The sequence below is a fragment of the Oncorhynchus gorbuscha genome, linkage group LG09 (assembly GCF_021184085.1).
Source record: "Oncorhynchus gorbuscha isolate QuinsamMale2020 ecotype Even-year linkage group LG09, OgorEven_v1.0, whole genome shotgun sequence".
In the NCBI taxonomy this organism is placed as follows: Eukaryota; Metazoa; Chordata; class Actinopteri; order Salmoniformes; family Salmonidae; genus Oncorhynchus; species Oncorhynchus gorbuscha.
The window spans coordinates 71,992,786-72,117,423 of NC_060181.1; the positions used below are offsets into that span (position 1 = coordinate 71,992,786).

Consider the following 124,638-nt stretch of genomic DNA (forward strand, 5'->3'; position numbering starts at 1 on the left):
ACACGACGAGTTGAGTTTTTACCAAAAAGTTCTGTTTTGGTTTCATCTGACATTCTCCCAATCTTCTTCTGGATCATCCAAATGCTCTCTAGCAAACTTCAGACAGGCCTGGACATGTACTGGCTTAAGCAGGGGGACACATCTGACACTGCAGGATTTGAGTCCCTGGCGGTGTAGTGTGTTACTCATGGTAGGCTTTGTTACTTTGGTCCCAGCTCTCTGCAGGTCATTCACTAGGTCCCCCCATGTGGTTCTGTGATTTTTGCTCACCGTTCTTGTGATCATTTTGACCCCACGGGGTGAGATCTTGCGTGGAGCCCCAGATCGAGGGAGATTATCAGTGGTCTTGTATGTCTTCCATTTCCTAATAATTGCTCCCACAGTTGATTTCTTCAAACCAAGCTGCTTACCTATTGCAGATTCAGTCTTCCCAGCCTGGTGCAGGTCTACAATTTTGTTTCTGGTGTCCTTTGACAGCTCTTTGGTCTTGGCCATAGTGGAGTTTGGAGTGTGACTGTTTGAGGTTGTGGACAGGTGTCTTTTATACTGATAACAAGTTCAAACAGGTGCCATTAATACAGGTAATGAGTGGAGGACAGAGGAGCCTCTTAAAGAAGAAGTTACAGGTCTGTGAGAGCCAGAAATCTTGCTTGTTTGTAGGTGACCAAATACTTATTTTCCACCATAATTTGCAAATAAATTCATTAAAAATCCTACAATGTGATTTTCTGTATTTTTTTTCTCATTTTGTCTGTCATAGTTGAAGTGTACCTATGATGAAAATTACAGGCCTCTCTCATCTTTTTAAGTGGGAGAACATGGACAATTGGTGGCTGACTAAATACATTTTTGCCCCACTGTATCTCTCTGGCATATTACATAATTTATGCAGCAGCATACAAGACATTTTTGGACTCACCTTGTTGTCCTCACTTGAACCAGAAGGTGACGAGGGGGCAAATTTTGCCATCAAACTTTGTCATCAAAGTCTGGCATTCTCTGGGTTGATGGTGCTTTCATGACAACTGGGATCTCGGAAGAAAACATGGTCGAATCATGACGACAGTGATCTTCAGGTTGGAGCTCTAGAAAAATGCTCAAGTACCTGACTTGGAATTCCGAGTTGAATGACCGTTCAAAATGTATTTTCCCAGTCGGAGCTAGTTCCCAGTTGAACTCACTGAAGTCTGAGATTTCCCAGTTCCAGGTTTCCAGTTGTTTTGAATGCAGCAGAAGTCATGCTGGATTGAGAGCATGGCCAATGTATTCAACCTTTTAGGTGAATTATATCCTAAAAAAAACATTATAGCTCCATTATTGTCTTTACATGCCTGTACCAACATTAGCTTAGCCTATATTGTTGAGCAATTGACACTAAGAAAACTCTCGACAATGCAAAACACAAACTCACCTCTTTTACCAACCTAATTTGATCCAAATCAACCCGTGCCACAGTTCTGACCTCCTCTGTCCTGCGCCCAGTGTTGAAAGAGCCAGCTGTCTTATTCCCTTTCCTCGAGCTGACGTAATAACTGTCAAAAGAGTTTCCCTTTTCAAACAGCGAGCCCGTCCACAATGAATCAAAACATTTTGACGGTAAATTAACAAAGATGTAAACAACTCCATCATTTGTGCTGTATTCAACCTTTTCTGGCCGATGGTGTCACGTCTGCTCCCGCTCCTCCCTTCCCCTGGCGCTTGAGGGTGCCAGATTACCCTTCATCATACGCTCCTGCCAACATCACTCACACCTGTCCGCCCACCTCACTCGCTTCAGCGTTATTGGACTCACCTGAACTCACTTATCACCTGTCATTTCCTCCCCTTGTCACGCCTTGGTCATTGTATTTTGTGTTTTTGTTATATGTTTGGGTAGGCCAGGGTGTGACATGGGTTTATATGTTGTGATTCGTATTGGGGTTTGTATTATTTGGGATCGCGGCTGATTAGGGGTGTTGTTAGGCTTGGCTGCCTGAGGAGATTCTCAATTAGAGTCAGGTGCTTGTCGTTGTGTCTGATTGGGAACCGTATTTAGGTAGCCTGAGTTCGCTTTGTATTTTGTGGGTGTTTGTTCCTGTCTCTGTGTTATAGTCACCAGATAGGCTGTAATTAGTTTCACGTTCCGTTCTGTTGTTTTTGTATTTAGTTTCAGTTATTTTCATGTACCGCGTTTTTCATTTATTAAAGGCATGAGTAACCAACACGCTGCATTTCGGTCCGACTCTCTTCATTCAACAGACGAACGCAGTTACAGAAACACCCACCTCTCACGGACCGAGCAGCGTGTGAACTGGCAGGAGCTAAAGGAGGACGTTATGGACGGTAGAGGCATGGAGTATACGACGTGGGAAGAAATCAACAGGTGGGCGGCCGACCCAGAGCGAGTGCAGGAGCCTGCCTGGGATTCCCTGCAGCAGTGCGAAGAGGGCTATAGATGAATGGAGTCAAAAAGGAAAACACAGCGACGCAGAGCGAAAACCGAAAGTAACCCCCAAATATTTATTGGGGGAGAGCGCAGAGAGAGAGTGGCTGAGTCAGGAGTCAGACCTGAGCCTACTCTCCCTGTTAATTGTGAGGAGCAGCAATATAAGGACTTCTGGTCTTGGGAGATGATATTAGACGGAAAAGGACCCTGGGCACAGCCGGGAGAATATCGCCGTCCCAAGGAAGAAATAGATGCGGATAAACCGGAGAGGCACTGGTATGAGGAGGCAGCACGGCGACGAGGTTGGAAGCCGGAAAAGCAGCCCAAAAAAATTATTGGGGGGGCTAGAAGGGAGAATAGTTATGCCAGGTAGGAGACCTGCGCAAACTCCCTGTGCTCACTGTTGGGCTAGAGAGACCGGGCAGGCACCGTGTTATGCTATGGAGCGCACGGTGTTTCCAGTGCGGGTGCAGAGCCAGGTGCGGCACATACCAGCCCTTCCTATTGGCCGGGCTAGAGTGGGCATCGAGCCAGGTAAGCTTGGGCAGGCTCAGTGCTCAAGAACTCCAGTGCGCCTGCACGGTCCGGTATATCCAGAGCCACCTCTACACACCAGTCCTCCGGTAGCAGCTCCCCGCACCAGGCATCCTGTGCGTGTCCTCAATCCAGTACCACCAGTTCCAGCACCACGCACCAGGCCTCCAGTGCGCCTCGCCTGTTCAGCGCAGCTAGTGCTTTTCTCCTCTCCTGCGCTGTCGGAGTCTCCCGCCTGTTTAGCACAGCCAGAGCCTTTCTCCTCTCCTGCGCTGCCGGAGTCTCCAGTCTGCCCAGCGCCGCCAGTGCTCCCAGTCTGCCCAGCGCCGCCAGTGCTCCCAGTCTGCCCAGCGCGGCCAGTGCTCCCAGTCTGCCCAGCGCAGCCAGCGCTTTTCTCCTCTCCTGCGCTGTCGGAGTCTCCCGCCTGTTTAGCATAGCCAGAGCCTTTCTCCTCTCCTGCACTGCCAGCGCCGCCAGTCTACCCAGCGCCGCCAGACAACCAGTCTCTTCCAGATCTGCCAGACAACCTGACTCTTCCAGTTCCGCCAGCCAGCCAGGATTTACCGGAGCCTACTACCTGCCTGAGCTTCCTCTCAGTACTGGGCTTCCTCTCAGTACTGGGCTTCCTCTCAGTACTGGGCTTCCCCTCAGTACCGGGCTTCCCCTCAGTCCCAGGCTGCTTCGGTCCCGAGCTGCCCCTCTGTCCCGAGCTGCCCCTCTGTCCCGGGCTGCCCCTCTGTCCTGAGATGCCCCTCTGTCCTGAGATGCCCCTCTGTCCTGAGATGCCCCTCTGTCCTGAGCTGCCCTCTGTCCCGAGCTGAGCTGCCCCTCTGTCCCGAGCTGCCCCTCTGTCACGAGCTGCTCCTCAGTTATGTGGGGATCTGGGTGAGGACTATTAGGCCATGGTCAGCGGAGAAGGTGGATTATCCCAGGACGCGAAGGGGAGGAAATAGGACATTTATGGAGTGGGGTCCACGTCCCGAGCCAGAACCGCCACCATGGACAGACGCCCACCCGGAACCTCCCTATGCTCTTGAGGTGCGTCCGGGAGTCCGCACCTTAGGGGGGGTGTTCTGTCATGCCTTGGTCATTGTATTTTGTGTTTTTGTTATATGTTTGGGTAGGCCAGGGTGTGACATGGGTTTATATGTTGTGATTCGTATTGGGGTTTGTATTATTTGGGATCGCGGCTGATTAGGGGTGTTGTTAGGCTTGGCTGCCTGAGGAGATTCTCAATTAGAGTCAGGTGCTTGTCGTTGTGTCTGATTGGGAACCGTATTTAGGTAGCCTGAGTTCGCTTTGTATTTTGTGGGTGTTTGTTCCTGTCTCTGTGTTATAGTCACCAGATAGGCTGTAATTAGTTTCACGTTCCATTCTGTTGTTTTTGTATTTAGTTTAATTTATTATTAAAGGCATGAGTAACCAACACGCTGCATTTCGGTCCGACTCTCTTCATTCAACAGACGAACGCCGTTACACCCCTATATTTGTCAGATCCCTGCTCTGATCCCCGCTGCTGCATTGTGTTGTTTATGTCTTTTGAATTTGTTTCTGACGCTGTTCCTGTCTAGTCTCTGTCCGTTATAATTAAATGTTTTACTCCCCATACCTGCTTCGTCTCGCCAGCATCATTCCGCGTGACACATGGTATTGCATGTGAATGTTTATCCTTTTAACCTAGGAAAAGAGACCCTTAAACCCAGACTTGGACCACATACCCACTTCACCGAAAATTGGACTAGTGATTGCTTTTCAACGCTTGCAGTTAGCCACTGATTCCTTGTTGAATTTGCGATTTCCAACTTGTTGTGTAATGTTTATGTCCAATGGCCGATGAGCACCGATACGTTTTATCTATAATTTCTCTTCATATGACAAGGATTGAAAAGGATTTGCCAGTAGATTGTCGACTTGATTCATGATGATGACTGCTTGTTGATATGATCAGTCCAATCAAAGCTACGATAGATATAATGTGATTTGACGTAATTTTATCTGTGGCCAATGACTGAGCATCCTTGGATAGACACTTCTAATGTAACTTTATGGCAGCTCCCAAGGGGCTTGAGTTTTTGAGCTCTTCCCGTAGATTTTTCGGTGACAATAAACTGAGCAAATCACAGCAGCAACTAGAGAACCAACCCCTACACTGTATTGTCTGCTGGCAGCCCCACCAGCACAGAAAGCACCGAGCCAGGCTCGGGCTCTGCCCCACCTGCCCTGAATGACGAGTTGCCGCTGCAGCCCGTGATAAACCTATAGCGGCCTACTATATTGAGTACCCTAACCTGTAGGCTAATCGTATGTTACAGTGGCCAAGTGAAAGTAAATAATAAGCCTATCCAACGGCTGTGGGAGGAATGAACAATGAAACAGGGGTTTTACGCAAACGTGTCTATGGGAGAAGTGGCAACTCAAGGACCATTTCTGCAAATCAGCTAACCGGAGGCACTGTTTGAATATATTCATAGCAGTGGAAGCTGGTGACTTGAATAATTGAGGAGGATGGAAGACCCACGGTATAGGCACGGAATGCACATAGACGACAAAGTGTGTTTCAAAAATTGGCAAAGCTAATTATTTTAACCTAAAGCATTTAATAAAGACATTTATAGTACTGTACAATATTATGGGGAACGGGAATGAGAGGGCTACTTACACAGTGTTGGAAAGGGATCACGGCAGTGATTGAATGAGGGTATGAGTTGAGGTGTTCAGAGGCTTGACCAGTGCAGGACAGGAATTGACTGAGAAGACAAAAAACAATAACACAATACTACACAGTTAGACAAAAGAGCAAATAATGGGTTTTTATTTTTATCTGTTATTTTCCCAGGTAAGTTGACTGAGAACACATTCTCATTTAAAGCAAAACCCTGAGGAATAGTTACAGGGTGAATGAGCCAATTGTTAACTGGGGATTATTATGTTACCGTGATGGTTTGAAGGTCAGATTGGGAATTAAGCCAGGACATTGGGGTTAACTGCCCTACTCTTACAATAAGCACCATGGGATCTTTAATGACCTCAGGGAGTCAAGACACCCATTTAACATCCCCCCACACAGGGCATTGTCTCCAATCACCACCCTGGGGGGTTTTTTAGACTAGAGGAAAGAGTGCCTCCTACTGGCCCTCCAACACCACTTCCAGCAGTATCTGGCCTCCCATCCAGGGAGTGGCCAGGACCAACCCTGCTTAGCTTCAGAAGTAAGCCAGCAGTGAAATGCAGGGTGGTATGCTGCTGGCAATGAAATTAGCTAGTCCAAGCAAGGAGTAAAATCATTGATGTGTAATAATGTGATTGTGTATGTGATTGACTCTACGTACAGTAATGAGAGAACATTGATAGGGGTTCTCACAGTGCTTGGAGAGGAAACATTCAATGTGCCAGTGGATTAGTGGGCACATGAGATGAAGCTTCAGTTCATGTCAGGAGTAATTAATCAGGGAACAGGGAACTTAGCTGTAGATACAAATGGCAGATACATTCCATTCCAGCTGCGCCATCGTAGGTTTGACAAAGAGTGACTTTATGAAGTTACACTCAGACACCTCAAAATTAATAAAGTAAAACACAGACTACGCATCTCGCCCACTTGAAACATCAAAGTAGCCCAATAAACGTTCCTGAGTAAAGCCCTGATCATCCACATACCTGACGATAACTGGCAACTGCAAGCAGACTGGTGTCACAATAGGTCCCAGAGCGGTGGGGCAATTTTTACCCCCTGGCGCCTGGAATTTTTCCTCATATGTTAACCTAACTAGGAAAACTCTGGACCCTATAAGGTATGATCGTAATTAATCAGTTGTAAAACTGTTTTTATATGGGATATGATTGGACCAGTTTTTCCTAATCAAATCACATGGTTTATAAAACTCCTGAGAAAAACCTTGTCAAACTGCAGCTACCTTATATTTGTTCATATAAATTATATTTAGACTAGATTAGCAGGGGGATTTCCTCTACCCAGACACATAGACAACAACTGATAGACAATATAACTCACAGGGCTGAGCTTGCTTTATGCATGTTTGCATCATGCAGGCTTATGCAACTGTAGTGCTTACAAAACATTTACTCACATCAGTCATCACTATTATGTTGATTCATTCATTCCAGTTAATCATTATGGATTAAAAACATATAGGCAGCCTAGCCAGCCCAATTTTGAATATAAACTCAATTTGATTACATTTTCTCCTGACACTCAAATGAACTATAAATACATAACGTTACCAATTGGTTTACCCTGACCAGATGGACAGGGCGCATAGGCTGTAAGCAGCTGCTTTCTTAATAGCCTACAGACTGAAAAATAGCCTCGTTTCTATCCCATACAGCATGTCAGATGTTAATGTTTAGGTGCTGCAACATTTACATCATGAGTTTTTGCTTTTGTCTGTCCGGAGTGATTATGTGTTATCATCTTGCTAAATAAATACCTGAAGAAAGTGGAAAGTCTACTTGAGCGCACAAGACAAAATGTGCTGCGTCAATCTCTCTTCAATCTAACTTTACATGGATAATGCGAAGCTACCATATCATTAAGAATTGTTTTCGATTGTCATCCCAGAAAAGACAGTAGAAAGTTCTGTATGTTCAGCAAGTAAAGCATCGTGATGTGCAATTACCTCTGCAAGCTCCTTGTAGTTTCACTTGTTGGTGGAACTTTCCATCTCATCGTGTCCTCTAAAAGCAAATTATTGCATACCCAAAAATGCAGTGGTGTTGATAAACAGCTTGATAACATCCCTGTTTCTTCTTACTTTCTCATTGAGTTGGGCAGTTTGAATACATACCCAGAAGCTTGAATTTGATGTGGGCATTTATATGTTCCCTGCTTTTGCTGAACGATCGATGTTGAACAATCGATGTTCTTCAGGTCACTGTACCCACTTTTCGACCAAGGCTTTCCAAAAAGCAGGCAAGGCCAGCAATACAGGCGGCTTGATGAAAGGCTCCCTGTTAACCAGCTATACTTTTGATACCAGTTGGTATTGAACACCCTCACCTTTTCATCCTTCTTCATGAAACTGATCTCAGGCAGAGGTCGACCCTCGCTTTTAATTTGCACCTATTCCGTGTACCACAGAGAATGAAAGGGGTTCTTCAACAAAAAGTCCACAACATTTTCGGCAGCGTTGGCCATTCTGTCGGAGAAATCTTCAGACTCACTCTGGTGGCTAGCTAGTGTCATGACGTGGCCCTTTCTGGGTATAGATCGTGGCTTCCCTCTCTCTCTCTCTCTCTCTCTCTCTCTCTCTCTCTCTCTCTCTCTCTCTCTCTCTCTCTTTCCTACACCCAGGTTCTGTTATCTCAGGTCGTAAATTCCTGGCGGAGACTCTCTCCCCCTGGCCATGCAGAAAGAGAAACACAGAGAGAACAAAATATTTCACATGGCGAACTCCTAAATCCCCAAAATGGGAATGTGAAACAAATGTCCATTTGTGAGAAGGTGAGAATTGTCCGTGGACACTTAAGGGGTGGGTATGTGTTTCATTTGGTGACATCAGAGAGGACAGGAAACACACATAACTATATCTCTGAATGTGTACAATTCTCAATTATGAGGTTTGCATCTAAATCTTGTATAAATCAAACGAGTAAAGACGAAACTATTTGTGAAATGATGTAATCCCTTTAAAGTTTAACTTCTTATGGGCAGGTGGGACAGTAGCTTCCCACCTGGCCAACATCTGGTGAAATTGCAGAGCGCGAAATTCAAAAATACCCAATTCAAATATTTTACATTCTTGAAAATATGTGTTATACATCAAAATAAAGCTTAACTTCTTGTTAATCTAGCCGCTGTGTCAGATTTCAAAAAGGCTTTACGGCGAACGCAAACCATGCGATTATCTGAGGACAGCGCCCCACCTACAAACACATGAAAATCATATTTCAACCAGGCAGGTGTGCCACAAAAGTTAGAAATAGCAATATAATTAATGCCTTACCTTTGAATATCTTCTTCTGTTGGCATTCCAAAATGTCCCTGAAACATCACAAATGGTTATTTTGTTCGATAATGTCCTTCTTGATGTCCCAATAATGTCAATTTATTTGGCACGTTTGATTGAGAAATACACCGGTTTCAACTCGCCCAACATGCCTAGAAAGTATCTAATAAATGACCTGTAAACTTGGTCCAAACATTTCAAAAAATGTTCCTAATCCAAACTCAGGTACCCTAAAACGTAAATAATCGATCAAATTTAAGACGGAATAAACTGTTTCTAACAACGGATAAAAACAACGTGAAGCGCGCTCCAGTTCTTTCACACCAAAACAGTAGAGTCCATTTCTCAAAAGAAAAACATCAAAAAATGTCTAAAGACTGTTGACATCTAGTGGAAGTCATAGGAACTGCAATCAGGTTCATAATAATAAGGGTATCACATAGAAAACTATTGGAAAATCCCATGACCTCTATTTTTTTCCCCTGGATGGTTTGCCAGGGGTTTCGCCTGCTATATCAATTATGTTATACACACATACATTATTGTAACATTTTTAGAAACTTTAGAATGTTTTCTATCCAAATCTAACAATTATATGCATATCCTAGCTTCTGGGCCTGAGTAACAGGCAATTTACTTTGGGCACACTTTTCATCCGGAGGTGAAAATACTGCCCCCTTCCCAAGAGAGGTTAACTAAGTCATTGGCCCGCCCCCGTGAGTACAGACATGATCTGGCTTCATGAAACCGAGCTTTTCTAATGTTACGAATAAAAAACCCTCCTGAGGAAATCCTCTTCAGACCACATGTACCTCGGTGGACACTGAGGTTGCAATGGTTTTTGAATTCCTAACCATACCACGTGGAGAATTGGCTACAAGGTGGGAAATGGTTCAACTCTGAGTCAATCAATCCCAACAGAATAAAAGCAAATCCTAGATACTAATTACTAATCTGCAGCTACTAGAAATGATGTAAACCTGGGATTGCAAATACCGACAACTACCGAAAAATCTATTCCATGAGAACATTTTTGAATGGTACTCTGAAGTATCCATTCTAACCAGAAAAGACTGTTCTTCAGGGAAGCAGAGAGAGAGAGAGAGACGCTGATGAACTGACTCTCTGCAGATGGACCGGATTCCAACGGAAACCATGACGACACACTGGGCGTAAATATATATTGATTGAAATGATTCCTGAATGAGTGAGCGTTCATGTGCAAAGGATTAGCATTTCAGTTAATATAATTAGCAACTGTGTAGTGATTCCTTTAGTCATATCGGCTTAGCCCACTAGGGAACCTCCCCTATCATTTCCTTGTAACCATATCTACTGTTTGTTTTTTCAGTTATTACTTAGTGATTATTTAGTTAGTTTGTAAATAAATGATTAAGCCAATTGGTGTATGGATGATTCATAGTAAAGGCTGGGTTTGTGCAGATAACCAACAGTTGACGACATTTGGAATGAGACTAACGTGAGGTAAAGAATAATTCATTAATTAGAAGACTAATTGATCAGATATTAGAATATCTGAAGAGTTATATTAGGAAAATTATAACTGAAGATTTTCCTTGGTTCCCCTACTACCTAGTTAATCACATTTACTTGATTAGTTTAATCACGTAATAATAATTACAGAGAATTGATTCGATAAAATAACTGTCTTCACTTTTAATGATTGCAAAGACATGGCACTAGCTACTGAAGTTGGTTAGGCAAATTTAAATAAATTGCACTAACTAGACAAAAAAATACTGTTCTAAAACCAAGAAAACAATGTACAATATACTGTACCTCCTCCATCTCCTGTAATTAGAAATAAATAATTTGAATTGAATAATATCCGCAAAAATTCTAGACTCACTCTTAATCTCTATCAGACAATGTCACCAAGCTTTTCAACACACTGAACCCCCATAATGCTCTTTGGCACAATCCCAATACAACACACCAGGTTAATTATATGATCCTAATTCTATGATTGGATGGACAACATGTCAGTTTATACTGCAAAAGTTTTCATTGGTTGGAGGACGTCCTCCGGACATAGTCATAATTACCATGTATGTCTATGGAAGGAGGTGAGGCCTACGAGCCTCTTAGGTTGTGTATTGAAGTCAATGTAGCCAGAGGAGGACGGAAGCTAGCTGTCTTCCGGCTACACCATGATGCTAGCCCAGACAGTGCTGTTGAAGTTACTGTAGACCTTCATTGCAAAACAGTGTATTTTTAACAATTATTTGTTGACATATGAATATATTTAGCATATCTAAAAGGATAACTTATTGAATGTTTCACACTGTACATTTTTATGAAATATCACTGAGGATGGTCTCCCCCTTCCTCCTCTGAGGAGCCTCCACTGCCGTATTCTATTTAATGCCATCCTATTCAACTATTGCTGTATATATACTATTATATCCTAAGTATTCTACAGATATACTAAAAGCTCTATCCACATCCACATACTGTCCATAATGTCTATAATGTCTATACATCAAATCACATATAAATATTTATACTCTGATATATTTATATTCCAACATTGCTCATCCTAATATGTATATATTTCTTAATTGCAATCTTTCACTTTTAAATCTGTGTGTATTGTTGTGAATTGTTAGATATTACTGCACTGCTGTGGAGCTAGGAACACAGGCATTTCGCTACACCTGCAATAACATTTCAGAAATATGTGTTTGCGACCAATAAAATGTGATTTTATTTGATACATTCTATCAATTTATGACATTATTATGTTGAGCAAGGCCTTATTTAGTCGACTAGTGCAACATATTATGAATACATGGTAGATGCAGGAGTGACAGGAGCCCATTAGCTAATGTTACAGTATACCGAAACTTTAGTACTTTTTTGATTATATACATTTGGTTACTTTCGGTACTTCTGTCAAATTTGTTTTCCGTCATACTGATTGAGAAGATTGAGTCTATCTAGTAATTGGTCTGAATCTTTTCAACAGGGCAATAGTAAGCTAGCCAGGCTATTTGCACGTGCAGCTGACACACCCACTTTTGAGAGCAAGGGAGAGAAGAGAGGAAACGCTGACAGCATGGCTTCTTGTAACATACACATCTTACCTCCACACCTACATCTTGTTGACAAATCTGGTTCCAAGAGCAAACTACGTGAATACTTTGCTTACAGAAAAGAGGATGAGGGCCAGCCCACTGAAACAACTAAGCAAAAGGTGTTACAAAGCCAAGCAGGTCACCTGTGAAACAAGTCAGTATTCAACATATTTGATGACATGGAAACCGGCCACTAGGGGCAACAGTGAGCGCTGTTACCGGTTTTGCTAGGGCATTGTGGACGGGGACAGTGGATGGGTGTACAGTTGAAGTCAGAAGTTTACATACACCAGGTTGGAGTCATTAAAACTCATTTTTAAACCACTCCACAAATGTCTTGTTACAGATAGGGGGCAGTATTTTCACTTTGGATGAATTGCGTGCCCATAGTGAACTGCATCAAAATCTGTCCTAAATTGCTAATATATGCATATTATAAGTACTATTGGATAGAAAACACTCTGAAGTTTCTAAAACCGTTGAATTATGTCTGTGAGTATAACAGAACTCACAGGGCAGGCAATCTTCCAAACAAGTTTTGAAATCCTGAAAGTTGGGGCAACTTTGACGTCATAGCCCCCTCCCTTCCCAACAAGTTATGGATCTGGAAACACTTCTTCCACTAGATGTCCTCATTCAGTAGAAAGTGTAATGGAGCATTTGCTGTGAACTTTGACCTAATGGGAGGGAAAATAGTCGGTGTCGCAAGAGAATGCCATTTTGTTGTGGCGCATTTCTCTTTGAGTGCTACGGCTGTTCCAATCAGCCCCAGATGAAAACGAATGATCTGGTTGGAATGTTATTGGATATATATGATTATAACATCCTGAAGATTGATTCTGCACTTAGTTTGACCAGTTTCTTCGACCTGTAATCTGTCTTTTGGAAGTTTTCATGCAAAGTTATCCTGGACCAGAAGTCATTTTTTGGGCATGTGAGCTGAAAGTGATAGCAAATGCTGCTACTTGGACACTAAAATTGAACATTATGAAACAAAACGATTTATTGTTGAACTAGGACTCCTTGCACTACATTCTGATGAAAGATCATCAAAGGTAAGGGAATATTTATGTTGTAATTTTGTATTTCTGTTGACTCCAACATGGCGGAGAAATATTGTTACGTCTGAGCGCCGTCTCAGATTATTGCAATGTTAGGCTTTTTCCATAACGTTAAAAAAAATGTGACACAGCGGTTGCATTAAGAACCCGTGTATCTTTTTAATTATATGTAGAACATGTATCTTTAGTCAAAATTTATGATGAGTATGTCTGTTATCTGGCGTAGCTTTCTATAATTCCTCCAGATATTTTGGAGGATTTTCTGAACATGGCGTCAATGTAAACCGAGATTTATGGCTGTCATCTGATGAAGATTTTCAAGAGGTTAGTGATTGATTTTTTTGTTTAATCCTGCTTTTTTGATTTTATCTTTTGCTGGAAAAAATGGCTACGTTTTTTCTTTGGTTTGGTGGTAGTCTAACATAAATATATGTTGTGTTTTCGCCGTAAAACATGTAAAAAAATCTGACATGCTGGGTAGATGAACAAGGTGTTTATCTTTCATTTGAGGAATTGGACTTGTTAATGTGTGGAGGTTAAATATTTCTAAAGAATATTTTTGCATTCCCTGTGCCACCTTTTCAGCTGAACGGGGGGGTGGAACCAATCGCCTCAACAGGTTTTAACAAACTATAGTTTTGGCAAGTCGGTTAGGACATCTACTTTGTGGATGACACAAGTCATTTTTCCAACAATTGTTTCCAGACAGATTATTTCACTTATAATTCACTGTATCACAATTCCAGTGGGTCAGAAGTTTACATACACTAAGTTGACTGTCCCTTTAAACAGCTTGGAAAATTCCAGAAAATTATGTCATGGCTTTAGAAGCTTCTGTTAGGCTAATTGACATAATTTGAGTCAATTGGAGGTGTACCTGTGGATGTATTTCAAGGCCTACCTTCAAACTCAGTGCCTATTTGTTTGACATCATGGGAAAATCAAAAGAAATCAGCCAAGACCTCAGAAAATAAATTGTAGACAAGTCTGGTTCATCCTTGGGAGCAATTTTCAAACGCCTGAAGGTACCACGTTCATCTGTACAAACAATAGTACGCAAGTATAAACACCATGAGACCATGCAGCCGCCATACCACTCACAAAGGAGACGCATTCTGTCTCCTAGAGATGAACATACTTTGGTGCGAGAACTGCAAATCAATCCCAGAACAACAGCAAAGGACCTTGTGACCTTGTATCTATATCCACAGTAAAACGAGTCCTATATCGACATAACCTGAAAGGCCGCTCAGCAAGGAAGAAGCCACTGCTCCAAAACCGCCATGAAAAAGCCAGACTACGATTTGCAACTGTACATGGGGACAAAACGTACTTTTTGGAGAAATGTCTTCTGGTATGATGAAACAAAAATAGATCTGTTTGGTCATAATGACCATCATTATGTTTGGAGGAAAAACGGGAACGCTTGCAAGCTGAAGAACACCATCCCAACCGTGAAGCACGGGGGTGGCAGCATCATGTTGTGGGAGTGCTTTGCTGCAGGAAGGACTGGTGCACTTTCATGAGGAAGGATAATTTTGTGGATATATTGAAGCAACATCTCGAGACATCAGTCAGGAAGTTAAAGCTTGGTCGCAAATGGGTCTTCCAAATGGACAATGACCCCAAGTATACTTCCAAAGTTGTGGCAAAATGGCTTAAGGACAACAAAGTTAAGGTATTGGAGTGGCCATCACAAAGCCCTGACCTCAATCCTATAGAAAATGTGTGGGCAGAACTGAAAAAGTGTGTGTGAGCATGGAGGCTTGCTAACCTGACTCAGTTACACCAGCTCTGTCAGGAGGAATGGGCCAAAAATCACCCAACTTATTGTGGGAAGATTGTGGAAGGGTACCTGAAACGTTTGACACAAGTTAAACAATTTAAAAGAAATGCTATCAAATACTAATTGAGTGTATGTACACTTCTGACCCACTGGGAATGTGATGAAAGAAATAAAAGCTGATATAAATAATTCTCTCTACTATTATTCTGATATTTCACATTCTTAAAATAAAGTGGTGATCCTAACTATCCTAAGACAGCTCATTTTCACTAGGATTAAATGTCAGGAATTGTAAAAAACAACTGAATTTAAATGTATTTGTTCAAAGGTGTATGTAAACTTCCGCCTTCAACTGTAAGCATCTGCCTCTGGTTCCAAAGGTTGCATGTTTTAGAGAATTTGTTTTGAAGGTGCACTATGCAGAAATCGCTCCGCCATTTCCTGTTTGCAAAAAAATTGAAAAGTTTGCATTATTTCAGTTTGTGACAAAACAAGCAGTTATAGTGTAGAGAATCATTGTCCCATCTAATCATCTGTGAAATATATTTTCCATAACCAAAAATATTGTAAAGAAAAAACTAAAATTAAGAAAAGGAAAGGAAAGATAGAAATAGCTCAAATGGAACAGATCTACCGCGTCTTGAACTTGCTTTCAATTAAGAGATCTATAACTCTTAAATGCATGTGAATTCGGTCGGGTTGCCGAAAAGTTACATAATGCCTCTTTAATCCAATTCCAAACCTTAACCCTTACCTTAGCCATTCACAGTTAACTTTTTATGGCTGCAGGGGCAGTATTGAGTAGCTTGGGATGAAAGGTGCCCATATTAAACAGTCTGCTCCTCAGTCATAGTTGCTAATATTTGCATATTATTATTAGTATTGGATAGAAAACACTCTGAAGTTTCTAAAACTGTTTGAATGATGTCTGTGAGTGTAACAGAACTCATATTGGCAGGCAAAATCCTGAGTTGAAATCAAAACAGGAAGTCAGAAATCTGAGCTTGTGTGTATTCACCAGTGTCCCAAATGAAGTCCCCTTGAGATATGAATGAAGTTGCACTGCCTAGGGGTTCCATTAGATGTCAACCATCAATATAAATTATAATGAGCCTTCTATGTTGTTGTGGGAGTGAATGAGAGCAGAATATATCAGATGTCCATCAAGCAGCTATTTTGTGATTGCGCTTTTTCCTCATGATATTCACTTGCGTTCCATTACTCACGTAGACAAAAAGGAATACTCTTGTTGGAACTTTATTGAAGCTATATGTTAAAAACATCCTAATAATTGATTCTGTACTTAGTTTGAAATGTTTCTTTGACCGGTAATATCACTTTTTGAAGTTTTTATCCGATATAACGCTGAACAGAATTAGCATTTGGATATGTATTCCAAACGCGCTAACAAAATAAGGCATTTGGACATAAATAACAGACATTTTCGAACAAAACAAAAATGTATTGTGGACCTGAGATTCCTGGAGTGCTCTCTGATGTAGATCATCAAAGGTAAGGGAATATTTATCATGTAATTTCTTGTTTATGTTGACGCCATCTTTGCGGCTGTGGTGTTTTTACTTTTGAACGCCGTCTCAGATTATTGCATGCATTTCTTTTTCCGTAAAGTTTTTTACAAATCTGACACCGCGGTTGTATTAAGGAGAGGTATATCTATAATTTCATGTGTATAACTTGTATTATAATATTAAGTTATGATGAGCATTTCTGTTAAATGATGTGGCTATGCAAAATCACTTGATGTTTTTGGAACTAGTGAATCTAACACGCCAATGTAAACTCAGATTTTTTTATATAAATATGAACTTTATCAAACAAAACATGCATGTATTGTCTAACATGAAGTCCTATGAGTGTCATCTGGTGAAGATAATTCAAGGTTAGTGATTCATTTTATCTTTATTTCTGTTTTTTGTGAATGCTATATTTTGCTGGAAAATGGCTGTGCTTATTGTGGTTTGATGGAGACCTAGCATAATCGTTTGTTGTGCTTTCGCTGAAAATCTGACACTGGTGGGATTAACAACAAGATTACCTTTAAAATTATATAAACAAATTATATAAAACACATGTATGTTTTAGGAATTGTAATTATGATATTTCTGTGGTTTGAATTTGGGGCCCTCTATTTTCACTGGTAGTCGTCATATCGATCCCGGTATCGGGATTGCAGCCATAACAGGTTTAATGCCTAAACTTAACCTTATACACTTTGAGATTTGATGTTTGGAACAACTTGTAAATGTTATGTTTGAGAAACATCAAAGAACGTCTAATTCCGACGTGAGTCTGAGAAGTTTTAGACAAATCAGGGCAGTGGAAAGGAGGATGTGTTACAAAACTACATAAAAACCATTTTACACAAGACATTTGCATTGTAACGTTATTCTACTAGCAATTCAATTCAAATGATTTTTGAATGACAGTGACATGAACAGATATTCAGCATGACATTCATTTGAGCATTATAATATGAGTACAAACCACAAGTAATGTGAAATGCATTCATAACTTAGCTATGACAGCAATATATTTAGACTACTTCCCAATTGTCTGGGCTTGCTAGCAGTAGCCACTAGTCAGCCAGCAGCCCTGGGCGGAGCATTGCACCCTGGGAGTTGAAATACACTCTGGGAATCGTAGTATGCTGTGTAAAATCCATTGTATTTCTATAGTGTATAGACTATTGCAATACAGAAGCTTCAAAAATTACCTTTGGAACTAAACTTATTTAGCTGTAATGAATAATTCATCATAGGTCTAAGGAATGTCATTTGAGCCAATATAATGTCCATGGAGATTCATCCTGATATGTATCAAATTACATTTTGTATGCTCTTGGTCTCAGATATTTTTTTATTTAACCAGGTAGGCTAGTTGAGAACAGGTTCTCATTTGCAACTGCGACCTGGCCATGGTTTGGCATAAGGAAAATGTAAGATATTCTTCTGTTATTAAATGTTGTGATTAATTTTTTACAGAAATTGAATAAAGAATAGAAGATCAAAAAGAAAGGAGGACCAAGGCACTCTTCATATAATGAATTAAAATGCCTTTATTTGTATGGCATGTTCAATGGAAACAAGGTTTTAAAACTCTAAAGTGTTCTGGCTGCATGGCCTTCGTCAGGGAGAACAAAGAAATTATCATGCGTCCTCTTTTGAACAGATTTTTCCAATCAGCCCTGATTTTTTTTATATTTAAAAAAAATGTAACCTTTATTTAACTACGCAGGTCAGTTAAGAACAAATTTGTATTTACAATGACGGGCTACACCGGCCAAACCCGAACGACGCTGGGCCAATTGCGCACCGCCTATGGGACTCCCAATCATGGCCAGTTGTGATACAGCCTGGATTTGAACCAGGGTGTCTTTAGTGACGCCTCGAGCACTGAGATGCAGTGCCTTAGACCGCTGTGCCACTCGAAGAGGGAGTGGTTAAATAATTCATTGGACAACAAATAGTAAGAAATACTATACACATTAAAAAGTTAAATACTGTCGATATGTTATAAACAAAATCAGGTCAAAGCTAGAAGCATCAGAACGCCTAGAAAGGTAGTTCTAACCTTAAATATGCTGGGCAAAGTGCAAAGAATAGGACAGTCATCTATTCCATAGTCCACGAGAACACAGCATACATGGACAACAACAGTCTAAACATTGATGAGGGCTATAGAGCAAAATGTCCACTGTCGACCATGCTGGTCATTTATGAACATTTGAACATCTTGGCCATGTTCTGTTATAATCTCCACCCGGCACAGCCAGAAGAGGACTGGCCACCCCACATAGCCTGGTTCCTCTCTAGGTTTCTTCCTAGGTTTTGGCCTTTCTAGGGAGTTTTTCCTAGCCACCGTGCTTCTACACCTGCATTGCTTGCTGTTTGGGGTTTTAGGCTGGGTTTCTGTACAGCACTTTGAGATATCAGCTGATGTACGAAGGGCTATATAAATAAATTTGATTTGATTTGCTATCTGGGGGTGTGCCTCGAACTCCAGGGGACCCCAAGACCTTGTGTGGCCACCCCGCACTGCGGGGGTGTATGGTACGCCAGTTATCATAACACTGGCTAAGACAAAATAATATCACAAACATTCAACTAATAAAGAAAATGTGTTAAATGTTTGTGTGATATGTCCTGGCCAGTGATATGACATACGAGATTAAAGGGAATTTTTCATGTTAATTGAAGAAATAAATACCGGTTCAGGTGCCTTTTGGATTAGATCTACTGTATAGGTCTCCACGTCCCTAAGATCAATTGGTTGTCTGAAGCCAACAATGAAAATACAGGCAACAACCTACACTGTTCTATATTGTTTATTTATTGAGCACACAAAAGAAAGTCAAAGTCACACTTTTTTACAAATGAACCAAAAGCTATCACGTTTCAGGTATGACCCAAATGCAGACAGTGTCGAAGAAACAAAAGTTTATTTCTAATACAGGGCAGGCAAATGACAGGTCAAAGGCAGGCAGGGGTCAGTAATCGAGAGAAAAAGCAGAATGGTCCAGAATGGCAGGCAGTCTCAGGGTCAGGGCTCAATAATCCAGTGAGGTGGGGCAAGGTATAGAACGGCAGGCAGGGTCAGGGCAGGCAGAAGGATCAAAACCGGGAAGGACAAGGAAATAAAGGGCTGTGTGACAGTGGTTTAACTCTGGACACATGAAAGGTGGGATGTATACGGAGGGTACCGGGCAACAGAAGACAAACAGCAAAGGGGCTAATGAATTTGGAGATGGGGAAAAGGGCCAATTAAGCGGGGGGCAAGTTTGCAGGATTCCACCCGGAGGGGCAGATCCCGAATGGACAGCCATACCTTCTGCCCGAGGCGGTTCTGGAGAGGAGCCGGGGTCGGGTGACAATCCGCTGGCTCCAGGTGGAGGGGTTGGCAGAGACCAGGCAGCGCAGAGTAGTCTTTATGTCCTGCTTGGCTCGCTCCGACTAGCTGTTGGACTGGGGGTGGAAACCGGAGGACAGGCTGGTCAACGACCCAATGAGGGTGCAGAACGCCTTCCAGAACTAGAATTGAGGACCCTGGTCAGAGACCCTGTCTAATGGTAGTCCATGGATCTGGAAGACGTGGTGCACCATGAGCTGGGCCGTCTCTTTACCAGTGGGGAGAGGAATGAAGTGGGTGGCTTTGGAAAACCGATCCACCATGGTCAGGATGGCGGTGTTGCCATCAGACAGGGGAAGACCAATGACAAAGTCCAGGGAGATGTGAGACCAGGGACAGTGATGGACAGGCAGAGGTTGGAGGAGACCAGCCAGAGCTTGCCAAGGAGTCTTGTTCTGTGCACAGACTGCGCAAGCGGCGACGAATATGGAGACGTCAGAACTATGGTAGGCCACCAAAAGCGTTGTTACACAAAGCCATGGTCCGACGGAAGCCCGAGTGGCAGGCAAGCCTGTAGGAGTGAACCCACTCCAGGACCGAGGAGCGGACCGCGTCAGGAACGAGCAGCTGGTTATCCCAGGGTTTGGCTGGGTACTCTCTGCCTTACGAACCTACTTCCCTATTCCCCAGCTGAGTGCTGTCACCAGGCACGAGGTGGGTAGGATGGTCTCAGGTTCCGGGGAAGTAGCTGTGGGGTTATAGCGGCGTGACAACGCATCCGGCTTGACATTCTTGGATCCCGGATGGTATGAGAGGGAGAAGTTGAACCAGGCAAGCTAGGGCCCACCTAGCTTGCCTGGAATTGAGGCACTTAGCAGTGTGGAGATATTCCAGGTTCTTGTGGTCGGTCCACACAATGAACGGATGGTCCACCACCTCCAGCCAGTGCCTATTCTCCTCCAACACTATCTTCACTGCGAAAAGCTCACGATTCCCTACATCGTAGTTCCTCTCCGTGGTGTTGAGGCAGTGGGAGAAGAAGGCGCATGGATGTAACTTGAGGTCCAAGGCAGACCAGTGGGACAGGACAGCCCCCACTCTGACATCCGAAGCATCGGCTTCCACCACGAACTGGTGGGACGGGTCAGGATTAACCATGATGGGAGCTGTGGTCAAGCGGTGTTTGAGATCCCGGAACGCCCGGTCACCAGCTCGGGACCACATGAACGGAACCTTGGGAACAATGATTGCAGACAGGTGGGAAGCCAGGGTGCTGTAGCTCCGGATAAAGCAGCAGTAAAAGTTGACAAATCCCAGGAAACGTTGCAGCTGTACTCTGGACGTAGAACATGTTCAATTTGTTACAAATGAACCAAAAGCACTAAAAGTCACATTTCATGCAAGATTTAATAAACTAGTTCAAATTAATGATGTTTTCAATACCTCTTTTGCATTCAACGGCAGCTCAAACATTGAACATGTCAGAATTAACTTTATAGCCATTGAATTATAATGTAAATTATAGGAAAATAATGCAGGTTCTAGAATTCCCTTCTAGCCAATCAGAATCAAGTGTTCAACAATGCCATGGTATAAATGGTACTGAGTGTACAAAGTATTAAGAACACCTGCTCTTTCCATGACATAGACTGACCAGGTGAATCTTGTTAAATTGTTAAATCCACTTCAATCAGTGTAGATGAAGGAGAGGAGACAGGTTAACTTCTTCGGGCTAGGGGGCAGTATTCGGAAGTTTGGATGAATGAGGTGCCCAAAGTAAACTGCCTGTTACTCAGGGCCAGAAGCTAGGATATGCATATAATAGTATGGTAGTATTGGATAGAAAACACTCTCAAGTTTCCAAAACTGTTAAAACTTTCCACCTTCTCCACTTTGCATCTCTGATATAGATGGAAATCACAATGTAGAAACATGGACCAAAAATAAACAAATAAATAAAAATGTACAATAATATATAGATATTGTGGCAGACCAGAGGGTTGAGTCAAAACGTTTACACATGGACAGAGTAGGATTAGCTCAGTTTCAAAGGTGTTTATTAAAATAATAGTTCAAAAGAAAATAATAGGTCTCCCCCATGAGACCTTCTCCAGGATACCGTCTTCTGGGCTCCGGGTCTTGCTGTAACCTGCGGGGACCAAAAACTGAACTCACTCCTGTTACCTCTGCAACCGTCCCCAACTATACGGGAGTCCTTTCTTCCCCCACTCTCTCCCCTGTGTGCTGCCCTTCTGGCAGCTTTATGGGACTTGTACAGCTGGTGAGCAATCAACCCTTGATTACTCACAAACTCCCAATCAGCCCCAATTAGTCCTGGCTGGAGAGCCCTTCGAGACCTGGCACGTCCAGCAGATGAAGCCATCGCCTTGTGACGTATACTCCGTCTGTCACCAGGCCTCGACGAGTCTCCCCCTGGTGGGGCTGACGAGTCTCGTACCTGCTGTACTCCACAATATATAAATAGATAAATCTATTAATAGAAAAACATTTGAAGAGAAAGGGTAATTATCATGTTAAAGCCTACTCAATGGACCAGTTTCACAGACCCAGATTAAATGGGCGATTCCATGTTTTTGCTATCTCAGATTGTTCTGACAATTCTCACATAGAAACGTCAGGAAGGATGTTTGATATGCTTTTTACATTTGTATCAGAATATATTTTTGTGAAAATCATGATGAAAGTTTCCATTTTAGGCCTTTTTTAGACCTATATATTCCTCTTGTAAAACGCTATGATCCGTGAACTGCACATGATACAGACAATGTATTGGTGTCATTATACTCTTTATAGTGTGCTCTAAAATAGGGAGTATGTCTAGATTATGAAATAAAAAAATCACATACATTTATTCAACATCAAATATATGAATATCTCAAAAGTACTTTTTGATTTAACTTATTTTTCGACGATATTGTTTGGAACGATTTACCCATGTCAAATTTCCAGAGTGGATACTCTGCTAGGTTTGTCTATATGAGCCATTTTATATGTAGAAATGTACATTATATGTTTTTAACCAATCACATTTAACAAAGAGGGATTACACCTTTTATTGGGGCCTGATGGACTACAACAACAATTCTGAAGGGATCTTGTCCAACTCACAGATTTACAGTTTTCTGAGGTATATCTATTAGGGAGGCACGGTATATCGTCCTTCATATCGTTATCAGGCGATAATGGCTAGAAAAACATCATATCAATATTGAATCACCTGGAATGAGTTAACCATCTTTAATAATCTTTATCTGCAAAACTGACAGATTTTGATGACGGACAAACACAAATGAAGTACAGTGTAGCACATGCCTGGGATATGGAAAACACCTTAAATGTACCATAACCTGGTTTGCATCTAGGATACAGATGGAAAACACAGGGCCAAGTCAACAAGTTAAAAAAAAGGAAAAATAATTAAATGAACACAGTATACTACTCTTTTGTAAAAACAGAAAACAGATCATCACATTATAGCTACATTATGGAACAGTTTCACAGACCCAGATTAAATAATGGGAACTAATTATCCCTTTAATGTTAATCTCTCGTGGACAGATTTACAAATTGAGTAGCTAACGCCATTTTAGTTCTGGGTTGAGCACATGTTCTAACTAGACTAGAGAAGTCTCCACTCCTCTGACCTGATACTCCCAGACAGTTTTGGGGCAAGTCTGCAGCCAAATATCCCCTTCCCTTTCGAAATATGAAAGATTTGAGCCCCTGCAAATTGGTGATTTGAGATTACAGGACCACAGTGACTTTTTGATTTAGCTTCTTTTTCGACAATATTGTTCGGGAGGATTTACCCATGTCAAATTTCCAGAGTGGATGCTCTGCTAGGTTTGTCTATATGAGCCATTTTATATGTAGAAATGTACATGATATGTTTTTAACCAATCACTTTGAACAAATCTCAAGCAGAGGGAGTTCCTTTTGAATACATTGTTCCATTCACTGTGTTGGTGGTGCTAATAAACTTTATCATAAATGTAAAAGTAGTAGAGAATCTACTTTGTAAATGTGATGTACTTGTAGAGTATATTATCTTAAACTGAACAAAATAAATAAATGAATATGAACATTTTTATTTCAGAATCTAGACATACTCCATGTTTTAAAGCACACCATAAGGAATATATTATTGACTCCAAGATGGTGTCTGTGTTATGTATGTTTAAGAAATGATAGGGTTTTACAGGGGGCATGTATAGGTCTAAAAAGGGCATAAAAAATGCCACTTTCATCGTGATTGTAAACATGATGGTTTGTGACATAATTGTATATTAAACATCCTTCTATGTGAGAATTAGCAGAACAATCTGATACCAAAATTATTTTGGGGCCTTCCTGGCATTGAATTCCAGAAATCCAGGTGCAGGTACTCTGGTTATAAACCAAGAACTAAATATTTAATTTCATGGACATGCAAAATCCTACATTTGACCTTTAACCATATTCAAGGAATTATTGAGGCAATGTCTATGAAGTCAAGGTGTCATTAAGATATTCAATAAATCCATTTTAGTCCTGGGGTAGATAGACTTCATCTGTGTCCATGAAGCTGGCCCTTCATCTTCCTTTTTAACGAAACACAACATAACATGACATCTAAATCTAACAATGCATATGGGTCAATGTTTTACAACTGTGATGGTTTCATCCTTCATCCACACAACTTCAAATACCTTCCAGCCTGCTGGGCTTTGAGACAAATAAGCTGTCCTCTGTCTGAAAACAGACTGACCTAAACCAGGTTTACCTATCTCTTTCATGATGAAGATTATTTTCACATAAAGACATGTTTCCTTTGTGTAATACAGTCCATTTGAAACAGAAGCAGTGTCATTCATTGAGGAGCGCTGCTATTTATTTTGCTGTTATTTCCAGAGACATTGATGAGAAACTCCTGAAATATTAACAGCAGCATCAAACAAAATCTCCCCCTTTAAATGAGGGAAAACTGTGGCTGCCTTCCAAGCCATGGAAACCTCCCCAGAGAGGAGAGACAGGTTAAAAAGGTCAGAGATAGGTTTGGCGATGATAGGGGCAGCAACCCGAAGGAAGAAAGGGTCTTAACTATCTGACCCAGATGTTTTTGGGGGTCAAGTTTAAGGAGCTCCTTTTGCACCTAGGACTCAGTGACTGCCTGCAGGGAGAAACTTTGTAGCAGGCAGGGGGAAAGAGGGAGAAGCATCGGTGCTGGTTGCATTAGAATGGGTGGGAGATGAGGACAGGCAAGGATGCATGTCTGAGTCAAATAGGAATCCTGACTTAATTAAAACCTCTTAGAGCTAAAACCCCCTACTTTTTTCAATTTACGCCTGAAGACATACCCAAATCTAACTGCCTGTAGCTCAGGCACAGAACCAAGGATATGCATATCATTGGTATCATTTGAAGAAAAACACTCTGAAGTTTGTAAATGTGAATTGAATGTAGAAGAATATAACACAATATATCTGGTTTAGATAATACATTTACATTTTATAATACAAATAGATTTTTATTGTTGTATCATCACCTTTAAAATGAACAAGACAAAACAAACATTCAGATAGGATGATGGGGACAATTTCAGTGAAAAACATAAGAGGGCAACAGTACTTGTGCAAAGTTTCAGAATGATAACTTCCAAAATGAGTGTGCTCCATGACATTTATCATGAAGTCACCCAGGTGTCCCACACAAGTTGCCCAAATGTACCCAAGTGGCCAAATTGGTGAAGTTATACATTTTGAATGGAATAACTATATACAAAATACCAAAATGGTATTCTAACACCCCCCCCCAAACGAAAATTGAGAAAAAACATGAAGAAAAAAAATACATTTACAAAATAACACTTTCAATATTTGGAAGACCCTCAGTCCTCTCTCTACACAATAGTGTTCTGCTGATGCCAGGTGCCATAGCAGTCTCTTTCTGCTGTAAAGCAGAGGGTCACCAAGCATGTGGTGCAGGTGATGGGGGACTTCATTTTGCAAAGAACACAGCGACGACTCCATGCTGTGCAATTTTGGCCCTGAGCCACATCCATGCCTGCAGAAATACATTTGGGCAGATGAACACCACTTATGGCAGGAGCTGGATGAACCAGCTTCAGTGGGGGATGGACACCTTGGCACTGGGGGCTCCCATTCAGAGTCAGTTTCACATATGAACCCTGTATCAACAGGTATAATAAACAGATATATATAGAGTACAGGGAACATAAGGTTGAATATATTATTATAGACATGCTAGATCTACTGTCTAATTTATATTATGACATTTCAGCTAGATCTACACTCTATTATATTATGACAGACCAGCTAGATCTACTGTCTTGATTATATTACAACAGACCAGCTGTATCTACTGTCTCCATTTCACTTTGGCCATTGTTCTGGGCCTGCCCTCCCATCAACAGCCTCAAATAGGCTATTTCATTTCACAAATAATATTTTATATTATTCATTTCAAACAACTGCATTAGCATGAGAAGAACTTACCAGTCCAAAACGATGTCCTCTCCGTTCAAATTTTTTTTTCCTCAATTTGGGAATCGCTAAATGAATCGTCCTTGATCAATTTCTTCTAAAATTGTGTGTACATCTGTATATCGAGACTTAGATTTAGCTTTCCCTGACTTAGTCGCCATACTGATTGATATATAAACAGTTGAATATGCGCTTTACCAAAACTATGCTGTGCACAACATTCGTGGCTCCTTCCGGTATGAACTCTCGTCAAGAGTTTACTACATGGGTTGGTCTTCCAACACATAAACATTACATATTGCCGTTTACCTCAGCTCATTGGCTATCTACCCAGCTAGATTTCAAGACGATCAGTGGTCATTGGGTTAAAATACAGTCAATCAACGAAACAGCGGGCATATCATTGGTGCACAATGATGTCATTACTTGTTGCCTTCAAATCGGTTTCTTTCAGTCAATACGTCCAGCGAAATGACCCATCAGGTTTGGTTGCATTACAAACAAGGGTCACCAAGCATGTGGTGCAGCTGCTGTTACAAACAAACCAGTTGATCGCAATGAAACCAAACATGACTGGAAAAGTCACATTTTGTGTGTGTATTTACCTCAAATGTGTCGTCGAAAATGGAATGAGACAGAATTCACAACACAAGCGGTTCACAAAATATTTCGTGTTAGGCTATAAAAATGGATTTTATCAAACAAAAGACCATTCATTGTGTAACAATGAGCATTGGGATTGCAAACAGAGGAAGATCGTCAAAGGTAAACAATTTATTTTATTGTAGTTCGTGATGTTGTTATGCCTGTTCTGGTTGAAATACTTGTTTTTTTTATTGGGGCTCCATCCTCAGATAATCGCATCGTATTCTTTCACAGTAAATCCTTTCTTAAATCTGACAACGCAGTTGGATTATCAAGATTCTAGGCTTTCGAAACTTGTGAGACACTTGTATTTTCATGAATGTTTAATATGACTATTTATGTAGCGATCACCGTATGTTGTCGAATTTCATCCCGCTACCGTGTTCGGTGTGCAGAGAGGTTAATGAAGTGGTGATTAAAGAGCTCAGCCATGTGCTTCTTGTCAGTAACAACCACATCATCAACATTAAGGGACATGGGCAGGTGTGAGGAGAAGGGATTATTTTCCAGGTCTTTAACCGCTTTCCAGAAATTCTTGGAGTTAGACCCATAGAGAGAGAACTGCTCCTTAGAGTAACTATCTTTGGCCTTCCGGATAGCCTGAGTGTACTTATTTCTCATTTGCCTGAACGAGAGCCAGTCAGCCTGAGTATGCGTATACCGAGCCTTTCGCCAAATGCAATTTTTGAGGTGGAGTAACTCTGCAAGATCAAGGTCGAACCAGGGGCTGAACCTGTTTTTAATTCTCATTTTCTTTATGGGGGTGTGTTTCAATACCACTGAAAATATCAAAAAAGGTCAAAGCATCTTTGACAGAAGGGATCAAGCTGATTCTATACCATTTTACAGAGGCCAGTTCATGAAGGAAAGCTTGCTCATTAAAGTTTTTTAGCACGTGTCTATGACAAATCAGGACAGGTAATTTCACTGAGCAGCCATCACAAACACATGCTGTAAAACAGTGATCACTAAGGTCATTACAGAAAACACCAGACTGATACCTATCAGGATTATTTATGAGGATAACGTTGAGGAGAGTAGCCTTTTCTGGAGTGTTTGGAGTCATACAGTGCCTTGCGAAAGTATTCGGCCCCCTTGAACTTTGCGACCTTTTGCCACATTTCAGGCTTCAAACATAAAGGTATAAAACTGTATTTTTTTGTGAAGAATCAACAACAAGTGGGACTCAATCGTGAAGTGGAACAACATTTATTGGATATTTCAAACTTTTTTAACAAATCGGCATGCAAAATTATTCAGCCCCCTTAAGTTAATACTTTGTAGTGCCACCTTTTGCTGCGATTGCAGCTGTAAGTCGCTTGGGGTATGTCTCTATCAGTTTTGCAGATCGAGAGACTGAAATTTTTTCCCATTCCTCCTTGCAAAACAACTCGAGCTCAGTGAGGTTGGATGGAGAGCATTTGTGAACAGCAGTTTTCAGTTCTTTCCACAGATTCTCGATTGGATTCAGGTCTGGACTTTGACTTGGCCATTCTAACACCTGGATATGTTTATTTTTGAACCATTCCATTGTAGATTTTGCTTTATGTTTTGGATCATTGCCTTGTTGGAAGACAAATCTCCGTCCCAGTCTCAGGTCTTTTGCAGACTCCATCAGGTTTTCTTCCAGAATGGTCCTGTATTTGGCTCCATCCATCTTCCCATCAATTTTAACCATCTTCCCTGTCCCTGCTGAAGCAGGCCCAAACCATGATGCTGCCACCACCATGTTTGACAGTGGGGATAGTGTGCTCAGGGTGATGAGATGTGCTGCTTTTACGCCACACAACATTTTACATTGTTGCCAAAATGTTCAATTTTTGTTTCATCTGACCAGAGCACCTTCTTCCACATGTTTGGTGTGTCTCCCAGGTGGCTTGTGGCAAACTTTAAACAACACTTTTTATGGATATCTTTAAGAAATGGCTTTCTTCTTGCCACTCTTCCATAAAGGCCAGATTTGTGCAATATACGACTGATTGTTGTCCTATGGACAGAGTCTCCCAACTCAGCTGTAGATCTCTGCAGTTCATCCAGAGTGATCATGGGCCTCTTGGCTGCATATCTGATCAGTCTTTTCCTTGTATGAGCTGAAAGTTTAGAGGGACGGCCAGGTCTTGGTAGATTTGTAGTGGTCTGATACTCCTTCCATTTCAATATTATCGCTTGCACAGTGCTCCTTGGGATGTTTAAAGCTTGGGAAATCTTTTTGTACCCAAATCCGGCTTTAAACTTATTCACAACAGTATCTCGGACCTGCCTGGTGTGTTCCTTGTTCTTCATGATGCTCTCTGCGCTTTTAACGGACCTCTGAGACTATCACAGTGCAGATGCATTTATACGGAGACTTGATTACACACAGGTGGATTGTATTTATCATCATTAGTCATTTAGGTCAACATTGGATCATTCAGAGATCCTCACTGAACTTCTAGAGAGAGTTTGCTGATGGACTGATGGACTATGATAGCACCCAGCAACAGTCAACAAAGAGCTATTTGAAAGTTGAATGCTTAAAACCAGCAAATTAAATTGTTTGGGCACAGAGTTGGTGGAGACAACCGAGCACTGAAGGTGATCCTTGGTAAAGATTGCCACTACCCCACCTTTGGAAGATCTGTCTTGCCAAAAAAGGTTATAACCAGAAAGTTTAACATCAGTATTCAAAACACTCTTCCTTAATTAACCATGTCTCAGTAATGACCAACACATCTGGATTAGAGCTGTGAACGAACCCACGCTTTCAATTGACCCATTATAGGTAATAAGCTTCTAGTGTTAACGTGCAGAAAACCCATATCAGGATAAAGGTAAGACCTAGATGCAGACGGTGTCGAAGTAACAATGTTTATTACAGCAACAGGGGCAAAGGTACAGGATGGCAGACAGGCTCAGGGTCAGGTCAGGCAGAGGTCTGTAATCCAGAGGTGGGGCAAAGGTACAGGATGGCAGACAGGCTCAGGGTCAGGTCAGGCAGAGGTCGGTAATCCAGAGGTGGGGCAAAGGTACAGAATGGCAGGTAGGGTCAGGGACAGGCAGAGTGGTCAGGCGGGCGGGCTCAGTGTCAGGACAGGCAAGGGTCAAAACCAGCAGAACGAGAAAAGAGAGGCTGGGAAAAAGCAGGAGCTGATATAGAAAACGCTTGTTGACTTGACAAACAAGATGAACTTGCAACAAAGAAACAGAGAACACCGATGTAAATACACAGGGGATAATGGGGAAGATGGGCGACACCTGGAGAGGGGTAGAGACAATCACAAAGACTGGAGGCAGATTGAAACAGATCAGGGTGTGACAACCCAAGTCAGAATTGGAGCTAGCAACAATAGATGGGCCAGGGTGTACATGCACATTTCCAGATATCATCAACAGTAGATGGGCCAGGGTGTACATGCACATTTCCAGATATCATCAACAGTAGATGGGCCAGGGTGTACATGCACATTTCCAGATATCATCAACAGTAATACAATCAAAGCACATCAGAGGACAGGGACAGCTCTGCAGTGCTGATTTATGACATCTGAATGTGCATTAGATGGCAAAACAATCATATTGTACAGCAATTTCATCAGGTAACATGAATACAAAGCCGGCGAGAGGTGGTTAGAATAGGATGGGAGGGGGAGACATGCCAGGGCAGACAGTGAACAGATCACCAGGTGGAATCCAAGCAGCAGAGCAGCAGGCAACAGGAGTCACACCCACTTGGGGGAAGCTTTTATTTCTAGAGGCAGATTTCTTGTAGAAAATGCAAGGGATGGTCTTTGAAAAGCAGTAGAGGGCTTCAAAGACTCCTGCAACTTGTTGAGCCCAAAGACCTTGACACCTCTCACTTCACACCTTAGTGCCCAATTGAAGTTGTATCTGGTCTGTCCTAGCATGCCTGGCAGCCTTAACTCAGCATTTAGTCCCAAAACAGTACAATATATTATTGTAATATGCTTTTTTTCCTTCTTCTTGGCTTTCAAAATAACATCAGACCAAACACTACTCACTCAGTTCCAGGTTGGATGGTGTCCTCAGGTCTCTGCTGTTTGTTTGCTAGAGCACCCTCCATATAGCTTGGAAAGGGAAATCCTTGATAGCAGTAATCCCTCCAGGTATCTTTTGCCAAAATTAGGTTGTATGTTTGGAGTTTTGATCTGGAGCAAAGACCATGCTGTTACTTAAAAAGTCATCCTAATCACATTAGCGCATGTTAGCTCACCCGTCCCGGTATCAGGGACACCGATCCTGTAGAGGTTAAACACAACCATTATGTTTCAAGTTCAAATTAGGATATAGGAAATTAGGATAAATTAGGAAATAAAATTCTTGCTAACTTCACCCATATTTGATTTTTGCAAAAAAAGTAGTGTGTAGTTCCAGTAGTTAACTACACCGCTACATGGCAAAATAAAGGTAATTCACTACAAAAACACTACCTTGATTTGAATTTACTACCACCAAGCTACTGCAAAATGTAGTTCAATTGCTAACATGTAGTTCACTATTCCCCAAAACTGCCAGGTAAACAGTTGTGCAGCAGACCAAGAATCGCAGGAGTATCTTTACAAGCTGTTTCAGTATCTCTGCCTCGCGGTGGACAGAACAGAAAAGACAAAAAGCAAAAAACAAGTTGGCCAATATGTTGAGAATGGCGAGAGGCCTGTTGACTATAGCAAAGGTCAAGACATCCATCTTGATACAGGTATGCTTAATTTCTGACGAGAGGAATATGTTGGCAGGGATATCTTCTCTCTCAGCTTCCAGGTGCTCAAATGCTCAACACCTCACCAGTGCCAGGGATTTCAGGGTGTCTCACTCAGGCAACAAAAGATCAACGTAAGTGTAGCATAACCTATTTACATCATAGATACAGAAATTAATGAGCTGTTACAAACTAGAAAAGAAACAATGTAAATGTAGAACATTACATGAGCTTCATAAGGCATTATTAAAATGATCTTACAGTGCCTTCAGAAAATAGTAGTACTTCTTGACTTATTCTACATTTTGTTCTCATAGCCTGAATTCAAAATGGATTAAATATATTTATTTTTCTACACACAATACCCCAAAATGACAAAGTTAAATTAAAACTGCCCACATTCCACGTCTTCTATGGTAAGCAACTCCAGTGTAGATTTGGCCTTGTGTTTTAGGTTATTGTCCTGCTAAAAGGTGAATCTATCTCCCAGTGTCTGGTGGAAAGTAGAATGAACCAGGGAATGAACCATGCTCCATGGCATTTCTTTTTCATCCTGAAAAACTCCCCAGTCCTTAACGATTACAAGCATACCCAAAGCAAGATGCTATCACCACTATGTTTGAAAATATATAGAGTGGTACTCAGTAATGTGTTGTATGGGATTTTATCCAAACATAACACTTCATTTCCCTATCTTACAGATAATTGTATAAGTGGGGTAGAGAGATGAGGTAGTGTCTCAAAAAACATGTTAAATACTATTATTGCACACAGAGTCCATGCAACTGATCATGTGACTTGTTAAAGACATTTGAGCAGTTTGCATAACAAAGGCGTTGAATACTTATTGACTCAAGACATTTCAGCTTTTTATTTGTAATTCAATCAAATGTATTTATTAAGTAATTTTTATATCAGCCGACGTCACAAAGTGTTATGCAGAAAGCCAGCCTAAAATCCCAAACAGTAAGCAATGCAGATGTAGAAGTAGAGAGTTAGAGGGAGCATACTTAAATTCACACAGAACATCGGATAAGACAGGAGAAATACTCCAGATACAACAGACTGATCCTAGACCCCCGGCACACAAACTATTGCAGCATAAATACTGGAGGCTGAGACTGGAGGGGTTGGGAGACACTGGGCCCCATCCGACGATACCTCCGGACAGGGCCAACCAGGCAGGATATAACCCCACCAACTTTGCCAAAGCACAGCCCCCACACAACTAGAGGGATATCTTCAAACCAACAACTTACGACCCTGAGACAATTCCAAGTATAGCCCACGGCAGAACCCCCAGGGGGGCGCCAACCCGGGACAGGAAGACCACGTTGGTGACTCAACCCACTCAGTGACGCACCCCTCCTAAGGATGGCATGGAGGAGCACCAGTAAGCCAGTGACTCAACCACAGTAATAGGGTTAGAAGCAGAGAATCCCAGTGGAGAGAGGGGAACCAGCTAGGCAGAGACAGCGAGTGCGGTTTCGTCGCTCCAGTGCCTTTCCGTTCACCTTTGTACCCCTGGGCCAGACTACACTCAAGCATAGGACCTACTGAAGAGATGAGTCTTCAATAAAGACTTTAAGGTGGAGACCGAGTCTGAGTCTCTCACATGGATAGGCAGGCCATTCCATAAAAAAATGGAGCTCTATAGCAGAAAGCCCTGAAACCTATCGTCTTTACTCCTGTGAGTACAGGGCTCCGTTCGCTTGGTTGGGAAGTCACGCTGTAGCGTGTGACAGTTCTGGAATTCCACCAGATTGTAACTAAGGGTGCTATTCTGCTGCATTGCAGAGTCCACTTGAATGCTTAGAGTACTGATGTTGGACACGTGAGTTTCGCACTTGGTCCTTTCGGTCTCAAACGTATCTGTCATGCTTTGCAGATTGAGGCCTTGAGTACGGAGCGAGAGATTCAGTGATGAGATTTCCATCTTCATCACCTGAGTTCTGTCATCTTTCATTTGGTCAGTGACTTCAATGAGTTCTGCTGACCTGTCATCCAACTTAGTCATTGGGTTCATTAACTGATCATCTTTGGTCTGCAGCAATTTGTAGTAGAACAGTGTTACTTTGAGTAACGTTCAACAAAACTGCATGTTATCAAGTTCTGCGCTCCTGTTTGTAGATAACTTTAAGTTAAGATAATTACTAGATAATTATTTTAGGCAGCAGAATGTTTCCCTTTTCTGCATTTGTCATCAGTATCCCGGTTCGCTCCACCTGTCCCTTTATATCTACCGTTACCTGCTCATGCTTCAGCTGTGTACTGGCGTATTGGACCAATGCCAATCTCGGATGGCAAGACATCAGGGCTAGACTGGAGAGAACTTTTACAAGGCCTGCGCCCGATTGATTTTGGAGAGCGTTGTTCGCAATTTCTGCTATTTTTCAGCTAATGGCATAATTAGGGTTGGTATCGCTGCTGTGGTCAGAGATCAATCCATTTATGGGTAGAGGTTCACTAATTAGCGGGCATACATAGGAACAGTTCTGCCCCTGAACAAGGGAGTTAACCCACTGTTCCTAGGTAATCATTGTAAATAAAAATGTGTTCTTAAAACTGACTTGCCTAGTTACATTTAGAAAATAAAACTCTGGCTAGTTAAATATGTAAAGTAGATAGCAGTGTCTTCCTATTAAACAATATTTTCTAATATTGAGAAAAATATATGCTGAGCACTTGTTGGCTGCTTTTCCTTTACTCTGCGGTCCAACTCAACCCGAACCATCTCAAATGGGTTGAGGTCAGGTGATTGTGGAGGTCAGGTCATCTGATGCAGCACTCCATCACTCTCCTTCTTGGTCAAATATCCCTTAAAGCCTGGAGGTGTGTTGAGTCGTTGTCCTGTTGAAAAACAAATGATAGTCCCACTAAGCGCAAACCAGATGGGATGGTGTTTTGCTTCAGAATTCTGTGGTAGCCATGCTGGTCACCAGCAAGCACCCCCACACAATCACACCTCCCCCTCCATGCTTCGTGGTGGGAACCACACATGCAGAGATCATTCATTCACCTACTCCGATATTCAAATCTTCACCTAGTCTCACAAATATATGGTGGATGGAACCAAAAATCTCAAATTTGGACTCAGACCAAAGGACAGATTTCCACTTGTCTAATGTCCATTGCTCATGTTTCTTGGCCCAAGCAAGCCTCTTCATATAATTGGTGTCCTTCAGTAGTTTCTTTGAAGCAATTCGACCATGGAGGCCTGATTTCACGCAGTCTCCTCTGAACAGTTGATGTTTAGATGTGTCTGTTACATGAACTCTGTGAATCATTTATTTGGGCTGCAATGTGAGGCTGGCAACTCTAATGAACTTATCCTCTGCAGCAGAGGTAACTCTGAGTCTTCCTTTCCTGTGGCGATCCTCATGAGAGCCAGTTTCATTGTTATCGAGCTTAGTTTTTGCGATTGCACTTTAAGAAACATTCAAAGTTGTTGAAATGTTCTGTATTGACTGACCTTCATGGTCTTAAAGTAATAATGGACTGTTGTTTCTCTTTGCTTGTTTGAGCTGTTCTTGCCATAATATGGACTTGGTCTTTTACCAAATAATGCTAGCTTTATATATCACAACAACTGATTGGCTCAAACGCAATAACAAATAAACTTCTAACAAGGCACACCTGTTCATTGAAATGCATTCTAAATGAAGATGGTTGATATGTTCAACACTTTTTTGGGTTTCTGCATGATTCCATTTATTTCATAAAAATAGACATTATCACATACATGTTTTGTAAGTCGTGGGTTATTAGCCATTGCGGTCTGGTGTGGGTGAACAAACAGCTGACCCCCGCGCCATTAAAATCTACAGATACAGTGCCTTGCAAAAGTATTCATCCCCCTTGGCATTTCTTATTTTGTTGCATTACAACCTGTAATTTAAGTTGATTTTTATTTGGATTTCATGTGATGGACATACACAAAATAGTCCATATGAAGAAGTGAAATGAAAACATCTTGTTTCAAAAGAAATAAACTGAAAAGTGATTCGTGCATATGTAGTCACCACCTTTGCTATGAAGCCCCTAAATAAGATTTGGTGCAACAAATTACCTTCAGAAGTCAGATAATTAGTTAAAGTCCACCTGTGTGGAATCTAAGTGTCACATGATATATATATGTTCTGAAAGGCACCAAGGTCTGCAACACCATTAAGCAAGGGAAACCAAGACCAAGGAGCTCTCCAAACAGGTCAGGAACAAAGTTGTGGAGAACCAAAGATCAGGATTGGGTTACAAAAAAATATCAGAAACTTTGAACATCCCACGGAGTACCATTAAATCCACTATTAAAAAAAATGGAAAGAATATGGCACCACAAACCTGCCAAGAGAGGGCCGCCCACCAAAACTCACGGACCAGGCAAGGAGGGGAGGCAAAGAGACCACAGATAACCCTGAAGGAGCTGAAAAGCTCCACAGCAGAGATGTGAATCTGTCCATAGGACCACTAAGCCGTACACCCCACAGAGCTGGGCATTACGGAAGAGTGGCCAGAAAAAAAGCCATTGCTTAAAGAAAAAAAACAAGCAGACACGTTTGGTGTTCACCAAAAGGCATGTGGTAGACTCCCCAAACATATGGAAGATGGTACTCTGGTTAGATGAGACTAAAATGCAGCTTTTTGGCCATCAAGGAAAATGTTATGTCTGGCGCAAACTCAACACCTCATCATCCAGAGAACACCATCCCCACAGTGAAGTATGGTGGTGGCAGCATCATGCTGTGGGGCTGTTTATCCATCGGCAGGGACTTGGAAACTGGCCATAATTGACGTAATTATGGATGGCACTAAATACAGGGAAATTCTTGAGGGATACCGGTTTCAGTCTTCAAGAGATTTGAGGCTGGGACGGAGGTTCACCGTCCAGCAGGACAATGACCCTAAGCATACTGTTATGAATCCCTTTTGGCCCGGCAGTCTAGGGGGGGATGGTAATGAGACCCGTAACATAACTCACACAAATTATAATAGTGACAAAGTAAGTGTGAACAAAATAACCAGGACAACTGAAATCTACCGTTAAACTCAAGGTTTATTGTAAAACACACGGTAATGGGGGGGGGGGGGGGAGCATGAAAAGGGGCTGAGCTGGACCAAAGGAAAGAAACAATAAGTATTCAAAAACACCCCTAGCTAGACTAGCCTACTTTATTAACAGCTAACTAACCAAAAATACAGTGGGTGGTCCGCCCAGTTCTAACTAGTGTATTTAACAAAGTCTACCTACGGGTAGTGTATGCCCATGGGCGACTTGTCTTGGTTTCCCCTTTTCCCACCAGCAAACAAGCAAACACCATAACAATACTCACAGGTGATGAAAGTGCTATGGAGGTGCTCAAACAAAAGAGAGGTCAAACCACAAAGAGAGTGAAACACAGACCTACAGACATGGCATTTACAGAGAAATTGAGCTCTAGAGCAAACAACTGACAGGGTTTTTAAACCAAGGGAAAGGAACTGTGATTGGGTAGGAAATAGGAGGAGGTGTGTCTTCTGATTGATGATTGGATTGGTGACCGATTGGGGAGTGATGATTTTCACCTGTGAGGGGAGAAGGAGAGAAAAGAACACAGGATACACACACAGGATACTGGTATCCGTAACACTCCCACCCTTAAAAGAGCAACCCTAGGGATTGAGACTACAGTATTTCAATGAATAACCCACAAGACCAACAACAAAGTCAACCTCACAAAAATAATTTTTACACACGAGACAAAGCATCTGCCAATACATTATCAGAACCCTTTTTGTGGCGGATCTCCAAATTATAATTTTGTACAATCAGCGGCCAACGCATAAGGCGCTGGTTCTGGTTGTACATCCGGTGGAGAACAACTAAGGGTTTATGGTCAGTATAAACAATCACTGGTAGGGCACTGGAACCAATATATACTTCAAAGTATTGCAGAGCCAACAACAAAGCAAGAGCTTCTTGTTCTATTGTTGCATAGTTTGACATTTTTTTAATTTACAGGAAAAATAACAAACAGGATGATCCACTCCACTCTTGTCCTGCTGCAGTAGAACAGCACCAGCACCTCTGGCACTAGCGTCTACCTCAAGCTTGAACGGTTGTTCAAAATCCGGAGCAGCATGTACAGGGGTACTACATAAGAGTGCTTTCGCAGATTCAAAAGCTCTCTTACAATCAGGGGACCACACAAATTATTTAGCAAATCGGTCAATGGAGCAACTACCGCAGATACATTTTTTACAGAAGCTACGGTAGTAGCCAACCATCCTAAAAAAATGGCGTAGCTCTCGACTGGTGGTAGGTGCAGGGAATGCAGTTATAGCCAAGACCTTGGCATCAACAGGGCGCACCTGTCCATGGCCAACCTCTTCACAGAGATAGGTAACAGTAGCCTTGCCAAACTCGCACTTTGCCAAGTTCAGGGTTAGAGAAGCAGCTGCCAACCGTTCACATACTACCCTTAGAGAGTCAACATGATCTGACCACTCAGACGAATAAATCACTAGGTCATCAAGGTATACACTACAATTAGGAACGCCAGCTAATACGGAGTTAACCAGTCGTTGGAAAGTGGCTGGTGCATTTCGCATCCCAAAAGCCATGACTGAGTACTGTAGGAAGTTGTCTGGGGTCTCAAAGGCAGAAATCTCAGAAGCACGTGAAGTTAACCTTTTAAGAGGTCAAACATAGTTACATACTTAGCAGCACCAATAGTGTCGAGACAGTCATCCAGTCTGGGTAACGGGAACGAATCTGGCATTGTGACAGAATTTACCTTTCGATAATCCGTACATAACCTGGACGTACCATCAGGTTTAGGAACCAGAATGCAAGGAGTACTCCAAGGGCTTGAACTTGGCGTAGCCAGGTCATTCTCCAACAAATATTTCACCTCATCCCTCATCATCTTGGAAGCATTCATACGATATGGGTGTTGCTTGATAGGTGTAGCATTTCCAACACGTTTGTGCGAGTAGGAACGTCATTAAAGAGACATGAAAAACTGTAGTAGCATCAATATCATTGCGTTAATTTAAGAAATACCTGTTTAGGTGCCTTTTGAACTAGACCTACTGTAAAGCGCTCCATGTCACTAAGATCTATTGGTTGTCTGAAGTCTCCATCAGCCAAAAAGGAAAACACAGGCAACATAACCTACTCTGTTCTATATTATTTATTTATAGAGCACACAAAGCAAAGTCACTAAGTCACACTGAACCAAAAACACAATTTCACACAATAAAAGTCGCACTGCATGCACGTTTTTTTAAACAAGTTCAAATTAATATATATATATATATATTTTAATCAAAAGCAGCTCAAACATAGAACATGTAAGAATTCACTCTATAGCCATTTATAGTGTACATTATAGGGAAATAATGCATGTTCTAGAATTCCCTTCTAGCCAATCAGAATCAAGTATTCAACAATGCCATGGTATAAATGGTACTGAGTGTACAAAGCATTAAGAACACCTGCTCTTTCCATGAAATTGACTGACCATAATCAAGGAATAATTTATTCAATAAATCCAATATAGTCCTGGGGTAGATGGACTTAATCTGTGTCCATGAAATTTGCCCTTAATCATCCTTTTTAACTAAACACAGCATGACATGTAAATCTAACAATGCATATGGGTCAATGTCATACAACCGTGATTGTTTCATCCTTCATCCACAAAACTTCAATGACCTTGCAGCCTGAAGGCTTTGAGACAAATATAAGATGCCCTCTGTCTGAAAACTGACTGACCAACACCCAGGTTTACAGTGGTGACAAAAATGCAGAGAGATGACTGTGTGGAAAATATTAAACTTATTGTCCAAGTCTCTACTAGGGGAAGGCTTCCAGGTGAAGACAGCAGCGAAGATCCACAGAGCAAAAAGGAAGTGATGGTTGCCCTCATCTGACTGTGTAGTCGAGGAGAGGAAAAGAGTCTGCAGCTCTCTTTCATGACGAAGGCCATTTTCACACATAGACTTGCCACATTTGTGTAATACAGTCTTTTTGAGCCAGAAGCAGTGTCATTTGTTAAGGTGTGCTGTAAGTGCTGTTATTTCCAGAGACATTGATGAGAAAAACTACTGAAATATTAACAGCAACAACAAACCAAATGAACGGGCTTACAATAAACAGGTTCCAGTAGATGATGATTTTGATGTTCCTGTTCACCCAGATGAAGAGCGCTCGCATGACTGGGACTATTGGGATTATAAGAAAAAAATCAGCTTCCAGGTGTTAAAATACTGAACACCCCACCAGAGCCAGGGATTTCAGGAATGTCTCTCAGGCAACAAGATAACTAAATAAATGTAGCATAACCTTTTTAAATCGTATATACAGAAATGACTGAGCTTTAACAATGTAAATGTAGAGTAAATGTAGAATATTACATAAGCTTTAAAACGCCCTTTTAAAATGAGGTTATATGCCATCATTGGTCTAAGTCCTCTTTGCAGTCACATCGCTATGTTTAGAAAGGAACCAAGATCTTTTTCCAACATTCACTCAGTGCACTCTGGGTTTTTACAAAGTGCAGGAGAAGCCATTCCATCAGGTGCTATCAGACAGCTAGATACCTACTTACATTTTGGAAGCTAAAAGATTACATTTAGTTGAAAGATAAAACAATTATTGTAATCAGAAGATACTATTAACATGTATATATGATTAATAACAAAATAAATAGCAGAATAATAACTGCAGATACAATAATGCTACTGCCCCTTTAAGAGCTCAAATATATTTTGTATGCTATGTTGTGATTCTCACCAAATATGTTGTCTTCTCACGCTATTCAAACCCCACTATCGAATAAACACTTTATGAAACTCTCTTAGCTTATAGATCACATATGGCAAACAAATAATCTGAACAAAAAATCCACACATATATTGGAATTTCTGTGGATCCTTAACAGTCGCATATCAATATCTAAAAACAGCATACGTTTGTTCCGCGAACCTGTACAACATCATCTCTCTTTTATGTCACCATTGTAAGGTTGTATGGCTGGGAAAACAGTGTTGTAGTAGTCTAGTGTGTGTTGCGGTAATGGGAATAATGACAAGCGCAGGGGGTGGCAGGTGGCCTAGTGGTTAGAATGTTGGGCCAGTAACTGAAAGGTTTGCTGGATCGAATTCCTGAGCTGACAAGTTAAAAATCTGTTGTTCTGAACAAGGCAGTTAACCCACTGTTTCCCGGTTGGCCATTGTAAATAAGAATTAGTTCTTAACTGACTTGACTAAAAGCCACTTGGGGAGCTTCTTCTTCTTTGTTTTTTAAATGGGGGTTGGCAATCATCGCCACCAATTGGACTGGAGTGTAAATCCATAACCATTTGTAAAACAAAGAAAAAAATGTTACACTTCTGACTTAACCTACACTCGTTAAAAACCCACTACCCCATTCCACTACTTTTACCCTGTCTGCTCCTACACCGTGCCAATGGCCTGGGAGGACAGGCCACCACCAAAAACACACTCTATAACTATTCTGAAGTCAAATCTCGTACACCCGAGTAAATCTCTGCAGCTGCCACCACAACATATATTTTCTGTGATTTATGTTCCATTTCTGTGGTAGTTTATTATCTTATAAGATTAATAGGATCCCCATTAGCCAACGCCAATGATGATTATGACCATTGCTATAAACCATTGCTATAAACTGTAAGGGGCCAACATTTATGAAGCATATATCCCTCATTGGCCTATCCCTCTATGCTGACACAGATCTACTACTTACACGGATCCTCTCAGAATCCCTCAACCTTGGCCCATCCTCCTCTAGTTTCTTCACTGACTCCTCATATGACACACTCTGCACTACTCTGACCATTCCCACCTCAACCTGCCTCTCCCGCACAGGGCCATTCCGATCCTAAGCAACATGGGGACTCTTACAATTGACAAACACAACTTTTCCCACCCAAACTACACATTCCTCTATCCCTGGGAAGCTTCATGTTCACATAAAAAGGGGACATTGCAGCCAAATGTCCCCTTCCTTTTAGAAGTTCGAAAGATGCGAGCGCCTGTGAAATCGTGATTTGTCCAAATGATCAGTGATTAAAAATCTGCGTAGCAGAACAAAGTTCCTTGTTAGTTGTTGCATGCCAGTCTATCGACAGATGCTACTACCATTTATATTACTTGTATATGTCCAAGAGAGATTACAGTACCACAGTGACAGTATCATCCACACAACTTCAATGACCTTGCAGCCTGTTGAGCTTTGAGCCAAATATCAGCTGCCCTCTGTCTGAAAACAGACTGACCGATACCAAGGTTAACAGTGGTGCCAAACATGTAGAGAGAGATGACAGTGTTGAAAAAAGTATAGTTGAAGACCATAGAGAAATTGATGCTGAAGAAAGAAATGAAGATCCACAGAGCACAGAGGAAGTAGAGAATTCCCTGCAGGATCCCAGTGACGGTGACCCTCATCTGACTGTGCAGGCGGGGAGAGGAGAAGGTGCTGCCGCTCTCTTTCATGCGCTTCATGTGTCTATGCAGATAACACACTGTGACCCCGCTCGACCCCACCATCACACACAGACAAAAAAACATGTAGATAACTTTGCAATAGAAACACACCAGGACAGTGTAAAACAGTCCATCTGTAGAGCCAGAAACAGTGTCGTTTGTTGATGGGTAAGTGATGTTATCGTTTCCCTCAACATCTTTGAGACTATAAATTAGTGATGTACTAACAGCCAAGTCAAACAGAAAGAAAATTCTGTCGACAAACAGGCCCCAGTAAATTATGATTTTGATGTTCCTCTTCACCCAGATGAAGAGAGCTCGCTGGGCTGGGACGATCTGGGTGTAGTAGAAGAAATTCAGCCAAACAGAGGTTGACATGCTGGTAAATGCAGTGAACAACACTAACATATCAACATACTGGATGTCTTCGCTGTAAGTGAGTAGCCACACGCATTCCACCGTGATAAGAGAGACCAGGAAAATTGTGGTGCAGCAAACCAAGAATCCCAGGAGTAACTTCACAGGCTGTTTGAGACCCTCTCTGCCTCGCGGTGGACAGAAAAGGCAAAAAACAAAAAACAAGTTGACTAATATGTTGGCCATAGCCAGAGGCCCGTTGACTATGATATAAGCCAATTCATCCATCACGATATAGGTAAACGACATTTCTGAAAATCCAGAGGTTTATTGTATGTTTACAGGGAGTTACTCTGGGTGCTCAAGTGATGGAAAAGAAACCCTGTCAATATCTGAGGGTCTGAGGTGTCTGAGGCAACATTGAAATCAAATTCAAATACAACCAATGCACATTGGAAATATGTAAATGATTGGTCAGCAACAGAAACCAAAAAGGAAGGAATATCTGCATGTAGCATTGCATAAGCTTCCTGTATGCTTAAAAACACACTACTTTCCATGTTTGTGTGGTATAGATGTGTCTTTATGATATAGAGCTGTGGGCAGGAATAATCTTGGTGTTGTATGAAGAAATCCTCCACATGGAAGATGAAAGTAGATCAAATGCTCAGTATGGGTGATTCCCAATATAATCTCCTTTCTCCTGGAGTGTGTACTCTTTCACCACTTCCCACACATCTAAAAGCATTGGATTGGTGGAGACACGGGCTATTGGGAGTTTCCACCCTATTTCTTATACCAGTCATTTCCTTTAAATTAGTGATTGGAAGTGAACAAGTGCACACTTTGGGAGGAAGTAGGGATCAGGACCCCCCCCCATGGCCATTTAATCATAAACTGTCTCAGAGAAGCACTGCTGATCTAGGATCAGGACTCCCCCCATGGCCATTTAATCAAACTGTCTCAGAGAAGCATTGCTGATCTAGGATCAGGACCCCCCCCCCCCCCCCCCCCCATGGCCATTTAATCATATTTGTTATAATCAAAAAGGCAGAACTGATCCTAGATCAGCACTCCTAATTTAATACACTTCAAGAATATAGGCCCTAAGTTTGAGTGTGATCATGCAAATACAATTTCCCAGAATGATCACTTTTAAAGAGTCAGACAGGCAGTTTTACAGAACTTTATCTTATTTATTATTAAATACATGTCTGACTAAAACGCCAGAGGTAAGAGATCATTCATATTGGAAGGAAGACAACAAATACATACAAGGAAACTCCATCTATTTGTAATTAAGCCTGCTGTTTTTAAAGTACATATTTATGCAAACAATCAACGAGATCTGAAACTTGGCATGGTGATTGATCTGAATTCATCCAAGATTCTCACACACTCTTATGGTCCAAACTTCAGATGTTACTCCTTATAGAATAGGGTGGGGTATGAGTCCCTCTTACAATGCAAGATGTTGAAAATGTCTTCATACATTTCTAACAGTTGAAATATTCAATAAATAACAACTGTTCTACTGTTTAGACCAACAGACTGCAGCAGACCTTGACCATCATTCAATCTGTCATATGAAACCACTTTGGTGCATCTATTCCTCATCTGACAAATACATAGCATTATTGACATACATGTTTTTCCATCTCATATGTAGTTAAATATCTTCACAATGTAACAATACTTCACACACACAAAACAAGTTCGGCAGCTTGTCTTTTCAACCTGTATTTTCAGTGAAATAAAATAATGTCAATCTACAATTCACAGCAGTTGGCAAATGGGTGTCTACGCGTGCACACACAAAAACACACTCACTTTGCAGAACAGACATTTTTCCACACATTATGAATTCATGCAAACTTTTATAATTGATGGATTATTGCTTGTGACATATAATCAAATCATATGATCAAATCATATGATCAAATCATATGATCAAATCGTATGATCCAAAATCAGTGTGAAGTGTTTTTGTTGCAGTCGATCTTCAGTAGCTGGGCGTCAGAAGTAGTCCCGGCGTCGTGAGTCATCGCTGATGAAGGAAGGGTTCCACTGAGCGGGGTAGATGCAGGAGTGACGGGAGCCCGGCAGGCCGGAGAACGGGTAGAGGCCATTATGCTCCAGGTCAGAGTTACGCAAAGCAGGCTGCAACACAGGAAAAATAGAAGAGGTGGTCAGTGTCAACAGCGGAGGAAGGAGATTGGGAGGTGTATGCTAATCCTAACCTGCTGCCGTGGAGCAAAATTAACAAACGTAGTGGCCCTTCTGTCTAATTGGTTTGTCTATTGTTTTCTGGAGAAATGCCATATGTTTGTCTTATTACAAACCACCTGGTTTGGGTCCTGGATGCTGATCAGACAATATACTATGGGTATGACGGAGTGCTTGGACAGAGCCCGTAACCATATTATATATTGGCCATATATCACAAACCCCCGAGGTGTATTATTGCTATTATAAACTGTTTACAAACATAATTTGAGCAGTAAAAATAAATGTTTTGTCATACATGGAGTGTAAAATGGAGTCTTTAAAAAAAGTCCACGGAGTATGCTCCATAACACTAACTGTACATAAACAAACAAACAAACAAACAAACATGGGTACGAGGACCCGACGCTCACCTAATACAACAAACACACTACACTGACAATAAAACAATCTCTGACAAAGACATGAGGGGAAACAGAGGGTTAAATACACAACAGGTAATGAATGGGATAGAAAACAGGTGTGTGGGAAGACAAGACAAAACCAATGGAAAATGAAAAAAAGGATCAATGATGGCTAGAAGACCGGTGACGTCGAACGCCGAGCACCGCCCGAACAGGGAGAGGCAACGACTTCGGCAGAAGTCGTGACAATACCACAGCTATAGTAGTAGTTTCTATGCGTACTGAGTAGCAGTTTCTATACGTACAGAGTAGCAGTTTCTATACCTACAGAGTAGCAGTTTCTATACGTACAGAGTAGCAGTTTCTATACCTACAGAGTAGCAGTTTCTATACGTACAGAGTAGCAGTTTCTATACCTACAGAGTAGCAGTTTCTATACCTACAGAGTAGCAGTTTCTATACCTACAGAGTAGCAGTTTCTATACCTACAGAGTAGCAGTTTCTATACATACAGAGTAGCAGTTTCTATACGTACAGAGTAGCAGTTTCTATACCTACAGAGTAGCAGTTTCTATACCTACAGAGTAGCAGTTTCTATACCTACAGAGTAGCAGTTTCTATACCTACAGAGTAGCAGTTTCTATACGTACAGAGTAGCAGTTTCTATACCTACAGAGTAGCAGTTTCTATACGTACAGAGTAGCAGTTTCTATACCTACAGAGTAGCAGTTTCTATACCTACAGAGTAGCAGTTTCTATACCTACAGAGTAGCAGTTTCTATACCTACAGAGTAGCAGTTTCTATACGTACAGAGTAGCAGTTTCTATACGTACAGAGTAGCAGTTTCTATACCTACAGAGTAGCAGTTTCTATACGTACAGAGTAGCAGTTTCTATACCTACAGAGTAGCAGTTTCTATACCTACAGAGTAGCAGTTTCTATACCTACAGAGTAGCAGTTTCTATACATACAGAGTAGCAGTTTCTATACGTACAGAGTAGCAGTTTCTATACGTACAGAGTAGCAGTTTCTATACGTACAGAGTAGCAGTTTCTATACCTACAGAGTAGCAGTTTCTATACATACAGAGTAGCAGTTTCTATACGTACAGAGTAGCAGTTTCTATACCTACAGAGTAGCAGTTTCTATACCTACAGAGTAGCAGTTTCTATAGAGTAGCCTATACCTACAGAGTAGCAGTTTCTATACGTACAGAGTAGCAGTTTCTATACCTACAGAGTAGCAGTTTCTATACCTACAGAGTAGCAGTTTCTATACCTACAGAGTAGCAGTTTCTATACGTACAGAGTAGCAGTTTCTATACGTACAGAGTAGCAGTTTCTATACGTACAGAGTAGCAGTTTCTATACGTACAGAGTAGCAGTTTCTATACCTACAGAGTAGCAGTTTCTATACCTACAGAGTAGCAGTTTCTATACATACAGAGTAGCAGTTTCTATACATACAGAGTAGCAGTTTCTATACGTACAGAGTAGCAGTTTCTATACCTACAGAGTAGCAGTTTCTATACCTACAGAGTAGCAGTTTCTATACGTACAGAGTAGCAGTTTCTATACGTACAGAGTAGCAGTTTCTATACCTACAGAGTAGCAGTTTCTATACCTACAGAGTAGCAGTTTCTATACGTACAGAGTAGCAGTTTCTATACGTACAGAGTAGCAGTTTCTATACGTACAGAGTAGCAGTTTCTATACGTACAGAGTAGCAGTTTCTATACGTACAGAGTAGCAGTTTCTATACGTACAGAGTAGCAGTTTCTATACGTACAGAGTAGCAGTTTCTATACCTACAGAGTAGCAGTTTCTATACCTACAGAGTAGCAGTTTCTATACCTACAGAGTAGCAGTTTCTATACGTACAGAGTAGCAGTTTCTATACGTACAGAGTAGCAGTTTCTATACGTACAGAGTAGCAGTTTCTATACATACAGAGTAGCAGTTTCTATACGTACAGAGTAGCAGTTTCTATACGTACAGAGTAGCAGTTTCTATACGTACAGAGTAGCAGTTTCTATACCTACAGAGTAGCAGTTTCTATACCTACAGAGTAGCAGTTTCTATACGTACAGAGTAGCAGTTTCTATACCTACAGAGTAGCAGTTTCTATACGTACAGAGTAGCAGTTTCTATACCTACAGAGTAGCAGTTTCTATACGTACAGAGTAGCAGTTTCTATACCTACAGAGTAGCAGTTTCTATACCTACAGAGTAGCAGTTTCTATACGTACAGAGTAGCAGTTTCTATACCTACAGAGTAGCAGTTTCTATACATACAGAGTAGCAGTTTCTATACGTACAGAGTAGCAGTTTCTATACCTACAGAGTAGCAGTTTCTATACGTACAGAGTAGCAGTTTCTATACCTACAGAGTAGCAGTTTCTATACGTACAGAGTAGCAGTTTCTATACCTACAGAGTAGCAGTTTCTATACGTACAGAGTAGCAGTTTCTATACCTACAGAGTAGCAGTTTCTATACGTACAGAGTAGCAGTTTCTATACCTACAGAGTAGCAGTTTCTATACCTACAGAGTAGCAGTTTCTATACCTACAGAGTAGCAGTTTCTATACCTACAGAGTAGCAGTTTCTATACCTACAGAGTAGCAGTTTCTATACATACAGAGTAGCAGTTTCTATACGTACAGAGTAGCAGTTTCTATACATACAGAGTAGCAGTTTCTATACCTACAGAGTAGCAGTTTCTATACCTACAGAGTAGCAGTTTCTATACATACAGAGTAGCAGTTTCTATACATACAGAGTAGTAGATGTCTGTCATCTGTAGCAGGTTCTTGGTGCTACCGTTCTGCTGCAACTCAATGCTTTCCCTCCTCCACTCCATAGAAACACGGTTCATCTTCGGGAACTCTGGGCACGGCGACATCTGAAAATCTCCGCTTTTGAAAATTATCTTATTGATGTCATTCTTGTCTTTCCTGTAAAGAGATAGACAGACAAATATTAGTTCAATGGCAGCACTTTGACTAAGTTTAGTAAAACATTTGAATGTTATTATTGCGTTATTACATCATTATTAACGTTGAAGTGATTTCCAAATTGTGTGGACAATAAAGTTTTTGATTTGAGATATTATTAGTTTTATAAATATAATACAACATGGACTGAGAATAAGGAATGAGGTTTTGTAATTCTATTATTGTGTTATTAGATGGTAATAACAACAGTACTAGTGTCATTGAGTCTTACTTGCACCAGGTGACAATGAGAGCGATGATGAGAATAAGGAGTAGACCACCCCCTGCTGGCGATACCACCACAGCTATCAGCTTGTAGACTAGTAGAAACGCAAAACATTATGAATAAACTGGAGGTCTGAGTGGTATACTACAAAGCAAGTTAGATCTACTCAGACGTTTTTACAGATAGCCAGCTTCACATTCCAGCTCAGGTTCCATCCATACTACGACGGTGGATATTGCTCGTCCGTCTGCCGCTAACTCTAGCAGGCTTGTAACTGCACGTGCATGTCCTACATTGCTAGTCGAACTCCAAACTCTTCATTGAGACAATGCTGGAACATCAATCCATGGGCGAGTCAGTGCCACATTTGAATTTGTGCCGAAATCAAAATGACAGAAAAGTGATTTTGCAAATTCAGCAGGTTATGGTGTGAAATAGGATTTTAAGTCTTTTTTTAAACTACTTATAGGTATCCCTGGCAATCTGACTTTTAAACTCACGGGAATGGCTGCCAGTCTTGACATGAATGGAAACTGTCATCTATGGATTATACAGTATATCACAAGAGTACACCCCTCACATTTTTTGTAAATATTTGAGTATATCTTTTCATGCGACAACACTTAAGAAATGACACTTTGCTACAATGTAAAGTAGTGAGTGTACAGCTTGTATAACAGTGTACATTTGCTGCCCCCTCAAAATAACTCAACACACAGCCATTAATGTCTAAATCGCTGGCAACAAAAGTGAGTACACCCCTAAGGGAAAATGTCTAAATTGGGCCCAAAGTGTCAATATTTTGTGTGGCCACCATCATTGTCCAGCACTGCCTTAACCCTCTTGGGCATGGAGTTCACCAGAGCTTCACAGGTTGCCACTGGAGTCCTCTTCCACTCCTCCATGACGACATCACGGAGCTGGTGGATGTTAGAGACCTTGCACTCCTCCACCTTCCGTTTGAGGATGCCCCACAGATGCTCAATAGGGTTTAGGTCTGGAGACATGCTTGGCCAGTCCATCACCTTTACCCTCAGCAGTGGTCGTCTTGGAGGTGTGTTTGGGGTCGTTATCATGTTGGAATACTGCCCTGCGGCCCAGTCTCCGAAGGGAGGGGATCATGCTCTGCTTCAGTATGTCACAGTACATTTTGGCATTCATGGTTCCCTCAAAAACTGTAGCTCCCCAGTGCCGGCAGCACTCATGCAGCCCCAGACCATGACACTCCCACCACCATGCTTGACTGTAGGCAAGACACACTTGTCTTTGTACTCCTCACCTGGTTGCCGCCACACACGCTTGACACCATCTGAACCAAATAAGTTTATCTTGGTCTCATCAAACCACAGGACATGGTTCCAGTAATCCATGTCCTTAGTCTGCTTGTCTTCAGCAAACTGTTTGCGGGCTTTCTTGTGCATCATCTTTAGAAGAGGCTTCCTTCTGGGACGACAGCCATGCAGACCATTTTGATGCAGTGTACGGCGTATGGTCTGAGCACTGACAGGTGCAGGTACCTCTGCAGCAGTGCTGGCAGCCCTCATACGTCTATTTCCCAAAGAAAACCTCTGGATATGATGCTGAGCACGTGCACTCAACTTCTTTGGTCGACCATGGTGAGGCCTGTTATGAGTGGAACCTGTCCTGTTAAACCGCTGTATGGTCTTGGCCACAGCGCTGCAGCTCAGTTTCAGGGTCTTGGCAATCTTCTTGTAGCCCAGGCCATCTTTATGTAGAGCAACAATTTGCTCTACAAACTTTTTTTCAGATCCTCAGAGAGTTCTTTGCCATGAGGTGCCACGTTGAACTTCCAGTGACCAGTCAGTATGAGGAAGTGTGAGAGCGATGACACTAAATTTAACACACCTGCTCCCCATTCACACCTGAGACCCTGTAACACTAACGAGTCACATGACACCAGGGAGGGAAAATGGATAATTGGGCCCAATTTGGACATTTTCACTTCGGGGTGTACTCACTTTTGTTGCCAGCAGTTTAGACATTAATGGCTGTGTGTTGAGTTATTTTGACGGGACAGCAAATTTACACTGTTATACAAGCTGCACACTCACTACTTTGTAGCAAAGTGTCCTTTCTTCAGTTTTGTCACATGAAAAGATATACTCAAATATTTACAAAAAATGTGAGGGGTGTACTCACTTTTGTGAAATACTGTATGTCTATGGTTGGTTGCGGCTGTCAGTTTACCTTTCGCAAATTTCAAAATACAATCATATGAAAAACAAAGACTAGAAAGAAAACACTGTCATTACTATTTTATTTAACTAAATGTGTAATGTGTGTAATGTATTTTCTACACCAAAAAATATAAATTTGATTAATAAAATAATCCGTCTTCTTCCTCAAATGCAAGGGATGATGGCACAATCTTTACGAGAGGGAGAGTATCTGATTTCATTGGTCCAAAACTCATGGCCCAGACACTTCAGGATAAATGGAGTTAGCTTGTCCCGGAGCAGGTTAGTTCTGAAGGATTCGATGGTATAAAAATACACCTGGCTAAAAGATGAGCCACTTTCATGATAACGGTAATCCTGAGATGAACTCACTAATTCGCAGTATAGGGCTCTGGTGCTTCATTGTGATTATGACTGCATAAAAAAGGTTTTGCCCGCGCTACAGATGGCTGTATCGGTCTACTTATACAGGGCTAGTAAAAGCCCAGTGCACTACTTTTGTGAAGAAAAACAAAAATAAAATTCTTAATAAAATATTTTTTTTAATTCAGATTTTTTAGGGGATGCTGCCGCACCCTAAGCACCCCTACCTCCCGTGACTATGGTTCATCTGACTTTGGGGAAGAAGATAAATCCTGAAGGATGCCTTAAATGATTATGTTGCCTTGATTCTTAATTATATCTTTTTCCTCACACTTTTTAAATTATGATTTTTGTTATTAAACTCTCCTACTTACAATTTCCACAGTTGAATCCTCCAAATCCAAATGTGCACCTGAAAGATATAAACAGCCAAATGAAAGACCAAAGCATGAATTAACAGAAAGGTCCATGGATTAGAGTTCTCATTACTTACCTGACACAGGTTCCATTGACCCGTTTCAGACCATCACCACATTCTGTAAGATAAGGAATGTTATTTTACAATTATTTCAAAACAAGAACATTTCAGTTATATAATGCATTTTCTTTTCAATATGATGCTGGCTACAATGAAATAAAAATAATGAAGTGAATTTGACAGAAGATTGACCCAGGGTCATATTCACTTGGCACCAAATGGAAAAAAAGACTGAAATGGGAGAGGCGGGGCTACTTGAACATGTCAATAGGAAACGCTATGTTGTGCTCTAACGTCTGTTCGCTCCATCCTTCCATGCCCCACCTATGCAGGACTGAGGCCCATCCTCTCCCTCCACCAGACCCCAGGTCCCACCTATGCAGGACTGAGACCTATCCTCTCCCTCCACCCTCTCCCAGACTTCACCTATGCAGGACTGAGGCCTATCTTCTATCCTCCTATCCTCTCCCTCCACCCTCTCCCAGACCCAGGCTTCACCTATGCAGGACTGAGGCCTATCTTCTATCCTCCTATCCTCTCCCTCCACCCTCTCCCAGACCCAGGCTTCACCTATGCAGGACTGATCCTCAGGATTGAGTTTGAAGTACCCTGGTTGACACTGGCAGTAGGCTGTCCCATTGGAGTCGGTACAAAAAGAATGCTCAGGGTGACACTGGATATTCTGGGCCAGACACAGACTCTCAACTAAGGGACAGAGAGAGGAGAGAGGTGTGGTAAGGATGGTTAAGGTATGATATTTAAAACATGCTAATGTCGTACATTGACTTCCATTGTTTTATGGTTAGGAAATGCCTAGGCTAGCAGATGGTGGCTGAAACTCAAAGCGTGGATTGCATTATGTCCTTGTCCCCACAGACTGCTTACAAGGTAACCAAACAAATAAGTCATTTTGAAATTAGGATGAACTATCCCTTTAAGACTGGGGTTACGGGGAAAGAGGGGAGGATGGGAGGGAGAGAGTGCTGTACCATGATAGGAAAGTTGGTGAGTGACCACCACTCGGCAGTGTCCAGCGGGGCTGTTACAGTTGTTCAGAGACATCTGTATGATGTGGTAGACCTCAGAACTGGTCACATCAGTAGAGATGGAGAACATGTTGACAGCAGAGATACGAACTCCGTCCTCCCCTCTGGAACACACACGTCACAGCAAACTTGATTTGAAGTCCATTTCAAATCCCAACACACGAAGGTCATGCTGAAAGCCTCAGAGTTTTTGTTCTATTGAACACTCCATTACAATAAAGGCATTTTAAATATATGGTCCTGATTGTTCTTTTTTTGGAAACTTTACATACAAAATACACAAGAACCAAGAGAGTATGGCTTGTTGTCATGCATTCAGAGTATGCATGACAAGGGGGAAGAAGAAACTCACTTTTTACTCAAAGAAGAGCGCCGGTAACCACGCAGAATTGATAGTGAGGCATTCAGCTGTAAAATAATTTTTTTTAACTATTATTAATAATCACCATATAATACATAAACTATACCTTCTTTGCATTCATAATACATCTATTATCATGTTTGAACAGGTTTGCTGCCTCACTACAACAGATCCACAATAGTATACTGTATGTCAGTGATAGTCATTTCTCTCTCCCCACTAGGGTTGCAAAACACCCGGTAATTTAGCAAATGTACAAAATTCTTGAAATATTCTAAAATGACTGGTTACATGGAATATTCAGGGTTATACACAGGGAATATTCAGGGTTATACACAGGGAATATTCAGGGTTATACACAGGGAATATTCAGGGTTATACACAGGGAATATTCAGGGTTATACACAGGGAATATTCAGGGTTATACACAGGGAGTATTCAGGGTTATACACAGGGAATATTCAGGGTTATACACAGGGAATATTCAGGGTTATACACAGGGAATATTCAGGGTTATACACAGGGAATATTCAGGGTTATACACAGGGAATATTCGGGGTTATACACAGGGAATATTCGGGGTTATACACAGGGAATATTCGGGGTTAATATTCGGGGTTATACACAGGGAATATTCGGGGTTATACACAGGGAATATTCGGGGTTATACACAGGGAATATTCGGGGTTATACACAGGGAATATTCGGGGTTATACACAGGGTATATTCGGGGTTATACACAGGGAATATTCGGGGTTATACACAGGGAATATTCGGGGTTATACACAGGGAATATTCGGGGTTATACACAGGGAATATTCGGGGTTATACACAGGGAATATTCGGGGTTATACACAGGGAATATTCGGGGTTATACACAGGGAATATTCGGGGTTATACACAGGGAATATTCGGGGTTATACACAGGGAATATTCAGGGTTATACACAGGGAATATTCAGGGTTATACACAGGGAATATTCAGGGTTATACACAGGGAATATTCCCTCCCTTTGCAACCCTAATCCCCACCATGTCCCTGTGCTCCTTACCAGCTGGTTGATCTCTCTCTGGATCTCATGCAGTGTGGCGCTCCTGGAGAGCAGGGGGACGTTGAAACTGAACGTGCCCAGGAAAGTTTTTGCTGTGGAGGAAAACAGACACTGTGGTTAACTAAGGTTCAAGACAGTCTGTAAAGTTTACAGTCAACCTTTTCATCTACTGAAATGTAGGCATCCTGCTTGATATTGAATAAATACCTCAAAAAGTTTACTAATCTCTTATCATAACATACACCATAATCTAATAACATAATCTATACCATTACCTAATAACATATACCATAACCTATACCATAATCTAATCACATACCATAACATAACCTATAACATAACATAAAATATACCATAACCCAATAACCTATACCATAACTTAATAACAAAACCTAAACCATAACCTAATAGCATAACCTATACCATAACTTAATAACATAACATACATCATAACCTAATAACTAAACATATAGCATAACCTATACCATAACCTAATAACCTATACCATAACCTAATAACCTATACCATAACTTAATAACAAAACCTAAACCATAACCTAATAGCATAACCTATACCATAACTTAATAACATAACATACATCATAACCTAATAACTAAACATATAGCATAACCTATACCATAACCTAATAACCTATACCATAACCTAATAACCTATACCATAACTTAATAACAAAACCTAAACCATAACCTAATAGCATAACCTATACCATAACTTAATAACATAACATACATCATAACCTAATAACTAAACATATAGCATAACCTATACCATAACCTAATAACCTATACCATAACCTAATAACCTATACCATAACCTAATAACCTATACCATAACCCAATATCCTATATCATAACCTAACAACCTATACCATAACCTAAACCATAAGCTAATAACATATACCACAACCTATACCATAACCTAATAACCTATACCATAACCCAATAACCTATACCACAACCTATACCATAACATAGTATCCTATACCATAACCCAATAACCTATACCACAACCTATACCATAACCTAATAACCTAACATACCATAACCTATACCATAACCTAATAATCTATACCATAACCTAATAACCTAACATACCATAACCTAATAACCTAACATACCATAACCTATACCATAACCTAATAATCTATACCATAACCTAATAACCTAACATACCATAACCTAATAACCTAACATACCATAACCTATACCATAACCTAATAATCTATACCATAACCTAATAATCTATACCATAACCTAATAACCTAACATACCATAACCTAATAACCTAACATACCATAACCTATACCATAACCTAATAATCTATACCATAACCTAATAACCTAACATACCATAACCTATACCATAACCTAATAATCTATACCATAACCCAATAACCTAACATACCATAACCTAATAACCTAACATACCATAACCTATACCATAACCTAATAATCTATACCATAACCTAATAACCTATACCATAACCTAATAACCTAACATACCATAACCTAATAACCTAACATACCATAACCTAATAACCTAACATACCATAACCTAACATACCATAACCTAATAACCTAACATACCATAACCTAATAACCTAACATACCATAACCTAATAACCTAACATACCATAACCTAATAACCTAACATACCATAACCTATACCATAACCTAATAACCTAACATACCATAACCTAATAACCTAACATACCATAACCTATACCATAACCTAATAACCTAAAATACCATAACCTATACCATAACCTAATAATCTATACCATAACCTAATAACCTAACATACCATAACCTAATAACCTAACATACCATAACCTAATAACCTAACATACCATAACCTATACCATAACCTAATAATCTATACCATAACCTAATAACCTAACATACCATAACCTAATAACCTAACATACCATAACCTAATAACCTAACATACCATAACCTATACCATAACCTAATAATCTATACCATAACCTAATAATCTATACCATAACCTAATAACCTAACATACCATAACCTAATAACCTAACATACCATAACCTAATAACCTAACATACCATAACCTATACCATAACCTAATAATCTATACCATAACCTAATAACCTAACATACCATAACCTAATAACCTAACATACCATAACCTAATAACCTAACATACCATAACCTAATAACCTAACATACCATAACCTATAACATAACCTTATAACCTAACATACCATAACCTAATAACCTAACATACCATAACCTATACCATAACCTAATAATCTATACCATAACCTAATAACATACCTTATACCATAACCTAATAACATAACCTAATCTAATAACATAATTTATACCATATCCTAATAACATAACCTATACCATAACCTAATAATCTAATCTAATAATCTATACCATAACCTATACTATACCATAACTTAATAACATAACCTACACCATAACATAACCTAATAACATATACCATCATCTAATAGCATAATCTAATAACATAACCTAATAGCATAACCTTTACCATATACCATAACCTAATAACAACCTAATAATCTATACCATAACCAAATAACATAACATATACCATAACCAAATAACCTATACCATAACCTAATAACATAACCCCAGTATCTCTACTTGCACATTCCTCTTCTGCAGATCTATCACTCTATCATTGTCATTATTTCGCCACTACGGCCTATTTATTGCCTTACCTCCCTTATCTTACCTCATTTGCACACACTGTATATAGACCCCCTCTATAAAGTGAGTGCAACCTAATAACATAACATATACCATAACCTAATCTATAAGGCCCTGAGTATTGTTTATACTTTCATTGTTATATGACATGAGACCTTGTAAATAGAGTACTGATATGTACAGTATGTTTAGCTATAAGATTTATAGTGCAACTGTCTTACTTTATTAGAACTCAAACTGGTCCTATATGTCTCAGTTGGTAGAGCATGGCGCCACCACCGGGGTTGTGGGTTGGATTCCCATTCATAAAATGTATGCAAACACGACTGTAAGTCACTTTGGATAAAAGCGTCTGCTAAATGGCATATATTATTATTATGTATTATTATACTGTATATTAAATAAGAACCTAAATATTGTATACATTTTTATTGTCATAGGAGACTTCGTAAACAAAGGCTGTACTGTTTATTTAGCCGTACCTCGCGTGCAGTCCCTTCCGTGCTCCATGTCCAGACCCAGGGGACACTCACAGCTGAAGGAACCCCTGGTATTAACACAAGTAGAGTCACTGGGACAGGGGCCCAAGGGGCCACTCTCACACTCATCCACATCTGAACCAACACAGCACAACAGAGACAAAGGACAGAGGAGAGAGGGCAGGTCAACACAATATACAGCTGACTATGCACTCACCCCGCTCCCCCCACAAAGACTATACCATTCAATACCATTAGCAATATATAGACTTCTCCAATAGCTCACATACTAACATACAGTATGGCTGGGAATTGTAGGTTGAGCTCACCCTCATTGCAGGTAGGTCCTGTCCATGATGACAGACAGTCACAGGTGAACCCAGTCACTCCATAGGGTAGACACTCACCTCCATTCAGACAGGGGCCGGGCTCACAGGCACTACCTAAAAAAAAGAACAGGATTCAGAATAACGTACTGTATCTCATAACAATGCAGTTCATAGTTTCTTACGATTTTCTTTATTGTTCCAAACAGTCATTAGGTTTTGGATCTTCCTTTCACTTTTCCAGCTCAATTCAAGGCAAATCTAACTTCAGAAGAATCAAAGCCTTGAAAGATATACTGTGTTGACAAACCTGGTGTCTGCGGTGTAGATCTGATGTCCATTGGAGCGGTGGTCACTTCTATCTCAGTGGTCCCCCTGTCAGTGTGTTTCCCTATTGTGTGTAGTTCCACTGTGTTTCTGGTGGGGACGCTGTAACTGTAGGAGGAGGCTGCAGTGGAGGTGATGCTGTGGGCCGTGGTGTCCCCCTGTGTGGCCGTGCTGGTCTCCAGGTGCAAGGTGGTGACGTCGGTGGAGCTCACCCCCGTTGAGGGCCCTTGCGTCTGAGTCTGAGTGGTGCCCGGGGGCTGGGGGGTGGAAGCAGAGCTCTGGAGACCCAAGGTAGTCTCTGTGGTAGTGGTGGTAAGGATGATGGTGGGCTGAGTCTGGGCCTCAATGGAAGTGGTGGTACTGGGCTGAACCATCCTCGTCGTAGTAAGAGGCGGTGTCGGTGTGGTGCTGGTTGCCATGGTAACAATGTAGGGCTCCTCCTCGGTGACCTGTGACTTTATTGTCATGGTAACAGGTGTGGTGGACACCAGGACCTCTGTGGCCACCGGCGTCCGCTGTATCTTGGGGATGAAGGGAGGCTGGGTGGCGAGGAACCGAGACAGGGAGTCATCCAGGGCAGTGGCACTATCTCGTAGTCTTGGGGGAGCAGTAGTAAGACCCAGGCCTAGGATAGTATTGTCCTCTGTGTGGAGCAAAGGGACCCCCTCTGTCTCACCCTGCTCCCCCCGGGTGCTAGGGGGACCTGTGGAGGACTTGGTGGAGGTCTCAGACCCAGTGACTAGGATGGAGGGAGAATCTCTATCTGTTTCTCCTCCCTGAGAGGTGTTGGGGTGGCTGGGGCCTTCTTCTGACGACAGCACAGGGGGCTGTGATGAAGCAGAGACCCCCTCTTCTGTCTGGGATGTCCTGCCTCTGGAGGGCTGACTAGAGTCTGTTGTGTCTGTGTCCCGTCTGCTGTGGTTATCAACAACTCTGAGCGCAGGGGTGGAGTTGGGGGTTCCCTCTGAAACCAGAGAGGTGAGGTCCTGCTGTTGGGTCACATTGAGAGGTCCAGTCAGTGGGTTGGTCCCTCTGGAGGCGAAACCACCAGACCACTCTGTTTAGAAAGAAATAGAAGAGGTAGAGGAGGAGATACATTTATTTGTTCATTTACTACATGAGAAATGGTAATTATACTTTTGCATATCCCATCCTCCCCAGTAGGCATATACATACAGTACATATATATGCACAGACATACATATACACAGCGGGACAGTTTGAGGGCTGTTTACCCTGTGAGGAGTCGGTGTGGTGGTAAGAGTCAGACCCAGATGTAGCATCATGCCCATGCTCAGGTCCTGTGAAGGGTATCCTGATGGTGACGGCCCCAGCCCCGGCTCCAGTGCGGCCAGTCGGGAGGTCCCAGGTGGAGGCCCGGGACTGGGAGGAGGAGTTGGAGTCCTCAGAGTACATGGAAGTGTTGTTGGATATCACAGACAGTAAAGTCCTCTCTCCCGAACGACTCACAGTGGAGGAGATGTAGGTGCTGTCAGTTTGGATGGGGATGGGGAGAGCCACGGTTCCTAGGTCTGTCAACTGGTCCTGTCTGAGAGTGGTTGTTGACTGCCCATGCCCGAGACCCACGGTGCCTCGGTTTGTCAACTGGTCCTCTCGGAGACCCGCGGTGCCTCGATTCGTCGACTGGTCCTCCCCGAGACCCGCGGTGCCTCGGTTCGCCGACTGGTCCTGCCTGAGACCCACGGTGACTCGGTTCGCCAACTGGTCCTGCCTGAGACCCACGGTGCCTCGTTTCGTCGACTGGTCCTGCCTGAGACTGCTGTCAGCATCAGGGCTGTCCTGAGGGAGTCTGGCTTGTGTCACAGACCTGAGGTCCACTCGAAGCCCAGGGTAGGTCTCTAGTAGGTGGTCTGGTGCTAGTCTGGTCTGGTCTTCCCAATGTGTGGTAGCCTCTGTGGACACTACAATGGTAGAGCTCATCTGCTCTTTCGACAAACTAAGGGTTCCTTCTGATGCCCCGCGGGTTGAGACCGTGGAGAGATGCGTGTTTTGTTCAGTGGCTGTGAATAATAAATACATACAATTAAGGATGATAGGTATGAGTTTTCTGTATAAAAGAAAAGCAGTGTGTTCCAAGGGCCAACATAATGAGTTGGGGAGAAAGCCAAAACCAAAATGTAAATGTCTGCAATGTGCACATCAGGCCACCAGAGTGGTCTTGTCCGAAAGGGAAGACGTTGCCAGGAGTTACTACCTGTGGATGTAATGATTTTAGGTGGAGAACAATTGGCAGCCTGGCCTGTCTACCCTGACAAAAGCCTGGGCCCTAAATATGGAGGTGCACTCAGGCCTTTGGGAACTTGCCATTTCCTTCCTAATCCTGATCTAGCAGAAGCCATAGATGTTAAAATACAGTCACATCGCAGATGTCGGTTGGGTTCATGTTGAGGCAGAGTTGGCTCTCTGGCTCATAGTTTGTATAAGCCTTATGAAAACAGTTCATATCTCATTAAAGTCCCATAAATGTGACATTTCATTGGTAAGTCCATTGCTGATTTTTTTTGTTGCCAATGATGTTTCTATTTGTAAAGATATGACTTGACCTCCTAATACTAAGATATGGCAGTTCTAGGCCTACACATGCAGACACTATATGTAAGCTATTTAATGGTTACAAAACAGACACCCCGGGTGAGGAGTGTTCCTGTCCATAACACCACTACTACTAGGGCCTACAAACTCCACCTAGGCCTAAAGCTTGGTTTATAGTTGGTCTGAGGCCTGAAATATCTTCCTATCTACTCTGCGGCAGCCTGTTGACAGCCTGCCTGTCAGTAGGGAAGGCTTGTGCCTGGCACTTCTGCACTGACTCAACACTGCTGCTGGAGGGCTTTGGAACAATAACCTACTGCCAGTGCCAAGAAAGAGCTGAGCGCTGCCTGTGCTGGATAACATCCTGAATGTAACACATAGCAATGACACACTCAGACAGTCAAACTATCAGACAGTCAGTACGCAGATAGAGGGAAGAAGAGTTCAGCAATGGTATAGTCAGTCCGCAGAGAGAGACCTAGGATGCATCCCAAATAGCACACTATTCCCTATATAGGGCACTACTTTTGACCGGAGCCGTATGGCAGGCACAATGAGTTAGCTTGTGTGTGTTTAGTTTTTTTCTTTCTAAACCAGCGCCATCATTTGTGTTGCTCCCAGTTCATGACGATGATGAAATGGGTTCTGTCCCAAATTACACCCTTGGCTGTTCCATAAAGGTCCAGACTCAGACCTTTTGGCAGAGACTGTAGCAAACTTATATAGTGGATGTGAAAGTTGCCCCAAAGCATGTTGGCTGGAGTACATCTGTAAATTAAATCACAACTTCCCTGAGATCTGAAGCCAACCTCCGCTGGATAAGACAGTTGGCTTTGAGTTGTGTAGTGTGTGTTGTTTTGCAGAAGATCGCTGGTTCGCGCCCTGCTCGGGGCATAACAGAAAGCACTCTGTTATGTTTATATACAGAGACAGACTATTCACCTTCTCAAGAAGCGGACCTCGACCCCTGTGCAGATTGAGGTCCAATTCCAGTAAAGGCTTGAGACAGCTGTTGCCACCAATCCGGTGTAGTGATTGAGAAGGGGAAACGGTGCTTGAACCAGAGCACGTGCAGTTCACAGCCAAGCACACTTCCTCCTGTGCTATAAAGGTTCAGACCTCTTGGTAGTGGCCGCAGTAACCTATGCATACAAGCAGGATATAATAGCTCTACTCTCTAATGAAGTCTGGGCAAATAATTACCGGAAAAAGTAAACACTTTCTCCACATCTACTCACTGACAATACCTCATAAGAATTTATGTAGGTAAACAACACTTCCAAAACTCTGGCTGAGTGCTGAAACAAGAGCCAACAAAGACATTAATTGGTTTGAAAGGTAAACCTTAGAAGTTGTTCAGTACAGGGTGTATATTTCTAATCTACTGTTAGGCTATTCGCTGCCAAGCACATTTTAGTATATTGTCTCAAATGATCACTATGATGAATTATACTGAACAAAAATATAAACACAACATGTAAAGTGTTGGCCCCATTATTGATGAGCTGAAATAAAAAATCCCAGAAATGTTCCATACCAACAAAAAGCTTATTTTTCTCAAATGTTGTGCATAAATTTGTTTACATCCCTGTTTGTTTGCATTTCTTCTTTGCCAAGATAATCCATCCACCTGACAGGTGTGGCATATAAAGAAGATGATTATGCTGTTTAATCATTACACAGGTGCACCTTGTGCGGGGGACAATAAAATGCCACGCTAAAACATCGTTTTATAGAATTTGGCAGTAAGTCCAACTGGCCTCACAACCGCAGACCACGTGTAACCAGCCCAGGACCATGTTCTGGGGTTTTCTACCTCAATGCTGTTATTTAATTTAGTCTAAATAGACCCCGGGATATTGATCAAGTAGCCTATAAACATGCAATAAATAGTCCGTTGTCGTTTACTTTTATATACAATGATTAAATCACGACTGAGATTTAAATAGTCTCTGACAACAACATAAAACACCCCGGCACTTAAAATATTGTCACCGCGGGCGATCCGTGCCAAATACAGGGATGGGACAGTGTAGAAATATTGACCTGTTTGCGAATCCCAAGGGATGCACCCTCTTCCATATGTCTGTAGGTGCCTATTTTACTACCCCTTACCTAATTTGTCTTCACTCAATGTCCGGGTCTCACTGTCATCAGAATGCCGGACTCGGTGGTATTGTTCTGTTCCAGTTGATGGCGATGATACCTCCCTAAAGTCTTTAGAAGTTCCCGAAGTAGTAAACAAGTATTTTGGTAAGGCAGTTATTTCTTCAGAGTTCGTAACGTTGGGAGAAAAGTATCCCCTCGTTACCAGTGTCCTATCCATATCGTTGCTGCTGGAGGTGTACGTCCACGCATTGATGGGCCTCAGAACGATCAAGAGGACCACAAGAAAAAGACGGGCTAGGACTACGTGACTCAAAGAACACGTTTCCATAATCAAAACGACACGAAATCGGAAGGCAGGAGTATATTCCAAATAAGAAGCGGCGAGTCGCCCACTGCCAACATTGGAAATTGTGTTTTTCAGTAATTTGTCATTTAAAAAAATCAATTCGGAGACCCGAAACACCTATTGAGCCAATGACGGGCAATAAATTCGATAACCATGAAGTGATGATGGAAAAATAAGCATGTTATCACATCCGAGGCGCCTAGCTCCTCCTACACAGATCAGCGATTGTAGTTTCCACCCAAATCCCAGTTGGCCGTCGGCGGACTAGCCTATTGTTACACTACTAGACTTCAGAATATCCCGAATCTCTGATTCTGTTACTTTATATTGATTTCTTCAATGTAAGATACAATAGTAAACTCGACATGCATGCCACAAGTGTGGAGTTGAGACCTCAAAGATGGAACGTTGACTTGATGTTACAAAATTGCAAATCAGCTGAAAATGTTGCACCACCCTCATCGACATACAAGCAGATGGAGCCAGACATTTTAATCAGAGGTCAAACATAGATTGGAAGAAAATAACATGTATTGTTTATATATTCAATGATAATGGACACAATAAATAGAGAAAAACCATTTGAGCACATCATTGAGAGGAATGCATTGCTAAAACATGTAATGCATTGCTACAGTCACAGAGAACTGTACAAATCCAGATGTCATAGAGTAGAACTACTGATTTCATCTTGACAGTTTATAATCGGTCTATAAATTATAGAATGAGACATTACTTCAGCCTGGTCCCAGATCATTTTGTGCTGTTTTGCTAACTCCTATGGTCATTGTAACAAGTTGGCAAGACAGCCCAAACAAATATTGGACCAGGCTACTATGGTCTGTGATGGGACCAGCCATCCAGAGTTGTGGTGATTAGTTAAGTTGTAGGTGCGCCATCCTGTCTGGTTCGATAAAGGAAGACTGGTGGTAGCGGTCCCGAGAGGCAAAGTCCAGGTTTTCCTCTGTCAGCTGCCTAGTTTCCATGCCGACTCCTGACAGAGAGGGTGTCACGATAATCTGGTCCCGAGGAAGCTCACCCCTGAAGGAAAGGACATTAGAATAGTTAGAATAGAATGTGCAGGCTCCATGGTCTGGGGGTCTAGGTACATGTATGCCTCCCCAGAGACCGGAGTTCAATCCCGGTCTCCTCTTAAATCAGTCTCATGAGTTCCTGAACATTTCCCGAACTTGTTTACCAAGACGATGATTTCACTGCTTCTGTCTACTATATTTAATGATTATACTGTATATAGCAATTAGCTACATATTTGGTCTTAAAGGTACTCATCGATATGACGTCGATACATAAAGTAAACAGCATAGTGGGTTAATTTTCAATACAACTAAGAGCGTTGAAGCGTGAGGCTCAAGTTGTTCGCCGTTTTGGTTCCGTACCTACCATGTTGTGAAAAGCGTGAGGAGAACTTGTGCACATGCTCAGACACTATTTTGTGACTGTGAGAGCCAAGTCCTGCATCTCGCTCACCTCAATACCTACGGTGCAGCTCTAGGCAACGTCCTTTCACTGTGTCTGCCTTTAAAGACATCGCTGAACATCAAACTAGAAAGCTAAATACATAACGAATGATGTTCATTTTATACAAGTTTATATGATGCTGTATACCTTCCTAGGTTGCTCAGGGTTGTCCTAATCCATCTGAAAAAGCTGAAACGAGATGCCACTCCTGTAAATACACACACACACACACACACACAAAAACATTGTAATAAATATGATACATCAATTACTAGCTGATATTATAAACCATCAATTACTAGCTGATATTCAAAAACAAAACATCTAAGTTCAATGTATTCAATAAGCTAAAGCTTGCCACTCCAGAATAAAAATATATTCCTCTGACATACAGTAGGAGATATTCGTGTGACCTGTAAAATATGAAAACCATTTAACTACGACATGTGTGGTGTGCATGTGTGATCTACGTTATGTCTCTGTCACATTCTTGAGGGGAGATTGTATATCACAGAGTTGCAGAATCCTCCAACTCGGGTATTCTAACTATCCCGCTGAACAGCTGTGTGGCTGAGAGACTGTAACCGAAGGCTTCAGCAGTGACTGGCACGTACTTTCTTGTATTAGAAATGCACAGAGATGTGTGAATGTGACAGTTGTTGACATGGATGGATAGTCACCGATTGGAAGTCCAGGGCTTGCTTTTCCAATGTAGAGGAAGAGGACCAAGGCGACTATTATATTGGCCAAGGCGTAGACCCACTGAATGACAAACATGATCAGGATGGAACATAATGCCTGCACAGGGGGAAAACGGAAGTAATCAAGAAGATACATTTAGCTACAATCAGGCAGAAATGTTTTACTGCATGTTTTACTGGCTTACTTACACCAATCAGTGCAATCCAGTGGTTGCAGAATTTGGCATAGAAGGAATCAGGCATCGGTTTGATTTCTGATCCCTGGTAGTCTGGTTTACAGTCAGAACCTGCCATCATATGTACAGAAATGAATGAAGTATAAACAACATGCATTATAACAGAAAGGTAGACACAATCCAGACATTCAATAACCTATTTCACTATTACATCACAATGTAAACAGTGTACTGCATGAAGGGGTAAATGGTTGCAAATTAGGTGGAGAATGTCGTAAATTGCCGACACACACACTCCTGCATGCCCACACACAGGGAGTGATGAAGTTGACTGAATAAGAGCTGTGCACCATGTGCCCAATGGTGCCACTAACAAATGTCAACAGTGAACAAAAATTCTAAGTCAAAGTATTCCTCACCAGTGTTTTCTCTCTGTGACCCTGGAGGGTCAAGCTCTATGGGGTTACAAACGGGAAGAAGGGTCTTGTCCTGTATCACTTCCTCCGGGTCTGGGCTGGGCTCTCCAGGTCTTTCCTGGGGGAAGATACACTCTCCTAGACCTGGGGGAGCCGGATCAACCCCTCCATCTCCCTCACTAGGGAAGGCATTGCTGTTAAGGTCTAGCCCAAAGCTGTCCATCAGAGTCTTCTTGGCAGGGGCTTTCACCCTCCTGATCCTGCCTCTCAGGCCTGGCATGGAGACCTCTGTGGCCTTGTCCTTTTCTGGCTCCTCCTGTTCACCACCATTGGGCAGGGGAAAGATCTGGTCCATATCCCTAGTAAACTCTAACAGAGTCCCCTTCCCTGGGCTCGCAACATCCCCCTCTGTACCATAACCCTGGTGGGTTGTGGGGGAAAAAGTATTGTTTTGTGATGTATTGTATTGACCTGAATATTCGTTTTTTTGTTTTTGCCTTTTCTTGCATCAATTTTGATTGACACTTGATTGACACTTGATTTACCCTTTTACCCTTGATTGAACTTAAACGACTGAACTCAACATTTAACAGAATTTAGAAATATGTATTGACTTATGAAAAAAAACCTGGTGGGTGGTGGTCATGAGGGGCTTGGATGTATGGTTTGTGAAGGATGAGGCTCCAGTCCCAGGCCTCTTGGCAGGACCAACCCTCTTCTCTCTGGGCTGGAGGTTATAGGTCATCGCAACGCTGAAGTAAGAGTAGTCAAAGTCAGCTTTGATTCAAGATACTAGAGTCTGGTTCCAGCACACATGCATTGCCCAATGCACACACACACACACCTGAAGTAGGAGTAGTCAATGAAGCTGTAGGTGAGCATGAAGTTGATGGTGACGATGGGGGCTAGGATGTTGACCTGTCCGATGAAGATGAAAGCCATGGTCAGCAGGCTAGTCAAGACTATGGCCGCCACCGGAGTCTTATTAGGACCTTTCTGTTGAAGACAGACAGAGAGGACAAGGAAAGAGATAGAGGGGGAGATAGAGGAAGATATGCTATGGTCTGTTGAGAAGCTCTAATTTCAATTAAAAGAGCCAAACCGGTTGTTTAAAAAAGTTGCTGTGGTCTCAGACTCAGCCTGCTCTGACTAGAACTACAACCATGCTGCCTGAACCACCACTGGTTCTCCCTCTCTCCCTCTCCCCTCCCTCCCTCCCTCTCTCCCTCCCTCCCTCTCTCCCTCCCTCCCTCCCTCCCAGTGTTCCAGGCCAATCTGGGACAGCCCCGTCCGTCTCCCTTCCTGGGTTTGTTCTGAGGCTTTGATTCAGGGCAAGATGTCTAGGGCCTGGCTCCAGTGGACACGAACACACACAGCACAGGCCAGGCAGTACTGAGGGGCGTGGGGGCCGAGGAAAGGAAGGGGGATTAGTGTTCTGTGTTTCATAAGCCACGACCAACTGTTAGGCTACACTCAGGCAGCATCTCAAATGACACCCTATTCTCTATATAGTGCACTACTTTTAACCAGAACCTAAAGGGCTCTGGTCAAAAGTAGTGAACTATACAGGAAATGTGGTGACATTTGGGATGCTCAATCTGTTCTCTTTCTCTCTGTGAGGTTAGTTTACTCAATTGACCACTCTAAAATCAGGCCCTTTTCTCAGTTTCCCATGGAACCCACCCATTGTACCGGTATCACCCCCCCCCCACCCACTGGAGACTATATTGTGTTTGATGTTTCTGATTTAGCCAAGGGAGAAACATGTCAGTTCAAGTTATGTGACAAACTGTTTATAGCAGCACAATGTGTTTTTTGGCTTAGGTTAGTCCTGTGGCACTGTTCACCTGAGAAATATTATCAGGATCTGTACAGTCAACAGTCTAAGAGTAGGAGTGATGATCTAGGATCAAGTCCACCCAATCTATGTCACCTTATTAATTGTGATCAAAAATACAAGATCAGCACTCCTACTCTGAGATGCTTAATACATAGAGCCCCTGATCCATTTCTCTTCATTTTAGATTCATGGATCATCCATCCATCCATCCTGCCAGGCAAACCCACCCCTTGTGCTAGGAAGGCGAGGGCTGGGATGACCCTCTCCTGGGCGATGACCTGGAGGATCCTGGGTGCCCCGTACAGACCGCCCATGCAGGAGGCCAGCGAGGAGATGTAGAGGCCCAGGAGAAACAAGAAACCCACCAAGGAGACCTGGGAAGTTGGAACAAAACAAAAAGAGGAAGAAAAGAGGCCCCATGATGACTACACCCAGCTAACTTCTCAACTTAGCCCTTGTGAAAAGAGGCCCCATGATGACTACACCCAGCTAACTTCTCAACTTAGCCCTTATGAAAAGAGGCCCCATGATGTCTACACCCAGCTAACTTCTCAACTTAGCCCTTATGAAAAGAGGCCCCATGATGACTACACCCAGCTAACTTCTCAACTTAGCCCTTATGAAAAGAGGCCCCATGATGACTACACCCAGCTAACTTCTCAACTTAGCCCTTATGAAAATAGGTTAGAAGCAGGGAAAAAACGAGGACATAATGTAGGCATTTTTGCAATTAGAACAATTTCCTATACACATTTGGTAGCACTTTACTAGTTAAAAGATGGCGCCAACAGATATGGCAGTTCTTCTTCGAGCTCCTAAGCAACTTCGTACAAGCATTTTGCTACAACATCTGCTAAATATGTATGTGACCAATACAATTTGATTTACCTGCAGGCTTTAAATAAAGTGTTACCATGAGTAAACAGTTTTTTAAATCACAAATAAATCTGTTTGCAAAGAACTTGGTGTACAAAACGTGTGTGCTGTATATTTTTTGCTGAGCTCCATAGTATTTCTGCTGTACCATATGCTGTAGATAACGTGTACACATATGCAACAGTTAGCCCATTCCTCTCAATCCCCCCTAGACCACCACCCACTAATCCAACCCCACACCCTCACCACAGACAGCTGAGCTGCACCCCCTTTACAGTGCATCAACTCTAACCCCCAAGCGCCCACACCCTCCCAGCACCTCTCCCTACTCGCTGGTGTAGGGACAGCTGTGGCTGGGGAGAGTGTGGGGGTGGGAGGGTATTGACCTCGGCAGTACAATGTTTCTCTCATTTCTGTAATCTCTGTCATTCTGTGTGTGAGTACGTGTGTGGCGTTGGGAGGTGGGGGGGGTCAGCAGCAGAGCTTTTCTCAAATTTCTGTTATACTCAGCTGTACAAATGAGATTCAGAGAACATACTGTTGTCACTCTAGAAAGAGGCCCACTGGGACCACTGAGATTAAACAATTTATCATCCTCATCACCATCTTCATCACTAGCCTGGTCTCAGGTCTGTGTGCTATCCAATGACAATAATTAGCATAGAAGTTAGCAAGACAGCATAAACAGATATGTGATCAGGCTACTTCATCACACATATAATAGCAGATTCCCACTGTGCCTGTCACACAGTTAGGATATACGGGAACACACAGACAATTCTTGTGTAGACTGTGTCTGTGTACATGTTCAAAATGTTGAAGAATGTGTAGGAAGTATGAACTACGTTGGATATGAATACTTCTGAACTTGATCATCAATAGGAAAGAGAGTGTGCCCTTCAAAAGGAAATAATCACTATGGTCACAATGAGGATGGACAGAGAGAGTTTACCTTTTCTGCTATTAAGAAGTCGAAGTGCAGTGCCTCTCTGGTGCAGATGGCTCCCAGCAGGAACACAAAGACCAGATACAGGAACCATCTGTAGTGGTCAACAATACCACCACCAGTTTTTCATCAGTTAGATGGAAGATCACACATCGCACTATAAATAGGAAATGATGTCACAAGATCCTAAACATTTCATGGCATGTTGGGATTGGGGTGGGAATAAAGATCAAATTGTATAATGTTTTATACATATAATGTTTTTGTGTAATGTTTTCAAATCCCCAGCAAAAAAAAGCAGAGGAAGTCTGGAACACCTCAATGTCATAAGTGTTGGTAGTAACAACAGACACGTACGAGGTACAGACGGCAGCCAGTGTTCCCACAGGGATGTTGTGTTCCGGTCTCTGCAGATCTGAGCTCATGTTGAAGCCTGCCATCACACCTACGCACCAGGGACAGGACTATATAATTATAACTATTATAATCACATGTATACAAATTGTCATTGTGGAAGCTTTCTAGCCATGAAGGCAATGGCTCGAAAAGGGGCATTGTTAATGACCATTGAACAGCCAGACACCTTAGAGATTGTGAATTTAAAGCATTGTTCATAGTCAGGCCTTTGAACCACTAGAATGTGAGAGTCAATCAACAGTCGTTAGACCTAGAGCAGGGACTGTGCAATGACTGTGATATGTGATTTTGTAACTTATCTTAGTTGAATGCAGACACTCTTATCCAGAGTGACTTTATACTAAGTCACTGGATAAGAGTGTCTGCTAAATGACCAAAATGTAAACACGTAAGCAGCTGTAAACATGGTTATAGTAGTTCACCTGTAGCAGCGGGGAAGAACACTCCAAACACAGTGAAGAATCCTTCTCCTGTGGTGTAGTCTGGTAGAGTGTTCTTACGTAGCAGCTCCTCAGAGTACCCTACGAAGCCATGCTCTGAAACAACAAAACATCCACCAAGGCCAAGGTTTAACAGAGATTCAGCAGAAAGTTAAGTATCTTGTGTGTGGACATTCTGATCTTTACATTCATTAAGTTTTCATAATGCTCTTAGGCATTTTAACTCCTGTCCAATTCCCTGATTGAGTCCATAACTTCTGGTAGCATTTTACGGAAAGCCTGCTGATTATTATTAAGGCTCATACATGCTCATAACAGGTTATACATCCTTACTGCAGGCTTTAAAGGGCAGGTTGCACAATATATTTCCACAATTCTAACTACATAGATTGATGATATTACAATTAAAATGGACCTTATACAAAAGTTTATTAAAAAACTATAATTATACACTTCCATTTTCGCAATATACCAACAATACAGTTCGGTTTTGACGTCAAGATGGGAACGACCTGGTCGTGGCGGCAGTGCACTACAACCACTGTTTATCGGCATGCATGTTTGGCCTGAAATGCGAGAACATGGGAAGAAAGTGGGGCCGCTTAGTGAGGATGAGGTGGGCAGACTGGGTCAGGGGAACCCCTGCCTGGTTCTTAAGTCACAGGCAGGGCTCACTTGGTCAAAAAAGATTACAATGGCCACCAATAGTGGAAGAGTAGATTCACCATGAAGCTAAGGGAAACAAATGGTCATGTGGTCACAGTCAATGAAGTCTCCAAGTCCACTGACCTCACCGGTGTTACTACAGCACAACGGCAGGTGGCTTCGTTGATGGAAGTGAATCGGGTAAGTAGGTACTAAAGTGCCCAAAGAGTTGTCATGTTATGTCGCGAGCAGATGATTTTAAAAAACACTAAGATAGCCATGCAAAACAAACTGGCCCACTCACACAGAACTAGCATGGTGTTTGGGATTGGAATAAGCTAAATACCAATTGGATTAAATGTAAAAGAAGATATTTATTAAAAAGGTACAGTACCAGTTAACAGTTAAGACACCTACTCATTTTTCTTTATTTTCAATATTTTCTACATTGTAGAATAATAGTGAAGATATCAAAACAATGAAATAACACATGGAATCATGTAGTAAGCAAAAAAAGTGTTAAACAAATTTAATATTTTGAGATTCTTCAAAAGTCGCAACCCTTTGCCCTGATGACAGCTTTGCACACTCTTGGCATTCTCTCAAAAAGTTTGAGGAATGCTTTTCCCACATATGCTGAGCACTTGGTGTCTGCTTTTACTTCACTCTGCAGTCCAACTAATCCCAAAATCTCAATTGGGTTGAGGTTGGGATGATTGTGGAGGACAAGTCATCTGATGCAGCACTCCATCACTCTCCTTCCTGGTCAAATATCCCTTACACAGCCTGGAGGTGTGTTTTGTGTCATTGTCCTGTTGAAAAACAAATGATAGTGGGACTAAGCACAAACAAGATGGGATGGCGTATCGCTGCAGAATGCTGTGGTACCCATGCTGGTTAATTGTGCCTTGAATTCTAAATACATCACTGAGAGTGTCCTCCGCCATGCTTCACGGTGGGAATCACACATGCGGAGATCATCCGTTCATCTACTCTGGGTCTCACAGAGACACGGCGGTTGGAACCAAAAATCTAAAATCCACCGGTCTAATGTCCTTTGCTCATGTTTCTTGGCACAAGCAAGTCTCTTTTTCTTATTGGTGTCCTATATTGGTGTTTCTTTGCAAAAATTCGACCATGGGTTTTGCAACTGCACTTGAAGAATCTTTCAAAGTTCTTCAAATTTTCCAGATTTACTGACCTTCATGTCTTAAAGTAATGATGGACTGTCATTTCTCTTTGCTTATCTGAGCTGTTCTTTCCGTAATATGGACTTGGTATTTTACCAAATAGGGCTGTCTTCTGTATACCACCGCTCCCTTGTCCCAACACAACTAATTGGCTCAAACACATTAAAAAGAAAAGAAATTCCACAAATTAACTTCTAACAAGGCACACCTGTTAATTGAAATGCATTCCAGGTGGCTACCTCATGAAGCTGGTTGAGAGAATGTCAAGAGTGTTTTGCTGAACTGCCTGATCTTTATTGGCCAATATAACTTTCAGGATATCATGCTAGCCAATGTTTGTGTTAGCCATTATCCTTGGATTTACTGCTGCTTGTAGTAGCACTCAGGTTACCATGTGACTAGCTATAGCTGCCGTCGGTCAACAACAGCGTTCTAGCCAGCATAGACGTTCAATGTCTACTATGATGGTAAAGGTTTATCTTGATTCTGTGCAACAGTACAAGAACTGCTGATGTGCTGAACTGTAAATAAGTCATGTGTTTCAAGGCTGCTAGTGGTTAGCTAGTAGTGGTAAGCCAGGAGTGTAAAAAGGGCTATGCTAAAAGCCTGTGAGCTGTATAAGTAAAAATATTTTCAGCTGATACAGAACAAAGAAATCACAGGATATGATCAGATGATAAGTTGGCTTTATTCAGAGTGCCGGTATGATGTGGGTCTCAACTTTCTTATGTGGACAGTGACTTCACTCCTGCTCACTTAGCGCTCCTCTTTACGTCGCATTTCCCAACACTTTTCTGACATGGGATATTATATTGGGATATTTAGTTGGAAGGATGAAAAACAAATTGACTGTTTAACAGCAACCTAATTCTGCAATCTAATAGAGTGTGAGAGAGTACTAGAGAGAGTAATAGAGAGAGTGACCCTCGTCTTTTTTCCAGTGTTCTGTAAAACCAGGGCTGGACTCGGGAACCAGACTAACCCTAACCCCCCCAGATCGAGACAGAAGTGTCTGCTCTGATCCTGACACACAACCTCAGACCATTACAAACTTGACCTTAACCCAGCACCTTATGTAACTGTCCAGGAGAGGAACCATAATCCCCCCGCCTAGATGCGTGTAATCAGGGGACCAGGAACTAGTTTACAGTAACACTGGCCAAGTTAAACAGAGGTAGCAGGCTAGCTGTAACAGCACTGTGGTTTTGATAGAGAGAAATAGACTGGGCGTGATCACTCACAGACAACAACCCTTACACAGGCACCCGACAAACATTTGCACGAAAAGCACAGAGAAAATTGTTCTGCTATACAGTCGGATGGACATGACTGGTTTGTTCACACCTCGTTATGAAATTTAACATGGGGCATGTGGAGTATGGATGGTTTAAATATCAGTGCACATAGTTGGTCATGATATGCAGGGAGGACAGAAAGCAGTACAGCTATATAAGCAACTGTGGAGTAAATGGTAAGCCTACACAAACAATAGCCTACAAGCAATTAAGAAAACAGGAAAATATAAAAGAAATGTATTCAATGACCATGAATAAAAGCTTGTATGAATCAAGTTATTCCACTGCAAGAAACTATTCCTGCAGTCTTTGTAATGGTTCATGTGGTTCCTCCAGAGGTTGAGGTACTGTAAGTCTGCATCCCAAATAGCACCAAATTCCATATATAGTGCACTGCCTTTGAACAGGGCCCATAGGGTCAAAAGTAGTGCACTATATAGGGAATTGGGTTCCATTTGGGACAGAGCCATGTTCTGGTGGGGTTTAAAGGTTTAATCCAGATGGTCAAATCTGAAAGACCCGCCTATGTAAGAACATCAAGCATTTCCCTCATGGTTATATTACGATGGGAAAGAATTTGTTTATCCACCCTTTTCAAAAGCCCTGCTGGTTCCAAGTCCAAGAGGAAAAAAAGAGAAAGAGAGCGAGAGGAGCTTAGTTTCATTTATTCGCATAAAAGAAAGAGTGAAAGAAAAAAATGGCACAGATTTTTTTTTTACTGGTAAAAACTGTGTGCCGATGAGGTTGGAAACCTAAAAGGGCCTATATGAAAACCACCACAAAACCCAATATACAAATAAGTACCAAAAAAAAGTTTTCAAATCAGTTAAACAGAGCATACTAATTATAAATGTATATTATACAGTGGCTTGCGAAAGTATTCACCCCCTTGGCATTTTTTCTATTTTGTTTCCTTACAACCTGGAATTAAAATAGATTTTTGGGGGGTTTTTATCATTTGATTTACACAACATGCCAACCACTTTGAAGATGCAACATATTTTTCTTGTGAAACAAATAAGAAATAAGACAAAAAAAACTGAAAACTTGAGCATACATAACTATTCACCCCCCCAAAGTCAATACTTTGTAGAAACACCTTTTGCAGCTGCAAGTCTCTTGGGGTATGTCTCTATAAGCTTGGCACATCTAGCCACTGGGATTTCTGCCCATTCTTCAAGGCAAAACTGCTCCAGCTTCTTCAAGTTGGATGGGTTCCGCTGCTGTACAGCAATCTTTAAGTCATACCACAGATTCTCAATTGGATTGAGGTCTGGGCTATGACTAGGCCATTTCCCCTTAAACCACTCGATTGTTGCTTTAGCAGTATGCTTAGGGTCATTGTCCTGCTGGAAGGTGAACCTCTGTGCCTCTGGAAGAAAACAGGTTTCCCTCAAGAATTTCCCTGTATTTAGCACCATCCATCATTCCTTCAATTCTGAGAAGTTTCTCAGTCCCTGCTGATAAAAAAAATAGGATAGTGTTCTCGGGGTGATGAGAGGTGTTGGGTTTGCACCAGAAATAGCGTTTTCCTTGATGGCCAAAAAGCTACATTTTTAGTCTCATCTGACCAGAGTACCATCTTTCATATGTTTGGGGAGTCTCCCACATATGTTTTGGCAAACACCAAATGTGATTGCTTATTTTTTTCTTTAAGCAATGGCTTTAAGCAATGGCTCTGTTGAGTGTACGGCTTAAAGTGGTCCCATGAACAGATACTCCAATCTCTGCTGTGGAGCTTTGCAGCTCCTTCAGGGTTATATTTGGTCTCTTTGTTGCCTCTCTGATTAATGCCCTCCTTGCCTGGTCTGAGTTTTGGTGGGCGGCCCTCTCTCCACAACTTTATCCCTGACCTGTTTGGAGAGCTCCTTGGTTTTCATGGTGCCGCTTGCTTGGTGGTGCCCCTTGCTTAGTGGTGTTGCAGCCTCTGGGGCCTTTCAGAACAGGTGTGTATATACTGAAATCATGTGACACAGATTACCCACAGGTGGACTTTATTTAACTAATTATGTGACTTGAAAGAGATCTTATTTAGGGGATTCATAGAAAAGGGGGTGAAAACATATGCACACCACTTTTCAGTTTTTTATTTTTTAGAATTTTTTGAAACAAGATAATTTTTTCATTTCACTTCACCAATTTGGACTATTTTGTGTATGTCCATAATAAAAAAATAAAAATCCATTTCAATTACAGGTTGTAATTCAACAAAATAGGAAAAATGCCAAGGGGGATGAATATTTTTGCAAGGCACAGTATACTCAATATACAAGAACAAAAACATGTTTGATTATGTGTGTGTGTGTGTGTGTGTGTGTGTGTGTGTGTGTGTGTGTGTGTGTGTGTGTGTGTGTGTGTGTACATGTGAGAGTTAGGCTACATGGAGGAGACTACTGGGTAGTTTGGTTCACCAGGGTGACCTCTAGTCTATGTTTGAAGTTATTGAAGGATGATGATGTTTTGGCAATGTGAAGATAGGAATTCCAGAGTATGAAGCCTCTGTATCTGATGGGGAATTGACTGTGTGGTGCGGCAGTGGTTATCACAGTGTCTTGTATTGTATGCATGGATCTGGGAATTAACCTAGAATAATCTATTGGGTGTAATGTTTACTGTTCATTTTTATTGTTTATTTAACGTTTGTTTATTATCTACTTCACTTGCTTTGGCAATGTTAACATGTATGTTTACCATGCCAAAAAAAGCCCTTAACTTTAAAAATTGAATTGAGAGAAAGAGAGAGTAAGAAAGAGAGAAAGCGAGAGAGGCACCTCATGTTCTCTCATTCTAACACTGCAGCAACACCACAGAACGAGCCAACACCGACCTCGCTTTTGGCAACTATAATAACAAGGTCAGATTTTAAAACAAAACAATACTCGCCAAATTGCTGTACATTGCATAACCAATTGAGACCTATCTCTATCCAAACAATGATAATGTTAACTGTGGTACAACGGAACAGACAGGCCCAGACAGGTTGTCTCCCAAACAGCACTTTATTCCCTATACCCCATAGGGTTCTTGTCAAAAGTAGTGCACCATATAGGGAATAGGGTGCCATTTGGGACACACCCCCGGTGTCCACGAGCACAACCCTTATATAACATCATGGTGTTAACACACCCCAACTTCACCCGACACAACTCCTCTCATTCACACACTGACCAAAGGTAAAACAAATCCATTTTAAAAAAGCATGCATGTGTGCTGACTGGAGAATGTTGTCATGACCATAAAGGTCCTATAATTCACCTTTCTATTTATTTAGTTGGATATGACCCACAACCAGGACACTATTCATTGGGAAGAGCCCCTGATCTTCTGATTGGAGGACCCTTCATAATATCACAGGAAGTGGTGACTTGGTGCTTGGTCTCAAGAGCAGCTCACTCAAATTTGGGTTCCGGCCTTTTCTCTTTCTCATTGTCCAAAAATGTGGGTGAGCCCGGTTAACACCCTACCACGAAACACATTATGGAACTTCCTGTCTGTTCAATCTGGAAAAGAGTTCAAATGAAGATCAGGAGGGACAAGTGAAGGGGGGGGAGAAGAGAGAGGAGAGAGAGGGGCAGATGGTGTTTTGTGATGAAGTGACAACACCTTTGGTTATACCCTTAAATTCCCCTGCTTATATAAATGAACACATGCATGATTCACAGACTCTATAATGTGAGGATAATAATTATATTAGTTGTGAAGATGACTTTATCGTCCAGGGTACACACTACTGAAACTTCTGGATTTTTTCTACCCGGGAGTCAGACCACGCTACTGCAGCCAGGAATGACTTGTCAGACTGCATCATTAAACAGTTACATGAACAGGGGAAGGAGGTTAAGATTACTTCACAAATCAAAATGTGTTCTCTCTTTTAAAGGGTTAGATGCATTCCCATTTGACTCAAATAATGAGTTTTCCCACACAGAGCACAGGTCAGTATCAGGATAACGAGGCAGAACTGTTAGCGACTTAGAAGAGTTTTCAAATGGATTTATATTTTATTACAAAGATATGGCACTACTGAGAGTGGCATAGAGCTTCTGGATTCTCCCACAAGAAACTGTTAATCATTCCTTTACCTCTCAGACCTCTATACTGCCTTAGCTGTTTGATGTTAAGAGTAGTCACAGTCAGTAAGGCACTATAAAGGCAGGTAGATGAGGTAAAGAAAACTGCAATCATCTGGCTGTTAGTGTAATAAGCAGTAACCAATCCTTTACTACAACATTTCCGTAACATAGACAACCCATCTAAATGAGAAAATGTGTCATTCTTGAAACCTGCTGTATTTGACACTTCAGTTTCAGAATTTCATCTACTTCATCCATGACCAGAAACACATATATCTTGCCATAAAAGACAGCATTAACCATTGAGACCACCTTGACCCTATGTCGACCAGCCTAGCTGACCTTCTACTGATATCACCAGTCTGATAGTCTGATCTGAAGTGTTATCAAACTATAAACTAGCACCTCCCAGCCAAACCAGGCCGTACATCCTCCAACCAAGGGTGTATCCAAAATAGCTCCCTATCCACTATAGAGTGCACAACTTTTGACCAGAGCTCAAATGGTCCTGGTCAAAAGTAGTGTACTATTTATGAAATAGGTTGCCATTTCAGACGCAGTCCTATTCTCCTAGACTGGAGGACAGGGTGGCTCCCTGCCAAAGCCTGAGATCACCTCAAAACATAGCAGCAACTTATTAGGAAAGAGCTGGGCATCAGTTTCCCTAGGCCATAACTACAAGATGTGATCCCTATGGCAGCTCTGGGTTGGGTCCCAAATGTCACCCTACTCCCATAGGTCTCTGGTCAAATGTACTGCACTATGCAGGGAATAGGTAGCCATTTGAAATCCAGACCTGGGCTCTGGGTTCTGACTGAGACTTTACAGATGAGAAGTTTGGACTGGAAAGGAGAGACATGGTGTGCAAAAGTCTGGGGTAAGGTTTAAGGTTTCAGCTTACTGAACTAAACCAACTCCCATCACCACCACAACCACCACCACCATTTACGTAGTCTTCTTTGTGGTTTGTTGAGAAAAAGAAAGGAGAAACACCAGGCTCCTACTGGAATACTGTGTATTTTCATCCCAAATGGACCCTATTCTCTTATACAGGAGTTCTCAAACTTCTTGGGTCCAGCGACACCTTTTGTGATTGCAAATATATCAGGAACCCCCTCGTTATCAGAACACAAATAAAAATAGTCTACAAGGAGTTTTACTATGATGTCTGCCGATACCATTTACAAGGCCAGCCTCTTGGCATCGGAGTGAATTCTGTCATGGGGCAGAGAGATTTAAAGCACATTTCAGAACTTTTGCGCATTTTGCCATGAGGCAGAGCAAACTTTTCGGTTTTAAAGCTTAAATTACACTGCATTTATGTAAAAAATATATATTATTTGAAAAATTTATATTTGGTGGAGTACGGTTCATACCAATATCCCTGTGAGCCCCACAAGCCCATGTTGCCCAGGGTTAAGAACATAAATTGAACATGAATATTATTACATTGTTTTACACACTTTAATCTATTAGTAATATTCATTAAAAAAGTGAAAAAAAATGTATAACAATAATAATCCTGAAACGTAAACCACCTGCAGTAACTCTGCAGACCCCACATTGATAACCCTTTCCCCAATCAGTGCACTAGTTTTGTCAAAAGTTGAAGTGTCCTGGGGTCAGTTGGGGTCACTCAGTCAAGCACCAGATTCATTTTTTCTACTGTATGCATTATCTTTGTTCATTAGCTACTACACACACACACACACACACACACACACACACACACACACACACACACACACACACTTGAAATGTCAAACTGTGATGGGGAGCCTATAAGGTTCTCTACAGCCAAAAACATTTCTGATTTTATTTGACCAAGGGGAAAAACTAGGTATGTTTATATGCTACTGCTACTGCATAAGAATATGACGAGTATGAAGTAAGAGGTGCAGTACATTTGCAACGAAGCTGAGAGATGGATAATGACGAACTCTGAAGTCACAGCAAATGCAGTGCAGAGAAAGCTTGTGGTTATCCTCCAGGCTATATTATGCCACAGTGACACCTTTTTTTCTTCTTTTTTTTAAACCTTTATTTAACCAGGCAAGTCAGTTAAGAACATATTCTTATTTTCAATGACAGCCTGGGAACAGTGGGTTAACTGCCTGTTCAGGGGCAGAACGACAGATTTGTACCTTGTCAGCTCGGGGGTTTGAACTCGCAACCTTCTGGTTACTAGTCCAACGCTCTAACCACTAGGCTACGCTGCCGCCACCTACTGGACAAAATTGTTAATTGAACCTATGATTTAAGCCGGTGGTTCTTAAACCTCTCCTCGGAGACCCAATGTAGTTGAACTATTCCAGAACTAGCACACCTGATTTAACTAGTCAACAAATGATCAAGCCCATGACTAGGTGAATGAGGCGAGCTAGTTCAGGGCTACAACAAAATTGTGAAATGTCTGGGGATCCCCAAGAAGAGGTTTGAGAACCACTGATCTAGGCTTAAAAAAGAACAACTCCTCACACCACCACTGTGCTACTCCTGGCACTAAAGTCCCTTCTGTCAGTGCTACACACACACTTCTGTCGGTTTACTATACACTACAGTCCAGGAGATTTTGTCAAGCAGAACACATCAGCAGGCCTACTGTAGGCTATGCCATGTACACACCTGGGTCGAGGTGGGAAAACGTCCCGATAACGAAGTCCAGCGTTGAGACAGCCAGCACGGCCAGTAGTATCAGCTGGAGACGGATGATCCATTTGACCCCGGCGAGGTTAATACCCAAAAGGCCGAGCAGGACAGCCACAGACATCCCTCTAACGGCCCACTCACTCTGCAGGCTCAGGAGCTGAGCAATAGACTCTGAGAACCCTGTGATATACATGGCTCCAGCCACACACTGTTGAAATCAAAACACACACAGAAGACATACATGAGATCTTGTATGTAAACATATTGATTCTTCTTTTATTTATTTAGCTGTATAATCTTTGTTTTAAAAGGTGAGTCGACTGAAGGTAAAGGGTTGCAGGAGGATAAAGGGGGAATGAAAACATGTACGTACACACACATGGTGTTTCTCACCTGGCCGAAAACATACAGGAGCCCCACGGTCCCACCTACTCTTCCTCCCAGGACAGTAGAGATCATGGAGTAAACTCCACCACTACCGACCCCACAGCGCTCGCAGACGCCGATGCCTGACATCACTGTTACCAGGGCAACGATAACCACCACAGATACCAGGAGCATACCTAGCAATACACCTAGGTTCCCCTTACATCATCAAGAGAAAAAACAAAAAGAAAGTCATACAATATATGGAACAGGTCCTTGTATGTCTAGATCACCCCAGCACTAACACTACCTATTCAACAAATCATTGAATTGCTATGCCCTTGACTAGTTGAATCAGGTGTTTTAGTGCTGGGCTATAGAACCAACATGTGCACACCGTAGGACAGAACTACTCAAGTACTATTTCAGAAGGTCCAGTCACACAAATGTCCTAGGTGGCAAATGTCCGAATGGATATTGTCATTTATCGGCATAGTAACAAACCCCCAAATCGCAACCCATGCAAACCCAAACTGTTCAAACTGTTCACACCCCTCTTGATGGAGTAGAGAAAGTTTTCCAGTTTTAATGCTCATTCCCTACAATTCTACAAAATGTGGCAGATAGAAATTTTGCCATGTCCTGTGAGTACATATGATACCAGGGGTTGGAGCCCGACAGTTCTATTGTACACTTTTGGGGGAAGGGGGGGTTCGGATCCAGCCTGTGGTCCGCCTGTTCAGTATGCAGAACCCTAGGTGAGCAAACTCATGCCTACAGCTACCTTCCCTGGGACTACAGTTGAAAACTAGCTAGCTGGCCAAATCTGGTAAATTTACATAAATGTTGATTGGTGTGCATTGTCCCTGTCAAATAAATGTATTGAATGAAATTAAATAGAATTCAAACTCACCACCAGCCACCCAGTGCGGAGGAACAACACCACACCAAAGATGTTGATCATACAGGTAGTAAAGACTCCGTCCCACGTCCCAAACAGGACAGGCTCCCACACAAACAGCTTCACCCTCCACCATGGCTGAGAGAGATGCTGCGACCCCTGCAGTTTAGAATAGACGACATTTCCTGATTTTTACCAGACCTGCACAACTTTTATAGTCTGGTCCAGTAGGGATTTTAGCATGTAAATCTTGGTGGGGCAAAAAAAATATATATATTGTTTTTGACGCATGCCAGCAAAGCCACTACACAACACTAAACAATCAATGAATTGCACTATAACAGTGACAAACAGTTCCCACAAACTGTTACATAAAGCTGTCCCAATAGCAGAGCTTTCTTTTCAGCACCATGGAGTGAATCCTTACCATTGCAAAACCTGGCTAACAGCAGGGCCTTGTCTGGCGGCGAAACAGTTAATTCAGCCCCATTTACTGACTTAAAAAAACGTGGTTTCTACTGACAATTGAGATGTACAAACTATGGCATAATGGGACGACGAGCAGATAAGAGGCAAGCCGTAACTTAGATTAAGACAATGAGCGAGCTTGGACGAACGTAGTCAATATAACTATTTTTCAGCACTTTTTAAATGTACAGTGACATAATTCATAATATGGGCTGTTCTTGCAGTATGTTCCCTGTACACCAAGTCAGACCTGTAGGATAAATAAAAACGGCATATATAAGCAGACAATGAAAGCTCTTACAATATTAGATTGTTTTAGAGAAATGTAACAGTCTATAGGCTACATGTGCACCACCAAGTCAAAACAGTAGGCAAAAGGATGAGGGGGAATGGGAACTAATTATTAGGGTGAGGCCCATGGGCTATTAACAGCTTACTACACAACTTACACTTAGTATTACTTCCTTAGCTACGGTATACATATCTCCCTGGCATATTGCATCATTAATGCAGCAGCATACAATACATGCTGTGCTCACTTGAACAGGATGGTGGCGAGACGGTCCTTGTGGGCAAATGTTGTCATCAAACTTTGACATCAAAGTCTGGCATTCTCTGGATTTTTCTGGCACTTTCAAGACAATTGGAAAAAACAAGATTGAATCATGACGTCAGTGATCTTCAAGATTGAATCATGACGTCAGTGATCTTCAGGTCGGAGCACTAGAAATAGGCCCGACTTGGAATTCTGAGTTGTTTAATACAACTGGCAAGTCGTAAAAAACTCACTGAAGTTTGGGATTTCCCAGTTCAGAGTTTCCAGTTGTTTTGAACGCGGCAGAAGTCATGCTGGATTGACAGCATGGTCAATGCATTCAACCTTTTCTGGCCCATGGTGTTGAATGTATTTCCAAGATGGCGTAGCAGTCAGACATCTTTGTCTTGTCCCATGTATCTTTTTGTATATTTTTCTTCGCATTCTTTTAAAGATTTTTCCTAAACCTCAACGTCAAAATACTCTCCTGCAACCCGCCTCACCCAATGTGGTGTGCACCTGAGGCTAGCTAGATAACTAGCTACCAGCTATCAGTCAGCTAACCTTTAGCTCGGAAAGCTCTCAACAGTTCATACAACGCGTTTCAATCCAGAGCATACCGGACCTATTTTTCTCTCCGTATCCCCAGATTCCTACAGCAATCTCTGAACCCTTTCATCTGGATCATGGCAGCCAGCTAACCACAACCCGGGATGACTACTCCTGGCTAATGTTTCCGTCCCGTAGCAAGCACCAACAACGGCTAGCCCATGCTAGACCCATCTCCCAGCTAGGGCTCCTGGGCTACTCACTCCTGAAGCCCACTCCTCAGCTACAATATCCGGACCCCTTCTAGTGCCGGTACGGGGCCGGAACCCCGCCGATCCTTCACGACTAGAATGCCGACATAATCTGCCCAAGGATCCCAACAGGCCCCTCAGGTGCGACATCCCCTGAAGGCCCATTATGCTAACCGCAGCCTGCTAGCTATCTGTAGCATATTGGACTGTTAGCTGATCCACCGGCCAGTTTCTTGGACCACTATACCTATTTTGCCAATTGGACTTGGACCCCTCTGCTACTTGGAACCCTAATAATTCCACGACTGGTCTATCGACGTCACCGCAAGAGGCAAAAACAGACTTTTCCCCCATCGCGACGTCCCTCTAAGTCCCTTATGCTAGCTTGCTAGCCCCGGCCTGCTAACTGCTAGCATCGGCCTGCTAACTGTCTGAATCGCTGTGTCCCCAGCCAGCCCAACCACTCACTGGACCCATACGATCACTTGGCTACGCATGCCTCTCCCTAATATCAATATGCCTTGTCCATTACTGTCCTGGTTAGTGATTACGGTCTTATTTCACTGTAGAGCCTATAGCACTGCTCAATATGCCTTAACCAACCACATATGCGATGACATCACCTGGTTTAATCGTCTCTAGACACTATATCTCTCTCTTCATCACTCAATGCCTAGGTTTACCTCCAATGTACTCCTTCCTACCATACCTTTGTCTGTACATTATGCCTTGAATCTATGCTATCGTGCTCAGAAACCTGCTCCCTTTGCTCTCTTTTCTGAACGTGCTAGACGGCCAGTTCTTATAGCCTTTAGCCGTACCCTTCTCCTTCTTCTCCTCTGGTGATGTAGACGTTAATCCAGGACCTGCAGTGCTTAGCTCCACTCCCACTCCACAGGTGCTCTCATTTGTTGACTTCTGTAACTGTAAAAGCCTTGGTTTCATGCATGTTAACATTAGAAGCCTACTCCCTAAGTTGGCTTTATTCACTGCTTTAGCACATTCTGCCCACCCAGATGTCTTAGCCGTGTTTGAATCCTGGCTTAGGAAAACCACCAAAAACCCTGAAATTACCATCCGTAACTATGACATTTTCCACCAAGATAGAACTGACAAAGGGGGCAGTGTTGCAATCTACTGCAGAGATAGTAAGATAGAACTCTGCAGGCTAGCAGGTCTGTACCAAAACAATTCAAGCTTCTACTTCTAAAAATGCACCTTTCTAGAAACAAGTCTCTCACCGTTGCCATTTGCTATAGACCCCCCTCTGCCCCCAGCTGTGCCCTGGACACCATATGTGAATTGATTGCCCCCCATCTATCTTCTGAGCTCGTGCTGCTAGGTGACCTAAACTAGGACATGCTTAATACCCCGGCCATCCTACAATCTAAGCTAGTTGCCCTCAATCTCACACAAATTGTCAATGAACCTACCAGGTACAACCCCAAATCCGTAAACATGGGCACCCTCATAGATATCATCCTAACCAACTCGCCCTTCAAATACACCTCTGCTGTTTTCACCCAAGATCTCAGCGATCTGTGCCTAATTTTTTTCCTGCATCCGTAATGGGTCTGCGGTCAAACGACCACCCCTCATCACTGTCAAACGCTTCGTAAAACACTTCTGCGAACAGGCCTTTCTAAGTGACCTGGCCGGGGTATCCTGGAAGGACATTGACCTCATCCCGTCAGTAGAGGATGCCTGGTTATTCTTTAAAATTGCTTTCCTCACCATCTTAAATAAGCCATCTCCATTCAAATAATATAGAACTAGGAATAGGTATAGCTCTTGGTTAACTCCAGACCTGTCAGCCCTTGACCAGCACAAAAACATCCTGTGGCGTTCTGCATTAGCATCGAATAGCATAGTGATATGCCACTTTTTAGAGAAGTTAGGCACCAATATACACACGCATTTACGAAAGCCAAGGCTAGCTTTTTCAAACAGAAATTTGCATCCTGTAGCACAAACTCAAAAAGGTTCTGGCACTCTGTACAGTACCTGCCCACTGCAGTGAGGCTAGGAAACACTGTCACTAGCGATAAATCCACAATAATGGAGAATTTCAATAATAATTCTACGGCTGGCCATGCTTTCCACCTGGCTACACCTACTCCGGTCAACAGTCCTGCGATCCCCACAGTAACTCGCCCAGACCTCCCCAATTCTCCTTCACCCAAATTAAGATAGCTGATGTTCTGAAAGAGCTGCAAAATCTGGACCCCTATAAATCACCCAGGCTAGACAATCTGGACCCTCTCTTTCTAAAAAATGATCTGCCTAAATTGTTGCAACCCCTATTACTAGCCTGTTCAACCTCTTTCGTATCGTCTGAGATTCCCATAGATTGGAAAGCTGCCGCGGTCATCCCCCTTTTAAAAGGGGGAGACACTCTATACCCAAACTGCTACAAACCTATTTCTATCCTACCCTGCCTTTCTAAGGTCTTTGAAAGCTAAGTTAACAAAACAGATTACCGCCCATTTCGAATCTCATCGTACCTTCTCCGCTATGCAATCTGGTTTCAGAGCTGGTCATAGGTGCACCTCAGCCAAGCTCAAGGTCCTAAACGATATATTATAACGGTATTAAAACGGTATTAAAAATCAAAACATATAGCCCAAAAATGGTAAAATAACTAAAGTTAAATTAACAAATTAAGCATAAAGGAGTACCTATTTCTTTGAAAACCGCTCAACACAGAATAGCTGCATTCCCTCAAATCGTTTGGAGAAAATATTTATTTCATTCAGCTTTGTTCAATTGTATTCTCCATCAAACAGGCGGAATTTTTATTTATTTTTTATTTTACCTTTATTTTACTAGGCAAGTCAGTTAAGAACAAATTCTTATTTTCAATGACGGCCTAGGAACAGTGGGTTAACTGCCTGTTCAGGGGCAGAACGACAAATTTGTACCTTGTCAGCTCGGGGATTTCGAACTTGCAACCTTTTGGTTACTCGTCCAACACTCTAACCACTAAGCTACCCTGCCGCGTCAATACAGGACTAAGATTGAATCGTACTACACCGGCTCCAATGCTCGTCGGATGTGGCAGTGTTTGTAAACTAATACAGTCTACAAAGGGAAGCACAGCCACGAGCTGCCTAGTGACACAAACCCACCAAACGAGCTAAATTACTTCTATGCCCGCTTCGAGATGAGGAACACTGAAACATGCATGAGAGCACCAGCTGTTCCGGCAAACTGTGTGATCACGCTCTCCATAGCCGATGTGAGTAAGACCTTTAAACAGGTCAACATTCACAAGGCCGCACGGCCAGACGAATTACCAGGACGTGTACCTCGAGCATGCGCTGACCAACTGGCGAGTGACATCACTGACATTTTCAACCTCTCATAAACTGGATGTGTAATACCAGCATGTTTAAAGCAGACGACCATAGTCCCTGTGCCCAAGAAAACTAAGGTAACCTGCCTAAATGACTACAGTCTGTAACCATGAAGTGCTTTGAAAGGCTGATAATGGCTCACATCAACAACATTATCCAAGAAACCCTAGACCCACTCCAATTTGCATACCGCCCCAACAGATCTACAGATGATTCAATCTCTATTGCACTCAACATCGCCCTTTCCCACCTGGACAAAAGGAACACTTATGTGGGAATGCTATTCATTGACTACAGCGCAGCGTTCCACACCATAGTGCCCTCAAAGCTCATCACTAAGTTACGGACCCTGGGACACACCTCCCTCTGCAACTGGATCCTGGACTTACTGACGGGCCGCCCCCCTTTCCACCTGGGGTCGGCCCGTCACCTTTCTATTTTCAATTTTTTACTGAACAAATATTATTATTATTTTTATTAACTTCTTAAAGCATTGTTAGCTAAGGGCTTGTAAGTAAGCATTTCACTAAGGTCTACACCTGTTGCATTTGGCGCATGTGACAAATCAAATGTGATTTGAACATAATAAAATAATGCCACTGAACTATAAGCAAAACTTGTCTTGTCGGCTATATAAAATGGATTTATTAGACTTTAAAATAGCTGGTAGGCATTGTGTGGAAGCCAGGAGATGCTAATTATGTTTATGTTGATTAAGAGTTAATACCTGTGAGACCGACAGTTATGTGCTTGATGATCACCAGCTGACAGAATGTTGTGAACGCCACAACTCTAAATGTTCCGCCACTGATTCCTTCCAAACCACTCATTGTTGAATTTGCGATTTCCAACTTGTTGTGTAATGTTTATGGTCATTGGCCAATTAGCACCGATACAGTGCCAGTAGGATTTGCCAGAAGATTGTCAACGTGATTCACGATGATAGCAAATTTCAATTTGCAAAAACTGCACGTTCATCTTTTGAGCTTCTAGTCATGAAATCTATGCAGCCTACTCAATCACTTTGTATAGCTACTGTTTACAGTCCTCCTTGGCCATACACAGCATTCCTCACTGAGTTCCCTGAATTCCTATCGGACCTTGTAGTCATGGCAGATAATATTCACATTTTTTGGTGACTTTAATATTCACATGGAAAAGTCCACAGACCCACTCCAAAAGGCTTTCGAAACCATCATCGACTCAGTGGGTTTTGTCCAACATGTCTCTGGACCTACTCACTGCCACAGTCATACTCTGGACCTAAATATTTTGGATCTTAATGTTTTTCTTCATAATCCTTGTCTATCGGACAACCAATTTATTACGTTTCCAATCGCAACAAATAATCTGCTTAGACGCCAACCAAGGATCATCAAAAGCTGTGCTTTGAATTGCCCAACAACCCAAATATTCCTAGATGCCCTTCCAGACTCCCTCCACCTACCCAAGGATGTCGTACTACAAAAAATCGGTTAACCACCTGAGGAATTAAATTTAACCTTGAGTAATACCCTAGATGCAGTCAAAAAACATTTGTCAAAAAAACTAGCTCCCTGGCATACAGAAAATACCTGAGCCCTGAAGCAAGCTTCCACAAAATTGGAAAGGAAATGGCGCTCCACCAAACTAGAAGTCTTCCAACTAGCTTGGAAAGACAGTACCGTACAATATTGAAAAGCCCTCACTGCTGCTCAATCATCCTATTTTTCCAATTTAATTGAAGAGAATAAGAACAATCCTAAATGTATTTTTTGATTCTGCTGCGAAGCTAACTAAAAAGCATTCCCCAAGAGAGGATGGCTTTCACTTCAGCAGTGATAAATTCATGAACTTCTTTGACAAAAAGAGCATGATCATTAGAAAGCAAATTACGAACTCCTCTTTCAATCTGCATATTTCTCCAAAGCTCAGTTGTCCTGCACAATACTGCTAGGACCTAGGATCAAGGGAGACACAAGTTTTAAAAAAATCCTATATCTCTTGACACATTCATGAAAATAGTAATGGCCTCTAAACCGTCAAGCTGCATACTTGACCCTATTCCAACTAAACTACCATAATTTCTGGACTATCAAGCGCACCTGAATATAAACCGCACCCACTGAATTATTTAAAAACATGTATTTTGTACATAAATAAGCCGCACATGTCTATAAGCCGCAGGTGCCTACCGGTACATTGAAACAAATTAACTTTACACAGCCTTTAAACGAAACACGGCTTGTAACAAAAATTAAACAGTAGCCTACCAAGAAAGTCATTGGTCAGTATCTTCCTCCTCCTGTGCACAGAAACCATTGAAGTCATCTCCTTCGGTGTCGAAGTTGTATAGCCTCAGAATTGCTTCATCCGATGTTGGATCGTTTTCATTGTCGCTCTCGTCACTTTCATCTGGAGGCAAATTCCCCGCTGAGCTCATGCTGCCCCTTCAACACGCAGCAAGTCCAGCCTTTCGAAACCCGTTGATGATAGTGGATTTTTTGACAATGCTCCACGCCGTCAGGACCCACTGGCAGACTTGACCATAAATTGCTCTTCGCATGCTTTAGTGAAGGATTTCTCCCCACTTGTCATCCAAGCGGAGCGCCACCTTAAATGCACGATTTACACTGATGTCGAGTGGCTGCAAATACTTTGGGCCATCTGCTTTTCTTCCCTCTGAAAGCTTTTGTTGTCTTTTTGCACTGAGTCAGTTCCCCACGCTGCTGTTTCCAACGTCTTATCATCGACTCATTAAGGCTAAGCTCCCGTGCAACAGCTCTATTTCCTTTTCCAACAGCCAGATCGATCGCCTTCAACTTGAAAGCTGCATCATATGGATTTCTCCGTGTCTTTGCCATGATGAGGTTGACAAATTACTACCGTAATCAGAATAATAGAAAGTTTGAGCGCGCTCGATTTACGTCACATTATGTGACGGTGAACAGTTTTTTTGAAAGCGGGAAAAATCCATAAATTAGCCGTGTCATTGTATAAACCGCGAGGTTCAAAGCCTGGGAATAAAGTAGCAGTTAATAGTCCGGAAATTACGGTACTTAAAGAGTCCTGTGCTTGGCCCTCCTATGTTGAACATAATAAACAGCTCTCTAATCTATGTGTACCAAACTCACCAAAAGTGGCAGTAATAAAGACTCCCTTGAAAAAGTCAAACCTTGACCCAGAAAATATAAAAAACTATCGGCCTACATCAAATCTCCCATTCCTCTCAAACACTTTAAGAAAAGCTGTTGCACAGCAACTCACTGAAGTCAAACAATGTATACGAAAGGCGTCTGATTTTAGACCCCATCATTGCACTGATACTGTACTCGTGAAGGTGGTAAATTACCTTTTAATGGTGTCATACCAAGGCTCTGCATCTGTCCTCGTGCTACTAGACCTTAGTGCTGCTTTTGACACCATCAATCATGACATTCTTTTGGAGAGATTGGAAAACCAAATTGGTCTATACCGTCAAGTTCTGGCCTGGTTTAGATCTTATCTGTTGGAAAGATATAAGTTTGTCTCTGTGGATGGTTTGCCCTCTGACAAATCAACTGTAAGTTTCACTGCTATGCGGATGACATACAGCTGTACATTTTGATGAAACATGGTGAAGCCCCAAAATTGCCCTCCCTAGGAGCCTGTGTTTCAGACATAAGGAAGTGGATGGCTGCAAATGTTTTACTTTTAAACTCAGACAAAGCAGAGATGCTAGTTCTAGGTCCCAAGAAACAAAGAGATCTTCTGACAAATAATCTTGATGGTTGTACAGTCGTCTCAAATAAAACTGTGAAGGACCTCGGCATTACTGTGGACCCTGATCTCTCTTTCGACAAACATATCAAGACTATTTCAAGGACAGCTTTTTTCCCCATCTTTGTAACATTCAAAAATAAGAAACTTTCTGTCCAAAAACGTGGCAGAGAAGTTCATCCATGCTTTTGTCACTTCCAGATTAGACTACTGCAATGCTCTACCCTCCAGCTACCCGGATAAAGCACTAAATAAACTTCAGTTAGTGCTAAACACGGCTGCTAGAATCTTGACTAGATCCCAAAAATGTGATCATATTACACTGGCTTCCTGTAAAGGCTAGGGCTGGTTTCAAGTTTTTTTTTTGCTAACCTACAAAGCATTACATTGTCTTGCTCCTACCTATCTCTCCGGTTTGGTCCTGCCATACATACCTACACATACGCTACTGTCCCAAACAGCTGGAGGAAGGGCGTTCTCCTATAGAGCTCCATTTTTATGGAATGGTCTGCCTATCCTTGTGAGAGACGCAGATTCGGTCTGGGACCATGCCTCAGGACTACCTGGCCTGATGACTCCTTGCTGTCCCCAGTCCACCTGGTCGTGCTGCTGCTCCAGTTTCAACTGTTCTGCCTGCAGCTATGGAACCCTAACCTGTTCACCGGACATGCTACCTTGTCTTGGACCTGCTGTTTGAAACTCTCTCTACAGCACCTGCTGTCTCTTACTCTGAATGGCCAGCTATGAAAAGCCAACTGACATGTACTCCTGAGGTGCTGAGCTGTTGCACCCTCTACAACCACTGTGATCATTATTATTTGACCCTGCGGGTCATCTATGAACGTTTGAACATCTTGACCATGTACTGTTATAATCTCAACCCGGCACAGCCAGAAGAGGACTGGCCACCCCTCAGAGCCAGGTTCCTCTCTAGGTTTCTTCCTAGGTTCCTGCCTTTCTATGGAGTTTTTCCAAGCCACCGTGCTTCTACATCTGCATTGGTTGCTATTTGGGTTTTAGGATGGGTTTCTGTATAGAACTTTGTGACATCGGCTAATGTAAAAAGGGCTTTATAAATAAATGTGATTGATTGATTGAGCTAGGCTGAAACACCTGCATATTTGAGCTGCCTTAAGAAAGCAAAAAAGAGACCATGTTCACATACACCTTTATTAATTGGGTCACCACTGGTCTGGTCCCAGATCTGTTTGTGTTTTCTTTCCAACTCAATGCCATAACAATGACCATGAGATTTCACAAGACAGCACAAACATATCTTGGACCAGGCTCCAACTATGTTATCAAAGACTTCCTCATACTCACAGGGCAGGCAGCATTTGTGGCAACTGTTGACTTTCAGCAAGGTCTTGACTTGGAATGATAACCTACCTGAGCGTCCTCATGGAACAGATCCTGGACAGGTGTGGTTTTACTGCCGCTGGCCCTCCTAGACTCCCTAGCCTTCAGAAGTTCTGTCACATCCTCCACGTTAGACCTGTGGAGCATCCAGCCGAATGGCAACGCTTCCATAACCGCTTTGACCAAACCTCTGCCTGCACACACTCTAGTTTAGTACCCTGGAGTGGATGGATACATAAAGTTCACCAGAGTTTAAAACTGAGTGACTCACCTTGAAACAAGGTCAATGTGAATATCACTCCTGGTTAAAATCATTGTATATTCATTAACCCCCAAAGTATACAAAATCAAAGGGCAATGAAATGCTTGGTTTTGAGACAAACTTCTATCTATAGGGCAGTGTCTCAGAAATAAGCTATACAATTATGTATCCTTATTTGATGGGAAAAATCATTAGCTTATTTAAATGTGGAGATAGAAAGGTAGCCTAATCATTGCCTTGCCTTCCATAGAGCCAAATAGAGGTGTGACAACTAAACAGCCACCCGGATGCAGGCAGGTGTGATTATGCAACAGCACGAGCCTGACTTGCCTGGATCATGGTAGGGTAGTTGAATTCGACGCGAGAAAAAAAAAATCGAATTACCGGTACATTCCTTGACATAAGATGTATTCACTGGGTCAACATGTAATTTAGTCTTTAAGGAAAACGATTCCATTTTCACGACATTAAATTACGTCCGTTATATTAAATGTGTTTTTTTCTCACGATTATGCATATAGGCTATATTGCTGTCAATCGGGAATAGGAAACAATTCAATAAATGCAGATCTAAAAAAAAAAAAAATCTCAACTCGTCCTTATTTCAGCAAATCTGATGTTGGATCAGTGAAAAATCAGCACAATGATGGTTATTTCTTTACCTACCTCAAAAATGAACTACCATCTCCACTGAAGTGCTCAAAAACAGCCTGTTCCAAATATCGAGTTTCTCATTCTAAAATCTTAATACAATAAAAGTACATTAAAGATCATATAAATGATTAATGTTGTGATAAAAAAAATCCAACCGTATGGTTTGCCCTCACACTCTGTCTGCACCACAAGCGTAGTATTGCTACGTGTTCGACTAACGTCAGCAGGTAAATGTTTGTTTTGTCCATTGCCACTTTATAGGTGTGTTGCTCTGCTCCAAAAAGATACAGCTACGCCATTTGTTAGTTTTGGCCAACCTTCAAATGTGCATTTGGCAGCAATCCAATTGAAATACCAAGGCGAATTCACAAGTGTTAGACTATGTGTATTTTATATGCCCTATGATGGAAAAAGCCGAATAAATTACCTTTAATTATTAGGTTAATAATACTGGGAATGTTCATCATGTCCTTCCAAATAAAATAAAAACATTCAAATCAGATCTCACATCTAATAGTAATTTACTGAAATAAATCAGCTACAATTAAAGCAGTACATGACACATTTATATATATATAAAACAGATCACTCAAATGGACAACTTGAAAGACTATGCAAATCAACATCTGGCTTTTGATCAACCACCTGCGAAATTGAATAATTCAATACTTTATCATAACTTGACTAACAATAGTTTTTTATGCTTCCTTTTGTTCAATGATCCAGTATGAAAATCTGAGTCAAAATAACACAGGTCTCAAAAGGAAGATTTTGTCCTCAATTGCCCAAGCTCAACATATCACAATCAAACAATTATCTAATATTAACTGAGAACTGTCTGCAATAATGACTGTATATGACTTACATACTTCAGAAGAACCTTTTTACAAGTGACACATTGCATTTTCAAAAATAGAACAAAATATTTGTCAAAATATTTTAACTTTGATATTTTTCCCACCCACATTGATGAAACAAGTTTCATTTTTCACCAACTTATACAAGGACACTTACGGTCAGTTTATGTATAGGGGGTTACTGTGGTGGAACTGTTCCAAAAATGGGTTGCTTTTTTCACAAAGATAAACAGAAATATGTTCAGTTCCCTCTGTATGCGGTTGAAGGTGCTGATTTTGGAGTCTAAAAATTATATTATAGATATTATATACAGAGTATACAAAACATTAGGAATACCTGCTCTTTCCATGACAGGCTGACCGGGTGAATGCTTTGAACTCTTATTAATGTCACCTGTTACAGCCACTTCAACTGTGGGAAGGACTGGTGTCAACATGGGCCAGCAACCCTGTGAAACGCTTGACACCTTGTAGTCTATGCCCTGTCGAATTGAGGCTGCTGAGGGCAAAACTCAATATTAGGAAGGTGTTCCTAATGTTTTGTACACTCTGTCGCTCTAAGGCTGTGTTTACACAGGCAGCCCAATTCTGATCTTCTGACCAATTATGTGCAATAGAGCAGATTTGATTGATCAAAATACCAACTGGTACAAAAATAGAGTTGGGATGCCTGTGTATACGCAGTCTTAGATAGTCATGGAGAAATACACACTGTGCTTTTGAAAGTGCTTTCTTTCACTGGTGTACAGTAAGTCTCATTGAACACTAAAACCATACAATCAGATGACAATTTGACACAAAATTAAAATGTTTTTTTGGAACCACCTAATGATTGATTAATTTAAAATGTCAACATTTCAGCTATATGCCACATGACAATGAATAATAAATGGATTCATTTAGGAGGATGATAATCCAGGTATTCTTCAAACTGACAGTCCAGTCCACAATACTGTAACTACTAGTTCATGTAAGGATGGGTGGATTCATTACTGCAGGTCAAATTATAGCTGTGGTCCAATGCTATCCAAATCACTACTGAGAGAAATTTTAAAAAATGAGTGGCAAAAAGCTATGGTTTCACAGAACATGAAGTAGCTGTGTATTGACAAACAATAAATTGCATTGGCAACCTAATGAAAAGAAAGACATTCCATAAAACATTATAGACCAGTCTCCAGTCATGTAGCTATTACACCAGGTTGTCCAGAACAGAAAATACACAACTTACTTATAGCAGAGAGACCAACTTTCTATACATTGTACAGAGGGAATGTTTACAGAGCAAAGTTTCATAGCTGTTGAATCCAGAACAAGGGTATTGTAACACCTAACATTAAAATCTAATCTCTTAACCTATTGTAGAAATGTAACAAGTTAGAGAAGCTAGCATTTAATGTAAAACAATGTTGACAAGAGATTTAATAGCTAGCATGTTAACTAAACAATTTAACTTTAAAAGACACATTAACAATAAAGCACAAAGGAGAGACATCATGCAAGACAAAAATGACTAAGGCAATATAAAAAGAAAACTCATTTCAATTTGTCAAGGTACATTTCAAATGTGGCCGTTGTGTTTCGCTTCACATGCAACAATTATTCTGATTCAATATACCATAGAAACCCTTTTATGTAACATCTGCCTTACTATTCAGAAAGTTATGCATTGTAATATCTATAAAGAAATAGACAATTTAATTCAAATGTCATTTTGCAAGTCAAAGCTTGATGTTCAGAACTTTATGGGGCACTAAAAGCCATCCTAACAATGTTACCAAGGTGAAAGCACACAGAGAAACGCCTAATAATAAATATACTGGTATATTGCTAAATTAAGTTTGATTTAAAATATCTGTGCCATGAAGGTAGGCAATCAGAAGCGATGCCAGTGGTCAGTTTTTGCTGAAATACCAAGAGGGCTAAAATGTGTGAAAGGGAAGCGCTTATAAAAGAGGGGAAAGTTGCACTTCCACTTAAAAATAAAGTAACCATTAACCTTGAATTGTATGTTTCAGAAAGTCCAGATGGAGCAGTAGTTTGACTTGACAGTCACCAAGAATGACTATCAACCATATGGTGGAGGCTAGAAATACTTCAAAAAGCACAGAACTAATGAAATATACAGTTGATGTCGGAAGTTTACATCCACTTAGGTTGGAGTCATCAAAACTCGTTTTTCAACAACTCCACAAATTTCTTAAAAGTTTTGGCAAGTCAGTCAGGACATTACTTCGTGCATGACAAGTACATTTTCCAACAATTGATTATAGACAGATTATTTCACTGGATCACAATTCCAGTAGATCAGAAGATTACATACACTAAATTGATTGTGCCTTTAAACAGCTTAGAAAACTCCAGAAAATCATGTCATGGCTTTAGAAGCTTCTGATAGGCTAATTGACATCATTTGAGTCAATTGAAGGTGTACCTGTGGATGTATTTCAAGGCCTACCTACAAACTCAGTGCCTCTTTGCTTGACATCATGGGAAAATCTAAAGAAATCAGCCAAGACCTCAGAAAATAAATTGTAGACCTCCACAAGCTTGGTTCATCCTTGGGAGCAATTTCCAAACGCCTGAATGTACCATATTCAACTGTACAAACAACAGTACGCAAGTACACACACCATGGGACCACACAGTCATCATACCGCTCAGGAAAGAGACACGTTCTGTCTCCTAGAGATTAACGTACTTTGGTGTGATAAATGCAAATTAATCCCAGAACAGCAGCAAAGGACCTTGTGAAGATGTTGGAGGAAACAGCTACAAAAGTATATATATATATATACACAGTAAAACAAGTCCTATATCGACGTAACCTGAAAGGCTACTCAGCAAGAAAACTGCCATAAAAAAGCCAGACTACGGTTTGAGAATGCACATGGGGACAAAGATCGTACTTTTTGGATAAATGTCCTCTGGTCTGATGAAATAATAATAGAACTGTTTGGCCATAATGACCATCGTTATGTTCGGAGGAAAAAGGGGGATGCTTGCAAGTCGAAGAACATCATCCGAACCGTGTAGCACGGGGGTGGCAGCATCATGTTGTGGGGGTGCTTTGCTGCAGGAGGAACTGGTGCATTTCACAAAATAGAGGGCATCACGAGGAAAGGAAAATTATGTGGATATATTGAAGCATCAGTCAGGAAGTTAATGCTTGGTCGCAAATGGGTCTTCCAAATGGACAATGACCCCAAGCATACTTCCAAAGTTGTGGCAAAATGGCTTAAGGACAACAAGGTATTGGGAGTGGCCATCACAAAGCTCTGACCTCAAACCTATAGAACATGTGTGGACAGAACTGAAAAAGTGTGTGCGAGCAAGGAGGCCTACAAACCTGACTCAGTTACACCAGCTCTGTCAGGAGGAATAGGCCAAAATCCACCCAATTTATTGTGGGAAGCTTGTGGAAGGCTACCCAAAACATTTCACCCAAGTTAAACGATTTAAAGGCAATGCTACCAAATACTAATTGAATGTATGTAAACTTCTGACCCACTGGGAATGTGATGAAAGAAATAAAAGCTGAAATAAATCCCTCTACTATTATTCTGACATTTCACATCCTTGAAATAAAGTGGTGATCCTAACTGACCTAAAATAGGGAATTTTTACTCGGATTAAATGTCAGGAATTGTGAAAAACTGAGTTGAAATGTATTTGGCTAAGGTGTATGTAAACTTCCGACTTCAACTGTGTTTTCCAGGACAGGAGCCTAAATAAAATGAAGCAATCGTTTGAATCTCTTACAGCTACATGTGTTAATATACGATATAAAGTTGTGCTGAATGGGCAATTATCTTACAATGACTGACATACATTCTCCCATAATGAAGTGTGTGCAAAATGTTTATTTTATATATATTCAAAGACTGATTTCCCATTCCACTCATGAACTAAAAATAAATGGATGTGGAGATTTTACATTGAGATTTTTTGTCCTGTGGTCTTAACCTGGTACTGGAAAACCGGCCCGAAGAGTACCAACCCTTAGAGAATTTCAAGTATCCTATGACTGTCTAGATTAATACATAAAAAAATGACCCATGATTTGTTTCCTGATAAGTGCATGCATCAAATATGTGTAACATTTTTATGACCAATACCAAAGCATTTCGGTTTTCATTTGAACCATAATCTAAACTCTAAAAAGATCTGAATGAGGTTATCACCACATGACCTCACTTAAGGTCCATTGTGCAAACAATTCAATATTAAGAAAAATCAAATGTCTAGATTTGTCTTAGCCATTATAATAGTTCCGGTGATTGATGATGAATTATACACTTGATTCCACACCATCAACCATACAAACTCATACATTTCTTTCAGGGGGAGAGCTTTGAATAACTTGACTTCAAAGTAAGATTGATCAAATCAAAATCTTGTGATCATCATATGATCAAATCAAAACTATATATTTCAGGCTATACACCATGAAGATACCCACTCTTACCATGGTGTCAACTTGAAAACAGGAGTCTAGCAAGCAACTATACATAATCAACAAGTGGACAACTATACATTCAGCAGTTATATAGCAGGACTGTTATGCCGACACGTCACATGGTAACAGGGTCCCTTCATATGGTCTCAGATCTAGGACCAGCCCCCCCTGTCCATACATTATGATGATCGAAAAGGCAAAACTGACCTGAGACCAGCACCATTACCACAGTTAAAACAATGAGCCAGATATATAAATAATTGTGAAGCATCCCGTTGGCATTTCCACTCACTATGGGGATGTTAGCAAGCTCAGTGGCTGGCAGTGGGAAAAGATGGAGCGAGAAGAATTGTGGCAGGCATTCTACTAATTTTCTCATTGATTAAACATTTGATCTCCATACAGTTCTGTTTCCAAAACTAGAATCTCCAACAGAATAGACTGCGTTTTGTAGACGTCACCCTTCGCCAAATAATTTTTATTTTATTTTTTAAAAATACGTTTGTTAGGAGTGCAAGGGCGAATTGAGTTATTGCACACGCGTACTTCAGTGTAGGCGTTCCCGAACGGAAATATGCAAATAAATGCTAGAACAGGCCAATAGGATCTCACTAGCTCGTGCTGGCTCTGCCCACCTCCTTGCTTGTTCTGCCCACTATGATTAATTTGTGCCCATTGGAAACTACAGGCTCTGGTCCATCTTGGGTTAGTTAAAATCTTTCCTATTACTCTGAGACACTTTATAAATACAGGCACAGATACCTAGTTAGAGTTAAAGCAATAAAAAGGTGGAAGAAACATGATTGAAGTCAAGCAGAAAATTAGATTGGAGACAAAAATAGAGTGACCATGCAATCAAATCCATTTCACTACTGGGCTGATCTGAACACTTGTGTCCATTTTCATGATGTGTCATTATGTGGTCCTTCTGTAGCTCAGTTGGTAGAGCATGGCGCTTGTAACGCCAGGGTAGTGGGTTCGATTCCCGGGACCACCCATACGTAGAATGTATGCACACATGACTGTAAGTCGCTTTGGATAAAAGCGTCCGCTAAATGGCATATATTATTATCACAATGTATGAAAACAATATTTGAAGCATAGTTATTGGATAATTGCCTTTTTGGATGGCAATTTGAGAATTCAGTGTGGGAAAATGACACTTAATTTCCACGCTGTAAAACAGTGAATCAATAGATCTAAAACTAAGTTTTAGACCACCCCCCCCAAAAAATCAGAACCATACCCCCAAAAAATATAGGTTGGGCTGTAGTTTCTTCCCCAAAAACCCAATTTAATGTTTTGCTTCATATACATTATTATTTATTTTTCACGATTCGCAAAATTGACCACTTTAATCTAACAGAAATTATATATTTTTAAATCATTAAATGCTTTGAGCAACACCCAGCTTTGCAGTGTAACCTATTTTGGCAGGACAGAGGATATGGGTATAAAGTGCCTTTTAAAATTATCATAATAATGTAAATATTATCCTCAACCAAACGTTTGACTGCTTGTAGCATCAGGGGAAGAGTTCAATTGAGACCTCGTCTCAATGGGGAATTCCGAGAAGTCTGTTCCGTGACTTCGCAGACTGACTTGTCCATTGGCAATAGTAAACTGGGAGGCGATTCCAGAACGTGAGGTCTGGAACTGCAACGGGAAGTTCTGATCGAAGGTGCTGATTTGATAAGCCTGATGCAACCCTTGAGCATCAGTCTTTTTCGAGGACGCAACTCCCTCCAGAAAATCGTCGGTTGGCGACACGGCCGAGGTAGTGGTTTCATCACCCGAAAATGAGAAAGAGTGCTGGGAGTCCCCTACAAGGAGTCCAAAATGGGGTTTCTCCAAGGTAGACCTTAGTGGAGAGTTCATCCCTGACTTACCAGTACCAGCGGTAAACCTACTGGGGGAAGGGTACTGCTTCTCTGTAGAGAACAGAGGCTGGTTGGAAAGGCTGGGGCTCTCGGTGACAAAGGTAAGACTCTGGCTGCTCAGGTAGCTATCGTTCTGGCTCGTCCTCTCCAGTGCTTGCTGGAGGAACTTGGAGTACTCGTGCAGGAGGCTAGATTTCTCTGCTGATGGGGCTTGAGAGTTACCTCCCAAGCTTTCTACCGGGCTGCCCTCAGACACATCGGAGGAGTTGATGGAGATGCTGGATGTCACCTCAGTGTCGGCCACACTGAAGGAGATATCTGGCTGCACGTTGGCCTTGTTCGAGTAGTGGTCCAGGAGAGTCTGGAGAACCTCATCCGGGAGCACGTTCTTGTCGTGATTGGACTTGAGCTCGACACTCAACGGCTGGGGTTCCAAGATGGTGGCGGGAACGGTTTCGTCAATGACGCTGGCCACTGCGACTTGTGTAGCGGAAGGGTGGGACGCAATGCTGCTTACATTAACAGCGTAATCTCGGTTGTCGTTGTTTGCCATAGCAACCTGCTGGAGATACCTCTTCTTCTTCAGGAACTGCATGGCATCGTCGTAGTGTGTGCTGCTGGATGCTGGTTTCGTCTGCCCTCCTGGGAGAGCGTCTACTGGCTCCAGGTCAGAGTTAGCCACATCCACGTCCAGAAGACCTTGTTTGTCAACAATCTCAAACGTGTACCTGGTGACTTTGCAGTCTTCGAAAGAGGACAAAGGGGATAAACTCTCAGGTGGTTCAGGTTCAGTTGGTTGCTTCAGACTCCTCTTGGGGACCTTCTTGAGGACCAGCTTGGGAGGATAAATCTCCTCAGAGGAGAAAGTCTCCCCACCCAGCCCCAACTGCCGCCCACTAGATGTGTCAGGAAGTGCCACAGAATAATCTGCCATCACATACTCGTCTTTAACCACCTTGGAGGTAACCACATAGAGAGGTAGACATTCAATTTTGCTCGGTCTTTGCTCCACCTCCCCATCCATGTCGCCAAGAGAAGCGACTGTGGCAACGTTTTCAGTGGCAGCAGCTGAGAGAGCACATTGAGACTTGTCTGAGGTCTTCAGGCGTTTCTTCTTGGGCAGTGAGCACTCCTTGGCAGGGAAGGAGAAGGCCAGAGATTCTGTGTCGCTCAGGAGTCCTCCATCTTTCCCCACTGCTGCTGTCTTGTGGGCTTTCCTCTCACGGCACATGCGCCTGTGCTTTAGAACCCGGTCTGTTCTGGAGAAGTACTGTGGGAATCAAGAATGGGTTTGTGGCATACAAGGACAGTAGTACAATGATTTATTTATTTTTTAAATAGCTTCTGCATGCTTTATAAACCAGAGCTGTTTGTGCAGTCTTGCCAAGCCCAACTCTTAAGTTCATTGTTATTTGCTTTGATAACACAAATAACCAACCTGGTGGCAGTAGTCACATTGATAGGGCTTCTCTCCACTGTGGGTCCTTCTGTGCCTCTCCATGTGGTATTTCTGAATGAACCTCATGCCACACTCCTCACAGCGGAAGGGCTTCTCACCTAATAGAAAGTCAAAGGGACAGGTTATTCTGTGGGCTAGTAACATCAACATTCAACAAGTGGTATCTTTGACCAATCATTGGCTACCATAGTTCAATCATAGCTTCATGGGGCATTCTCTTACCAGTGTGGATCTTCTCATGTCTCTGGAGAAGGTATTTCTGTATGAAGCGCATATCACACTGGCTGCACTGAAATGGCTTCTCACCTGAAACCAAGCAACAGTAAGTTACCATATTTTCTTGCATTTATTCAATGGGAAATTGTGTTAGCCTACTTATTATGCAGACAATGTAACTAACAATAATTGTTGTGTTCATTTAATGCTAATCAACAGACTTGACCGTCATAAAACACATTATACCAGTGTGGATGAAGACGTGTCTTTGTAGATGGTAGTTTGTTCGGAAAGCTGCATTGCAGTGCCCACATACATGACACTTTGGACTCTGGAGACCCAATGATCCATCCTCATTGATGGTGAGAATCTAACAAAAAGGGGAATGATGTATGGAAAGACAAGAACAAAAGGTCAGTCAATTATTTCACAAATAAAGCGGGGCCTTTACCCAGAAAAAAACATTTGGTTTTCATCTGGTAGTTTTCAGGTGACAATATAAACATTTAATCTGGACCTAACATGTGATTATGACCTAGTGTCAAGCAAATATATAACCTTGGCAGGAGAGCGCTGTTTTCTCTTCTTCTTGTGACACTCTGTTGTGAGGTCCCTGGGCTGCTTTCTCTCTTTCTTTCCCAGCATCAGTGGATCCGAAGACAGCTTCAACTCTTGTTTGATGCTCGCCTGCAAAACATTGTTTAATCACTTCACATGAATTAATTTCACTGATTATAGTCAGAATGACAATGCTCTCAATGAGTGAATCCCAATTCTTCAAAAAGGAGGCAAAGAGATGAAAAAACAAAGACTTGAGATTCACCCAAAGTCATGGTTTACACTACAGTGCATGTATTGCAAGACTGGCAATAAGAATGTATGCATGTACTCACAGGCATGTGGAGCGTGCATGGCAGCTTGTGTGCGAGTCTCTGCATCATTCCCTCTTCCCGGTCATTCTTCACAGTCTCCTCATGTACCATCAGTTCATCAGTTGCAATCAAGTCATGAGACACTATTGAAACCCCTGTCAGGTCATCATCCTCTTCATCATCATCATTATCATCAGCTAACAGGGGGTGGTGGGCTAACCCCCTCTCGCCCAGGGTCATGACGACCAGACCTCCTCCTCCTATCCCCACCCTCTCATCCACTACCCCACTACACTTTAGCAGCATCCCCTCCAGCTTGTCATCAATGTTCATCTTTACTAGAGACCTAGCTAGCTAGGTGTCTGTGTTGTTAAGAGAGGGCAGAAGTATTAGCTAGGTAAAGACAAACAAAACACCAGTATTTAGCTTTGGTAGAAATAGGCTAACGTTAATAGTAAATCACTACAAATGCTTGCTAGCTACAATTTAGTGGGGCCATCATTGAGTAATCTAAGGTTTAGCTGATAACGTAGTTAGCTACCTAAAGATGATCAACCAAACAAATAACGTTAGCCAACACAAACCCGTTTACTCATAATAGCACGTCAACCTGTCTAAAAATTAACGTCAGCAATAAAACTAAGCTTTTTGACCATACTATAGTTAGCTAACGTTAATATTTCATCATCTGTCGCTAGTGGTCAACTGGATAGATTAGCTAGTTAACCAACTAGATTAACGTACTTGAACTACCTAAATATGTAACTAGGTGTTATTATAGGTAACTTTAGTTAGCTAGACAACTTTCGTTAGTTAGCTAAACAAGTAACAACTGCGTTAGCTAGCTAGAAAACTACCGGCAGTGTGGACAAGGGTTAGCTAGCTAACGTAGTTTGCAGTATATAATTAGCTAGCTAGCTGTGAATGGTAAACGTAAGCTAGCTAGTTATGCCTGATCAAAACCAACAACAACATAACTAAGATAGCTAGCTACAATACCTCAAATCAAGATTTAGCTTCGCTTAAGACAAGTCAAATCGAGACGTAGTTTAAGTTAGCTTAAAAGCACGGCAGACCAAACTGTTCACAACTGACATAACGTTAGCCAGCTATTAGCATTAGTTGGCTAGCCTAGCTAACTTACGTAACGTTAGCCTGCTTACCTACTTTATGGTCTAATAAGGTCGTTCAACAGTCATGGTTTATCTGGGAAAAGTGTATCCGCTGTGTTGATATACGCCGCGACAGAAAAGAAACATCACCGCATCTGGCCCAACTGCAGCGCATGGGGACTGTACCGTAGTTGTTCGGCTTTGTGATAGCTCTGCGGCTCACCTGTCGTGAAGCACTATGTGTGTTCTGCTTTGCAACCCTTATTCTGCATCTCTTCTGAGCTCACACTGGATTAGAACATGATGACAGAAGAAAATCAAGACTATGCTACGAGCTACTTGTTCACCAAACATGAAGTGTCTTGCGTCCAACAAACACTTAAAAATAAGAAATGCTGTCGTATTAAACGTCCTCGTTAACAAAAAAAACAAACATTTAAGTTAACTAGTTAGCCAAATAATTAATGCATTCGGAAAGTTTTCAGACCCCTTGACTTTTTCCACATTTTGTTACGTTACAGCTTTATTCTTCAATAGATTAAATACATGTTTTGCTCTCACAAATCTACACACAATACCCCATAATGACAAAGCAATAATAGGTTTTTAGAAATGTTTGAACATGTATTACATATAAAAAACAGAAATACCTTATTTACATAAGTATTCAGACCCTTTGCTATGAGACTTGAAATTGAGCTCAGGTGCATCTATCGTTTCCATTTAGCATCCTTGAGATGTTTTTACAACTTGATTGTAGTCCAGTTTTGGTAAATTCAATTGATCAGACATGATTTTTAGGTAGCGTCATAACCAAGAAGACTCAAGGCTGTAATCACTGCCAATGGTGCTTCAACAAAGTACTGAGTAAAGGGTCTGAATACTTATGTAAATGTTATATTTTAGTTTTTTTATTTGTAATACATTTGCTACCATTTCTAAAAAACTGTTTTTGCTTCATCATTATGGGGTATTGTGTGTTGATTGGCATCCTTTCCTTACCCATAGAACCATATAGATATTACACATGCTCATACTTTATTTAGTGTAATTTGAATTAAACACCACAAACACACACATACAATTACTCTGGTTGGCATTTGCCAAATCTGGGTTTCATATTTCAAATATTCAGAATTGGTATGTAGTTGAATAATGATACCCCACAAAGTGAAGCACTCAGCTAAGCAACACCTGGTAGGAATAACAATCCTTCTGAATGTGTATTTACAAATACAGGTCTTTAAAGTTATTGTTGTTTAGTCGGATGTCCTAGCTGGTTTCTTTGATTGAATGTTTATTTTCCGGGAACTGTAGAACTGTTATTTTGCGTGGGTCCTTCTAGTTGAATTTAAACACTTTTTGTCTGCAGCCCTTTTGATTTAAATGAAACCTTCCATACATGTTTGCCTATGGTATAAAGTTCTCAGAAAGTAATCAAAGTTGCATACCCCACCCTACCATGAGAAACTAACATGTCATTCTTCACTGATGACCCATTTGTCTTACATGGGATGACACCCCGTACAGGATTTTTTTGGTCCTGAGTTTCGGCATGCTGTTGCACTGTGCATGAGCCACATTTGTAATTCCCATTTGTATTGGGTGCCTGAGTGGGCTCGGGGCAAGAGCAGATCTCACTAGGTAGTCCCCAATATTGTGGCCACGCTTGTAGACCACCAGTGGGGGTTCCTGGAAAATGTGATGTTTTTTTTACCATTAGCTGAGATGTTCTGTCTGCCGGAACCGAGCAACGGTTGCCTGTGTGAAGTGCCAGGAAGTGTGTGTATGTGCGTGGGAGCGTGTGTCTGTGGTATGTGTGTATGCATACCACAGAGAAAGAGGAAGAATGCATGCCTCACTTATTTATTTTATTTATGTAACCTTTTTTAACAAAGTAAGTTAAGAACAAATTCTTATTTACAATGACGGCCTACCCATACCAAACCCTAATCCGGATGACGCTGGGCCAATTGTGTGCCATCCATTGACATGCATTGGATTTGCTTATATTGTATATACTGTAGGGATGTGTGTGTGTGTGTGGAATTCTTTATATATTGGTCCAGACAATTTATATACCAAAAAGTATTTAGATCTGAAACAGTTTAAGATCTGGGAAAATTGGAGAACGCTGTAAAATTACTCTCCAGTCTCCATTGACTTGCATTGGATTTGCTTATTATATTGAAAAATACAGAAATATCTAATTTACATAAGTATTCGCACCCCTTTGCTATGACACCCAAATTGAGCTCGGGTGCATCCAATTTCCTTTGATCATCCTTGAGATGTCGCTACAACTTGATTAGAATCCACCTGTGGCCAATTTGGACAAGATTTAGAAAGAAAACACCTGTCTTCATGGAACAAAAAGATAAACGCAAAGATTTTACTGAGTTACAGTTCATATCAGGAAATCAGCCAATTTAAATAAATTATTTCGGACATAATCTATGGATTTCACATGACTGGGAATACAGATTAATACAGATTAATCTATTGGTCACTGCTACCTTATGAAATGGTATGGGAGTGGATCAGAAAACCAGTCTGTATCTGGTGTGACCACAATTTACCTCATACAGCTCCAATGCATAGAGTTGATCATACTGTTGATTGTGGCCTGTGGAATGTTGTCTCACTCCTCTTCAATGGCTGTGCAAATTTGCTGGATAATGGCAGGAACTGGAACACGCTGTCTTACATGTCGATCCAGAGCATCCCAACCATCCTCAAATGTGTGACATGTCTGGTGAGTATGCAGGCCATGAAAAACTGGGACATTTTCAGCTTCCAGGAATTGTGTACAGATCCTTGCGACATGGGCCATGCATTATCATGCTGAAACATGAGGTGATGGCGGAGGATGAATGGCATGACAATGGGCTTTTGGATCTTGTCACGGTATCTCTGCATTCAAATTGCCATAGATAAAATGTAATTGTGTTTGTTGTCCATAGCTTATGCATGCACATACCATAACCCCACCGCAACCATGGGGCACTCTGTTCACAATGTTGACATTAGCAAACCACTCGCCCTCACAACGCCATACACGCTGTCTGCCATCTTTACAGATTAACTTCTCCAGTGTGCCAGTGGCCATCGAACGTGAGCATTTGCCCACTGAAGTCGGTTATGATGCCAAACTGCAGTCAGGTTAAGACCCTGGTGAGAACAGTGAGCACGCAGATGAGCTTTCCTGAGTCAGTTTCTGACAGTTTGTGCAGAAATTCTTCAGTTGCGCAAATCCATAGTTTCATCAGCTGTCCGGGTGGCTGGTCTGTATCCCGCAGGTGAAGAAGCCAGATATGGAGGCCCTGGGCTCTAAAATTCTCTAAAACAATGTTGGAGGTGGTTTTTGGTAGAGAAATTAACATTCAGATTACATTTACATTTACATTTAAGTCATTTAGCAGACGCTCTTATCCAGAGCGACTTACTCTGGCAATAGTTCTGATGGACATTCCTGCAGTCAGCATGCCAATTGCACACACCCCCAAAACTAGAGACATTTGTGGCATTGTGTTGTGTGATAAACTGCTAATTTTAGAGTGGCCTTTTATAGTCCCCAGCACAAGGTGCACATGTGTAATGATCATGCCGTTTAATCAGCTTCTTGATATGCCATACCTGTCAGGTGGATGGATTATCTTGGCAAATGAGAAATGCTCACTAAAAGGGATGTAAACAAATTTGTGCCAAAAATTGGAGAGAAAAAAGCTTTTTGTGCATATGAACAATGTCAGGGATCTTTTATTTCAGATCATGAAACATGGGGCCGACACTTCACATGTTTGTTCAGTGTATATAGTATATACACCTGGGTGGCAGGCAGCCTAGTGGTCAAGAGCATTGGGCCAGTAACCAAAAGGTCGCTGGTTCAAATCCCTGAGCCGGCAACATGGAAAAATCTGCCATTCTGCCCTTGAGCAAGGCTGTTAACCTCGATTAAGGCAGCTCCCCACACCTCTCTGATTCAGAAGGTTGGGTGAAAAGCGGAAGACACATTTTGGGTGAATACATCCAGTTGTGCAACTGACTAGAGATCCCCTTTCCCTTCTCTAAAAAATTTCTAGAGTGTTGAAAGTTTCCAAGAGCACATTGAAAAAAATAGAAAAAAGATGTAACTACCCAGATTCTGCCTAGAGCTGAGTAACCGGACAAAAAGGACCTTGGTCAGGGTGGTGACCAAGAACCCAATGGCCACTCTAGCTGAACTACAGAGTTCCTTAGCTGAGATGGTAGAACCTTACAGAAGGAAAAGTCTCTACAGCACTTCACCAATCTGGGCTTTATCAGAGAGTGGCCAGGTGGAAGCTACTCCTGAGAAAAAGGCACAACAGCACACCTGGACTTTGCAAAAAGGAACATGAAAGAGCATAAGGCAAAATAATTTGTGGTCTGATGATAATTTATTTTCACTATTTGGCCTGAATACAAAGCTCTATGTCTGGAGAAAACCTGGCACAGCCCATCACCCGTCTAACACAAACTCTACCTTTGAGCATAGTGGTGGCAGCATCAGGCAATGGGGATGCTTTTCAGTGGCAGGGGCTGGGAGACTGGTAAAGATAGATGGAACAATAAATGGAGTCAAGTACAAGCAAGTCCTTGATAAGAACCTGTTTCAGAGTGCAAACAACCTTAGACTGGGGGTGAATATTTACGTTCCAATGAGACAATAACCCCAAGCATACAGCCAAACAATGTTGGAATCAATTCAGAACAATAATGTGAAAGTCCTTGAGTGGCCCAGCCAAAGCCCAGACTTGAATCCCATTAAAAATATGTGGAAAGACTTGAAGATAGCTGTTCCCCGTGTAACTTAAAAGAGCTTGAGAAAATCTGCAAGGAAGAATGGGAGAAAATCCCCAAATCCAGATGTGCAAAGCTGATACAGATAAGATGACTCAAAGCTGTTATCACAGCCAAAGGTACTTCTACAAAGTATTGACTCGGGTGTGAATAAAATGTCTAAAAACACGTTTTCACTTTCATTATGGGGTAGTGTGTAGATGGGTGATATTGAAAAAAAATGTAATCCATTTTGAATTCAGGCTTTAAAATGTATTCCACTAAATGTGGAATACATGAAGGAGTATGAATACTTTCTGAAGGCACTATATACTGTATGTCCAGTCAATTTCTGTTACAAAACATTATTAAGAGCTGATCAATTGAACACGAATTTACACAACTAGATTCATGTAATAAACAGTATCCCCAAAGACCAAATATAGTACAATATCAGAAACTCACATTGTAGACATGCCTTGGCCGATTTAAAAAAATTATTATAATAATCTTCAGATTTGTCCATCCGTAAGCTCAGAGAACAAGTGTACAGAAGGAAATTACACATCTCAGTTATGGACATGAATGGATGAACAAGTCTCAAGTTGTATTAGTCGTATGAACGGGATACTCATGGTATACATCGTCCAATGAAATGCTTACTTGCAGGTTCCATCCCGACAACGCAACAACAATAAGAAATAATAAAAGATAAAACAAACAAAGTCAAATGGCTCATTAGAAGCACATGAATAGAGCGCATCTTCAAAGAAATGTTTTATGTCCTATCATGCTGGGAGGAAAAGATAAACATAATGAAACCAGGCAAAATGCATATTACATTTAAATACCTGTTAGGATGAGTGCACATACAGCGCATTCAGAAAGTATTCAGACCCTTTAACTTTTTCCACATTTTGTTAAGTTACAGCCTCATCCTAAAATGGATTAAATAGTTTTTCCCCCTTATCAAGCTACACAACCCCATACTGACCAGTGGTGGGAAAAGTACCCAACTATCATACTTGAGTAAAAGTAAAGATACCTTAACAGAAAACGACTCAAGTAAAAGTGAAGTCAAAAAGTATTTGTTTTTAAATATACTTAAGTATCAAAAGCAAATGAAATTGCTCAAATATACTTAAGTAGTTAAAGTACAAGTATAAATCCTTTCACATTGCTTATGTGTTTGCTTAATACATTCCTTATATTAAGCAACCAGATTTTCTAGTTTCTTTTAATTTACAGACTGCCAGGGGCACACTCAAACACTCAGATAATTTACAAACACAGCATTTCAGAGGCAGTGGGTATGACCAGGGATGTTCTCTTGATAAATGTGTGATTTTCCTGTCCTGCTAAGCATTCGAAATGTAACTTGTACTTTTGGGTTTCAGGGAAAATGTATGGAGTAAAAAGTACATTGTTTTCTTTAGTACTGTAGTGAAGTAAAAGTTGTAAAAAATATAGAAAGTACAGATATCCAAAAAAACTTTAGTACTTAGTATTTTAACTTAAGTACTTTATACCACTGATACTGACAAAGCAAAAACAGGTTTAGACATTTGCAAATGTATTAAAAATTAAAAATGGAAGTATCACATTTACATAAGTATTCAGATGCTTTACTCAGTACTCTGTTGAAGCACGTTTGGCAGCAAATACAGCCTTGAGTCTTCTTGGGTATGACGCTACAAGTTTGGCACACTGGTATTTGGGAGTTTCTCCCATTCTTCTCTGAGGATCCTCTCAAGCTCTGTCAGGTTGGATAGGAAGCGTTGCTGTACAGCTATTTTAAGGGCTCTCCAGAGATGTTCAAGTCCGGGCTCTGGCTGGGCCACTCAACGCAGGAGTGGCTTTTGGACATGTCTCTGAATGTCGTTATCTTGGCTGTGTGCTTAGGGTTGTTGTCCTGTTGGAAGGTAAACCTTCGAAAAAGAACAGGCAAGCCGCACAGTCTAGGAGTTCAGATGCAATACTTTAATAACCAACGTTTCGACAGACAAGCTGTTTTCATCAGGGTATAATGACAAACACCGCGGTTCACTAGTTTATAGAGTTTCAAAGGACACACAGGTGTCTAATCATGGCTGAGTGTGGCTTGATTTCATTGGTTGATTTACAGATATAAATAGAACATATAAAAAGCATGAATAGATAACATACAATCATAGATACAATTTGTCTCCATAGGCCTATAAATATTTATAATTAATAGGAAAATCACAATCACAAGAATGGCTTCAGATCAAAGTCTACATTGATACCGAAGGGAGCAAGAGAGAGGGGGTCTTTAAATGAAAGATCCAGACGGCCTCTCGTTTTAACAAATTGTCGAGGTCACTCCCTCTCCTAGGGAGGGTGACGTGTTCGATGGCGATTTCACGAAGGGACGAAATAGTGGTTCGCTTCCAAAAAGTGGGCCACAACTGGGTACGTCTAGTTTTTGCACCTAATGGTGCTACGATGCTCCATGATTCTTATTTTTAACTTGAGCTTTCTTTTACCCACAATTTTTACCACAAGGAAAAGCTATAACACAAATAACTGCCTTAGTGGAGCACATGATAACACCTTTGATTGGGATCCGTTTCCCTGTTTGAGGGTGTTTGAAGGGTCTACATTTGTAAGTGCCATTACATTGAGCACAGCCATTACACTTTTCGTTTCCATCTGGTAGAGGCGCAAATAATATTATGGGGTGGTAATTGTCTCAAGGCTTAAAAATCATTCTATAACCTGTATCCTCCCCTTCATCTACACTGATTGAAGTTGGAAGTAACATCAATAAGAGATCATTGCTTTCAGCTGGATTCACCTGGTCAGTCTGTCATGGAAAGAGCAGGTATTCCTAGTGGTTTGTACATTGTGTATAAGTCCACCTCTGTAGCTAGCCTACTGGCATCAGTAATAGTATGTATATTGGGAGGGTGAATCATTTTCTCCCCAAAAGCTTACAGTATAGATTTGGGAGGCTGGTCCGGCTGGGCCTGATCTTGCATGAGTGGGGAATCAATGGGATGTTCATCAGTTCATCAATGTAGAATCCTCTTCACTATATCTTCCCTCCAGAATACTCTGGATCACATTGATCACCTTCTTATTTAATACTATTTCCATGTGGGGCATAGACCTGAATTCCTTGACATGGACAGGCTGTTCTTGCTTCCCTCTCCAGCGTTTACAAAGACCGAGGCTAAGACTGTCCACTGTATCATCCCCATCAGCATACACATAGTCTATGGGGTCTGCATTTGGGAACTGGTCGTCATAAATATAGGTAACCGGTGTGAGCAGCCCCACACCATAGAAGCAGTACATCTCAACACCAGGAGGGGGCAGACCAGCTGTCAAGTTTCTGGTGTCTTCCCACATGAACCAGCCATCTTCAAAGTCAATGTCTTTAAAGAAGCGCTGGTAGTCCTGGCGGGTATAGTTGAATAATGGCGTGGAGATGAAGACGTGGTCTGTAGGCCAGACCTCTTCAAATGGAAGCATCCAGGGGTTTGTGGTGGTCATCCGCTGCTGCTCCCGGATCTTGATGTTGGACACCAGTGGGATGCCAAGATTGTCACCTGTGGAGACAATTGTTATCATTCAATATCAATCATTTTATCTTGGCAATCTCCAGACAATGTGTGACTCGCCAATGTAATCCAGACAAACCTGACCTACCACCATTTCAAGAAAATGAAGACATGGGCAAGGCGGTCCTGGCAAAATAAATACTTTTTGGTGTAACAGATGTCTCTTTCCATTCACCAATGTTTGGAGGCTGGATATATGTTGCGAGTGGTTGAACATGTGCAGGTAGCCTAGTAAAGGAGCCCTTAAGTGATTGTCAAACAATCAGATAAAAACATAACTGGTTGTGTTGAGGCCACAATAAAAAGGTCCAGTAATACATTTTAAAAGTTAAATTACAAATCTTTACCACTAGGGCCAAAGAGATGCTATTGAATTAACAGGTATTCTAAATGTAATTCTATAATTAGGCCCATAAAAGTTTTTGGTGCAAGTGTGTGCACATATAGGAAGTCCCCTACCAGGAAAGAAATTAATTATTTCACCCTGCAAGTAAAACCATTTTGCAACATGAGGTGATTACGGTCAATGTAATCTACTTCAACCCGGCTATCAGGTTCTCTCAAGCTTATTATGTTTCTACTATGGGTGAGGTTGTTCAATCTGTCCACCAAATTCTGACACAGTACCTGATGCTAGTACTCGAAGGGTCTTGACAGCCCCACCCCAGGGTGCTCCAAGTGAAATGAAGCCTTTGATGTATTCGTCTTTCCAAGCCTGGGTCTGCTGATATAAGAAGTAGAGGATATAATTACTTCCCATGCTATGGCCCAGGATGTAAAGTGGTTGTTGATCCCTCTCGTACATATCCTCAATCAGCTTCTTCAGTCGTGCAAAGTATTCCTCCTGCTCGTCTGATAAGGTGAGACAAATAGGAACAGTCACATTATGTGTAAGCATGTGTGCATAAACAATTAATGAGTTGCACTTTCCGTACAGGAAAGTGATGGTCAGTTGGATGGTGTGTGTGTGCGTGTGTGTGTGGCCATGATGACACTTACTCGGAGCTACTCTGAAGTCATATGGTGCTGCTCGGACAGCCTCATTGCGGACATATCCCATGTTGACCAAATGTGTAACCATATTATTAAAATAACCTGGAAAAGGAGACATCTCATTCAATGAAATCATAATCAAAAAGAAGACATAGGAAAAGATGGCCTCATTATAGTTGTTCTCACCTGACAGCTTGTGGTTGTCCAAGAACTCAACAGTATATGTCTGTCCAAAACCAGGCACTCTCACAGACACCCCTGCAGAATTGGATGACTTGCGAGTTGTCCTATTGTATACAATTCTGTAGCAAGAAATATACAGTAGGTACATAATGTTATTGCGTAAGGAAATGAACCCAACCACTAAAGTGTTGAGGACAATGAAGAAAGATGGTGCCGGAGAAGGCAGACATTTTACGTGCCACCAACCGATAGTTTTTTTTTGTTTCTGTTTATTTGCGTTGTTTGTAACTCCTTTTTTAAACTTATTTTGTACATAACGTTGCCACTACCGCCTCTTATGACCGAAAATAACTTCTGGACATTAGGACTGCGATTACTCACCAAGGTCTGGCAGAATCCTTCTTTTCCTTTATGCGCTGACCAACTAGCAATTGTTTTCACTGACATGTTCAACCTCTCCCTGTCCGAGTCTGTAATACCAGCATGTTTTAAACAGACCACAATAGTGCCTGAGCCCAAGAACACTAAGGTAACCTGCCTAAATGACTACTGACCTGTAGCACTCACGTCTGTAGCCATGAAGTGCTTTGAAAGGCAAGTCATGGCTCACATCAACACCATCATCCCAGAAACCCACTCCAATTTGCATACCGCCCCAAAAGATCTACAGATGATGCAATCTCTATTGCACTCAACACCGACCCTTTCCCATCTGGACGAAAGGAACACCTATGTGAGAATGCTATTCATTGACTACAGCTCAGCTCATAGTGCCCTCAAAGCTTATTGATGAGCTAAGGACCCTGGGATTAAACAACTGACTCTGCAACTGGATCCTGGATTTCCTGACAGGCCGACCCCAGGTGGTAAGGGTAGGTAAACAACACATCCGCCACGCTGATCCTCAACACAGGTGCCCTTCAGGGGTGCGTGCTTAGTCCCCTCCTGTACTCCCTGTTCACTCATGACTACACGGCCAGACACGACTCCAACACCGGACTACAAGAAGAAAACCAGCCCAGTCATGGACCAGGATGTCTTGCTCCCAGGCAGACTAAATAACTTTTTTTGCCTGCTTTGAGGACAATACAATGCCACTGACACGGCCTGCAATGAAAACATGTGGAATCTCCTTCACTGCAGCCGAGGTGAGTAAAACATTTAAACGTGTTAACCCTCGCAAGGCTGCACGCCCAGACGGCATCCCCAGCCGCGCCCTCAGAGCATGCGCTGGCCGGTGTGTTTACGGACATATTCAATCAATCCCTATACCAGTCTGCTGTTCCCACATGCTTCAAGAGGGCCACCATTGTTCCTGTTCCCAAGAAAGCTAAGGTAACTGAGCTAAACGACTACCGCCCCATAGCACTCACTTCCGTCATCATGAAGTGCTTTGAGAGACTAGTCAAGGACCATATCACCTCCACCCTACTTGACACCCTAGACCCACTCCAATTTGCTTACCGTCCAATTAGGTCCACAGACGATGCAATCTCAACCACACTGCACACTGCCCTAACCCATCTGGACAAGAGGAATACCTATGTGAGAATGCTGTTCATCGACTACAGCTCGGCATTCAACACCATAGTACCCTCCAAGCTCGTCATCAAGCTCGAGACCCTGGTTCTCAACCCCGCCCTGTGCAACTGGGTACTGGACTTCCTGACGGGCCGCCCCCAGGTGGTGAGGGTAGGCAACAACATATCCACCCCGCTGATCCTCAACACTGGGGCCCCACAAGGGTGCGTTCTGAGCCCTCTCCTGTACTCCCTGTTCACCCACGACTGCGTGGCCACGCACGCCTCCAACTCAATCATCAAGTTTGCGGACGACACAACAGTGGTAGGCTTGATTACCAACAACGACGAGACGGCCTACAGGGAGGAGGTGAGGGCCCTCAGAGTATGGTGTCAGGAAAATAACCTCACACTCAACGTCAACAAAACTAAGGAGATGATTTCAGGAAACAGCAGAGGGAACGGTAGTGGAGAGGGTAGTAAGTTTTAAGTTCCTCGGCATTCACATCAGACAAACTGAATTGGTCCACTCACACAGACAGCATCGTGAAGGCGCAGCAGCGACTCTTCAACCTCAGGAGGCTGAAGAAATTTGGCTTGTTACCAAAAGCACTCACAAACATCTACAGATGCACAATCGAGTGCATCCTGGCGGGCTGTATCACCGCCTGGTACGGCAACTGCTCCGCCCACAACTGTAAGGCTCTCCAGAGGGTAGTGAGGTCTGCACAACGCATCACCGGGGGCAAACTACCTGCCCTCCAGGACACCTACATGAGCCGATGTTACAGGAAGGCCATAAAGATCATCAAGGACAACAACCACCCGAGCCACTGCCTGTTCACCCCGCTATCATCCAGAAGGCGAGGTCAGTACAGGTGCATCAAAGCTGGGACCGAGAGACTGAAAAACAGCTTCTATCTCAAGGCCATCAGACTTAAACAGCCACCACTAACATTGAGTGGCTGCTGCCAACACACTGACACTGACTCAACTCCAGCCACGTTAATAATGGGAATTGATGGGAAATTATGTAAAATATATCACTAGCCACTTTAAACAATGGTAGTTAATAATGTTACATACCCTACATTATTCATCTCATATGCATACGTATATACTGTACTCTATATCATCGATAGATGATATCCTTATGGTCCTTCTGTAGCTCAGTTGGTAGAGCATGGCGCTTGTAACGCCAGGGTAGTGGGTTCGATCCCCGGGGACCACCCATACGTAGAATGTATGCTTGACCCTATCCCCTCCTCTCTTCTCCAGACCATTTCCGGAGACCTTCTCCCTTACCTCACCTCGCTCATCAACTCATCCCTGACCGTTGGCTACGTCCCTTCCGTCTTCAAGAGAGCGAGAGTTGCACCCCTTCTGAAAAAACCTACACTCGATCCCTCCGATGTCAACAATTACAGACCAGTATCCCTTCTTTCTTTTCTCTCCAAAACTCTTGAACGTGCTGTCCTTGGCCAGCTCTCCCGCTATCTCTCTCTGAATGACCTTCTTGATCCAAATCAGTCAGGTTTCAAGACTAGTCATTCAACTGAGACTGCTCTCCTCTGTATCACGGAGGCGCTCCGCACTGCTAAAGCTAACTCTCTCTCCTCTGCTCTCATCCTTCTAGATCTATCGGCTGCCTTCGATACTGTGAACCATCAGATCCTCCTCTCCACCCTCTCCGAGTTGGGCATCTCCGGCGCGGCCCACGCTTGGATTGCGTCCTACCTGACAGGTCGCTCCTACCAGGTGGCGTGGCGAGAATCTGTCTCCTCACCACGCGCTCTCACCACTGGTGTCCCCCAGGGCTCTGTTCTTGGCCCTCTCCTGTTCTCGCTATACACCAAGTCACTTGGCTCTGTCATAACCTCACATGGTCTCTCTTATCATTGCTATGCAGACGACACACAATTAATCTTCTCCTTTCCCCCTTCTGATGACCAGGTGGCGAATCGCATCTCTGCATGTCTGGCAGACATATCAGTGTGGATGACGGATCACCACCTCAAGCTGAACCTCGGCAAGACGGAGCTGCTCTTCCTCCCGGGGAAGGACTGCCCGTTCCATGATCTCGCCATCACGGTTGACAACTCCATTGTGTCCTCCTCCCAGAGCGCCAAGAACCTTGGCGTGATCCTGGACAACACCCTGTCGTTCTCAACTAACATCAAGGCGGTGGCCCGTTCCTGTAGGTTCATGCTCTACAACATCCGCAGAGTACGACCCTGCCTCACACAGGAAGCGGCGCAGGTCCTAATCCAGGCACTTGTCATCTCCCGTCTGGATTACTGCAACTCGCTGTTGGCTGGGCTCCCTGCCTGTGCCATTAAACCCCTTCAACTCATCCAGAACGCCGCAGCCCGTCTGGTGTTCAACCTTCCCAAGTTCTCTCACGTCACCCCGCTCCTCCGTTCTCTCCACTGGCTTCCAGTTGAAGCTCGCATCCGCTACAAGACCATGGTGCTTGCCTACGGAGCTGTGAGGGGAATGGCACCTCAGTACCTCCAGGCTCTGATCAGGCCCTACACCCAAACAAGGGCACTGCGTTCATCCACCTCTGGCCTGCTCGCCTCCCTACCACTGAGGAAGTACAGCTCCCGCTCAGCCCAGTCAAAACTGTTTGCTGCCCTGGCCCCCCAATGGTGGAAGAAACTTCCTCACGACGCCAGGACAGCGGAGTCAATCACCACCTTCCGGAGACACCTGAAACCCCACCTCTTTAAGGAATACCTAGGATAGGTTAAGTAATCCCTCTCACCCCACCCCCCCTAAGTTTTAGATGCACTATTGTTAAGTGACTGTCCCACTGGATGTCATAAGGTGAATGCACCAATTTGTAAGTCGCTCTGGATAAGAGCGTCTGCTAAATGACTTAAATGTAATGTAAATGTACTAAGTCGCTTTGGATAAAAGCGTCTGCTAAATGGCATATATTATTATTATTATATTATGTAATACATGTATCACTAGACACTAACTATGCCACTTTGTTTACATACTCATCTCATATGTATATACAGTACTCGATACCATCTACTGTATCTTGCCTATGCTGCTCTGTACCATCACACATTCATATATCTTTATGTACATATTCTTTATCCCCTTACACTGTGTATAAGACAGTAGTTTTGGAATTGTTAGTTCGATTACTTGTTGGTTATTACTGCATTGTCGGAACTAGAAGCACAAGCATTTCGCTACACTCGCATTAACATCTGCTAACCATGTGTATGTGACAAATAAAATTTGATTTGATTTAAGTTTGCCGATGACAACAGAGGTAGGCCTGATCACAGACAATGACGAGACAGCCTATAGGGAGGAGGTTAGAGACCTGGTCGTGTGGTGCCGGGACAACAACCTCTCCCTCAACATGATCAAGACAAAGGAGATGATTGTGGACTACAGGAAAAAGAGGATCGAGCACGCCCCATTCTCATCGACGGAGCTGCAGTGGAGCTAGTTGAGAGTGTGCACCCATCACCAACAAACTAACATGGTCCAAGCACACCAAGACTAGAGGTTGACCGATTATGATTTTTCAACGCCGATACCGATACCGATTATTGGAGGACCAACAAAGCCGATCCCGATTAAATCAGCCAATTTAAAAAATAAATGTATTTGTAATAATGACAATTACAACAATACTGAATGAACGCTTATTTTAACTTAATATAATACATCAATAAAATCCATTTAGCCTCAAGCAAATAATGAAACATGTTCAATTTGGTTTAAATAATGCAAAAACAAAGTGTTGGAGAAGTAAAAGTGCAATATGTGCTATGTAAGAAAGCTAACGTTTCAGTTCCTTGCTCAGAACATGAGAACATGTGAAAGCTGGTGGTTCCTTTTAACGTGAGACTTCAATATTCCAAGGTAAGAAGTTTTAGGTTGTAGTTATTATAGGAATTATAGGACTATTTTCCTCTATACCATTTGTATTTCATTAACCTTTAACTATTGGATGTTCTTATAAGCACTTTAGTATTGCCAGTGTAACAGTTTTGCTTCTGTCCTTCTCCTCTCTCCTCCCTGGGCTCGAACAAGCAACACAAGCCCAAGCCCATGCAGAGCAAGGGGAACAACTACTAGAAGCCTCAGAGCGAGTGATGTTTGAAACGCTATTAGCGCACGCTAACTAGCTAGCCATTTCACTTCGGTTACACCAGCCTCATCTCGAGAGTTAATAGGCTTGAAGTCATAAACAGTGCAATGCTTGTCGCACAACAAAAGAGTTGCTGGCAAAACGCTGAAAGTGCTGTTTGAATGTTTACGCGCCTGCTTCTGCCTACCACCGCTCAGTCAGATACTTAAGATACTTGTATGCTCAGTCAGATTATATGCAACGCAGGACACGCTAGATAATATCTAGTAATATCATCAACCATGTGTAGTTAACTAGCGATTATGATTGATTGTTTTTTATAAGATAAGTTTAATGCTAGCTAGCAACTTACCTTGGCTTACTGCATTCGCGTAACAGGCAGTCTCCTTGTGGAGTGCAACGAGAGAGGCAGGTCGTTAATGCGTTGGACTAGTTAACTGTAAGCTTGCAAGATTGGATCCCCCGAGCTGACAATGTGAAAATCTGTCATTCTGCCCCTGAACAAGGCAGTTAACCCACCGTTCCTAGGCCGTCATTGAAAATAAGAATATGTTCTTAACTGACTTGCCTAGTTAAATAAAGGTATAAAAAAATATATATAATAAATAAATCACCAAATCGGCGCCCAAACTTGAAATTGGCCCTAATTAATCGGCCATTCCGATTAGTCGGTCGACCTCTAACCAAGACAGACAAAGAGGGCCCGGCGAAACTTATTCCCCCTCAGGAGACTGAAAAGATTTGGCATGGGTCCTCAGATCCTCAAATGGTTCTACAGCTGCACCATCGAGAGCAATCTGACTGGTTGCATCACTGCCTGGTATGGCAACTGCTCGGCCCCTGACCGCAAGGCACTACAGAGGTACTGGGCTGTTCGCATTACCATCACTGTGGCCAAGCTTCCTGCCATCCAGGACCTCTATAGGCCCTAAAAATTATTGAAGACTCCAGCCACCCTAATCTTAGACTGTTCTCTCTGCTACCGCACGGTAAGCGGTACCGGAGCGCCAAGTCTAGGTCCAAGAGGCTTCTAAACAGCTTCTACTCCCAAGCCATAAGAATCCTGAACACCTAATCAAAATGACTACCCGGACTATTTGCATTGCCCCCCTTTTTTTACACCGTTGTTACTCTCTGTTGTTATCATCTATGCATAGTCACTTTAATAACTCTACCTTCATGTACATATTACCTCAACTAACCAGTTCCCCTGCACATTGACTCTGTACCAGTACCCCCCTGTATATAGTCTTGCTATTGTTCTTTTACTGCTGCTCTTTAAATACTTGTTACTTTTATTTATTATCTGTATTTTTTAAAACTGCTTTGTTGGTTATGCTCGTAGGTAAGCATTTCACTGTAAGGTCTACTACACCTGTTGTATTCGGCGCATGTGACTAATAAGATTTGATTGGATTTGACTCAATCAAACTAGTGAAAATAGAGTTGTGGTTGTATGTATGCTTTTCTATTACAGTGCATTATTTATTGTTACAACAATGAACCATTAGGAAATGCTCCCTGAGTGTAGAGTTAAAATGATTGAATTAATCATGATCTAAACAGAATTATTATGATCATATTCATTCTCCCCCTCACCTTATATTATCAATCCAACAGTTAATCCCAATTGGCATGAACATATTCAGGTCAATCCAAAGTGTGAAAAAGTCATCTGTCTTTTTGTAGCACATCCAATGCACACGGCTTGGCTTGTCAATCTTGGCTTCAAGCTGGTTTCCTGCAGTCCCAGGCACTGGTAAAAACAAAAGTTGTCAAATGTTATATAAATATATAAACATTGTGTAAATTTCCTACTAAATATCTGCATGAACCATTTCTGAAATGTCTGTGCATGTACAAAAATCAGACCGGTCATAAACTGCATGTGTAAACGAGCATTATAACCTTTTTATGCGAGTAAAGTACATGTTGGATAAAAAATGTAATGATTCCCTGATGGAAACAAACGTTTTAGTTTAACTTTCCAAATGTCGACAAAAGAAAATATGCTAGACAAGGTGGGATCTATTTGTGTCGGTAAATTGAATTATGTGAGGAAAGGTCAGTGTAACCGCTTTAATGCGCAAATATTGATTTAACAACCATCATATTTATATTTTTGTTCAGCGTATTTACTAGTCCCAATTAAATGAGCGATGCGGATGACAATTTGTTGTATGGCTCCTTCGAGAATATGAACCCATCACGCCCAGAAAAGGTGAGGAATGTATTATGCAATGGTTATGAAAATAAAATAAACCGTTCTTGTGCTGACATTGCTTCCAGAGGCAGTTTGGAACTAGGTAGTGTGTGTTTCAACCACGGACCCATTCTGTGAGCTTGTGTGGCCTACCACTTCGCAGCTGAGCTATTGTTGCTCCTAGATGTTTCCACTTCACAATAGCAGCACTTACAGTTGACCAGGCAGTTCTAGCAAGGCAGAAATATTTTACTTACTGACTGGTTGGAAAAGTGACATCCTATAATGGTGCCTCCATAAGGCCATTCTACTGCCAATGTTGGTCGATGAACATTGCATGTCAGGAACGGGTTGTGGCTGAAATAGCCACATCCACTAATTTGAAGGTTTGTCCACATACTTTTGGATATATGGTGTACTAAACTTTGGACAACTTTAATACACTTCAATGCAATGACTAAGCTAGAGGTTCACATACTTTTCCCGACAAAGAAATCGAATGTTGGGATCAATTTACTCAAGAAATAAATGGGGGAAAAATACAATTATTGTGTTGTTTAAACCAGGTTCACTATCTACTACTAGATACGAAGATCTGATCACATTTTTGGTCAAATTTTTGCAGAAATACCAAAAATGCTAAAGGTTCCACAAACTGTATATCCCTGACCCAGCCAGGACCATGTGATTTAATTAATATTCACACCAACATCCATTGGTTCAAGGACCTACAATCCTCGTGGAAACCATAGAAAACTGCCTGGAACTTGCTTCTAGTTCTAGATAGAGAATCGACCTGTCTTGTGAAATACATTTTGCACTTTCAGTATACAAGAAAGCAAACGGATAGCCTATTACAATCACATAAAACATACATTGAATTCCATGAGATATAACATGTTGTAATAGGCCTATCACAGCAAACTAATCAAGAAATAGAAATCTGCTCACCTATAAGAACCGGCGGAGTGCTATTATTTGGCACTTTGTTTTGAGTTTTGAAACTTGATGGAAAGACATCGAAGAGCCCAAATCCAGCAGCTTGTTGTAGCGCAAGGAATACTATAAGGAGCACAGTACAGCAGTGAGCGTGTCCCATTCTGTCAAAATCTTACCCAAATCTTAATCGTGTCAAGTTTACAGTTCTTCCACTAGGTCAGGCGGACGAGAGCTGGGCTGTATTCATTCCGGCTAACAGTTGCAACTAAAACGAGGGTATCTATTGGACAAATTCAGGTAGGTCCCTCCCTGATTCGCTCCGTTTGCTTCCTTTAAGAAGCGTTTTGCAACATAATCTGCGGAATGAATACACCCCTGGCCTATTATAAAACGGGTTGTTTGGTTCCTGGATGCTGATTGGTTAATAGTAAGGATTTAGTTATTCACCACCATCCCTGCTAACAGTTCCATTTGAATTCACAATGTGCATCCACTGCCAATTCAGAAACTCACGTCTCCCCCGGAAAAAAGCATCTAAACAATATTTCCCCATGCTACTAGGCTAGCAGTTGGGGTTTGTCTAAACCTTGTTTGCCTCTGACCTATGCAGTTTTTTGTTGCGAACTCCACAATGCCATGCATAGAGAATAAATGTGACAAGACTGACAGCTTCTGAGCCATGTGAATGAATGTATCCGGATCATTATAACGGATAATTTCAAAGAAATGGCAATAGAAAGAAAGAAAGAAACAAACGAAAATGCACATAGTTTGCTGTAAATTCAGCTGCTTGATGTGATTGTGTGTTAACTGTAGTGTGCTAGCTAGCAATGTAGAAGGCTCTTAGCTTCTATAGCCAGTCATAAACTCTTGTCCATTTCTACAATTTATCTTCTTAAAATTAGATTTTAAACCTAACCTTAACCACACTGCTAACCTTATGCCTAACCCTAAATTAAGATCAAAAAGCTAATTGTGCAGCAAATTCTGACTTTGTGGCTTTAGAAGCTAGTGGAAACGATGGAGTACTAGCTCATGCATAGCTACAAAGCAACCAGCGGCCACATTCAGGCCAGGTGGGGCAGACATAAAAATTATATTTTCTGTCTTGCAAGTTATTTTAGCATTAATGCGTGTCACATATCCGTTTGTAAAATGTTTTTATTGAGTTAATAAAGCCGCCTACAAACATGGTCAGCTTCAAATTGCAGGTGTTTCAGCCGAGCACAGTGCTGTCAATGGTGGTGGGGCAGCCAGCGGAAAATACAGAGCGTAGGGGTTGGTAAACTTCTCTAGTTGCGCTGTGATTGGCTCAGTGTTCTGTCACTCATGGGGACACAATTTCACCCCAAAATCTACAGGGAGAGCGCTAAAATTCTGCCATAGATTTCCATTAGAAGTGCCCATCCAAGAAGGCTCAAGGTCATTGGCCACAGATAAAATCACGTTATATATACCGTAGCTTTGATTGGACTGATGTCAACATCATACTTTGAAAATCTTAGCTAGCAAGATAGACAAGCAGTCATCATGAATCACATTGACAATCTACTAACAAAAGCTTTTCAATCTTTGTCATATGAAGAGAAATTATATATCGGTACTCATTGGTCGTTGGACATGAACATTACATAACACGTTGATAATTGCAAATTCAACAATTGAGTGGTTTGGAAGGAATTAGTGGCTAACTGCAAGCATAGCAAAGCAATCACTATTTTGCTTCCCCTGCCTGCTATTCGGTGGAGAGGATGTGTGGTCCAAGACTGGGTTTAAGGGTATCTTTTCCAAGCTTAAAAGGATAAACATCCACACACAACAACATGGCCTGAAAAGGTTGAATACATTGGCCATGCTGTCAATCTAGCATGACAGCTGAAACTCGGAACTGGGAAATGTCATACTTCAGTGAGTTCATGACTACTGGGAACTCTGGAAAAAAAAACAATCTCCGACTGGGGAAAAAAGTTTTGAACAGTCATCCAACTCGGAATTCCAAGTTGGGAACTCGGGCCTCTTTCTAGAGCTCTGACCTGAAGATAACTGACGTCATGATTCAATCTAGTTTTTTTTCAGAGTTCCTAGTTGTCTTGAAAGCACCCTAGATCCAGAGAATGCCAGACTGATGACAAAGTTCTTGACAAAATTTGCCCACAAGAAGGATCACTGCACCACCTTCCTGTTCAAGTGAGCAAAGCACAACGGTGAGTCCAAAAATGTATTATTTGCTACTGCATAAATTATGTAATATGCCAGGGAGATATGTATACTGTAGCTAAGTAATATATGTTGTGTAGTAAGCTGTTAGTAGCCCATATGCCTCACCCTAATAATTTGGTCCCTTTCCTCCTCATAATTTAGCATACTCTTCTGACTTGGAGGTCCACATGTAGCCCATAGCCTGTTTTAACGAAATGTCATCATTGAATATTGTAAGAGCTTTCATTGTCTGTTTATATGCCCCATTTATTTATCTTATGGTTCTGACTTGGTGTACAGGGAGAATACTGTGTTCTGAATTCTGTCACTGTACATTTCAAAAGAGCTGAACAAATAGTTATATGGACTACGCCTGTCTAAGCTTGCTCATTAATTCATGTCTTAATCAACATGATGTATTGCCTCTTATCTGCTCATTGTTCCCTTATGCCATAGTTTGTACATCTCAATTGTCAGTAGAAACCACATTTGTTTAAGCAAGTCAGCCATGTTTTTTAAAAGTCAGTAAATGAGGTTAAATGAACTGTTTTGCTGCCAGACAAGGCTCTAGTCAGGTGTAGCTGTGGTAAGGATTCACTCTATGGTGCTAAAAATAAAACTCTTTATGTAGGGATAACATTATACAGTTTGCCCCACCAAGATTTACATGCTAAAATCGCCACTGATAGCAACCATTGAACATAGGAAACTCGGTCCTCGGGACACCAAGGGGTGCACATTTTGTTTTTTTATGTAGGGAGAACACAGCTGGTTTAAATAATCAACTAATCATCAAGCTTTGAATCAGCTGTGTATTGTTAGGGCAAATAACAAAATGTGCGCCACTTGATCCCAAGGACTGAGCTTGGATAACACTGGAGTAGGACCATTACAAAAAAAGATTGCAGTATAACTTCAGTATGTACTGCATCCAAAATACGTTTTTTTTACTGCAGTAATTTTGCAGTGTAACTACAATTAGAGTGAAGTATAACTGCAGTTATTCTGCAATT

General features: G+C 41.9%; 4 protein-coding genes and 1 long non-coding RNA gene across 8 annotated transcripts; all 5 read right to left on the reverse strand.

The window, feature by feature from the left end:
- Nucleotides 1-1,231: 1,231 nt before the first annotated feature.
- Nucleotides 1,232-8,078, reverse strand: LOC124044028. The gene is made up of 4 exons (XR_006840420.1): nt 7,597-8,078; nt 5,619-5,706; nt 1,412-1,532; nt 1,232-1,291 (listed from the first exon to the last, which is right to left on the reverse strand). It is a non-coding gene; the product is annotated as an uncharacterized LOC124044028 (long non-coding RNA).
- Nucleotides 8,079-43,597: 35,519 nt separating this feature from the next.
- Nucleotides 43,598-62,955, reverse strand: heg1 (heart development protein with EGF-like domains 1). Its single transcript, XM_046363322.1, has 14 exons — nt 62,302-62,955; nt 58,869-59,654; nt 57,617-58,690; nt 57,310-57,423; nt 56,984-57,115; nt 53,771-53,862; nt 52,711-52,766; nt 52,302-52,462; nt 51,883-52,017; nt 51,328-51,370; nt 51,209-51,246; nt 48,280-48,367; nt 47,831-48,008; nt 43,598-44,582 (listed from the first exon to the last, which is right to left on the reverse strand). Exons 1-14 carry the CDS (start codon nt 62,621-62,623, stop codon nt 44,439-44,441), a joined length of 3,363 nt encoding a protein of 1,120 aa, XP_046219278.1. The 5' UTR covers nt 62,624-62,955; the 3' UTR covers nt 43,598-44,438.
- Nucleotides 62,956-63,118: 163 nt separating this feature from the next.
- slc12a8 (solute carrier family 12 member 8) lies at nt 63,119-92,374 on the reverse strand. 2 transcript variants are annotated; one of them, XM_046363327.1, is made up of 16 exons: nt 92,236-92,374; nt 91,338-91,443; nt 81,064-81,210; nt 80,178-80,369; nt 79,761-79,992; nt 69,915-70,028; nt 69,433-69,520; nt 69,082-69,169; nt 67,481-67,627; nt 66,258-66,409; nt 66,042-66,165; nt 65,417-65,834; nt 65,011-65,108; nt 64,801-64,918; nt 64,268-64,328; nt 63,119-63,682 (listed from the first exon to the last, which is right to left on the reverse strand). In XM_046363327.1, exons 3-16 carry the CDS (start codon nt 81,112-81,114, stop codon nt 63,517-63,519), a joined length of 2,049 nt encoding a protein of 682 aa, XP_046219283.1. In that variant the 5' UTR covers nt 81,115-81,210; nt 91,338-91,443; nt 92,236-92,374; the 3' UTR covers nt 63,119-63,516. The 2 variants fall into 2 exon arrangements, with proteins under 2 accessions (XP_046219283.1, XP_046219282.1); XM_046363326.1 differs by having other exon boundaries at nt 91,338-91,525.
- A 4,301-nt stretch (nt 92,375-96,675) lies between these two features.
- znf148 (zinc finger protein 148) lies at nt 96,676-103,423 on the reverse strand. 3 transcript variants are annotated; one of them, XM_046363325.1, is made up of 7 exons: nt 103,302-103,423; nt 101,988-102,109; nt 101,653-101,781; nt 101,341-101,464; nt 101,101-101,184; nt 100,858-100,976; nt 96,676-100,689 (listed from the first exon to the last, which is right to left on the reverse strand). In XM_046363325.1, the coding sequence occupies exons 2-7, from the start codon at nt 102,075-102,077 to the stop codon at nt 99,037-99,039; spliced, it is 2,199 nt and encodes a 732-aa protein (XP_046219281.1). In that variant the 5' UTR covers nt 102,078-102,109; nt 103,302-103,423; the 3' UTR covers nt 96,676-99,036. The 3 variants fall into 3 exon arrangements, with proteins under 3 accessions (XP_046219281.1, XP_046219280.1, XP_046219279.1); XM_046363324.1 differs by having other exon boundaries at nt 103,134-103,336; XM_046363323.1 differs by having other exon boundaries at nt 101,988-103,336.
- A 6,414-nt stretch (nt 103,424-109,837) lies between these two features.
- LOC124044025 (phosphatidylcholine-sterol acyltransferase-like) lies at nt 109,838-121,692 on the reverse strand. Its single transcript, XM_046363335.1, has 6 exons — nt 121,439-121,692; nt 119,884-120,040; nt 112,645-112,760; nt 112,465-112,560; nt 112,093-112,317; nt 109,838-111,453 (listed from the first exon to the last, which is right to left on the reverse strand). The coding sequence occupies exons 1-6, from the start codon at nt 121,584-121,586 to the stop codon at nt 110,906-110,908; spliced, it is 1,290 nt and encodes a 429-aa protein (XP_046219291.1). The 5' UTR covers nt 121,587-121,692; the 3' UTR covers nt 109,838-110,905.
- Between the last annotated feature and the right edge of the window lie 2,946 nt (nt 121,693-124,638).

What these genes read in the sequence shown, in the direction of transcription:
- heg1 (XM_046363322.1), bottom strand. Translation starts at nt 62,623, where the DNA reads ATGGAAACGTGTTCTTTGAGTCACGTAGTCCTAGCCCGTCTTTTTCTT. An exon ending in AGAGAGAGATCAACCAGCTG is followed by an intron (nt 52,767 to 53,770) that starts GTAAGGAGCACA and finishes ATTATTTTACAG; the next exon opens with CTGAATGCCTCACTATCAAT. An exon ending in GTCAATGGAACCTGTGTCAG is followed by an intron (nt 51,247 to 51,327) that starts GTAAGTAATGAG and finishes TATATCTTTCAG; the next exon opens with GTGCACATTTGGATTTGGAG.
- slc12a8 (XM_046363326.1), bottom strand. Translation starts at nt 91,478, where the DNA reads ATGGAAGCGTTGCCATTCGGCTGGATGCTCCACAGGTCTAACGTGGAG. An exon ending in ATTGACTACTCCTACTTCAG is followed by an intron (nt 66,166 to 66,257) that starts GTGTGTGTGTGT and finishes CTCTTACTTCAG; the next exon opens with CGTTGCGATGACCTATAACC. An exon ending in ACCCTGAGCAACCTAGGAAG is followed by an intron (nt 63,683 to 64,267) that starts GTATACAGCATC and finishes CCTTTCCTTCAG; the next exon opens with GGGTGAGCTTCCTCGGGACC.
- znf148 (XM_046363323.1), bottom strand. Translation starts at nt 102,299, where the DNA reads ATGAACATTGATGACAAGCTGGAGGGGATGCTGCTAAAGTGTAGTGGG. An exon ending in AACAGCGCTCTCCTGCCAAG is followed by an intron (nt 101,465 to 101,652) that starts GTTATATATTTG and finishes CCTTTTTGTTAG; the next exon opens with ATTCTCACCATCAATGAGGA. An exon ending in ACACGTCTTCATCCACACTG is followed by an intron (nt 101,185 to 101,340) that starts GTATAATGTGTT and finishes GCTTGGTTTCAG; the next exon opens with GTGAGAAGCCATTTCAGTGC.
- LOC124044025 (XM_046363335.1), bottom strand. Translation starts at nt 121,586, where the DNA reads ATGGGACACGCTCACTGCTGTACTGTGCTCCTTATAGTATTCCTTGCG. An exon ending in TGTTGGATTGATAATATAAG is followed by an intron (nt 112,761 to 119,883) that starts GTGAGGGGGAGA and finishes TTCTTGCTACAG; the next exon opens with AATTGTATACAATAGGACAA. An exon ending in TGACTTCAGAGTAGCTCCGA is followed by an intron (nt 112,318 to 112,464) that starts GTAAGTGTCATC and finishes TCACCTTATCAG; the next exon opens with ACGAGCAGGAGGAATACTTT.